At 42.1% G+C, this 137,906-nt stretch overlaps 1 protein-coding gene, 2 long non-coding RNA genes and 1 pseudogene across 3 annotated transcripts; 1 reads left to right on the top strand and 3 right to left on the bottom strand.

The window, feature by feature from the left end:
* Nucleotides 1-16,484: 16,484 nt before the first annotated feature.
* On the bottom strand, nt 16,485-18,195 carry LOC117469093. The gene is made up of 2 exons (XR_004554546.1): nt 18,106-18,195; nt 16,485-17,923 (listed from the first exon to the last, which is right to left on the bottom strand). It is a non-coding gene; the product is annotated as an uncharacterized LOC117469093 (long non-coding RNA).
* A 513-nt stretch (nt 18,196-18,708) lies between these two features.
* LOC117469096 lies at nt 18,709-25,361 on the bottom strand (annotated as a pseudogene).
* A 19,949-nt stretch (nt 25,362-45,310) lies between these two features.
* Nucleotides 45,311-82,393, bottom strand: LOC117469103 (alpha-tectorin-like). Its single transcript, XM_034113479.1, has 17 exons — nt 82,341-82,393; nt 58,669-58,697; nt 58,071-58,189; nt 55,540-55,749; nt 55,291-55,374; nt 54,234-54,330; nt 53,954-54,095; nt 51,935-52,175; nt 51,506-51,683; nt 51,357-51,453; nt 51,210-51,272; nt 50,903-51,105; nt 50,469-50,591; nt 49,921-50,108; nt 48,591-48,745; nt 45,618-45,863; nt 45,311-45,492 (listed from the first exon to the last, which is right to left on the bottom strand). The coding sequence occupies exons 2-17, from the start codon at nt 58,691-58,693 to the stop codon at nt 45,312-45,314; spliced, it is 2,352 nt and encodes a 783-aa protein (XP_033969370.1). The 5' UTR covers nt 58,694-58,697; nt 82,341-82,393; the 3' UTR covers nt 45,311.
* A 12,581-nt stretch (nt 82,394-94,974) lies between these two features.
* LOC117469097 lies at nt 94,975-96,499 on the top strand. Its single transcript, XR_004554547.1, has 3 exons — nt 94,975-95,032; nt 95,920-96,066; nt 96,156-96,499. It is a non-coding gene; the product is annotated as an uncharacterized LOC117469097 (long non-coding RNA).
* Nucleotides 96,500-137,906: the final 41,407 nt, after the last annotated feature.

Here is a 137,906-nt window from a genome sequence, read left to right as displayed (position 1 = left end):
GTGTGCTGTCATTTCAAACATGTTACCCCACTGTTTAACACAGTTTTACCTGTGTTTTGAAGACTCTTTCCTGGGTCAATGTGTCCTCTTTCTCCCCCCCTGGGTGTGTGTGAGACAAGTCAAGTGAGTCAGCCTGCCAACCAGCAGCAGTGTGCTGTCATTTCAAACATGTTACCTCCACTGTTTAACACAGTTTTACCTGTGTTTTGAAGACTCTTTCCTGGGTCAATGTGTCCTCTTTCTCCCCCCCTGGGTGTGTGTGAGACAAGTCAAGTGAGTCAGGCTGCCAACAAGCAGCAGTGTGCTGTCATTTCAAACATGTTACCCCACTGTTTAACACAGTTTTACCTGTGTTTTGAAGACTCTTTCCTGGGTCAATGTGTCCTCTTTCTCCCCCCCTGGGTGTGTGTGAGACAAGTCAAGTGAGTCAGGCTGCCAACAAGCAGCAGTGTGCTGTCATTTCAAACATGTTACCCCACTGTTTAACACAGTTTTACCTGTGTTTTGAAGACTCTTTCCTGGGTCAATGTGTCCTCTTTCTCCCCCCCTGGGTGTGTGTGAGACAAGTCAAGTGAGTCAGGCTGCCAACAAGCAGCAGTGTGCTGTCATTTCAAACATGTTACCCCACTGTTTAACACAGTTTTACCTGTGTTTTGAAGACTCTTTCCTGGGTCATTGTGTGCTCACCAGGGGCACGAGAATACCCTCCACAGAAGGGGTCGTGGTTCCGTGAAGAAGGCCGAATTTGGGTGCTCATAGGCAGCCTGCTGCAGAGTCATTTTCAGGCTCCTCTCCACAATTGTCCCCCTAAAATGATTTTAAATCATTATTTTTGCATTTAAATGCATTTATTCTATCATTTATATGGTTCCCCAACACAATGCACATAGTCTGGAGCTCACTGGGGTCCTGCATATAATTTAATCAGGCGTTTTAACACTTTTTCCCATGAAAATGATTTTTAATCACTATCATGGGGCTATGAAAATAAAATTCCGGGTAATGCAGAGCACAAGTGCACCTTTTACTATTTAAATGTATTTGTATTATATATATTTGGGCTAGAAAGGTGACCTCTCTGGGTGATTTAGTCAGTTTATGGAGCTTAGCCCACAAATCCTGGATGATCCAGGCCGAATTTGGGTGCTCATAGGCGGCCTGCCAGGCGCCCCCACCCGTGGAAAGCAAAAAAAATTGAAGAAAACGCTTAATTATAACTTAAAATAATCAAAAATGAAGTTTTGAAAAATTGTCAAAAAAATGACAGAGTGCCAACGGGAGAAGGGGCCAGACTATTGGCGCTTCAGGCCGATTTTTCCCCTTCTCCGATGGTTGGTACAACGGAGAAGGGGAAAAAGTCCCTGGGCTTCATTTCCACTTCTCTGTTAAAAAGATTCATCCATACTTTTCAAACTACCGTCTGCACGAAATCGGAAACCCAGTTTTTGGGTGCACTCAGAAAAATAACGGCTGTTGCAAATCATGGAAGAATGTATCCGCTCACCAAGCACTTTGAGTGGGCCTAATTTTGTGCCTCAAGGACCCCCCAGCCTGGTTCTCTCAATACTTAAAGTTTGACATGGAGGAATGCGAGGGCACTTTGCAGGTGACTCTACCCGATTATGAGACACTATTTTGGGGCGTATTTTTTACATTTCTCTGGTTCTCCAAATAGTTTAAGTTCGACATTTTGAGCCATGGAGGAATGCGAGGGCACTTTGCAGGTGACTCTACCCGATTTTGAGGCACTATTTTGGGGCGTATTTTTTACATTTCTCTGGTTCTCCAAATAGTTTAAGTTCGACATTTTGAGCCATGGAGGAATGCGAGGGCACTTTGCAGGTGACTCTACCCGATTTTGAGGCACTATTTTGGGGTATAATTTTTACATTTTGACCCCTTTGCCCGGTTATCACCAAAGTTGAGTTGGATGATTTCGACCATGGAGGAATGTCAGGGGAGTCCGCGGGGGACTCCTGCGGGGTCATGAGGCACTATTTTGGGGTACAATTTTTACATTTTGACCCCTTTTCCCGGTTCTCACCAAAGTTGAGTTGGATGATTTCGACCATGGAGGAATGTCAGGGGAGTCCGCGGGGGACTCCTGCGGGGTCATGAGGCACTATTTTCGGACACTTTTTTCCCATTTTCCCCCCTTTTGCCTGGTTCTTTTTATTTTTATTTTTTTTCCTGTTTTGGCCCGTTTGACCCGGTTCCTTCTGCCGGGGGCACTGCCCGGTCCCGGGTGCCCCCCCCCAGGGCTCGCGTACAGCCGTTTCACCCCCCACATTGACGGATTTTGACCCCTTTGCCCGGTTCTCACCAAAGTTGAGTGTGATGATTGCTGAGTCATGATGCACTATTTTGGGGTACATTTCCCCCATTATCAACACGGACTAGAGATGTCTCGGAGATGGCTCGGAGCCCACACCCTGGTTCTATGTAACCCTGGAGGAATGTCACATGAGTCGACAGGGGACTGCTGCTGGCTAATGAAGGACTATTTTGGGGTACATTTCCCCCATTATCAACACGGACTAGAGATGTCTCGGAGATGGCTTGGAGCCCACACCCTGGTTCTATGTAACCCTGGAGGAATGTCACATGAGTCGACAGGGGACTGCTGCTGGCTAATGAAGGACTATTTTGGGGTACATTTCCCCCATTATCAACACGGACTAGAGATGTCTCGGAGATGGCTCGGAGCCCACACCCTGGTTCTATGTAACCCTGGAGGAATGTCACATGAGTCGACAGGGGACTGCTGCTGGCTAATGAAGGACTATTTTGGGGTACTTTTTTTTCATTTTCACCCAAATTTCCCTGGATGAAATATTTTTTAGTTTTTTTAGTTTTTAGCCCAGTTTTGGCCACAGCGTTGCCTGGAGGATAGGACCGAGATATGACAGACTCTCTGGCCGCCTCACAAGTCACTATTGTCGGACACTTTCTTTGCTTTACCCCGGTTCTATCACTCTTTCCTCCTTTGACCATACAACCCGTTTCCTGCTGGGGTGGTGCCTGGTTCCGGGGTACCCCAAACCCTCTCATGGTCGGGGCACCATGTATTGATGCATCGGACCCAATGTTGCCATCACCAGCCCCGCGTTGGTGCGGAAGTGGGACCATCTGACCCGGTGGTAACCCAATACTTCCCTTCGTCCATGCACCATGAATTGATGCATCGGACCCAGTGTCGCAACCACCGCTCACGCTAACGCATATAAACGGAGAACTATAACATAATTTTGATCAAAATCATTATGTGTGTTTCAGGAAGGATGTCATCTGAATGCCCGGTGTGCAGACTCTTCTATCTGGCATTGAACAAACACCTTAAGCACAAGCATGCAGTGCGGAACTTGGAGGAGAGGGGAATCCTCCTGAAAATAGCCAGTGGAAGGATAAATGTTCGGACCAAACCCTGTCCCATCGCTGGGTGTTCGTACGCTGGGAAGAGACTGGACCGTCATGTAAAACATGACCACCCTGAGTTGTCCCGACATAAGGCACATCAGGTCATGGCAAGGCTGAAGCATAGTGTGGCACTGCAGTTGCTCCATGACCTCCGTGAGACTAACCCCATCATTGGAATGGCTACATCATTGGATATAGACAATGAGGAGGAATACCCCGGGCACCCTCCACCCTTCTCCCCACATACCGAGTGTGACAACGAGGACTGCAGGCAGGTGATGCTGGAAAATGTGGCATTGAGGGCTCAGAAGGATGCCCTCAATGATGAGGTGAAGACCCTGCGCTCCAGGCTGAAAAAGGAGCTAAAACCCAGGAAGCAGAGTGCTGCTGTTCTTGAGGAAGAGGACGAATGTATACGATTTAAGGGCCTGGCAATCCCAAATACCTCCGGCATAAACACAGTAGCCTCAGGCAGCAATACCCCTGTGAAGAGCCCGGTGAAGACTGTCATGCAGTCCCCAGTAACCTCCGGTAGCGAGACCCCTGTGAGGAGCCCGGTGAAGACTGTCATGCTTGCAGTAGCCTCCGGTGGGAAGAGACCGGTCAAGAACCCTGTGAAGAGCCCAATGAAGACTGTCATGCTTGCAGTAGCCTCCGGTGGAAAGAGACCGGTCAAGAACCCTGTGAAGAGCCCAGTGAAGACTGTCATATTACCAGTTTCCTCCGGTAGCGAGACCCCTGAGAAGAGCCCGGTGAAGACTGTCATGTTTGCAGTAGCCTCCAGTAGCGAGACCCCTGTGAAGACCCCGGTGAAGACTGTCATGTTTGCAGTAGCCTCCGGTAGCGAGACCCCTGTGAAGACCCCGGTGGAAACTGTCATGTTTGCAGTAGCCTCCGGTAGCGAGACCCCTGTGAAGACCCCGGTGGAAACTGTCATGTTTGCAGTAGCCTCCGGTAGCGAGACCCCTGTGAAGACCCCGGTGGAAACTGTCATGTTTGCAGTAGCCTCCGGTAGCGAGACCCCTGTGAAGACCCCGGTGGAAACTGTCATGTTTGCAGTAGCCTCCGGTAGCGAGACCCCTGTATGCCGGAAGACCCGTGCCTCTAAGCTGGCTAATGACTTGCCCTCTCCCTCAAATTACTGGTCCACTGGGTGTGGACGGGGGAATACCATGCGTGAAATCACGTTGCCTAGAAGCATGGAGGCGTACCTTCAGACATACTTGGATCACTGTTTGGGTGTCGCTCCGACAGTAAAACAGAAAGACAATGTTGTGTCGAAGATCAGCCGGATAAAGAACTTCATAGTATACATGGCCCATGGTGTTAACCGCCTGTCAGACTGGCTGTTCCTAAGAAACATGAAGATGATCCGTGGCTGGAGCGAGTATATTGTAAAGCCGGGCCGGGCAGTCACAACATCAGAGTTCTTCCTGAAGAATGTGCACCAGTTCATGGGGTACATGTCTGAGTCAAAGCCCCGGGGGTGCAAGCTCACCCAGTCTGATATGACCCACATAATGAGAGAGGTGAAAGCCAACATGAAACACTTGAATAAGGCAGTCACTCTACATCAGTTTAAGGTGAAGAGGAACAAACTGGATCGTCTGCCGAGCCAGGCGGAGCTTCTCGCCGCCATGGCGGCCGCTGAGAAGCGCATCCCGGAGCTCCTCGACCTGATGGCCGGCACGCCGACCTCAACCACCCAGAAGCTTCTCTATGGCTATCTCACCCTCCATTGGAGCCTCCTGTATGGCCACCGTACGGGCGTGTACGCAAACATGAAAAACAGTGAGGTCTTAGAGGCAGCCATAAGGGGAACTGCTGAGGGCTACATCATCCATGTGCAGGATCACAAGACGGCCAAGACATATGGCGAAGCACAGCTGGCGCTTACAGTAGAGGAGTTTAGCTGGGTCATGCGGTGGATGGGGATTAAAGAGGCATTGCTGGGTCCTCAGAATGAATTCTTCCTTTTCACAAGGGGGAATCGGGCCTCCAAGAACCTGAACGCTCACTTGAAGAGGGCATGGGCTGATGCTGGGCTAGAAACAGCCGTCACCTTCACAATCCTGCGCACTGCCCTGGCTGACAATATCAAGCATCACCAAGATCCAGAAAGCCGGTCGATTCTCGCCAGGTTTATGTGTCACGACGTAACCACGGCGGACCGGTTCTACGCGAATGCGCCAGGTATAAAGGAGGCATTGAGAATCCGCTCCATGTTCAGGGCGTCATCAGATGCGGCAGCAGCTGCATCATCATCAGAAGGATGTCTACCGCTGTCAGATGGGGAGACCTCCGAAGAGGGCTGCTATAACAGTACAACTCTATCATCTTCACCTGATGGGTCATTGGAGCGGCAGCAGCAGCGGAAGCGGAAGCGGGAGGGAAAGAGGCCAATGAAGTCGGGACCGGGGCTGGTTGACACTCCTGATGATGGGGCAGGGGCCGTGGACTCAACCTGTTTGCCCTGGTGCACCGTGAGAATTAGACGCCTAATTTGGTCCCCTGAATCCCGCTAAACATTGTGAATATGTATACCGTGTATATAATTATTATTATAATCCTGTGTATACATTTTGTAAATAGTACAATATCTCCAGGGCGCATAACTGCACTTTACAAGCCAGGAAAGGTGCCAGAATCCTGGGCATACATTTTGTTAATAGTGCAACACCTCCAGGGCGCATAACTGCACTTTAAAACGTAGGTTAAGAAATTTAGTAGTACTGTTATAGTAGCAGTAGTACGTGTAAATAGTTTATGTTTTAGCCTCTCTGTACTGTCAACTGTGTTTTTTGTTCAAATAAAATAAAAAAAAAAAAAAAAACAATAACCTTGATGATTACCAGGGGCAGAAAAAGTGCCACTTTCCATCAGCACCGGGGAGGCACTCTCCTTGGTGCTGAACCCTGTGATGAGCGCTCAAGTGTTGGCGGAGGAGGTGTAAGCCAGAGGAGGGTGAACAAAAGTTAAAGTGTTTGAACCTCCAGCCCAGAAGGGGGGGTGATGCCGTGAAGAAAGCCGAATATGGATGCTGATGGGCGGACACAGAAGCACCATAAAACCACCCCCTTGTAAGGTCACCAGGGGCACGAGAATACCCTCCACAGAAGGGGGGGTGATGCCGTGAAGAAGGCCCAATATGGATGCTGATGGGCGGACACAGAAGCACCATAAAACCACCCCCTTGTAAGGTCACCAGGGGCACGAGAATACCCTCCACAGAAGGGGGGGTGATGCCGTGAAGAAGGCCCAATATGGATGCTGATGGGCGGACACAGAAGCACCATAAAACCACCCCCTTGTAAGGTCACCAGGGGCACGAGGTTCTGGTGGGTGTGAATACCTGTGTTTAGTCCGTGGGGGAGTGCTTAACTGTGGGGGCCCGGGGACTCAGGGTGTGCAAGGTTATGGAGGTCCCACTGTTAGGGGCCCATGCTGGAGGTAATTAGTCCGTCCTTGGGGCTCTGTGAGCGGGCAAAAAGAGGTGATTTCCCCCTGGTCTCTGCTGGAGGTGCAGAGTCCCACTGTTAGGGGCCCATGCTGGAGGTAATTAGTCCGTCCTTCGGGGCTCTGTGAGCGGGCAATGAGAGGTGATTTTCCCGGTCTCCGCCCTGGAGGTGTGAAATAAACAGAGTCCCCCTGTTAGGGACTGGTGCTGGAGGTCTCTAGTCCGTCCTTCGGTGCTCTGTGAGCGGGCAAAAAGAGGTGATTTCCCCCTGGTCTCTGCTGGAGGTGCAGAGTCCCACTGTTAGGGGCCCATGCTGGAGGTAATTAGTCCGTCCTTGGGGCTCTGTGAGGGGGCAGAGAGAGGTGATTTTCCCCTGGTCTCTGCTGGAGCTGTGAAAGAAACAGAGTCCCACTGTTATGGGGACATGCTGGAGGTAATTAGTCCGTCCTTGGGGCTCTGTGAGGGGGCAGAGAGAGGTGATTTCCCCCTGGTCTCTGCTGGAGCTGTGAAAGAAACAGAGTCCCACTGTTATGGGGACATGCTGGAGGTAATTAGTCCGTCCTTGGGGCTCTGTGAGGGGGCAGAGAGAGGTGATTTTCCCCTGGTCTCTGCTGGAGCTGTGAAAGAAACAGAGTCCCACTGTTATGGGGACATGCTGGAGGTAATTAGTCCGTCCTTGGGGCTCTGTGAGGGGGCAGAGAGAGGTGATTTTCCCCTGGTCTCTGCTGGAGCTGTGAAAGAAACAGAGTCCCACTGTTATGGGGACATGCTGGAGGTAATTAGTCCGTCCTTGGGGCTCTGTGAGGGGGCAGAGAGAGGTGATTTCCCCCTGGTCTCTGCTGGAGGTGCAGAGTCCCACTGTTAGGGGCCCATGCTGGAGGTAATTAGTCCGTCCTTGGGGCTCTGTGAGCGGGCAGAGAGAGGTGATTTTCCCGGTCTCCGCCCTGGAGGTGTGAAATAAACAGAGTCCCCCTGTTAGGGACTGGTGCTGGAGGTCTCTAGTCCGTCCTTCGGTGCTCTGTGAGCGGGCAAAAAGAGGTGATTTCCCCCTGGTCTCTGCTGGAGGTGCAGAGTCCCACTGTTAGGGGCCCATGCTGGAGGTAATTAGTCCGTCCTTGGGGCTCTGTGAGGGGGCAGAGAGAGGTGATTTTCCCCTGGTCTCTGCTGGAGCTGTGAAAGAAACAGAGTCCCACTGTTATGGGGACATGCTGGAGGTAATTAGTCCGTCCTTGGGGCTCTGTGAGGGGGCAGAGAGAGGTGATTTCCCCCTGGTCTCTCCTGGAGGTGTGAAATAAACAGAGTGCTACATTTTGTAAATAGTGCAATATCTCCAGGGCGCATAACTGCACTTTACAAGCCAGAAATAATGTTTAAATGGTCGGGGAAAGTATTTTTAAATGTCTGGAAGAGAGTTTTAGACAGTCATTTTGCACGAAATCATTTAACATAGACGCTCTCCTGAAAATGCACAGAATATGTGCTTTTTCAGGAGACCGTCAATGTTAAATGATTTCGTGCAAAATGACTGGCTAAAACCTCGGAATAAGTGTTTGAAAAGCGGGGAAAAGTTGTTTAAAATAGTCTGATACCTCCAGGGCGCATCACCAAAAATGTACAAGCCAGGGAAGATGCCTGAATCCCGGATACTTTAGGTCTGTCACTTAGGGTGACCGCACCACTCCGACGCTCCCGAGAGTGGACGTCCATTGTTTGTAAGGCACCTAAGAGGGATAAGGGAAGGCAAATTCCTGTTCATAAAGTGGATGGACAGCCGTGAAGTGACCATGTGCTCCACAGTGCACGAGGCCTTCAGCGGTCAGACGGTCCAGCGGAAAGTGAAACAGGCTGGTGTGTGGCAGACTAAGACTGTTCCCGTTCCTGACGCTGTGTTGGACTACAACCGAAGCATGGGTGGCGTGGATGTGTCTGACGCTTTGATCGGGTACTACAGCGTTCTCCACAAAACTATGAAATGGTACAAGACTTTTTTTTACCATTTTGTGGACATTGCCGTGGTGAACAGCTTCATTCTCCACAAGGAGCTGCACAAGATGACGAGTGACCCCAGCAGGACAAAGCCACACACACAGAATACTTTCAGGGAGCAGCTTGCTTCTGAAATGTTATTATTTTTCTAAATCTCTCTAAAAAGGTCAAATCTATCTTGTTTTGCATCAATCTCGATACAGGGTACTTATTATATGTTGTACTTTGGATTCCTAAAGCTTTTAGTCTACTAACCCATCATCCAAGGGTGGTTTTCACTATAAGTAATGGGTTTTATTTAGGCGGAGATAGAATTTACATGTTTTTACTATGTTCCATATGAATTTATTTAAAAATAAAAACATCTATATTGATTTCTGACACTTCTACATCCAACTCACAGATGTAACCTTGCTTTGAGAAAAAATATTATTAATTTACCCCTTTTAGAAGTGAAGATATAGTCTTTGTTGTGTTAGTGGCATTTTCGAGCCTGAAAGCTGAAAAACAGGCTCAGGGCTTAACAGGTTAAAGAAAATCTGTTCGTCTTAGTGGGGTCCTTAGTTTTGGATGATTTGCTGAGTGGGTTGGGACTTATTGCGTTGAGTGGGGGGGAGTCATCTGTAGAAATGAGAGTTTCTTTCACCCGTATAATGTCCCTCGCTGTTTGACTCTTTTTAAAAAGTTATTTTTCATCTATCATTTTCAACCAAGCAGCAAGAGGTCAAATTTAATAATAAGTAATAGTTTGTCACGCTTTTACGGGAAAAAGTCAGAGCGCGATGTCACATCTTAAAGACAGCTTGAACTGGATAGATGGTTAGTCTTTTTCAAACATACCATACGTTCTGCATGTTAGTATATTTGGCCAATCGGGTTAGGCCCTACTGCCCTACCCCCTCAATAGGGAAGTCACGCTTTGGGAAGAGGTGTTTAATTTGACAGATCTGACTTGATTGTTGTTGTGATGGCTGAAGGAAGAGGGACGGGGAGGAACATTCAGAGGGTGAAGAAGCAGAAAAATAACTTGTTTGTAAAATGGACAGTACGTCAGTTTCAGGAAAGATGACACCGGTTTTATGCATGACATGCCAAATATCCTCAAGCCCTATATTGTATAATGTATTAGTTGCATGTTGTATTTTGATAAAAATCACTATATATCACACCTACATGTTACAACACCTCACCCCTCACATCAAAGGATATCACACCTACCCAAACCTTGAAAGAGTGGTTGCTGACCAACTTCAACAACACCTGGACAAAAACAACCTTCATGAACCCTTCCAATCGGGTTTCCGCTCAAAGCACAGCACCGAAACAGCGCTGGTAAAAATCACCAACGACCTCCTCCGCAGCTGACTCTGGACTACTCACCATCCTAATCCTCCTTGACCTTACAGCTGCCTTTGACACCATCTCGCACCCACTGCTTATCAAACGCTTGGCAGACATTGGGATCACTGGTACTGCACTCTCATGGTTTTCTTCCTACCTCACAGACAGAAAACAATATGTCCGTCTCAGCACCCACCGGTCAAGCTGCTCCACTGTCTCACATGGTGTTCCTCAGGGGTCAGTATTGGGTCCACTCCTGTTTATTATCTACCTACTCCCCCTTGGCACTATCCTCCGTCATCATAATGTCCATTTCCACTGTTACGCCGATGATACACAGGTCTACATTTCCAGCAAACCCAACACTGCCCTCCCCCCAACCTCTCTCACCAACTGCCTCCAGGACATCAGGAACTGGATGAGTAGGAACTTCCTAAAACTCAACGGCAGCAAAACCGAAGCCCTGCTGGTTGGCACCAAAAGCACCCTCTCCAAAACCTCATCCTCCCCTGCCTCCAACCTCATCATTGATGGCTACTCCATCCCCTTCTCTGGCCAAGTTAAGAGCCTTGGTGTCATCCTGGACAGCTCCCTCTCATTTTCACCTCACATAAATAACATCACCCGGACTGCCTTCTTCCACATACGCAACATCTCCAGACTCCGCCCATCCCTTTCTCAATCAAACACTGAAATCCTGGTCAATGCATTTGTCACGTCCTGCATCGACTACTGGAACGCCATCCTCTCAGGCATACCCACCAAGCTCATCAACAAACTACAAATCATACAGAACTCTGCAGCCCGGATCATCACCGGCACCAAGGCCTCAGAACACATCACCCCCATCCTCATCCAACTCCACTGGCTCCCTGTTCAATCCCGCATCAACTTCAAAAACCTACTGCTCACTTACAAAGCCCTACATAACCTGCCCCCCCCCCCCCTATCTGGCGGACCTTCTTCAGGAGTACACCCCCTCTCGCTCCCTCCGCTCCTCCTCTGCTGGTCTGCTAACCGTCCCCACCCCACGCCTTGTCACCATGGGTGCTCGGGCTTTTAGCTGCACTGCTCCCAGACTCTGGAACTCCCTCCCCCCGCACATCCGACAGTCAGACACAATCACCACATTCAAATCCCAATTAAAAACCCACCTGTTCAGATCTGCCTACTCACTGTAGTGCTCCCCATTATATGTTTCATTTGTGTCCACTTGACTGTCTCCTCCATGATTTCCTGTTTGTGTTTTTATCATGTTTTGTTGCCTATTAGCGTTTTATTTATTTTTTAACGAATTGTACGGTGTCCTTGGGTGTCATGAAAGGCGCCTAAAAATAAAATGTATTATTATTATTATTACACGCGATAACACCTCGGACAAAGGGGCTCATTAGCATATCAAAGGAGGTCATTTGCATAAGTAGTGGGGGGATGTGACCTGTCACTTTTTATGCATACTAATGTGATGGAAGGGGCATATGTATAACTACTCACATTACTTTTCAGCATAAAGCATTCCCACTAGCAATTTCTTCAGGAATTGCATTCTCTAGTTACAACTGTTACACATGCTGCTGTAACGAAAACATTTCCAACTTGGGATCAATAAAGTATACCTTATCTTAAGATGATCGATGGCTACTGCCATATTTGCAAAATTTGCCTCTGAACCTTGACAAGTGCATGTTTCAGGCTTATCAATTAACAGGAGGGGTCACAGACATAAGACCAGCTGTTAAATAAAGCTCTTCTGACCTTAGCAGTCATGTGGGTATATAGTAATGCTGCCCATTATGGACACAAGCAATTTTCACCCATTTATTAATTATATGTTTTAAATGTGAGTGTTTCCTATCCCCTAAACGTCCAGGGATGTACACAGTTTAATACCGGCAACTTCTTATTATGGGAAATACGAAAACGTCTTTTAAAACTACAATTCCCAGTAGAGACGTGCCATAGAACATGTTGCGAAACACACAATAGCCAGCATGGGTAGTTCTGGGGACGGGGTGGGGGAGGGGGGTGGTGGACCCATCCAAATCCAGTTTTGGATAGTCTGCCGTGGTTCCATCCCATTTCAAAGTGCTGTTTGACGCTCGGCGTAACCCTCGGCGCACTGCCACTCAAACATCCAATCACAGAGCTTGAGGACTAATCACGGGGTTTGAGCAAAGCGGAGAGAATACTTACTTCCGGGTATAAAATTATCTTAAAGCTCCCATGTCATGCTTTTCCGGTTATTACCCGTCCCCTTGTGTGTTATGAAGGTTTTTATGCATGTAAACGGTGTGCAGAGTCAAAACCCTCAAAGTACACCCTGTAGCGAGTAAAACTCTAACACAGAAAATACCTCCCCAAAACGCCTCGTTGGAGATACGTCACTGCCCATTTGAGTCTTCCATTTAGTTCCGGGTACCGCCTGATGTCATGCGGTACCCGGAACGAAATGGACCAATCCCGAAGAGCTATGGCCACTCCAGCAGCGGCGTGTTCCTCCTCCAGAGGTTCGAAGAACCGGCATTTCACAGACGAAAGCTTCCAAAACATTGCCCAGTTTGAGGCCGGATATGCACAGCTTGTTTGGACCGTTTGGAGCAGGGGAAGATCTGGGTATACAACCTGTAAGTTTGCATTGTTATTTGTGTATTTATCAAACAAGACTGTTTAAATGTGTAAACTGTGTTGGACTGCTAAGCCATTGACACAGTGCTAACTGTGCTAACTAAGTTGCTAGAGTTTCCATATATCAACTCTAATATCAGCAGATGGCCTTGCATACATGTATCTCATAGCAGGAGAATGTCTGCATTCACACACAAAATACCTATTGACAGTATACTGCGGGTGATTTGCCGGTCAGTCGCGAAACGTAATTACATTATAGCTGGCGTAGCGATCTAACACACGGAGCTTGAGCTAGTTTTGGTCAGAAAAACATTTTTGTGATGCTACGTTGCTAGCGTTTAAATATATCAACTACAATGTCAGCAGATGGCCTTACATGTTTGTCATGGCAGGAGAATGTCTGCAGTCACACACACGGAATACTCATACAGTATACTCCGGTTTACCGTACATTGTGACCGTACATATACTGCATGTAGCTAACGAGGCTAGCTGTATGCTAGCGCAAAACAATGTATTCATGCAAGTTACATTGTATGGTAGCAGAATACCCGTATACGATTGCAATTATAAACACGTTATTGCTAGCCTAATATGAACCACTAGCTTTTGTTCATAGTAGTTTTATTACACTGCATTATAGTTGCCTTTCCTCCAAGCTAACGTTCATATCGTGTTAGCTACCAAGGTAAACAAAGCTAGGTTAGCATATTAGCAGGCAAGCTGTTCATTACACAACTACTACTAACGAATCTAAAACAACTAAGTTTCTCTAATATTTTGTGATTTGCATTTGATTTCGTCCAGCCAGATCCTGGCGGACAATCCATGACGGGGAAGGGATTCTACTACTACTGAGGGCTCGTGCTAAAAGGCACCGCACCGCACCGGCTGTGCGCAGGCAAGAGGAGGAGGAATGGATGATATACCGTGTATATATGTATATTTATGTTCATTTTGTACATTTCTAAAAATAAAGTTTAATGGAAATACTTAGTAGGCCTATCCTTTCTTCCCTGAATTCATATATAGCAAACCATGATTTGATTTCTCATCAAACAGTAGTAGTTTATAACGGGTAAAAATAACTTACTCTTTGTTATGAGAGTAGCTCGTAGGCCACAACGGAAAGACAAGGAGACATACACGAGTTTACAAAACCACGGCACATTTATTGTGGTAAATGCAAAGATAGGTGGTTGAGAGGATCGCAGAGTTAGTCTTCCTGCAGCCGCTTTGGAGAGAGACTGGGGCCGTAGTGTCCGGAGGTGTCCGTGATCGCGCTGATTACCCTCTTCAGCTCCACCCCATCGTAAGACAAAGGCCCTGGGGCCGTCACACTCTTCTATAACAACAGTTAAAAATATATATGTATATAAAATATACCGCTGTACCGACGCCATGATAAGACTGATGTTACGCTGAGAGCAGCCGGGAAAAGCACTGACATGGGCGCAGCCTCTCTGGTGGTTGACTAATCAGAACGAGTGGCCGAGCTGACCAATCGGAGCACACTAGGCTCACAGGGAGGGGGGGGCAAGAGCTCCAACGAGTCGTTTAGTGGAGAAAGTGAATACTGCTGAATACACATGCTTGACAGAGATGCTGTATGCGAAACCAATGTGAGTTTGGAAAATTGCACAGTATAAATCTATTTTAGTATACCTCAACAATGTAATTATGATCAGTGGAAATGGCCATGACATGGGCCCTTTAAAGGGGACCTATCATGCAAAATGTACTTTTGTATGTCTTTTATACATGAATATGTGTCCCCGGTGTTCCAGGGAACTCACCAAGTGTCAGAAAACACAACCCTCTCTATTTTCCTCCATACCCAAATCTCTAAAAAAGAGGCTGCAACGGATCTGATAAAAACTGATCCAGATTTGAACACTGTCCTGACGTCAGGACAGTGGCGCTACGGCTATTGGCCCAACTCCACCAATCAGGAGGAGACAGCCACGGCCATTGCCGTTCGAAAGCGCTGGAGACGCTGTAGTACATATGCCAGGCCGGTAGATGGTGCTGTTCTCACTGAATCTGCCCTTGCAGAGCAGAGCTAAAAAAAAAAGTGCAAATTGAGCGAAATGAGGCATGGCTAAAATGCATGATCTGTTTGGTATTTTGAAAACAGAAACGTATAAATATACCTTATATAGGTATGGCCCTACAATATATCATTTAAATATACCATGATAGGTCCACTTTAAGCAACTACTATGAGCTGCTCCGACCCTCGGTCCTGACGGACTCCAAAAGTCCGACATTATAGAATCAAACAAATATACAAGAATAATTGTGTCTTATTGTTGAGTAAATAACAGTGTGTGGTTTAGAAAAGAATACAAAATTAGAAGGAAAAAACTATGAAACAATACAGATTTCAGTTTTCTGAGCCCCTACTCTCCCCCTAAATGATGGCAACAAAAGTCAGACATTATTCAATTAAAATAAAGAAGTAAACACAATAAGTGTGGCTTGATATTGAGTTAGAAAAAGGTTGATAAACGCTCTGAGAATGGAACTGCGGAGAGCATTTCGCCGCGATCCCAACTCGTCTATTACCAACGTTCAGGGAGCTCTATGCAAGTCAATGGGACTCCGTGATAGTTGAAACTCGACGCTAAAGGGCCCCCCTTTGCGTTGGAAAGTGACGACAGGGACCCTGACATAACGTCAACAGAGGCGAGTTGGGAGTGAGAATGTGTTGGTTTATAAGGTCAATATAGCTAAAACTCTTGGCAGGCTAATCTTAATGTTAGCTAATAGCAAAGGTAGCTAACGTTAACTAAAACCACCATGCCGTTCATGTTATAAGAGCTTTTCTGCTTATTAAAAACATGCTTACAATGTTACAAATTATAAATAACTGACACAAAATGTATGTGCTTCTGGTTTTGAAAGTTTCTGAACATACAGCCATCATATGGTGTCCTTTTTCTCAACCAAGGCTGAAAAAAACGTATTTTAACTGGTAAAATATGCAGTCTTGATCAAACACAAATCAATATTCTGTTACTGTACTGTGTGGTGACACGTTATGGGACATAATTCACCGTTGGGATTATTGTGTTGCAACCCGGACCCGTTAGTGAGGGTACCGGGTTTGGTGTCATTCATGCTAGCTTGAGTAGCAACAAGCAGATGTTACTTACCTTGTCTTCTGTCTAATGGATAATAAAGTGTGGAGTTCCATACTGAACACACCGCCTCTGACTCCCTTTCATCGGCTCTACAACTGTTTATTTCTGGCCTTACAACAGACGGACGCCATTTTGTGCTTAACTTCAAGCGGAATCTTCCCAAACTCGGATCAAACTAAAAAAATAGGCAGTGCTGATCAAACATTATTCAAGATTCTGTTACTGTCCTGTTTATTTCTCTACTCAAAAGTTTGCAGAAATGTATTTTAGTGCACTGTCTAGCTTTGAGATCGTTTTTACAACAGACGGATGCCATTTTGTGCTTAACTTCAAGCGGAATCTTCCCAAACTCGAATAAAAAAATAGGCAGTGCTGATCAAACATTAACACACAGACACACACACACACACACACACACACACACACACACACACACACACACACACACACACACACACACACACACACACACACACACACACTCAATGACTATACGACTGAGACTCATGTTTCTTTTTCCCACTCACTTTATTAATTGTTTTTGGTTCCATTAGTAATAAAATCACAATAAAGGTACAACAGCGTGCTCTGAGGAATTACATCTGATCTGATCCTCTTCCTGGGTAGTCATCCACATTTCAGTTCTCATTCACTTCCTGTTTCCCTTCTTTAACACTCAGGTAGCTTTCAGGCTGTGCACATTTAAAAGAAGACAGTATATTAAAGAATAAATTATATATATATACATATATATATACCAGTGAACCCCTCTAAACCCTTCATTAGACACTTCTGTTATTTCACTAAAGGTGTTACATTTCTAAATCTAATTGTTACATTTATAGATATAATTGCTCAATGACTGAATGGTATTCATACGTCACATCACTTGGTGAACTAACCCTAACCTTTCTGCGTATAGTAATAAAATCATCCTAATAAAACCCTTTTCTGATCACTTTTCTTCATCGGACACATATTAAGATGTTACATTTCTAAATATAATCCATGTATTACTAAATAAAGTAAAGTATGTTTGGCTCATAGTAATACAACCCTAGTAAAGGTACAACAGCGTGCAACAACCTCTCCATTGGGAATGACTTAAGTCTGATAATAATTCACTTCTTTAAAACTCACAACGTCTCAAGTTAAGACGTTTTGTGCTTCTTCGTGTTTTCATTTTTGATCTGCGCTTCATTTTATTCTTGGAAAAACAAATATATCAAATGAGCGTAGAGTTTTAGACCATGTTGCTGTGGATTGGGATCATTGTAAATAATACATCGATGTTTGGCTATACCGTCATTTGATCTGAGCAGTACTCGTATATGTCCTGATGTTGCCAGCAGTGACAGGTAATACGTCTCATCTAATCTGGGTCTAATGGCAGAGAGGTGATCTTTCACTGAATGACTTGTGTTGTGTAGGAGTTCCTCGTATCAGCTGATCCTGTGTGTTTCATTGGAGGGGATGTTGTTGCGTAATGCTGCTGTATGCTTCACTTCTATTATTCCCCTAAAGATGTTACATATCTCAATCTTATTATCATTGGACTAAATAAAGTAATACATGTTTTGCTCATAGTAATACAATCATAATAAAAGTACAACAGCGTGCTCTGAGGAATTACATCTGATCTGATCCTCTTCCTGGGTAGTCATCCACATTTCAGTTCTCATTCACTTCCTGTTTCCCTTCTTTAACACTCAGGTAGCTTTCAGGCTGTGCACATTTACAAACAGACAGTATATTAAAGAAGAAATTATATATATATATATATATATATATACTAGTGCACATAGTAAAAGAACCCCTTTTGATTATTTCCCCCACATCATAAAGAAGTTAAAACTCAGAATAACTGGAGTCCTCAGGAATAATCTCAGATAATGTGCCGGCTCAGTTTCACAGCAACAAGACCTTCATTTCCACCGTCAGGAATCAGCTGAGAACACAGAGACACTGCTGAGTCATGGTTTATACTTTGCTGCTTTGTGTTCATCAAGGAACTCGTTAAACATCGTGTTAATCAAGGAACTCGTTAAACATTGTGTTAATCAAGGAACTCGTTAAACATTGTGTTAATCAAGGAACTCGTTAGGAAGAACAAATGAAGGAGCTGCCTACCATGCACAGCTCTTCAGTTACTCCATCCCATAGTGATGATGGCCGCGTTCCCATCAGAGTATTTAGCAGATCTGTGCCTCCTGCGAGCTGCCCCCCTACAGCTCTGTACACAGACAGGAAGTTAGCTTCACAGACAGGAAGTTAGCTTCACAGACAGGAAGTTAGCTTTACTCTGTGTGTAAGTACTCTGTGTTTACTCTATCTTCACACAGTTGTATTAGTACTCTGTGTGTTAGTACTCTGTGTGTTAGTACTTTGTGTATTAGTACTCTGTGTGTTAGTACTCTGTGTGTTAGTACTTTGTGTATTAGTACTCTGTGTGTTAGTACTCTGTGTATTAGTAATCTGTGTGTTAGTACTCTGTGTGTTAGTACTCTGTGTGTTAGTACTCTGTGTATTAGTACTCTGTGTATTAGTACTCTGTGTATTAGTACTCTGTGTATGTGTACTCTGTGTATTAGTACTCTGTGTACTCTGTGTATTAGTACTCTGTGTATTAGTACTCTGTGTATTAGTACTCTGTGTACTCTGTGTATTAGTACTCTGTGTATTAGTACTCTGTGTACTCTGTGTATTAGTACTCTGTGTATTAGTACTCTGTGTATTAGTACTCTGTGTGTACCGGAGTGCAGGCCTGGCCCTGTGTGGGGCACAGCTCCAGTTTGCAGTGCAGGTAGATTTCACTGCTTCCTCCAGAGAACTCGAACATGTTGAAGGAGAAAACGCTGGACGTTCCCTGTCCGTTTCCCTGCATTTGCACCGTATCATCAGCAGGGTTCGGACATCTGCTCGGAGACAGGAAATACACAAGATGAAGTCTCAGAGTTTATTTTGTTCGAACAGTCAGAGTTTATTTTGTTCTAACAGTCAGAGTTTATTTTGTTCTAACAGTCAGAGTTTATTTTGTTCTAACAGTCAGAGTTTGTTTCCTCACCCGTTGATGATGAGGTCATATCGCAGATTACCGTCAGGTGATGCCTGATTGGTTGCCCAGCAGGAGTCTGTCACCATGGTGACCATGTTGGCGTCCAGCCCCACCGCCTCCAGCTGCAGCCAGACCTTCTGGTTCAGCAGGATCTCCGTGCTTGGGCCGACCGGCTGCAGGAGGCCGGCGTCACTGAAGGAGCTCATCGTCAGAGTGTAGTTCCACTCTCCAGATACGATGTGCTGCACCACAGAGCTGCACACACACACACACACACACACACACACACACACACACACACACACACACACACACACACACACACACACACACACACACACACACACACACACACACACACACACACACACAGTTTATCAGTGTGACGCTTGGATCTGTGGTACATTAACCTGTTAAGCCCTGAGCCTGTTTTTCAGGTCTCAGGCTCGAAAATGACATTCCCAGAACAAACGACCATATCTTCCCTTCTAAAAGGGTTAAATTAATAATCTTTTTTCTCAAAGTAATGATAAACCTGTGAGTTGGATGTAGAAAAGTCAGAATCAATATAGATGTTTTTTATTTCAAAGAAAATTCAGATTTTACATAGTAAAAAACTGTAAATTATAGTGTCCGTCCAAAAATTCTTTTTTACTTATAGTGAAAACTACCCTTGGATGATGGGTTAGTAGACTAAAAGCATTAGGAATCCAAAGTACAACATATAATAAGTACCCTGTATCAAGATTGATGCAAAACAAGTGACATTTGACCTTTTTAGAGAGATTTAGCAAAAATAAACCACTTCTGGGGTCATTTGGGTAGATTTTCCATATCTCTGGCCCCCCTTGCTCAATTTTGGTTGTTGACACCTCTTTCTGACCGTTAGAGCCAATAAAATCGAAGGGGGAGTCCCCCACACACACATTGTGAAGAGAAGAGGTGGGGGCTTCGCGCATGTAATTTTCCATCAGAGTGGACCTATCTCTAGCTTTGACATCTGGAAACGGAAAAGCAGTTTTAATGCTTATGGATTATCAGAAATCATTTCAAAGGGACACAGACACATTAGATTAACCTATGGATTAACTTCAGCAGCGTTTTTATCGTTTTAATGCCATTGAAGACCACTTTGGAGAGACTACAGATCCAAGGTAAAAATGTTAGCATTTTTAGCTACCTAGCGTCACCTGTTTTGATGTCCGTTTTTGCTTATAACGTCACAAATACGTATAATTAAGTGGTAATGTCGATGTCGTTAGATTCTGTGTCACCTCACGATGTGAAACGATGTGTTGGATGTGGTGAAATGATAAATAATAAGATTTTATGAGTGATTTTCGGTGCAGGAAGGTGTTAGCATTCTTCGCTCGTTGCTAATTCAGAGGCTCAGTGTTAGCATTGTGGGTTTTCTTTTGAAAAAAAAATTAAAATGATCAGTTAGATGAGTTTCTTCCCGTTACATGGATATAAAACATTCATAGTTTTATTAAATGAACATGCCCTCAGACACTGTTTCCTGCAAGATGTTGAGGCAGTGCCCCAGTTCCGGGGTCTCTCGGGCTTAACAGGTTAAGGACCAGGTGACGCTCACCTCTCTTTGATCCTGAAGTACACACTCCTGACCCCTGGCTGTGTGTACTTGCAGGAGAAGTCGATCTGGAACTGGTCTCTGCGGGTGATGACTCCGCCTGATGAGCTGTTCGAGAACATGATGGAGTTCTTGAAGACGATCTGGCTGTTGTTTCTCTGCAATGTGACAGAAAATGAGTTCATTTAACGGCCACATTATTCCAGTGCTCACTGCTGACGGTTCCATCCTGGCAGAGAACGGTCAGTGTTGGAGTTCACAGTCCAAACCATCCAGGTCATAAATCACATGGTCTATAATCAATAAAGGGAACTAGAGGAGATGCTCTCCCAGTATTTAATTAAAGTTAAACAGGGTGGCTGAAGCCTGTGCCTTCCCTTCCATCGATCATAAAGAGGCAGAACAACCTTCCAGCTCTTCTGAGTGCTGCAGGTGTCAATAACCAACTGAACAGGACTCAGTTAAAGCAGCTTTAAATGCTTCTCGTTTGCCCAAAAACGCTCTGAAGATAACCCGCCATGAGTCTAGAGGAAGTGATAACCACGCACCATGACCTCCGTCCCGCAGGGGGCGCTGTTGTTGAACCTGAAGGTCACCAGGTGGCTCTGGGGGTCCATGTGGCCCTTGCAGCTGGGGTCTTTGAGCTGTAAGGTGGAGAAGTCGATGCGTTTGTCGTCCAGCAGACATCCAGCCAGAACCACAGAGGCCGAGTTCTGCCTGCAGACCGTGGGATCGCCTGCAACACAACGACACTTCAACGACACACCGACACTTCAACGACACACCGACACTTCAACGACACACCGACACTTCAACATGGACTATAACGGGTAGTGGAGTTACTGACAGAATGTATTTGGCACTATAATGAAAGCTGTTTCTAAATTCCACACTAAACAATATGTTATTTCTGGCAGAGCTCAGCATCAAAACAGCTGTTAGCAGCAGGCTGGTGGTAAATAACCAAATCCCTAATTCAGACCAGTGCAAGCAGAGGAAACGGTGTGATATGCTCCGTACCTAAAGACTTGGTGGCTTTGTACTTGGAGGCGAACAGAGCCCGACAGAAGCAGCGGGTCGAACCGTGAACCTCTCCACAGAACTCATGATCACTGCAGGGCTGCTGACAGAGAGGTGTGGGGGCTGCAAACACACACACACACACACACACACACACACACACACACACACACACACAATGATTTACTTTTAAATTAACTTCATTCATTTATCTGCTTCTTTACTATTTTCCCATTTTATTAGGGAGCCTTGGCTTCTGGTTACTTTTAGGATACATTTGATCAAATATGTCTGCTTGACTGCACGAGTTCCAGTGCAATATCCTCGAATGGAAATAGAGAATCTTACAGCAGCCAGTAGTTGACCTCCAGTCCTCCAGGGTCACGTTGGCTTCCAGGCTGCAGGTCTTGGCGTAAGCCTCCAAAAAGTGGCAGTCGACCCCATCCACTAACGGGTATCTGCACAGAGTGTGTGTGCAGGCGCTGATGTACGGCTCTGGGTCGGTGTGCTCGTGACAGGCGGAGAAGGGAGGCTGCCTCATGAGATTACAGCTGTTCAGAGGGAAGAGTTTTCCGTGTTACATTGGTTGATCTTGCAGAAACAACGCTGCTTATATGACATGACAAGACGAGGGTGTTCATGGCTCAGCTCTTACTGGTCGGTGGAGATGTTGCAGTTGATGGCGCTGTCGACTGAGTCCTGGTATTGAATCTCACAGCTAGAGGGAGACAAAGATCACATTACATCTGAACCCTAATCCACATTATGACAAATAGGTCATATCAGTCGGACTGAGCGGTACCCAGGGAGGCTGATAGAGGACTTCTCTGCAGTCGGGGAGGTGGTCCACCTGGAGTTGGAGGGGCTACCACACAAACCCTCTACAGCTTCAGGAACTCCTGGTGGATGTGAGGGTAGAATTAAAGCTGTCATTCAGAAATAAATATGTAATATTCAGTCCAGATTGGAAGTACTGTTCTGTACCTGTCACATGTGCGCTGTTGCCATCAAAGAAGAGAGTCATGTTGGAGGACGGGAACTTAGCAGTGACTCCAGTCTGGTCCTTGGAGAGCTCCACGCCGTGCATCAGCTGAGCTGTGCTGCTGAGCACCAGGGCTTCACCACCAACCTACACACACACACACACACACACACACACACACACACACACACACACACACACACACACACACACACACACACACACACACACACACACACACACACACACACACACACACACACACACACACAGAGGGTTTGTGATACACCACCACAAAGTAACTCCTAGCAGGAAATGATCAGCATTGCTTGAGCAAACACCCCCATAACTACAACGTGCTAACGTACCCGAACTCTTCCTCTTTGCTCCAGATACATGGTCACACCTGGCAGCGACAGGATCAGGTGGTCCAGAAGAGGAACATCTGTACGCCGGCGCTCCCTGAAAGCGGCCATGAGGTTGAAGCTGGCGCTGCCTTCAGACTCCATCAGACTGTAGGCACAGCGATCCTGGACAGAGTGCACTGCTCCGTGGAAACCGATCACCGTGGAGCCCGTCACCGTGCACACCACTGGAAGAATAGCGCACCTGATGGACATTCAATTCAACATTCAATTCAAAGGTTTTATTGTCATATGCACAAAGCTACAGTGTAGAAATGGCGATGACATTCTTCTGACCTGAGCTCCTCCAACGATGCAACATATATAAGAAAAAGAAAGAAAAAAAAAGTAGTACAAAAAGTCTATATACATGTAAATAGAATATGATATGTAAAAGAACAGATGGAGAGGGACTCACAGTCTGGGTCTTTTTAAAGACAGACATACTTTACACTCATCCTAAACTCATAGGAAATGAATCCTTCTCAAAGTTCACAATATGACACAGAAAGGTCAGTAAAGTTACATTCAGCCGGTGAAACACGTACAAATATAATAATATCTCTCTCATAAATACGTGTGGAATACTAGACATCTAGAAGTATTTTATAAAACAGGGCATACAGTGATATTATGTTGCATTACGGGTAATGCTCAACTCTACTTGGGACAACCCGGATATCTGCGGTTTGGTCTGATTTATGGACGCAACACTACAATACTGATGGAGCTCGCCTCGGAGGATTTACACATGTGTAAAGCATGGAGGATAGGTCAAAGGATCACTTTATAGGAACACTGCACACACACCGAGACGCTGTGCATCCATCTGGATCTCTTTTCATAAAGTGTCCATCATGAGGCCCACCATGTCAAACAACTGCAATGGGAAATAAGTGGATTTAGGATTTATAGACTGAACCATTCTCCAGCTGATAAGAAACAATAATGGATGGACTTAAAACCCCTTTCCACTGAAATGAGAACCGTGTTAGTTCGGACGGTTGGTTCTCAATGTTGGACCAATGACCTGTTCATTTGACAGCACTGTTTACGTCCCTGCATTTTCCAGAAAAGCCAGCTTAGGCAAAAACTACAACAATGGCGGGCTGCATTGGAGCTGTGCTCTCGTTGCTCTTCTTCAGATCCAGGTTGAACTGTTCCCACTAGGATTCAGAGGCATTCACCGTTGCTTTAGTGACAGTCAGTAATTCACTGCTGACTGTCACTAAAGCAACAGATGCAGATTTCCCCAGTGATTCATATTTTGTACAATGTTTGACGTTAACTGCCAAACGTTTCCCTGTATCATATGGATGATGTTAGCATAGCCAGTCTGAAGAAGCAATAACCAGATTAAGAGCCAACAAACTAAATTAAACTTATTTAAAATATATAACACATGATATGAACATTAGATGGTTACGGCGTTTTAATTATTCACCATAAATGCTTTGTATGAGTACATGTTGCTATCATTGTGTCATTTTCCGTTTTCTACCGGCGTTCTTTCAATAGGATTTCACTTGTGATCTGATATGACAACTTGTGTAGCCTACAGTATGTAGTGATCACTTCTGAAAGCTGGTATAAAAACAACAGGAGAACGGGTCGTGCTGCTCCTCAAAACGGGCCATGAGAGTGAACGTATCTCTACGGCTCTAGTGATCTGACCCAGCCTCCACACAGATCTGGTTCTTGGTTCCAGTTCAGCAGTGCTCTGGTTCCTAACACGAACCAGTTTTGCTCATGGAAACAATGAAAGGACTGGTGAGCTATCGGGCACTAGCTCTGAACTGACCCTGGAACTGCTTTGGTGGAAAGGGGTAATAGAAATAGGAACAGATTCATCAATAACTGCAATAATCCTCAGGTGGATAATATCCTCACTCTCTCATGGAGGGTTCGATCACATGGGACACTTTATTCAAATCAGTCAGACCTTTATTCCTGATATAAAGAGCACATATTTACGTGTTGTCCGCTTGGCAAACCTCCTCGGGCCCACATGCAGTGTCATTAGAGAGGACTGCAGACAGAGAACAGAGTTCAACAGAGCAGGGCTCTGCGCTGGGCCCTAAGTTGGGCATCTCTGAACCCGCTATTATAGCGCCACCTTGGAGGAGAATGGAGGTAATGATATTACACTTCAGTAACTACAGGCAGAATTTAAGATAGGGAAACAACAGACATGTTTTAATATCACATTTAACTTAGAGGATCCCTTTCTTTGGGAACCCCCAGACCAGCTTACCTGAGCCTCTGCAGCCACTCAGGTCTCGAAGCATAGCTGGACCTGCAGGAGGCTCCCAGGTAGCCATCACTGTGCCACCGACTTTTGAAGAAATGTTCTAGTAAAGGATTAAACAGAATGTATTTGTATGTATATTATTTATTTAACAGGGACATTGCACACTAAGAACCATTTCTGTAAATGTGCCAGAGTTAGCCAAGAGGCTCTTTTACATCTGTAGTCCCTGGACAGATGTTTGAACCTTAAAAACACATTTAAAATAACAAGTAAATACAATCAGTGAAAACAAAGGTAACCTCAACACTGTACACATGAATGAAAGTGTTCTATAGATGCCACTTCTGATATATTTCCTCCGATGTTAGGACATGAAGTAACAGTGAGAGCAGTGGTGAGCTCCTTCATTATTCCAGATTGATATTTCTAATGAACTCCTTTGTCCACTTGAGGGCAGGAAGGAGCAGAACCACCAGCCCCTGGTGCTGTGAGTCCAGCCTGCCCCCGTTAGCTCTGCATGCTAGCAGCTACATGTGTCACTGCAGGGTTGCCAACTCTCACGCATCTGGCGTGTGACACACGCTTTCACTCTCAATCTCACGCTCTCACGCTGCCCAAACTATTCTCACGCCATAAACAAGAATACCGAAGACTAGAAACGGTTTTGAAAACTTTTGTCACGTAGTGATCGTCTTCTCAATAGAACATCTTTGATAATGTCTTCTGGCCAATCAGAATCACGATAACGGCGTGGTGTTTTTGCAGGAAGTCCCGACGGAGAATACTTTTACGGTAGTACATCTCTATACATCGATACAACATTACGTGTTGATAGAAATCAACACGTAATGAAATAAGACCCCACGGTTTGATGATTGATAGGTGTGTGGGCTGTCTTTCATTTTGACTCACAGAACAATGGGGGCTATCCACCCTTATCCACAATGTAAAGTAATTCACACAGCCTCTTCCCTCTTCTCTCTGTGAGGAGCAGCAGCTTCAGCTTTCAGAACAAAGTCACAAAAAACAAAAATGGCATTCATTCATGTCGTGTAGTAATAGATTTATTTATTTTTCTTCTCAAGAGAGTACCAGAATGTGTATTTTATGTTAGTATTTAAAAAAATCTCCTGGGGGACAATCCCCCAGACCCCCCTGCAGGGGTTGGGTTTTCAGCATGTCAACTCTTTCACCTGAGGGGAAATTGCAGGATTGGCTCCAGGTCGCCCTTTTTATTTACTACAAGACAAATGTGCCTTTTTATTTCATACAGTTCAATTTGGATTGAGACAGGGAAATAATCTAAACCTCACGCGTGGCGTTTCACTGTCGGGGGGAGCGTGTATGTAATTACATTACAAATACTGATTTGAGCCCCACCACTGTATGGGTTAGCCCTACCATAGATTACGCAACAAAAATACTCTGGAGCCGCAACTGCCGACCCGTATGGCGCATGCGCAGATCTAAGATCCAGTAGAAATGATCAAAAGTAAAAGTCTGCTGCTTATTGTTCTACTAGGCCAAAATAGAGTCAGAGAGTATATGAGAGTGAGAGTGTGTTAATTAATATATTTGGCAGTTTGGAGTAAGTCTGTAGATTTGTTTGTGTGTGTGTGTTTCATGTATAGGCCTCTCACGATAATTAATTTTGTTGGATACATTTTCCCGGAAATTATTGCGATAAACGATAATATTGTCGGCACCGTTGTATGACCATTTTAGACCACTGACATAATGATAATATATAATAATACCTCAAGTACATCCTTTCAAACTGCTAGTCACATCCTCATGTAAATGGCAATTTATCGAGGTCAGAAAAGTTATGGAGTTCATTATTATTTATCGTACGATAAGTCAATTAATTGTTTATCGCGACAGGCACACAATAAAACAGTGGAAACAAACATGTTTGACTTTCATTAGTGAATGAAACTGTGTGCCCTTTATAGTCTGTGTCCATTATTGTGTATTTGTATATATTGTATATATATCCTATATGCTAAGGTCCCGCTGCTGACACGATAGCAGTCATTTAGTGCGCATATGTGTAATTAAACTGAATTAAACCCATGATATCAAAATCTCACTCCAGCCAGGTACCAAAAGTTGGCAACCCTGGTCACTGATAATAACTCTCTTTGTCTTCATGCTAACACATGATGCTGAGTGACTTCTGCTTCCTGAAACTCTAAGGCTGTGTATGACATTATTTCTGACACCTATCTCTGTTTAGAAGTGAAAATAAGAAGAGAGTTTTCAAAGGAGAGGCTTAGAGGAGCAAACAGACTTCACTTGATCTTCTCCATTCAGCTATCCATGCTGAACTGATGCTGGTTCTGTATTCATATGAATGATGTCTGATAGTGATACAAAGGAATAATGGATCACACACAGCCTCAGTTCTCATTTCTCAGGGTGGTTAGGGTACAGAAGTCTTCTCAGGGATCAGTTCTCTGGGGATGGTAACTCTAAACATCGGTGAGGCTGAAGGGTTAGGGTTAGGTAACAGCCTCATGTCATACTTACTAAACCAGCAGGAAACTGAAGGGCATGAGATGTATGGAAAGCAGCTTGCAAACCATAATTGTAGAATAACCAATACATCTGAAAGCAGGAACAGAGAGAGAAATATTAGGAAATGCTTCCAACATTTTACAAATAAACTTTGATTTGAAGTTGTCTTTGCCACACAATGTCTTTGAAATGTTCATTTTGTACAAACAGCTGGACAGCCAGTCAGTGTGTAACAGGGATCGGATCAGGACTCACATTCTGTGTAGCACCAGTGAAGAACTGGATATAAATGAAACCCTGTCCCTTGGTTTTGATGTTAACAAGAGAACGAAAAGGGTTAACTGATCTCTTTGTTATACTGTAGATCAGTCTGGTTGAAGCCACCTCGTTGGTCACCACACAGTCAATGTCGTCCTCAGATGGGTCATTTTTGAAACAAACTTCATTCTTATTGCCGATCTTGACCTGCAAAAACAAAAACAAAACTGCAATATGAAGGCTTTCGCTCCAAAACAGCATCGTTTCATCTCCTCAAATGTTTGAGCTGCAAGGTGTACTTTTAGCTACGGAGAAAAAGGATAGGATCAATGATGAGATCAAAACATTTCTCTCACTTTGGAAAAATCTTTCTACAAGCCACTGTCCAACAAGTCTTTATGTCTCCTTTCATACAGAGACACATGTGGAATCAAAGAGACGCGTCCAGCTGCTCCAAACCACTTCCTGTTGGCTCTAGTAATGATCTGTCCCCACTCCATTGAACTGATCTGATCAGTGCCTGACCCCATAGACCCCATAGACCCCATAGACCCCATAGACCCCCAGACCCCATAGACCCAACCATAGACCCCATAGACCCCATAGACCCCATAGACCCCATAGACCCCATAGACCCCATAGACCCCATAGACCCCATAGACCCCATAGACCCCATAGACCCCATAGACCCAGAGGGAAATGTTACGCTCACTTTCCAGCTCAGGACCAGACTCACAGTGATGCATTCTGGGACCAAGCCTGTCTCAGTGCGTCTGATATTGAATAATATGAGGGGAAACTTTTATAATACCCAAAATAACAGCTGGCACAAAAAGCACACACTTTAAACTTTGTGTGTAATACTCAATTCATTCTCTGCCTTTAGCAACATGTCATTATTCATTTGCTCCCATATTTACAGGCTGACACGCTGAAAGGTAACAAACCGCTTACATTATATATAAATACAATCAAGACAAACACACTAGTGACTGATTCTGAGGACTGTGAGTTAGTACATATTAAACAGTGAGTTATAACATATTAAACAGTGAGTTATGTGTAATATCTATAATACCTTTATTATGTGTACTGTTGACAGTTCTCATGTTTCAGTGGCCGTGTCAGACCTGACCTTTACCTCACCGACCTCTATTAAGCTTACCATTGATAAAAAGATGCTAAATTGGCTGTGAATGGAAAGGATGTATGTTTCCATCTTGTCTGTTCAGACATGTGAAACTAGATAGAACATTCTGAACTTTTGATCAGTTAATGAATTAAAGTATAAAGTTTGCGTATTTGAAATTGAAATGTTTACTAAAACATGACATTGACAATGTGTTCTGCTTTCATGAAAAATGTTCATATTCCCTCTCTTTAAAATTACATATCATTACTATAAGTCTTTATTTGTTGTATTTTTAAACCTGAAGCTGCCTTAATTACCAAGGGGTCACCCAACAATAGTGGGATTCTCCTCCAGGGGCAGTTTAGATACTGCTCTGGGGTTCTACCAGCCCACCAACACCTACTACACTATACACTCCGTTTTGCTATCCTTGCGGTCGGACATCCGAAGCTGGAGTGCCTAAAATAGGGATACGACGGGCAGTTTTGGTGTTAGAGGCCACGCAGTCAGTGTGTGTGCTGGATGATCACAGGAAACACAGGCAGGGGTTCATTGTACTCACGTGTAACCATGTGTATGTTTTTCCATAGAAAGTGATGGGAACGTTGCTGATGCTGATGTGTCCACCAGGAGCATTCAGAGTAACCTGCTGAGAGGCAGAGAGCTCCATCTGGCTGGCAGCAACTGCAGGAGTTCCAGGAGAAACACATCCATCAGGAACAACCTGAACACTCATCGTTGACTGAAGTCTCTCCTCTGACTTGAAGTGACACTCATCAGTGCAATGAGTGAATAATGATATACTTATTTATTCTGTAAAACATGTGCTCCTTCAGGGTGAATGTATACAGGGTATCTGGGTTCTGTTTCATTCATAAATACAAGTGGTTGAAGGCTAACCCCCTCATTAACTGAAGCCATCAAAATGTTGAATAAGAGCTACCCGTTCAGATTTATATTGATTTCATGGATGAGCTCATGTTTTAAAAGTCTATCATTCAAACATTATCTTGTTTTATTTGCACAAAGAAGACAGTAGAGTAGTGCGGGGCTATTACACACTCGCAGTGACTCTATGCACAGAGGACTTGACTTTGAAATGCATTCATAATGCCTTTCAAACACATGTTGTTTGTCACAGTGAAGCCTGCGATGCTGCTTACCTGCCAGCAGGAGGAGCAGCTTCATGACTCTGCACAGAGGAAGAGGCACAAACACCGGGTTAACGCACGATAACACACATTAACAGCGTACACAATGAAGGGTCCTCGGCAGGAAGTGGTTCATACACTTCCTGAAGATTCAAAACAATGTTCTCTAAACCCGTCAAATGCTCCCTGACTGATTCCCTGATGTCACCAGTTTAGTGATGCAAAGAGGCTGTGAGCAAAACTGAGACATTGAGATAAGAAGACGTACTGGTGGTATTTAACTGAACACATATCTGGAAATCATTTCCCTCAGCTTCACTATTGTCATCCAATGAACACACTTTCACACGTTATGTAAAGAACGGGCCAACTCTGTCAGGGGCAGCACTGTGCACGAGTAACTTCAAACCTTTAATCATGTATTCACAATAATCATATGGAGGTACCTACTTAAATCATTGTCTTACTCCTGCATGACATGTTTAAAGTGCATTTTGTTCATTTATTGAAATGAACCTAGCAATAAAGCCAACTGTTTGGTATATGTTCAAGGTCTCCTGTTATACTATTTTTAGGCATATATTATAGGTTTCAGAGATATAAAAAACATGTCTCTGAAGTGCTTTGCTCCAAAGCCCAAACAGATCAATGCAGCCTCATCCCCCTCTATTTCAGGCCTGTGACTAAAGAGCTGATTCTGGGTCAGTAGTAGCTTCCAACGTACCCGAGCTGCTGCTGGCCACGCCCCTTTGTGAGTCTCCTGACACACCGGGACACATATTTATGTATGAAAGCATGATAGGTGACCTTTAACTTAATGCAATGAATGTTTTTTTTACAACTTAAAAGTGTTGTGTTTGTACTTAATAAACAAGTTGTTCCTACTCACCATACTAACTTAAAGTGGACCTATCATGCTATATTTGAATAATATAGTGTAGGACCATACCTATATAAGGCATATTTATACTTTTTCTTTTTCAAAATACCAAACAGATCATGCATTTTAGCCATGTCTCATTTCGCTCAATTTGAAAAATGTTAGCTCTGTTTTTGCAAGGGCTGATTCTGTGAGAACAGCACCACCTACAGGCCTGGCATATGTACTACAGTGTCTCCAGCGCTTTCGAACGGCAATGGCCGTGGCTGTCTCCTCCTGATTGGTGGAGTTGGCCCAATAGCCGTAGCGCCACCGTCCTGACGTCAGGACAGTGTTCAAATCTGGATCATTTTTTATCAGATCCATTGCAGCCCCTTTTTTAGAGATTTGGGTATGGAGGAAAATAGAGAGGGTTGTGTTTTCTGACACTTGGTGAGTTCCCTGGAACACCGGGGACACATATTCATGTATAAAAGACGTACAAAAGTGCATTTTGCATGATAGGTCCCCTTTAAGTTGGTTATTGTGAGGCAATGAGTTTGCATACTTTTTTTAATTTACAACAACTTATTAAGTTTTACTATGTACGTTCTTCTACAGCAAAAAAGTCTTTACCTCTATTAGTCTTCTGTACACTTTTCTGTACCTTAACCTGTTACGCACCTTCCGCCCGGTACCGGGCGGATAAACGCGTCATTTGCAGGAAACAACGTCTAAGGAATCTTAATATTGAATAAAACTATGAATGTGTTATATCCATGTAACGGGAAGAATGCCACAATGCTAGCACTCAGCCTCTGAATTAACCACGAGCGAAAAAATGTAACCTAAAACGGCACTTAAACTCACTCATAACTCCCTTATTACTTATCCTAGATGCACAACCAACCACTCGTTTTTGGTGTCCTGGAGACACTGAATCTAGTTGTGCCCTCCTCAACACTCAGTGATAAACATTCGCGACACTATAAACGAAAGCGTACATCATAACATGTGGAGCTTCCACATTTTCAACCCACAAACTCAGTTCAAACATTAAAACGTTAATCTCAGTTAGGAATGCTATGAATAATATTCACCATAATTCATCCACATTTCACTTCAGAAGTCAATGGAGAAACTGGTAAGACTTCAGCTGCTACCTGCTCCCCGTACGTTACTCAGAAAGCTCAGCATTCAGCATTCACATGCACCTCTCTTCAGGATTCTCTGTGTTTCTGAGGGGACTGGTCCCTGCACCGAGTCACAGGAGGCTTCCTGACGGAGATGCAGGACCGTGAGGAGAAACATAAGTGGAGACTCACCGTCTGGAGGTCCTGGAGGTCTGGGGCAGCTTATGCTTCTGTTTAGGTCCTGGTCCTGGTCCTGGAAGTCCTGGTCCTGCAGGTGCAGCTCTGATGTGGCGCTGTGTGTTTGGCGTCTGCTTTTATGCTGTTTCTTCTCTTCCAGCCCCTAAAGACTGATGCAAACATTCCTGAAAACATCTCAGTCTTGTACATTGCAGAACACTTTCCAGCCTCCGACAAGCCCAGGGCAAATACTTTGCTTTGAGGCTAAAGGTTTCAATCTCAATGACCTCTTAATATCAGTTTGTAGCAGCGGCACTCTGAGTGTGTGTGTGCGTGTGTGCGTGGGGGGGGGGGGGGGGGGGGTGGTCAGTGACACCAAACAGGGAGCTTAATCCACGAGATGAGTAACACAAGTTCAGTAATGAAAAGGCAGCCCCTCCCTCACAGAAGGACCCGCTCTGTGTCAGTCGGTGTCGGCTCATTCAGAGACACACATCCATTTAGAAAAAACTTGCATTACCGATATTTCATGTTTTTGGTGGATTTAAAAAATATATTCTGGATCCACATGCAGCACTTTAGCCTGGGGGGGTCACATGTGCAAAGGTCCTTCTCTATGTGCAAATATCCAACCCAGTCTCACAAGAACACGTGTAATAGCGACGTTGTTCCACAGGGCAAGACGTACTATGTTCACTAATATTGTCTGTTAGTGTGTGAGTGTGTGTGTGTGTGTTTGTGTGAGTGTGTGAGAGTGTGTGTGTGTGTGAGTGAGTGTGTGTGTGTGTGTGTGTGTGTGTGTGTGTGTGTGTGTGTGTGTCAATCGATCAATCAATCAATGTTTATTTATATAGCCCAATATCACAAATGTTACATTTGTCTCAGTGGACTTCACAGTTTGTACAGAATATCAGTATGACAATACGACACCCTCTGTCCTTAGACCCTCACATCGTACAAGGAAAAACTTCCGTAGAAAACCCACAGTTTAAAGGGAAAAATGGGAGAAACCTCAGGGAGAGCAACAGAGGAGGGATCCCTCTCCCAGGACGGACAGACGTGCAATAGATGCCGTGTGTAAATTTAAAAAACAATACATTTACAACATAGGTAGTCCAAATGTTTGGAAATGCATGTGTCTATAATAAGAAGATGAATCCACAAGGATATCCATCCAGGACTTATGATCCAGGACGACAGCAGCAGGCACAGCCATGACTCGCGATCCAGGGCTCATGATCCAGGACTCAGGACCACAGCAACAGGATCAGCCACGACTCAGGATCCCAGCGTAGATATACACCAAAAAGAAATTTGAGGAAGCTGGGTTATTCGGAACATGAGAGTACAGGTACAGACAGAGAGAAGGAAGAAGTAAGGTGTCCCCCGACAAACTAAGCCTATAGCAGCTAAACTAGGGGCTGAGTCTAATCAGCCCTAACTATAAGCTTTATCAAAAAGGAAGGTCTTAAGCGCACTCTTAAAAGCGGATAGGGGGTGTTTCTCAATCGCGAGTACGCTTGCTTGGTAGCACATGTCTGCCGAGCATCTTGCTTCAGAAGCGAGGCAAGAATACTTCCTGGCATTCGGAAAACGAAGTGTGGAACACGCTAGCAAGTGTGCAGGTGTGCGTCATATGAGAGGCCCCGCTTACATCTTCCGCCACAGATTTGGGGAAATTGGTCCGTGCGCAAAGCATTGTGGGGTTGCATCGTTATCAAACCTGTGACGTTTTGGGCCGTTTGGAGCATGTTAACTGGAGTTATGAGAAAACCGTGTTTCACGGCGACCATGTTGTTACCATAGCAACGACATTTGACGAAATCTCAAAACTTACACATATATGTGTGTCGAGGGCTTGACGGTTAGCACACATGGGAAATTTGAACACTTTTTACCATTTACACAGGAGTTATAGCAATATTGTGCTTAACGGCGAGGGATGCGTTGCCATGTCAACAGCTTTTGAGGAAAACTCACTATTGTCATATTGATGTGTTGAGGGCCGGACCATTCACTGTCATCTGAAGTCTGGTGCAGTTTGGACCATTTTCCATCGAGTTATGACAACACTGTGTTTCATGGCGAGGAATCTGTCACCATGGCAACGGCATATGATGACATCCCATAATTGGCGTAGAGCTGTTCAGGGCTAGGGTTAAGGACAAAGGAGCCTCATTCACTTTACATTGGGGTTGTTTGCGTGGTGCAGACACGTAAATGTAGCAAAGTTCGTGACTCCACCACGCACTGCGGTGTTAAGGAGTCGTGGTGGAGTCACGCATTCTGGTGAGACCAGGTTGGTCTTGCCACATGGCCTTCCCTTGCATAATCTCAATATTTTGTATTTGTATTTAAGCTACCAACGTGTAACAGAACCATGTCATGTTTGTTGTTCTCTGACACAAAACATCATGTTGAATCAGTCAAAAACAAGATCATTGCCATTGGCATGATGACTTCTGGTTTGGCACACAAAGTTCTGTAAGTAAGTTTCACTTCTTTCGGCTGCTAAACCTTAACTTGTTTTTCACTTATCATCTTGTGTAATCTTTATCTTGTGTTATTTCAAGCTTTTAATTCAGATTGACATGTATGGTATGGGTGTTAGTGTCCCAACAATTCTGTATCTTGTGTAAGTGTATCTGATTATTGCAACACAGCAGCTGCAAGAGAACTATCGATTTTTAGCCGTGTGATTCCATGGATTGTTTATTTTGTTATAACAAAGGTCAAATGTTTCTCAGCAGAAAGTTAACCATCCAGTTCAGCAGTTGATATGGGAGCACCAAAAACTGAAGTTCAGGAAAGAGCCAACGCAAAATACTTCTCTGCTCATGTCTTCTGCTTTAATTCCCCACAGCTTCCAATAAATAGTTTAAAAAGTTGTTTAGAATGAGTATGATGCTTTAAACCAAAGTGTTAATGACTGAAAACCCTGGTTAACATTCAGTCATGTGATTTTTTTTTAAAAACAAACAGTTATCAGAATCAGAATCAGAATATAATTATCATACCAGTATATGCACTTGGCTACCAAAACATGAATAGAGTGTGGTTAAAGTATGTGTGTGATGTCATGTCAATAACAACAGAGTGAAAAGGGTCAGGGTTGGGACAAATGTAATTTCCCCTTGTGGATTTATAAAGTATTTCTTAAATCTTTAGTCTTAATCCTAAACAATTGAAAACTGTTTGCTAAGGAAAGGTAGGGAAAGCTTGTGTTCAAATATTCAAAAAGGTCAAGGAGAAAAATGAGCCATCACAATACTGCAGATAGCTGCATGTCCAAAGAAAGTTGCCATTGAACAAAAAGTAAATAAATAATTAAATTACGATGGTTTGTGTAGTTATAGTACTCAGATCCTTGACTTACTGTGATTAAAAGTATCAAACATCAATGCAAAGATACTTTTTTTAATGAGTAATATGAGCAATTATTGCCTGTGTTCAAAATCCTACTTAAGTAAAAGTACAGGAGTCTTCATAAAGTATCATATGCTGTCTTGTACCTTGGTGGTACTACAGAATATGTGTTGTGTTTCTACTTGAATCTCTTTTTATATCCAAATCTTCTATGCACATAAATGTTTTTTTCTGTCTTTGTGAAGAAGTTTGGTCCAAAACCTGTTTGTTTTTGTGTGCTGTATGCAAACATAAAAAGGGGAAACTAACATCACCCTTTTCAAAGTTAGATCTAAACATCAGAGCTAGAGATGCTATGAGATACAAGACCACAGAGATGTGATTAGCTATGATATTGTGATACAATCATGGCGTATCTGCCCCTGAGGTGTGAAAGCATTTAAAGACAATGGTGACCTGATACAGTATCTACTACAGCTGTCGAATGTGTTTGAATGGACTTCTAAGAACTCAGTTTGATTATTTTTCATTATTAACTTCTAGATGATGACCACAGTGTTATCCAATCTTGTTTATAGTGCTTTATTGAACAGCGAATGGGGGCCAAGATTGTATCAAGAGACTTTAAGCCCCCTCACTGTCCCTGTTGATCCAAAGTGGCGGGACTGCAGGGCCCATTATCTAACAAACATGATAAGCTCCACTGTGCAAGTCACCACAGTAGCTGATAGGTTGGGATATTTCATTTCATTTTTATTTGTCCCGCTCATGGTACGCATAGCCAAATGTACAATAATTGCCAACAAAACATGTCTCTACACACCATTGAGCGAAAAGGAGCAGGGAGAAGAATAAAATCTTATATAACCTGCCCCTTTCTAAAAAAAACAAAAAACAAAATACAAATAGATGGTCTGCCCTTCATAATAAAAAAAATTGTTCACAGCCACACATAAGAGTACACCCTCATCTGAGTCCTACTGGAGAAGAAGGTGGAAAGCGGCACCTAATAATAATAATAATAATAATAATAATAATAATAACAATTAAAGCTGCAAGCAGCGTTGAGCGGGTCTTCGACGCTCCGCAGGCTGTTGTCCGCACGTCGAGGTGTGTGTCTAGGTGTCTCGAGGACTCGAACGTTGGCAAACGTGGAAAGTTTCAGGCCGATCGGACAACGTACATGGGATTTACAACAGTATCATAAACATTGTGTTTGATGGCGAGTGATCTGTCGCCATGGCAACGGCATTTGATGACACCCCATAATATGCCTAGATGTGTTGAGGGCTGCATCGTTATCAAACCTGTGAAGTTCTGGGCCGTTTGGACCATGTTAACTGGAGTTATGAGAAAACCGTGTTTCACGGCGACCATTTTGTTACCATGGCAACGGCATTTGACGAAATCTCAAAACTGACACATATATGTCTTTAGGGCTGTACCGTTAGCACACATGTAAAGTTTGAACACTTTTTTACCATTTACACAGGAGTTATAGCAATATCATGCTTAACGGCGAGGGATGCGTTGCCATGGCCGTGTTGAGGGCCGGACTAGTAGCCATCATCTGAAGTCTGGTGCAGTTTGGATCATTTTCCATTAACTTAAGACCAGTGGCGTCGCCTGGCCTGGGCATCCGGGGCTTTAGCCCCGAATGTTTTTTCTCTAGCCCCGAACAATTCTCCCTCAATAATATAATACATTAACCGTGCTTTACGTGAACCTCATCATGACACAAAAGAGGACGGCAGCACTGTAATTTCCCGTGTTCAGTGAATGCAACAGAGGCATGACACCAGACCAATCAGAGAGTTGCATGGAAATAAACGTGTGCTTGTGTCATTCAAGCTCGGCTCTGTGTGTGTGCGGCAATAGCGCATTTAGTGTGAGAGAGAGAGAGAGGGAGAGAGGGGGATGGAGGGACCGGTGCCAGCATGGACCGTGTTGTTAGCATCTGGTTTGCTAGCTGCACTAATGGACATAAGGAGCTGTTTCCACAAGAAGCTGGAGGAGAGTCCTCTCCTCTCAGACTGAGAGACTCAGGTGAGCTAAAGGACTCTCTGAGTGTTTAGATACATAACTTTAGTCTAAGTTATCTCAGTGGGTCTCAAACGGTTTGGTCACAAATTATTCAAAAGATTATTTCCGCGGCACACCTTCATATGATCATTATAGTTATAAAAAAAATAAGAGAATAAAGGAAAAACAGTTATGAAATACTATATGGCAGTAAAACAAGAATAGAGTTTAAAAGGGGAGTGATTAGTAAAATATCCATAAAGAAAAAGTAAATCTGTTTACAGTTCTGCTTCATATGGGTGTTGAGAGAGGTATCCATAGATCTCTTCATTTTGCTCTCAAAGTGCACCAGATTGATGCATTTAACTTCAATATTAAAAAAAAAATCTTCCTTGGGGAGCATCCCCCCGGACCCCCTAGAGGAGGTGAGCCCCCCACTCATAAAAAATACCACTTTACCCCTGCCTATATGCCATGAGCTGATTATCGAGCCTTCATTGTAACAGTCGCGGGTGTACTGTGTGTGTGTGCGTGTGGGGAGAGTTGCAGTAGAATATTCCACTGTAGTGCCGCCGCCACTGTGGGCTAAGCCCCGAATGTTTTCAGGTCCAGGCGACGCCCCTGCTTAAGACAACATTGTGTTTTTTGGCGAGGGATGCGTTGCCATGGAAACGGCATATGATGACATCCCATAATTGGCGTAGAGCTGTTGAGGGCCGGACCATTAGCCATCATATGAAGTCTGGTACAGTTTGGATCATTTTCCATTGACTTAAGATAACACTGTGTTTCATGGCGAGGGATGCGTTGCCATGGAAACGGCATACGGTGAGATCTCAGATTTCTCGTAGAGCTGTTGAGGGCCAGACCATTAGCCATCATCTGAAGTCTGGTGCAGTTTGGAACCTTTTCAATTGAGTTAAGACAACATTGTGTTTTTTGGCGAGGGATGTGTTGCCATGGAAACGGCATATGATGACATCCCATAATTGGCGTAGAGCTGTTGAGGGCTGGACCATTAACTGTCATCTGAAGTCTGGTGCCGTTTGGAACCTTTTCCATTGAGTTAAGACAATATTGTGTTTTTTGGCGAGGGATGCGTTGCCATGGAAACGGCATATGATGACATCCCAGAATTTTGATGGGCCTAGCATCGAGCGAACGCGAACTTTGGCGCCAAATCACGGCTGCGGCGTGCGAAAGAAAAAAACTTTCGTGATAACTTTGAATTGCCCATGTCTGGAGATGCTACCCGACGAATTTCGAGTGGTACGGATAAAGTCCCTGGGAGAAGATAGATTTTGCGCGGAGTACGAGAAATGCGTTAAATCGCATTTTTTCGACGCCAAATTCAAAATGGCCGACTTCCTGTACGTTATTTTTTACCCCTCCAAGAGGCTTTTTTGTTCGTCTCCGCACCCTAGATATGCGTAGCGAGTTTCGTTCGTTTACGTGAAAGTTAAAGTGGGGGGAGTTTACGTTAAAAACGGAAGTGGGCGTGGCCTACGCAATTTTTTACGCAAAGTTCCGGAACCAATTACATATCGCAAGTTGCACCACTTCTTCACATTTGGTGAGTTTTCACATGTGTTGCGGGGGTCAAAGGTTTATCGGTCGCTGCACAACCGATTTCAATAGGGTCTTCGCCGACCTAGGTCTCAGACCCTAATAATAACAAATTAGAAGCAAAAAGACATTAACCTCTTAAGCCCTGAGCCTGTTTTTCAGGTCTCAGGCTCGAAAATGACATTCCCAGAACAAATGACCATATCTTCCCTTCTAAAAGGGTTAAATTAATAATCTTTTTTCTCCCCGTTAGTATATGTTGGTAGTGCGTGAGGCCATATGTACAGATATGTACATGGGACATGAAAACAGTGCATCTCATATTGACAAAAATAAACCTCGCTAACCGAGTTTTCCAAATCACTCTAAAAATAAGCCGTTGTGATACACGTGTAGACAACATCTGCAGAATCATAAATGATCATTACATTGGGGTCATTAAACCATTATTTCGCTAAGATAAAAAACATTAAAGTTTTGGATTCTAGTGTAATTCACAAATGTTCCACCAGATGGTGCCACACACACCCAGGGGGAAAAGATGAGATATTAACCCAGTATTAAGTGGGCAAAATATGGGTACATTAGTGTTTAAAGTCGGGGGACCTGTTTTAATTCAGGACCAGGGTGAAAAGATAACACATTTACCCAGGAATAATTGTCTGAATCATGGGTATATTAGTGTTTAAAGCCGTGGGAAATGTTTTAATTCAACAGGAGAGGGTAATTCAATTGTTACCCAGGGAACAGGGCTGCAAACATGGCTACATGAGTGTTAAAATGCTGTCAAACTGTTTTAATTCAGTCACAATTGTCGTTTTTAGACGTTGTACATTGGACTCAATAAACATACAGAGTTATGGACATAAATGTGTCAGTATAGACGGGATAATGTACATATTCATAATATTTAATTAGTTAAATGTACAATGAGCTAAAAACATCAGAATCACTGCTGTTAGCAGGGTCTCAGAGACCCATAGACCCAGAGACCCAGGGTACAGCACCTCACTGTCTTACCCAGAAAACAGGGCTCTGATCAGGGCTAAAGTAATGTTATAAACTGGTGAATCTGTTTAAATGCAGGCAGCAGAGTCACTGCTTTTAGCAGGGTCTCAGAGACCCATTGACCCAGAGACCCAGGGTACAGCACATCGCTGTCTTACCCAGAAAACAGGGCTCTGATCAGGGCTAAAGTAATGTTATAAACTGGTGAATCTGTTTAAATGCAGGCAGCAGAGTCACTGCTTTTAGCAGGGTCTCAGAGACCCATATACCCAGAGACCCAGGGTACAGCACCTCGCTGTCTTGCCCAGAAAACAGGGCTCTGATCAGGGCTAAAGTAATGTTATAAACTGGTGAATCTGTTTAAATGCAGGCAGCAGAGTCACTACTTTTAGCAGGGTCTCAGAGACCCATAGACCCAGAGACCCAGGGTACAGCACCTCGCTGTCTTACCCAGAAAACAGGGCTCTGATCAGGGCTAAAGTAATGTTATAAACTGGTGAATCTGTTTAAAAGCAGGCAGCAGAGTCACTGCTTTTAGCAGGGTTTCAGAGACCCATAGACCCAGAGACCCAGGGTACAGCACCTCGCTGTCTTACCCAGAAAACAGGGTTCTGATCAGGGCTAAAGGAATGTTATAAACTGGTGAATCTGTTTAAATGCAGGCAGCAGAGTCACTGCTTTTAGCAGGGTCTCAGAGACCCATAGACCCAGAGACCCAGGGTACAGCACCTCGCTGTCTTACCCAGAAAACAGGGCTCTGATCAGGGCTAAAGTAATGTTATAAACTGGTGAATCTGTTTAAATGCAGGCAGCAGAATCACTGCTGTTAGTAGGGTCTCAGAGACCCATAGACCCAGAGACCCAGGGTACAGCACCTCACTGTCTTACCCAGAAAACAGGGCTCTGATCAGGGCTAAAGTAATGTTATAAACTGGTGAATCTGTTTAAACGCAGGCAGCAGACTCACTGCTTTTAGCAGGGTCTCAGAGACCCATTGACCCAGAGACCCAGGGTACAGCACCTCACTGTCTTACCCAGAAAACAGGGCTCTGATCAGGGCTAAAGTAATGTTATAAACTGGTGAATCTGTTTAAATGCAGGCAGCAGACTCACTGCTTTTAGCAGGGTCTCAGAGACCCATTGACCCAGAGACCCAGGGTACAGCACCTTGCTGTCTTACCCAGAAAACAGGGCTCTGATCAGGGCTAAAGTAATGTTATAAACTGGTGAATCTGTTTAAATGCAGGCAGTAGAGTCACTGCTTTTAGCAGGGTCTCAGAGACCCATAGACCCAGAGACAAAGGGTACAGCACCTCACTGTCTTACCCAGAAAACAGGGCTCTGATCAGGGCTAAAGTAATGTTATAAACTGGTGAATCTGTTTAAACGCAGGCAGCAGACTCACTGCTGTTAGCAGGGTCTCAGAGACCCAGGACACATCATGAGGACAGCCTAGAGACCTCCAAGAGGTGTCCCTAACAGTGGGACTCTGTTTATTTCACACCTCCAGGAGAGACAAGGGGGAAATCCACCTCTCTCTGCCCGCTCACAGAGCCCCGAAGGACGGACATAATTCACCGTTGGGATTATTGTGTTGCAACCCGGACCCGTTAGTGAGGGTACCGGGTTTGGTGTCATTCATGCTAGCTTGAGTAGCAACAAGCAGATGTTACTTACCTTGTCTTCTGTCTAATGGATAATAAAGTGTGGAGTTCCATACTGAACACACCGCCTCTGACTCCCTTTCATCGGCTCTACAACTGTTTATTTCTGGCCTTACAACAGACGGACGCCATTTTGTGCTTAACTTCAAGCGGAATCTTCCCAAACTCGGATCAAACTAAAAAAATAGGCAGTGCTGATCAAACATTATTCAAGATTCTGTTACTGTCCTGTTTATTTCTCTACTCAAAAGTTTGCAGAAATGTATTTTAGTGCACTGTCTAGCTTTGAGATCGTTTTTACAACAGACGGACGCCATTTTGTGCTTAACTTCAAGCGGAATCTTCCCAAACTCGAATAAAAAAATAGGCAGTGCTGATCAAACATTAACACACAGACACACACACACACACACACACACACACACACACACACACACACACACACACACACACACACACACACACGCGCACACTCATTGACTAAACGACTGAGACTCATGTTTCTTTTTCCCACTCACTTTATTAATTGTTTTTGGTTCCATTAGTAATAAAATCACAATAAAGGTACAACAGCGTGCTCTGAGGAATTACATCTGATCTGATCCTCTTCCTGGGTAGTCATCCACATTTCAGTTCTCATTCACTTCCTGTTTCCCTTCTTTAACACTCAGGTAGCTTTCAGGCTGTGCACATTTAAAAGCAGACAGTATATTAAAGAATAAATTATATATATATACATATATATATACCAGTGAACCCCTCTAAACCCTTCATTAGACACTTCTGTTATTTCACTAAGGTGTTACATTTCTAAATCTAATTGTTACATTTATAGATATAATTGCTCAATGACTGAATGGTATTCATACGTCACATCACTTGGTGGACTAACCCTAACCTTTCTGCGTATAGTAATAAAATCATCCTAATAAAACCCTTTTCTGATCACTTTTCTTCATCGGACACATATTAAGATGTTACATTTCTAAATATAATCCATGTATTACTAAATAAAGTAAAGTATGTTTGGCTCATAGTAATACAACCCTAGTAAAGGTACAACAGCGTGCAACAACCTCTCCATTGGGAATGACTTAAGTCTGATAATAATTCACTTCTTTAAAACTCACAACGTCTCAAGTTAAGACGCTTTGTGCTTCTTCGTGTTTTCATTTTTGATCTGCGCTTCATTTTATTCTTGGAAAAACAAATATATCAAATGAGCGTAGAGTTTTAGACCATGTTGCTGTGGATTGGGATCATTGTAAATAATACATCGATGTTTGGCTATACCGTCATTTGATCTGAGCAGTACTCGTATATGTCCTGATGTTGCCAGCAGTGACAGGCAATACGTCTCATCTAATCTGGGTCTAATGGCAGAGAGGTGATCTTTCACTGAATGACTTGTGTTGTGTAGGAGTTCCTCGTATCAGCTGATCCTGTGTGTTTCATTGGAGGGGATGTTGTTGCGTAATGCTGCTGTATGCTTCACTTCTATTATTCCCCTAAAGATGTTACATATCTCAATCTTATTATCATTGGACTAAATAAAGTAATACATGTTTTGCTCATAGTAATACAATCATAATAAAAGTACAACAGCGTGCTCTGAGGAATTACATCTGATCTGATCCTCTTCCTGGGTAGTCATCCACATTTCAGTTCTCATTCACTTCCTGTTTCCCTTCTTTAACACTCAGGTAGCTTTCAGGCTGTGCACATTTACAAACAGACAGTATATTAAAGAAGAAATTATATATATATATATATATATATATATATATATATATATATATATATATATATATATATATATATACTAGTGCACATAGTAAAAGAACCCCTTTTGATTATTTCCCCCACATCATAAAGAAGTTAAAACTCAGAATAACTGGAGTCCTCAGGAATAATCTCAGATAATGTGCCGGCTCAGTTTCACAGCAACAAGACCTTCATTTCCACCGTCAGGAATCAGCTGAGAACACAGAGACACTGCTGAGTCATGGTTTATACTTTGCTGCTTTGTGTTCATCAAGGAACTCGTTAAACATCGTGTTCATCAAGGAACTCATTAAACATCGTGTTAATCAAGGAACTCGTTAAACATTGTGTTAATCAAGGAACTCGTTAAACATCGTGTTAATCAAGGAACTCGTTAAACATCGTGTTCATCAAGGAACTCGTTAAACATCGTGTTCATCAAGGAACTCGTTAAACATTGTGTTAATCAAGGAACTCGTTAGGAAGAACAAATGAAGGAGCTGCCTACCATGCAAAGCTCTTCAGTTACTCCATCCCATAGTGATGATGGCCGCGTTCCCATCAGAGTGTTTAGCAGATCTGTGCCTCCTGCGAGCTGCCCCCCTACAGCTCTGTACACAGACAGGAAGTTAGCTTCACAGACAGGAAGTTAGCTTCACAGACAGGAAGTTAGCTTTACTCTGTGTGTAAGTATTCTGGGTGTTTCTCAATCGCGAGTAAAGCTGCTCCAGAACCACTATTTCAAGCATACTACGTCATCGAGTGCCGCCGAAGTACTGTTCCAATCTCCAGCATACTTGGAAATCTACCGAGCCCGGCGTACCCCGTTTGGAGAAATATCGAGTGTGCACATGAGTAGACTTCGCGGTCTTAAAATCCCCACAATGCTTTGCGCACGGACCAATTTCCCCAAATCTGTGGCGGAAGATGTAAGGCGAGGCCTCTCATATGACGCACACCTGCACACTTGCTAGCGTGTTCCTCTCTTTGTTTTCCGAATGTCAGGAAGTATTCTTGACTCGCTTCTGAAGCAAGATGCTCGGCAGACATGTGCTACCAAGCAAGCGTACTCGCGATTGAGAAACACCCACAGTATTTACTATAACTTCTCACAGGTGTATTAGTACTCTGTTTATTAGTACTCTGTGTGTTAGTACTTTGTGTATTAGTACTCTGTTTATTAGTACTCTGTGTGTTAGTACTCTGTGTGTTAGTACTCTGTGTTTTAGTACTCTGTGTGTTAGTACTCTGTGTATTAGTACTCTGTGTATTAGTACTCTGTGTGTTAGTACTCTGTGTATTAGTATCAGTGTATTAGTACTCTGTGTACTCTGTGTATTAGTACTCTGTGTATTAGTACTCTGTGTATGTGTACTCTGTGTATTAGTACTCTGTGTATTAGTACTCTGTGTATTAGTACTCTGTGTGTACCGGAGTGCAGGCCTGGCCCTGTGTGGGGCACAGCTCCAGTTTGCAGTGCAGGTAGATTTCACTGCTTCCTCCAGAGAACTCGAACATGTTGAAGGAGAAAACGCTGGACGTTCCCTGTCCGTTTCCCTGCATTTGCACCGTATCATCAGCAGGGTTCGGACATCTGCCCGGAGACAGGAAATACACAAGATGAAGTCTCAGAGTTTATTTTGTTCGAACAGTCAGAGTTTATTTTGTTCTAACAGTCAGAGTTTATTTTGTTCTAACAGTCAGAGTTTGTTTCCTCACCCGTTGATGATGAGGTAATATCGCAGATTACCGTCAGGTGATGCCTGATTGGTTGCCCAGCAGGAGTCTGTCACCATGGTGACCATGTTGGCGTCCAGCCCCAACGCCTCCAGCTGCAGCCAGACCTTCTGGTTCAGCAGGATCTCCGTGCTTGGGCCGACCGGCTGCAGGAGGCCGGCGTCACTGAAGGAGCTCATCGTCAGAGTGTAGCTCCACTCTTCAGATACGATGTGCTGCACTACAGAGCTGCACACACACACACACACAAACACACACACACACACACACACACACACACACATACACACACACACACACACACACACACACACACACACACACACACATACACACACACACACACACACACACACACACACACACACACACACACACACACACACACACACAGTTTATCAGTGTGACGCTTGGATCTGTGGTACATTAACCTGTTAAGCCCTGAGCCTGTTTTTCAGGTCTCAGGCTCGAAAATGACATTCCCAGAACAAACGACCATATCTTCCCTTCTAAAAGGATTAAATTAATAATCTTTTTTCTCAAAGTAATGATAAACCTGTGAGTTGGATGTAGAAAAGTCAGAATCAATATAGATGTTTTTTATTTTAAAGAAAATTCAGATTTTACATAGTAAAAAACTGTAAATTATTTTTTACTTATAGTGAAAACTACCCTTGGATGATGGGTTAGTAGACTAAAAGCATTAGGAATCCAAAGTACAACATATAATAAGTACCATGTATCAAGATTGATGCAAAACAAGTGACATTTGACCTTTTTAGAGAGATTTAGCAAAAAGAAACCACTTCTGGGGTCATTTGGGTAGATTTTCCATATCTCTGGCCCCCCTTGCTCAATTTTGGTGGTTGACACCTCTTTCTGACCGTTAGAGCCAATAGAATCGAAGGGGGAGTCCCCCACACACACATTGTGAAGAGAAGAGGTGGGGGCTTCGCGCATGTAATTTTCCATCAGAGTGGACCTATCTCTAGCTTTGACATCTGGAAACGGAAAAGCAGTTTTAATGCTTATGGATTATCAGAAATCATTTCAAAGGGACACAGACACATTGGATTAACCTATGGATTAACTTCAGCAGCGTTTTTATCGTTTTAATGCCATTGAAGACCACTTTGGAGAGATTACAGAGCCAAGGTAAAAATGTTAGCATTTTTAGCTACCTAGCGTCACCTGTTTTGATATCCGTTTTTGCTTATAACATCACAAATACGTATAATTCAGTGGTAATGTCGGTGTCGTTAGATTCTGTGTCACCTCACGATGTGAAACGATGTGTTGGATGTGGTGAAATGATAAATAATAAGATTTTGTGAGTGATTTTCCGTGCAGTAAGGTGTTAGCATTTTTCGCTCGTTGCTAATTCAGAGGCTCAGTGTTAGCATTGTGGGTTTTCTTTTGAAAAAAAAATTAAAATGATCAGTTAGATGAGTTTCTTCCCGTTACATGGATATAAAACATTCATAGTTTTATTAAATGAACATGCCCTCAGACACTGTTTCCTGCAAGATGTTGAGGCAGTGCCCCGGTACCGGGGTCTCTCGGGCTTAACAGGTTAAGGACCAGGTGACGCTCACCTCTCTTTGATCCTGAAGGACACACTCCTGACCACACACACACACACACACACACACACACACACACACACACACACACACACACACACACACACACACACACACACACACACACACACACACACACACACACACACAGTTTATCAGTGTGACGCTTGGATCTGTGGTACATTAACCTGTTAAGCCCTGAGCCTGTTTTTCAGGTCTCAGGCTCGAAAATGACATTCCCAGAACAAATGACCATATCTTCCCTTCTAAAAGGGTTAAATTAATAATCTTTTTTCTCAAAGTAATGATAAACCTGTGAGTTGGATGTAGAAAAGTCAGAATCAATATAGATGTTTTTTATTTTAAAGAAAATTCAGATTTTACATAGTAAAAAACTGTAAATTATAGTGTCCGTCCAAAAATTCTTTTTTACTTATAGTGAAAACTACCCTTGGATGATGGGTTAGTAGACTAAAAGCATTAGGAATCCAAAGTACAACATATAATAAGTACCCTGTATCAAGATTGATGCAAAACAAGTGACATTTGACCTTTTTAGAGAGATTTAGCAAAAAGAAACCACTTCTGGGGTCATTTGGGTAGATTTTCCATATCTCTGGCCCCCCTTGCTCAATTTTGGTGGTTGACACCTCTTTCTGACCGTTAGAGCCAATATAATCGAAGGGGGAGTCCCCCACACACACATTGTGAAGAGAAGAGGTGGGGGCTTCGCGCATGTAATTTTCCATCAGAGTGGACCTATCTCTAGCTTTGACATCTGGAAACGGAAAAGCAGTTTTAATGCTTATGGATTATCAGAAATCATTTCAAAGGGACACAGACACATTAGATTAACCTATGGATTAACTTCAGCAGCGTTTTTATCATTTTAATGCCATTGAAGACCACTTTGGAGAGACTACAGAGCCAAGGTAAAAATGTTAGCATTTTTAGCTACCTAGCGTCACCTGTTTTGATGTCCATTTTTGCTTATAACGTCACAAATACGTATAATTCAGTGGTAATGTCGGTGTCGTTAGATTCTGTGTCACCTCACGATGTGAAACGATGTGTTGGATGTGGTGAAATGATAAATAATAAGATTTTGTGAGTGATTTTCCGTGCAGTAAGGTGTTAGCATTCTTCGCTCGTTGCTAATTCAGAGGCTCAGTGTTAGCATTGTGGGTTTTCTTTTGAAAAAAAAATTAAAATGATCAGTTAGATGAGTTTCTTCCCGTTACATGGATATAAAACATTCATAGTTTTATTAAATGAACATGCCCTCAGACACTGTTTCCTGCAAGATGTTGAGGCAGTGCCCCGGTACCGGGGTCTCTCGGGCTTAACAGGTTAAGGACCAGGTGACGCTCACCTCTCTTTGATCCTGAAGTACACACTCCTGACCCCTGGCTGTGTGTACTTGCAGGAGAAGTCGATCTGGAACTGGTCTCTGCGGGTGATGACTCCGCCTGATGAGCTGTTCGAGAACATGATGGAGTTCTTGAAGACGATCTGGCTGTTGTTTCTCTGCAATGTGACAGAAAATGAGTTCATTTAACGGCCACATTATTCCAGTGCTCACTGCTGACGGTTCCATCCTGGCAGAGAACGGTCAGTGTTGGAGTTCACAGTCCAAACCATCCAGGTCATAAATCACATGGTCTATAATCAATAAAGGGAACTAGAGGAGATGCTCTCCCAGTATTTAATTAAAGTTAAACAGGGTGACTGAAGCCTGTGCCTTCCCTTCCATCGATCATAAAGAGGCAGAACAACCTTCCAGCTCTTCTGAGTTAGTGATGGGAATTATGGCTCTTTGAAGGGAGCCGGATCTTATGGCTCCGTTCCTTTCAAAGAGCCGTTCAAAAGAGCCGTTCAAAAGAGCCGTTTTTTAAAAGGGGGCGGGGTTACTAGGTTTATCTGCGAAATAATCACCAGAATAATGATTGACTGTATTGCCAGACCTAATGTCAATAATCGGCATTGTAAACATGACACAAGGTGGCGCCATATCCATGTCATTCATGTCAGTGAATGTACTTTGAATTTACCCTCTGTATGTGTTAAGTAAATAAAGTTGCCTTGCCTTGAATGAAATTCACGCAACTCTTAATATTAGATAGTGTGTTTTTAAGTGGCGATGGAGATTATTTGTTGACCCTGCTTTAAAGGATATTTTGCCTTTACAAATGGTGCGCTTTATCACTGCCTGGGTTTTGGTTGAAGTGAATCCAAATGCTGCTGCGTTTTCGCGTTTGGCTCATTTTCCATCCGAAAAACACGTCGTCTACCTGTCCTGTACCACTTGTTATGACTTCTCTCTCCGTTAAGACCAACCCCATCTCACTCCTCGTGCTGAAACCTACCAATCAGAGTAGGGGCGGGTCTTCACAGAATACGTTTGGGGAACAAAATCAAGCTTTTTAAAAGGTGAGTGGATTTTGGCAGGCAGTGAGTGCGGACCAACGATTGAACGATAACAAGAACGGCTCTCACCAAGTACGACTCGGTTCCCCTCGTTCGTACCAAAGAGCCGTTCAAAAGAATCGGCTCGTTCGCGACCGACACATCACTATTCTGAGTGCTGTGTCAATAACCAACTGAACAGGACTCAGTTAAAGCAGCTTTAAATGCTTCTCGTTTGCCCAAAAACGCTCTGAAGATAACCCGCCATGAGTCTAGAGGAAGTGTTAACCACGCACCATGACCTCCGTCCCGCAGGGGGCGCTGTTGTTGAACCTGAAGGTCACCAGGTGGCTCTGGGGGTCCATGTGGCCCTTGCAGCTGGGGTCTTTGAGCTGTAAGGTGGAGAAGTCGATGCCTTTGTCGTCCAGCAGACATCCAGCCAGAACCACAGAGGCCGAGTTCTGCCTGCAGACCGTGGGATCGCCTGCAACACAACGACACTTCAACGACACACCGACAATTCAACGACACACCGACACTTCAACGACACACCGGCACTTTAACGACACACCGACACTTCAACGACACACCGACATTTCAACGACACACCGACACTTCAACGACACACCGACACTTCAACATGGACTATAACGGGTAGTGGAGTTACTGACAGAATGTATTTGGCACTATAATGAAAGCTGTTTCTAAATTCCACACTAAACAATATGTTATTTCTGGCAGAGCTCAGCATCAAAACAGCTGTTAGCAGCAGGCTGGTGGTAAATAACCAAATCCCTAATTCAGACCAGTGCAAGCAGAGGAAACGGTGTGATATGCTCCGTACCTAAAGACTTGGTGGCTTTGTACTTGGAGGCGAACAGAGCCCGACAGAAGCAGCGGGTCGAACCGTGAACCTCTCCACAGAACTCATGATCACTGCAGGGCTGCTGACAGAGAGGTGGGGGGGCTGCACACACACACACACACACACACACACACACACACACACACACACACACACACACACACACACACACACACACACACACACACACACACACACACACACACACACACACACACACACACACACACACACACACACACAATGATTTACTTTTAAATTAACTTCATTCATTTCTCTGCTTCTTTACTATTTTCCCATTTTATTAGGGAGCCTTGGCTTCTGGTTACTTTTAGGATACATTTGATCAAATATGTCTGCTTGACTGCACGAGTTCCAGTGCAATATCCTCGAATGGAAATAGAGAATCTTACAGCAGCCAGTAGTTGACCTCCAGTCCTCCAGGGTCACGTTGGCTTCCAGGCTGCAGGTCTTGGCGTAAGCCTCCAAAAAGTGGCAGTCGACCCCATCCACTAACGGGTATCTGCACAGAGTGTGTGTGCAGGCGCTGATGTACGGCTCTGGGTCTGTGTGCTCGTGACAGGCGGAGAAGGGAGGCTGCCTCATGAGATTACAGCTGTTCAGAGGGAAGAGTTTTCCGTGTTACATTGGTTGATCTTGCAGAAACAACGCTGCTTATATGACATGACAAGACGAGGGTGTTCATGGCTCAGCTCTTACTGGTCGGTGGAGATGTTGCAGTTGATGGCGCTGTCGACTGAGTCCTGGTATTGAATCTCACAGCTAGAGGGAGACAAAGATCACATTACATCTGAACCCTAATCCACATTATGACAAATAGGTCATATCAGTCGGACTGAGCGGTACCCAGGGAGGCTGATAGAGGACTTCTCTGCAGTCGGGGTGGTGGTCCACCTGGAGTTGGAGGGGCTGCCACACAAACCCTCTACAGCTGCAGGAGGTCCTGGTGGATGTGAGGGTAGAATTAAAGCTGTCATTCAGAAATAAATATGTAATATTCAGTCCAGATTGGAAGTACTGTTCTGTACCTGTCACATGTGCGCTGTTGCCATCAAAGAAGAGAGTCATGTTGGAGGACGGGAACTTAGCAGTGACTCCAGTCTGGTCCTTGGAGAGCTCCACGCCGTGCATCAGCTGAGCTGTGCTGCTGAGCACCAGGGCTTCACCACCAACCTACACACACACACACACACACACACACACACACACACACACACACACACACACACACACACACACACACACACACACACACACACACACACACACACACACACACACACACACACACACACACACACACACACACACACACACACACACACACAGAGGGTTTGTGATACACCACCACAAAGTAACTCCTAGCAGGAATTGATCAGCATTGCTTGAGCAAACACCCCCATAACTACAACGTGCTAACGTACCCGAACTCTTCCTCTTTGCTCCAGATACATGGTCACACCTGGCAGCGACAGGATCAGGTGGTCCAGAAGAGGAACATCTGTACGCCGGCGCTCCCTGAAAGCGGCCATGAGGTTGAAGCTGGCGCTGCCTTCAGACTCCATCAGACTGTAGGCACAGCGATCCTGGACAGAGTGCACTGCTCCGTGGAAACCGATCACCGTGGAGCCCGTCACCGTGCACACCACTGGAGGAATAGCGCACCTGATGGACATTCAATTCAAAGGTTTTATTGTCATATGCACAAAGCTACAGTGTAGAAATGGCGATGACATTCTTCTGACCTGAGCTCCTCCAACGATGCAACATATATAATAAAAAGAAAGAAAAAAAAAGTAGTGCAAAAAGTCTATATACATGTAAATAGAATATGATATGTAAAAGAACAGATGGAGAGGGACTCACAGTCTGGGTCTTTCTAAAGACAGACATACTTTACACTCATCCTAAACTCAAAGGAAATGAATCCTTCTCAAAGTTCACAATATGACACAGAAAGGTCAGTAAAGTTACATTCAGCCGGTGAAACACGTACAAATATAATAATATCTCTCTCATAAATACGTGTGGAATACTAAACATCTTGAAGTATTTTATAAAACAGGGCATACAGTGATATTATGTTGCATTATGGGTAATGCTCAACTCTACTTGGGACAACCCGGATATCTGCGGTTTGGTCTGATTTATGGACGCAACACTACAATACTGATGGAGCTCGCCTCGGAGGATTTACACATGTGTAAAGTATGGAGGATAGGTCAAAGGATCACTTTATAGGAACACTGCACACACACCGAGACGCTGTGCATCCATCTGGATCTCTTTTCATAAAGTGTCCATCATGAGGCCCACCATGTCAAACAAGTGCAATGGGAAATAAGTGGAGAACGTTCTTTAGGATTTATAGACTGCACCATTCTCCAGCTGATAAGAAACAATAATGGATGGACTTAAAACCCCTTTCCACTGAAATGAGAACCGGGTTAGTTCGGACGGTTGGTTCTCAATGTTGGACCAATGACCTGTTCATTTGACAGCACTGTTTACGTCCCTGCATTTTCCAGACAAGCCAGCTTAGGCAAAAACTACAACAATGGCGGGCTGCATTGGAGCTGTGCTCTCGTTGCTCTTCTTCAGATCCAGGTTGAACTGTTCCCACTAGGATTCAGAGGCATTCACCGTTGCTTTAGTGACAGTCAGTAATTCACTGCTGACTGTCACTAAAGCAACAGATGTAGATTTCCCCAGTGATTCATATTTTGTTCAGTTTTAATGTACAATGTTTGACGTTAACTGCCAAACGTTTCCCTGTATCATATGGATGATGTTAGCATAGCCAGTCTGAAGAAGCAATAACCAGATTAAGAGCCAACAAACTAAATTAATCTTATTTAAAATATATAACACATGATATGAACATTAGATGGTTACGGCGTTTTAATTATTCACCATAAATGCTTTGTATGAGTACATGTTGCTATCATTGTGTCATTTTCCGTTTTATACCGGCGTTCTTTCAATAGGATTTCACTTGTGATCTGATATGAAAACTTGTGTAGCCTACAGTATGTAGTGATCACACCTGAAAGCTGGTATGAAAACAACAGGAGAACGGGTCGTGCTGCTCCTCAAAATGGGCCGTGAGAGCGAACGTATCTCTACGGCTCTAGTGATCTGACCCAGCCTCCACACAGATCTGGTTCTTGGTTCCAGTTCAGCAGTGCTCTGGTTCCTAACACGAACCAGTTTTGCTCATGGAAACAATGAAAGGACTGGTGAGCTATCGGGCACTAGCTCTGAACTGACCCTGGAACTGCTTTGGTGGAAAGGGGTAATAGAAATAGGAACAGATTCATCAATAACTGCAATAATCCTCAGGTGGATAATATCCTCACTCTCTCATGGAGGGTTCGATCACATGGGACACTTTATTCAAATCAGTCAGACCTTTATTCCTGATATAAAGAGCACATATTTACGTGTTGTCCGCTTGGCAAACCTCCTCGGGCCCACATGCAGTGACAGTAGAGAGGACTGCAGACAGAGAACAGAGTTCAACAGAGCAGGGCTCTGCGCTGGGCCCTAAGTTGGGCATCTCTGAACCCGGCATTATAGCGCCACCTTGGAGGAGAATGGAGGTAATGATATTACACTTCAGTAACTACAGGCAGAATTTAAGATAGGGAAACAACAGACATGTTTTAATATCACATTTAACTTAGAGGATCCCTTTCTTTGGGAACCCCCAGACCAGCTTACCTGAGCCTCTGCATCCACTCAGGTCTCGAAGCATAGCTGGACCTGCAGGAGGCTCCCAGGTATCCATCACTGTGCCACCGACTTTTGTAGAAATTTCCTAGTAAAGGATTAAACAGAATGTATTTGTATGCATATTATTTATTTAACAGGGACATTGCACACTAAGAACCATTTCTGTAAATGTGCCAGAGTTAGCCAAGAGGCTCTTTTACATCTGTAGTCCCTGGACAGATGTTTGAACCTTAAAAACACATTTAAAATAACAAGTAAATACAATGAGTGAAAACAAAGGTAACCTCAACACTGTACACATGAATGAAAGTGTTCTATAGATGCCACTTCTGATATATTTCCTCCGATGTTAGGACATGAAGTAACAGTGAGAGCAGTGGTGAGCTCCTTCATTATTCCAGATTGATATTTCTAGTGAACTCCTTTGTCCACTTGAGGGCAGGAAGGAGCAGAACCACCAGCCCCTGGTGCTGTGAGTCCAGCCTGCCCCCGTTAGCTCTGCATGCTAGCAGCTACATGTGTCACTGATAAGAACTCTCTTTGTCTTCAGACACATGATGCTGAGTGACTTCTGCTTCCTGAAACTCTAAGGCTGTGTATGACATTATTTCTGACACCTATCTCTGTTTAGAAGTGAAAATAAGAAGAGAGTTTTCAAAGGAGAGGCTTAGAGGAGCAAACAGACTGCACTTGATCTTCTCCATTCACCTATCCATGCTGAACTGAAAGCTGGTTCTGTATTCATATGAATGATGTCTGATAGTGATACAAAGGAATAATGGATCACACACAGCCTCAGTTCTCATTTCTCAGGGTGGTTAGGGTACAGAAGTCTTCTCAGGGATCAGTTCTCATTCAGAGTGAGTGTGAGGAAGGCTGGAAGACAGCAGCTTTCTAACAGAAAGCATTTAGGATATGAGTTTCCCTGGCACACAGAAACAAACAGGAAAACATTGCATTGGTATCGGGACCTGACAAATGGTAACTCTAAACATCGGTGAGGCTGAAGGGTTAGGGTTAGGTAACAGCCTCATGTCATACTTACTAAACTAGCAGGAAACGGACGGCCAGCATAATGATTTGTATGGCAAGCAGCTTGCAAACCATAATTGTAGAATGACCACTTCATCTGAAAGCAGGAACAGAGAGAGAAATATTAGGAACTGCTTCCAACATCTTACAAATAAACTTTGATTTGAAGTTGTCTTTGCCACACAATGTCTTTGAAATGTTCATTTTGTACAAACAGCTGGACAGCCAGTCAGTGTGTAACAGGGATCGGATCAGGACTCACATTCAATGTAGAACCAGTGAAGAACTTGAGAGCAACGACACCCAGTCCCTGGGTTTTGATGTTAGAAAGATAATAGTTAGGGCGAAATGTCGAATCACTCGTAATGTACGTCAGTTTGGTTGAAGCCACCTCGTTGGTCACCAGACAGTCAATGTCGTCCTCAGATGGGTCATTTTTTAAACAAACTTCATTCTTATTGCCGATCTTCACCTGCAAAAACAAAAAAAGGAACTACAATATGAAGGCTTTCGCTCCAGAACAGCATCGTTTCATCTCCTCAAATGTCTGAGCTGCAAGGTGTGCTTTTAGCTAGGGAGAAAAAGGATAGGATCAATTATGAGATCAAAACATTTCTCTCACTTTGGAAAAAACCTTTCTACAAGCCACTGTCCAACAAGTCTTTATGTCTCCTTTCATACAGAGACACATGTGGAATCAAAGAGACGCGTCCAGCTGCTCCAAACCACTTCCTGTTGGCTCTAGTAATGATCTGTCCCCACTCCATTGAACTGATCTGATCAGTGCCTGACCCCATAGACCCCATAGATCCCATAGACCCCATAGACCCCATAGACCCCATAGACCCCAGAAACCCCATAGACCCCATAGACCCCAGAGGGAAATGTTATGCTCACTTTCCAGCTCAGGACCAGACTCACAGTGATGCATTCTGGGACCAAGCCTGTCTCAGTGCGTCTGATATTGAATAATATGAGGGGAAACTTTTATAATACCCAAAATAACAGCTGGCACAAAAAGCACACACTTTAAACTTTGTGTCTAATACTCAATTCATTCTCTGCCTTTAGCAGCATGTCATTATTCATTTGCTCCCATATTTACAGGCTGACACGCTGAAAGGTAACAAACCGCTTACATCTATATATAAATACAATCAAGACAAACACACTAGTGACTGATTCTGAGGACTGTGAGTTAGTACATATTAAACAGTGAGTTATAACATATTAAACAGTGAGTTAGTACATATTAAACAGTGAGTTAGTACATATTAAACAGTGAGTTAGTACATATTAAACAGTGAGTTATAACATATTAAACAGTGAGTTAGTACATATTAAACAGTGAGTTAGTACATATTAAACAGTGAGTTAGTACATATTAAACAGTGAGTTATAACATATTAAACAGTGAGTTAGTACATATTAAACAGTGAGTTAGTACAGTGAGTTAGTACATATTAAACAGTGAGTTAGTACATATTAAACAGTGAGTTATAACATATTAAACAGTGAGTTATAACATATTAAACAGTGAGTTATGTGTAATATCTATAATACCTTTATTATGTGTATTGTTGACAGTTCTGATGTTTCAGTGGCCGTGTCAGACCTGACCTTTACCTCACCGACCTCTATTAAGCTTACCATTGATAAAAAGATGCTAAATTGTCTGTGAATGGAAAGGATGTATGTTTCCATCTTGTCTGTTCAGACATGTGAAACTAGATAGAACATTCTGAACTTTTGATCAGTTAATGAATTAAAGTATAAAGTTTGCATATTTGAAATTGAAATGTTTACTAAAACATGACATTGACAATGTGTTCTGCTTTCATGAAAAATGTTCATATTCCCTCTCTTTAAAATTACATATCATTACTATAAGTCTTTATTTGTTGTATTTTTAAACGTTACATTTTTTAATGTTCAATAATTAAAAGTTGAACAGTTGTGACCTCCTTCTGACTCAAAGAGAGAAAGGGGGAGACCACCTGATGCAAAGAGGGAGGAGGAAGAAGACTATAAAGAAAAATGGAGAAGAAGAAACGAGACAGCTTTAGGACATTTGACTTGTGAACCTGTTGCTTTTGTATTTTGACTTGGTGTCTTTGTTATTTTTTAGGATTCTTGTAATCCTCTATTTTTGTTAAAACCTTAATAAAACCGGTTTGTACTTTTTACATTTCGACCCAACTCCTGGTCTCTCTGGTGGTCTCTGAAGGTATCTGCTTGGTCTTAGAGTGAGGTAAGAACACCCTTCCCTAGAAAAGGCTGACATTAGTTGATCATTTGTATTTGAAATAGAATAGAAACCCTGTTTAAGTTAAACTTATATTATAGTTTCACATTGGTTACTGTGGTTGAGGCGGTTTTGATTGATGTTGAAATATGATATAAGCTCTGTTGATGTCGTAATGTCACTGCTGTGATATTAATGTTTGACTCTGGCTGTGTTTGATATTACATTTGCATTGTTTTAATTGGTATAAGGGGATCACAATTGGGGGTTAGGGACTGTGGGTCCTGAAGCTGCCTTAATTACCAAGGGGTCTCCCAACAACAGAGGGATTCTCCTCCAGGGGCAGTTTAGATACTGCTCTGGGGTTCTACCAGCCCACCAACACCTACTACACTATACACTCCGTTTTGCTATCCTTGCGGTCGGACATCCGAAGCTGGAGTGCCTAAAATAGGGATACGACGGGCAGTTTTGGTGTTAGAGGCCACGCAGTCAGTGTGTGTGCTGGATGATCACAGGAAACACAGGCAGGGGTTCATTGTACTCACGTGTAACCATGTGTATGTTTTTCCATAGAAAGTGATGGGAACGTCGCTGATGTTGATGTTTCCACCAGGAGCTTGCAGAGTGACAATGGCAGAGGCAGAGAGCATCTGGCTGGCAGCAACTGCAGGAGTTCCAGGAGAAACACATCCATCAGGAACAACCTGAACACTCATCGTTCCCTGAAGTCTCTCCTCTGACTTGAAGTGACACTCATCAGTGCAATGAGTGAATAATGATATACTTATTTATTCTGTAAAACATGTGCTCCTTCAGGGTGAATGTATACAGGGTATCTGGGTTCTGTTTCATTCATAAATACAAGTGGTTGAAGGCTAACCCCCTCATTAACTGAAGCCATCAAAATGTTGAATAAGAGCTACCCGTTCAGATTTATATTGATTTCATGGATGAGCTCATGTTTTAAAAGTCTATCATTCAAACATTATCTTTTTGTATTTGCACAAAGAAGACAGTAGAGTAGTGCGGGGCTATTACACACTCGCAGTGACTCTATGCACAGAGGACTTGACTTTGAAATGCATTCATAATGCCTTTCAAACACATGTTGTTTGTCACAGTGAAGCCTGCGATGCTGCTTACCTGCCAGCAGGAGGAGCAGCTTCATGACTCTGCACAGAGGAAGAGGCACAAACACCGGGTTAACGCACGATAACACACATTAACAGCGTACACAATGAAGGGTCCTCGGCAGGAAGTGGTTCATACACTTCCTGAAGATTCAAAACAATGTTCTCTAAACCCGTCAAATGCTCCCTGACTGATTCCCTGATTTCACCAGTTTAGTGATGCAAAGAGGCTGTGAGCAAAACTGAGACATTGAGATAAGAAGACGTACTGGTGGTATTTAACTGAACACATATCTGGAAATCATTTCCCTCAGCTTCACTATTGTCATCCAATGAACACACTTTCACACGTTATGTAAAGAACGGGCCAACTCTGTCAGGGGCAGCACTGTGCACGAGTAACTTCAGGAGTAATGCCAATTCCACCGTGATGTGTAGATGTAACTTTCTTTCTGTGTCGTTAGTGTTAATAGTTATACAATCAGTGTGTTTCTGTTTCAATGCTTTACAAATGCACACACTTGTTACAAGAGCACACCATATTTATATCCTATTGATAATGCTCTCAAAGTGCTTCAGATGAATGAACACTTTTAGATTTATAAAATATAACAATACACAAGTGATGTGTGACATCATGTTTTAGACAGTTAGGCTAAAACCTTTAATCATGTATTCACAATTATCATATGGAGGTACCTACTTAAATCATTGTCTTACTCCTGCATGACCTAGCCTGTTTTTCATGTTTCAGGCTCGAAAATGACATGCCCAAAACAAATGACTACAACTTAACTTCTAAAAGGGTTATATGAATAATTTCTTTTATCAAAGCAAGGTTACATCTGTGAGTTGGATGTAGAAGTGTCAGAATCAATATAAATGTTTTATATTTTAAAGAAAATTCAGATTTTACATAGTAAAAAACTGTAAATTATAGTGTCCGTCCAAAAATTATTTTTTACAGATAGTGAAAACTACCCTTGGATGATGGGTTAGTAGAACATATAATAAGTACCCTGTATCAAGATTGATGCAAAACAAGTGACATTTGACCTTTTTAGAGAGGTTTAGCCAAAACCACCCCACCTCTGAGGTGATTTGGGTGAAAATGGTTTTTTTTCTATATCTCTGGCTTCCCTTGCTCGATTTGGATGGTTGACACACCCTTCTGACCGTTAGACCCAATAGAATCGAAGGGGGAGGCCCACATACACACTCATTGTAAAGAGAAAAGGTGGGGGCTGCGCGACTCGAAAATCTAGGTTAGTGTGGAGCGAACTTTTCTTCTGGAATTTGGAAACTAAAAAGCAGTTTTATTGCTTATGGATTATCAGAAATAATTTCAAAGAAGGCACAGATACATAGGATGAACCTATGGATTAACTGCAGGATCGTTTTTTTTATCGTTTTAATGCCATTGAAGACCAGTTTTGACCAAGGTAAGCCATGTTAGCGTTTCTAGCTACTTAGCTCCACATGTTATGATGTACGCTTTCGTTTATAGCGTCGCAAATGTTTATCACTGAGTGTTGAGGAGGGCACCATTAGATTCAGTGTCTCCAGGACACCAAAAACGAGTGGTTGGCTGTGCATCTAGGATAAGTAATAAGGGAGTTATGAGTGAGTTTAAGTGCCGTTTTAGGTTAAATTTCTTTGCTCGTGGGTAATTCAGAGGCTGAGTGCTAGCATTGTGGGTTTTTTTTGGAAAAAAAAATTAAAAAGATCAGTTAGCTGAGTTTCTTCCCGTTACATGGATATAAAACATTCATAGTTTATTAAATATTAACATTCCTTAGACGTTGTTTCCTGCAAATAACGTGTTTTTCCGCCCGGTACCGGGCGGGCCGTGCGTAACAGGTTAAAGTGCATTTTGTTCATTTGTTGAAATGAACCTAGCAATAAAGCCAACTGTTTGGTATATGTTCAAGGTCTCCTGTTATACTATTTTTAGGCATATATTATAGGTTTCAGAGATACAAAAAACATGTCTCTGAAGTGCTTTGCTCCAAAGCCCAAACAGATCATTGCAGCCTCATCCCCCTCTATTTCAGGCCTGTGACTAAAGAGCTGATTCTGGGTCAGTAGCTTCCAACGTACCCGAGCTGCTGCTGGCCACGCCCCTTTGTGAGTGTCCTGACACACCGGGACACATATTTATGTATGAAAGCATGATAGGTGACCTTTAAGTTAATGCAATGAATGTTTTTTTTACAACTTAAAAGTGTTGTGTTTGTACTTAATAAACAAGTTGTTCCTACTCACCATACTAACTTAAAGTGGACCTATCATGCTATATTTGAATAATATAGTGTAGGACCATACCTATATAAGGCATATTTATACTTTTTCTTTTTCAAAATACCAAACAGATCATGCATTTTAGCCATGCCTCATTTCGCTCAATTTGAAAAATGTTAGCTCTGTTTTTGCAAGGGCTGATTCTGTGAGAACAGCACCACCTACAGGCCTGGCATATGTACTACAGCGTCTCCAGCGCTTTCGAACGGCAATGGCCGCGGCTGTCTCCTCCTGATTGGTGGAGTTGGCCCAATAGCCGTAGCGCCACCAGTCCTGACGTCAGGACAGTGTTCAAATCTGGATCAGTTTTTATCAGATCCATTGCAGCCCCTTTTTTAGAGATTTGGGTATGGAGGAAAATAGAGAGGGTTGTGTTTTCTGACACTTGGTGAGTTCTCTGGAACACCGGGGACACATATTCATGTATAAAAGACGTGTAAAAGTGCATTTTGCATGATAGGTCCCCTTTAACTTAGTTATTGTGAGGCAATGAGTTTGCATACTTGCAACTTATTAAGTTTTACTATGTACGTTCTTCTACAGCAAAAAAGTCTTTACCTCTATTAGTCTTCTGTACACTTTTCTGTACCTTAACTACTTCCACATTTTCAACCCACAAACTCGGTTCAAACATCAAAACGTTAATCTCAGTTAGGAATGCTATGAATAATATTCACCATAATTCATCCACATTTCACTAGAAACTGGTAAGACTTCAGCTGCTACCTGCTCCCCGTACGTTACTCAGAAAGCTCAGCATTCAGCATTCACACGCACCTCTCTTCAGGATTCTCTGTGTTTCTGAGGGGACTGGTCCCTGCACCGAGTCACAGGAGGCTTCCTGACGGAGATGCAGGACCGTGAGGAGAAACATAAGTGGAGACTCACCGTCTGGAGGTCCTGGAGGTCTGGGGCAGCTTATGCTTCTGTTTAGGTCCTGGTCCTGGTCCTGGAAGTCCTGGTCCTGCAGGTGCAGCTCTGATGTGGCGCTGTGTATTTGGCGTCTGCTTTTATGCTGTTTCTTCTCTTCCAGCCCCTAAAGACTGATGCAAACATTCCTGAAAACATCTCAGTCTGGTAAATTTCAGAACACTTTCCAGCCTCCGAGAAGCCCAGGGCAAATACTTTGCTTTGAGGCTAAAGGTTTCAAACTCAATGACCTCTTAATATCAGTCATTTGTAGCAGCGGCACTCTGAGTGTGTGTGTGTGCGTGGGGGGGGGGTGGTCAGTGACACCAAACAGGGAGCTTAATCCACGAGATGAGTAACACAAGTTCAGTAATGAAAAGGCAGCCCCTCCCTCACAGAAGGACCCGCTCTGTGTCAGTCGGTGTCGGCTCATTCAGAGACACATCCATTTAGAAAAAACTTGCATTACGGATATTTCATGTTTTTGGTGGATTTAAAAAATATATTCTGGATCCAGATGCAACACTTTAGCCTGGGGGGGTCACATGTGCAAAGGTCCTTCTCTATGTGCAAATATCCAACCCAGTCTCACAAGAACACGTGTAATAGCGACGTTGTTCCACAGGGCAAGACGTACTATGTTCACTAATATTGTCTGTTAGTGTGTGAGTGTGTGAGTGTGTGTGTGTGTGTGTCTGTGTGAGTGTGTGAGTGTGTGAGAGTGTGTGTGTGTGTGTGTGTGTGTGTGTCAATCGATCAATCAATCAATGTTTATTTATATAGCCCAATATCACAAATGTTACATTTGTCTCAGTGGACTTCACAGTTTGTACAGAATATCAGTATGACAATACGACACCCTCTGTCCTTAGACCCTCACATCGTACAAGGAAGAACTTCCGGAGAAAACCCGCAGTTTAAAGGGAAAAATGGGAGAAACCTCAGGGAGAGTGTTACGGCTGCTGTTCTGTTCTGGGGTTATAAGTGGGTTTAAGTGGTAACATTTAGGTAACACTTTGAGTGCAGTTCACCTGAGTATGGCATCTTTTAATTTGGAGTCAGATCTAAAGGCTGTCATTGTGGATGAGTTGATGGAAAGGGGTAATCTTGTGCTGCCTGCACCGTCTGATGCTTTAACTAAAACTGGGAAGACACAGAAGTTTGAGGCGGAGCCTTCAGCTGCTCAGGCAGAGGGTGGTGACAGTGAGGACGACGGGCGGTTTACACCACCGCTCACGTTGCCTCGCCATGAACCTCTATTCCCTGGTAGCTCCGTAGACTCCCGAGAGGGGGCTAAACTAAAGGTCCGTTTCGCACGTCTCCAGTTAGAGGCAACAGACCGAGAGCAGAGCAGGCAGACACAGTTCCGGCTGGAAGTCAGGAAGCAGTAGCTGCTCTTTCGTTGGAGGAAAGTCTTGACTATGACTCCGTTAAAACTGCCATCCTCAGAGTGTACGAACTCGTTCCCGAAGCTTACCGACAGGAAAATTAGTTTGTGTGTTTTTAGTATGGCCACCCTTGTGTGGAGTGAGTCTGTTAGAGTCCTTAGAGTCCTTCAGAGTCCTTAGAGTCCTTAGAGTCCTTAGAGTCCTTCAGAGTCCTTAGAGTCCTTAGAGTCCTTAGAGTCCTTAGAGTCCTTCAGAGTCCTTCGAGTCCTTCGAGTCCTTCGAGTCCTTCAGAGTCCTTAGAGTCCTTAGAGTCCTTAAGAGTGTTTGCAGCTGTGTGTAATATGTGAATGAGCTGTGTGGTTGCCCCAATGTCATTGGCTGTCATCTCCTGGTCCTCCTCCGAAGACACTGATTGGAGCACGCCGGGCCCGACGCTCTCCATCCCCCGTGCAATCCCAGAGCACACCTTCCGGAGATTACTACAAAGCCTGGGGACAATTATCACTCGGGAGGCTCTGCTGCGATCAGACGCCTCATACCTTTTGCTCTTGTGTCGTGGACACTACAGACTGTGTTTGGTGTGATATATGTGCTTAGTGTCGTGTGTTGAGTGTTGATATATGTGCTTAGTGTCGAGAGTTGATATATGTGTTTAAAGTGGTGTGTTTAGTTATTTTGTTAGCTGTGTTTTCCTGCAGCTCCTTCCATTAGTGTTGATTGGAAGTGATCTCAGGTGTGATAACTAGGCTCATGTTTTAGAGTCCTTTTTCTGTTATTAGCAGTAGACTTGCGCCCTTTTGGCTTCTTTGTTTAGCTTAGGTTACCTTTGCTCCCTTTTTGTTGTACACCTTTGTGTTATTTCATTAAAACCCCATTTATGTTACGAACCCACTAGGGATGAGTAAGATAGCATACACCAGATGGATTTGGTAAGTAATTATAACCTCATTTTGTTGTGCACCTTTGTTGTTGCTCATTAAATCCTATTATAATTACTTACCAAATCCATCTGGTGTATGTTATCTTACTCATCCCTAGTGGGTTCGTAACAGAGAGCAACAGAGGAGGGATCCCTCTCCCAGGACGGACAGACGTGCAATAGATGCCGTGTGTAAATTTAAAAGACAATACATTTACAACATAGGTAGTCCAAATGTTTGGAAATGCATGTGTCTATAATAAGAAGATGAATCCACAAGGATATCCATCCAGGACTTATGATCCAGGACCACAGCAGCAGGCACAGCCACGACTCAAGATCCAGGGCTCGCGATCCAGGACTCAGGACCACAGCAACAGGATCAGCCACGACTCAGGATCCCAGCATAGATAGACACCAAAAAGAAATTTGGGGAAGCTGGGTTATTCGGAACATGAGAGTACAGGTACAGACAGAGAGAAGGAAGAAGTAAGGTGTCCCCCGACAAACTAAGCCTATAGCAGCAAAACTAGGGGCTGAGTCTAATCAGCCCTAACTATAAGCTTTATCAAAAAGGAAGGTCTTAAGCGCACTCTTAAAAGCTGATAGGGGGTGTTTCTCAATCGCGAGTACGCTTGCTTGGTAGCACATGTCTGCCGAGCATCTTGCTTCAGAAGCGAGGCAAGAATACTTCCTGGCATTCGGAAAATGAAGTGTGGAACACGCTAGCAAGTGTGCAGGTGTGCGTCATATGAGAGGCCCCGCCTTACATCTTCCGCCACAGATTTGGGGAAATTGGTCCATGCGCAAAGCATTGTGGGGATTTTAAGACCGCGGAGTCTACTCATGTGCAGCCTCGATATTTCTCCAAACGGAGTACGCCGGGCTCGGTAGATTTCCAAGTATGCTGGAGATTGGAACAGTACTTCGGCGGCACTCTATGACGTAGTATGCTTGAAATAGTGGCTCTGAAGCAGCTTTACTCGCGATTGAGAAACACCCAGGGTGTCTGCCGCCCGAACACAAACTGGAAGCTGATTCCACAAATGTGGAGCTTGATAAGAAAAGGCTCTGGCTCCCATTGTACTTTTAGAGACTCTAGGAACAACCAACAACCCTGCATTCTTGGAACGCAATGCCCTAGTTGGACAGTAGGGTATAATGAGTTCTTTAAGGTGTGTGTTTGTCAGTGTGCATCTGTGTGTGTGTGTGTTTGTGTGTTTGTCAGTGTGTGTTTGTGAGTGTGCATTTGTGAGTGTGTGTGAGAGAGAGTGGTTGTGTGTGTGTGTGTGTGTGTGAGAGAGCAACACAGTCTCACGGCATATCGTGTTATAGTCACGAAATTAATCTATTGATTCGTGTTCACCAACACGATTTCGACATTTTTTTCGTGTCACACAGAACGATTTTAAAAGCAATGTAAATTAAAGCTGCAAGCAGCGTTGAGCGGGTCTTCGACGCTCCGCAGGCTGTTGTCCGTACGTCGACATCAGGCAGATGTCTCGAGGACTCGGCCGTTGGCAAACGTGGGAAGTTTCAGGCCGATCGGACAATGTATTTAGGAGTTACAGCAGTATCATAAACATTGTGTTTGATGGCGAGTGATCAGTCGCCATGGCAACGGAATTTGATGACACCCCATAATACGCCTAGATGTGTTGAGGGCTGCATCGTTATCAAACCTGTGACGTTTTGGGCCGTTTGGAGCATGTTAACTGGAGTTATGAGACATTTGACAAAATCTCAAAACTGACACATATATGTGTGTCGAGGGCTTGACGGTTAGCACACATGGGACATTTGAACACTTTTTACCATTTACACAGGAGTTATAGCAATATCGTTCTTAACGGCGAGGGATGCGTTGCCATGGCAACAGCTTTTGAGGAAAACTCACTATTGTCATATTGATGTGTTGAGGGCCGGACCATTAACTGTCATCTGAAGTCTGGTGCAGTTTGGACCATTTTCCATCGAGTTATGACAACACTGTGTTTCATGGCGAGGGATATGCAACGGCATATGATGACATCCCATAATTGGCGTAGAGCTGTTCAGGGCTAGGGTTAAGGACAAAGGAGCCTCATTCACTTTACATTGGGGTTGTTTGCGTGGTGCAGACACGTAAATGTAGCAAAGTTTGTGACTCCACCACGCACTGCGGTGTTAAGGAGTCGTGGTGGAGTCACGCATTCTGGTGAGACCAGGTTGGTCTTGCCACATGGCCTTCCCTTGCATAATCTCAAATATTTTGTATTTGTATTTAAGCTACCAACGTGTAACAGAACCATGTCATGTTTGTTGTTCTCTGACACAAAACATCATGTTGAATCAGTCAAAAACAAGATCATTGCCATTGGCATGATGACTTCTGGTTTGGAACACAAAGTTCTGTAAGTAAGTTTCACTTCTTTCGACTGCTAAACCTTAACTTGTTTTTCACTTATCATCTTGTGTAATCTTTATCTTGTGTTATTTCAAGCTTTTAATTCAGATTGACATGTATGGTATGGGTGTTAGTGTCCCAACAATTCTGTATCTTGTGTAAGTGTATCTGATTATTGCAACACAGCAGCTGCAAGAGAACTATCGATTTTTAGCCGTGTGATTCCATGGATTGTTTATTTTGTTATAACAAAGGTCAAATGTTTCTCAGCAGAAAATTAACCATCCAGTTCAGCAGTTGATATGGGAGCACCAAAAACTGAAGTTCAGGAAAGAGCCAACGCAAAATACTTCTCCGCTCATGTCTTCTGCTTTAATTCCCCACAGCTTCCAATAAATAGTTTAAAAAGTTGTTTAGAATGAGTATGATGCTTTAAACCAAAGTGTTAATGACTGAAAACCCTGGTTAACATTCAGTCATGTGATTTTTTTTTAAAAACAAACAGTTATCAGAATCAGAATCAGAATATAATTATCATACCAGTATATGCACTTGGCTACCAAAACATGAATAGAGTGTGGTTAAAGTATGTGTGTGATGTCATGTCAATAACAACAGAGTGAAAAGGGTCAGGGTTGGGACAAATGTAATTTCCCCTTGTGGATTTATAAAGTATTTCATAAATCTTTAGTCTTAATCCTAAACAATTGAAAAGTCTTTGCTAAGGAAAGGTAGGGAAAGCATGTGTTCAAATATTCAAAAAGGTCAAGGAGAAAAATGAGCCATCACAATACTGCAGATAGCTGCATGTCCAAAGAAAGTTGCCATTGAACAAAAAGTAAATAAATAATTAAATTACGATGGTTTGTGTAGTTATAGTACTCAGATCCTTGACTTACTGTGATTAAAAGTATCAAACATCAATGCAAAGATACTTTTTTTAATGAGTAATATGAGCAATTATTTCCTGTGTTCAAAATCCTACTTAAGTAAAAGTACAGGAGTCTTCATAAAGTATCATATGCTGTCTTGTACCTTGGTGGTACTACAGAATATGTGTTGTGTTTCTACTTGAATCTCTTTTTATATCCAAATCTTCTATGTACATAAATGTTTTTTTCTGTCTTTGTGAAGAAGTTTGGTCCAAAACCTGTTTGTTTTTGTGTGCTGTATGCAAACATAAAAAGGGGAAACTAACATCACCCTTTTCAAAGTTAGATCTAAACATCAGAGCTAGAGATGCTATGAGATACAAGACCACAGAGATGTGATTAGCTATGATATTGTGATACAATCATGGCGTATCTGCCCCTGAGGTGTGAAAGCATTTAAAGACAATGGTGACCTGATACAGTATCTACTACAGCTGTCGAATGTGTTTGAATGGACTTCTAAGAACTCAGTTTGATTATTTTTCATTATTAACTTCTAGATGATGACCACAGTGTTATCCAATCTTGTTTATAGTGCTTTACTGAACAGGGAATGGGGGCCAAGATTGTATCAAGAGACTTTAAGCCCCCTCACTGTCCCTGTTGATCCAAAGTGGCGGGACTGCAGGGCCCATTATCTAACAAACATGATAAGCTCCACTGTGCAAGTCACCACAGTAGCTGATTGGTTGGGATATTTCATTTCATTTTTATTTGTCCCGCTCATGGTACGCATAGCCAAATGTACAATAATTGCCAACAAAACATGTCTCTACACACCATTGAGCGAAAAGGAGCAGGGAGAAGAATAAAATCTTGTATGACCTGCCCCTTTCTAAAAAAAAAAAAAAGAAAAATACAAATAGATGGTCTGCCCTTCATAATAAAAAGAAATGTTCACAGCCATAAGAGTACACCCTCATCTGAGTCCTACTGGAGAAGAAGGTGGAAAGCGGCGCCTAATAATAATAATAATTAAAGCTGCAAGCAGCGTTGAGCGGGTCTTCGACGCTCCGCAGGCTGTTGTCCGCACGTCGACGTATCACGCAGGAGTTTTCCGGACTCGGCCGTTGGCAAACGTGGGAAGTTTCAGGCCGATCAGACAATGTATTTAGGAGTTGCAGCAGTATCATAAACATTGTGTTTATGGCGAGTGATCTGTCGCCATGGCAACAGAATTTGATGACACCCCATACGCTTAGATGTGTTGAGAGCTGCATCGTTATCAAACCTGTAAAGTTGTGTGCCGTTTGGAGCATGTTGACTGGAGTTATGAGAAAACCGTGTTTCACGGCGACCATTTTGTTACCATAGCAACGACATTTGACGAAATCTCAAAACTGACACATATATGTGTCGAGGGCTTGACGGTTAGCACACATGTGAAATTTGAACCATTTTTTACCATTTACACAGGAGTTAAAGCAATATGGTGGTTAACGGCGAGGGATGCGTTGCCATGGCAACAGCTTTTGAGGAAAACTCACTATTGTCATAATGAGGTGTTGAGGGCCGGACCATTAACTGTCATCTGAAGTCTGGTGCCGTTTGGACCATTTTCCATTGAGTTAAGACAACATTGTGTTTTTTGGCGAGGGATCTGTCGCTATGGCAACGGCATAGGATGACACCCCATAATGGACTTAGAGCTATTCAGGGCCGGACCATTAGCCATCATATGAAGTATGGTGCCGTTTGGAATATTTTCCATCGAGTTATGACAACACTGTGTTTCATGGCGACCATTTTGTTACCATAGCAACGACATTTGAGGAAATCTCAAAACTGACACAAATATGTCTTTAGGGCTGTACACATGTGAAGTTTGGGGCCGTTTGGAGCATGTTAAATGGAGTTATGTGGAGTTAAATTAATACACTGTTCAAATTGAAAGCTGCTTTATTCTGAAAACTGGATGTTCACACACTCGACTTCCGGTTTTCGCGGTCAACTTCAGGTTAGCATTAGCATGTAGCCTTTTATTTATATTAGGTCTTAAAGTTTTTGCATAAATTAGGGCGTGGTCACATTGAGTGACAGCTCTGTCAAGTCACTGCTGCTGTTAGCTTCTTGTCTCTCTGCTAGCTGCCTGCTCCGTGAAGCTACAGGGACTCTGCCTGCTCAGTTCATCCAGGGAACACAACTTGACCCCGGCCGTGTTTGTTTGTTCTTCATGCTTATATATCGGACTATTGTGACTCGCTCTGCGGTTAAAACAGACGGTGCATGAATGCGGTTTTGCGGTAAGTGAAATTCGAGTACTTTATTTATGTGTTTATGATTTTAATCAGCTACGTAATGAATGTTAAGGCTTGGGTTAGCGTGTAAGCGAGTGGTAGCTACATCGGTGCGAACGATGCTAATCGTAGCCTCCAAGTTAACTCAAAACCATAGACTGTATATATAAAGGTTAAAACGAAATAGACAAGTGTTAAGCGTTAAGTGGGATAATACTGGAGAACAAAAGGCTTCTATTTGAGGTTGATAAAATAAGGTCATCCTTGTAACTTAGAGAGATATTTTATTATGTAGGTAGGAACTGTATGCATCGCTAAGGTTAATTTAAATTGGCTATGCTCGAGTATGTAGACAAGCTAACGTCGAAGTAGTGTATGTGAAATCAACCTCACAATAAGATGTGTGTATATTACAATTATTAATGTCATATTTCAAGATGATTACTTAGATATTACAATATGGTTGGTTGAGCTGGAGTTCATTATTGAGCTTACACGTTAACATCACAGTCATCTGAAGAACGAACCCAAACCTTGTTGTTTTTATTAATTGCATTACCAAATTGGTATCAAATAAACAGTAAGCATTGGTAACACAACTTCCAAAGTTACAGTAAAATAAAAAGGACCCTGACTCGGACAATACACAATCCAACATGTTCAACAGAAGAGAATAAGTTATATTTTTTGTACACATGGTACTTTACATATATATCTGTTTGTTTAAAGTGTGCAGGTGATGCAGACAGGCTGGACCAGAGAGTGAGAGACAGAATTGGACTCCTCACAGCAGTGAACTTCAGCACAGGTACAAATACTCTTTTTTCATACTGTACAAAGAATCAAGAAAGATATTGGTTTAAATAAATGAAGTATTGACTTTAATACACTGATATATATTCCATTAAACAATACTAAATACTAGATCACCTACACATCAGTGAAGTTGAGGGTTTTTTCCATGCAAAGGGTTACATTTAGATGTTAACAAGCAATATGACTGTCAGCTTTCTAATTTAAGGTATTGAAGGCAAAGATATTTAACGCATAGTGACAACTGCTATTTATCTCTCAATATTGTCTGTAAAAACGTGGTAAAAGTTATTCTTTCAGTGAGACAACAGAGCAAGCTTCTACAGTTGCACTATGTTTTGATAACAGTTAAATATTATTTTGATAATAAAATACATTTCAATGTTGATGAATTTCATACTGTTCATTCATAATCTGATTGTCTTTGTAGCTCACTGTTGAAATAAAAAAAAACATTACAATTACAAAATAATTATATCTACAGCCCCTAAACACACAAACACACCTCTTTCATAAATAACACACTTGTTCTGCAATAATATGTTTTATGTTTCCTGTAATTTTTGTTAGGAAAGGACATGCCTGAAAGACACGACTCAGCATCTCCTCTTTCTCCGAGGGTCAAGAAAAACATCCAATAGGAAAATTAAAAGCTGATGTTATGAGATGTTAAGACCAGTACAGGACATTCACTAAGAAACTACTTTTATTGTGAAAACACAGTCAGCTGATCGAATGCACCTATTTCCACATCTACACTCCATCAGCTGATTATTTCTATTTGCCTCACTTTATGAGCTTCACAACATGTACCTTGTACCGCAGAGTTTGCAACGCAAATAAATGGGGCCAATCTTCAGTCAGATGTGAATGTGTAATCTAACATTTTCAGTAAGAATAATGGACAAAAGGAGTGCAAATACAAATTCAATTTATTGAAATGTGAACCAAAAGTTAATCAAACATGTTTTAAATAAAAAGCACATATGGACAGAAGGTGTAAACCTATTAAATGTATAAGTAAACACATTTAGTCAAATAAAGTGACAGACAAGGCTGGTATCAGCTATGCATGGGGTCCTCCATCAGGTCTGATCCTCCTCACAGAGGAAAGACCCTCAGTCCTCTCCAAACCAACAGACTGGACGTCCATCACACGGAGGTTTCTCCCTGAAGTCTCTGCAGCTCTCTGGACACCACGCTGTCTCAATCCATCCACACTGAATATGAGAGGGGAAAAATGAAAATAATAAATGCTTTAGACAATAAGAAATATAAAAGTGAACCGTTGAGTTGCTCAGTTTTTTTAGATTGTCAATACTATTACTGTATAACTAATATCTCAGGTTAAGAGGCACCTTCAAATAAAGATTGGTCTTTAAATACATTTTGTCGTTTGAATTGTTTGTCTAAAGTCAAGGATCTAGAACTGGTACTTATAGTTTTAATGATACAGTCTGGTTATAATGCTGTTTGGAGGAGGCCTCACAGGTAAGAGCACTAACTAGCTAACATCACATGCACCTTAGCTTAACTTAAATGTATTAAACGTATAATTAAGTGATGGCAAAATATAAATAACTAATGTCATGCAAACATATTAATATTTGCTTGATTCCAGTGTTGCATTTAGCACATTGCATACAAACGTTAAGGGATTTTAAGATTCTGAAGTATTATGCTAAAAACTCAACTTAGATTATTATTTATAGTTTTGCTGAATAGTCTCATGTCCGCTTACCTTAGAAACGTACAATGCGACGGCAGTGTGCAGATGGGGAGCATGTTAGCTTAGCTTGGTAGCTTGAGCTAGCTCTGTTACTTCCAGCTCGGAGGCAGCAGGTCCCGCCTCGGCTCCGCCTCTTTGCCCTTATTTGGAGCAGGCTGGAGCAGGCGGGAGTGGAACTCTGACGCCACTGTCGAGCCGTTAGTGGCCGACTCCGCCTACTAAGGGCTTCTCGGCAACTCTGCAGAATCCTATGGGTGACTTCACGGACCCTACGTCCATTTATATATACAGTCTATGATCCACACTCACAAGAACATGATACAGACACAGATACAACAGCGACTGTATTCGCCATGACACAGACAGTCTGTGTTTTGTTCATGTTTAACTTTTGTCCAGTTTCTGAACAGATATGAGGAGCTGTAAGCTCTGTGTGCTAACAGCTAATGGCTGATGGTTTTCTGATTCAACATTAGTGACGGCAGGCTGAGATCCTCATCGCTGATTGGCTACCGCGAGAACGCGTCTCACACACACACACACACAAACAAACACACACACACACACCCACACACACACACCCACACACACAACATTAGCATAGCAACCACATCGTTTTTTTACTGTAAATATTAACTATTTCTATTGGAAGGCAAACAAAAAATGTAACAGAAGGAGAGCTCTGATTGGTTGCTCATTTTTTAAATTTGATATTCATAAATGCATAACATTGCTAACCCAGCAAGCAGTTGACATTCAAATATATTTCAAGGTATACTATATATTTATTCATATAGTTAGTATTTTCTATCATTGTTTAGATGATGACAACATGGATGACAGTTAAGACACACACAGACACACTATAGCTCAGTTATATTTTTAATCAAAAAACTATTGAACACTGAAGTAACTATGATTGAATTGACTACACATATGGCAATGGTGGTAAAGACTACAACAGCCATAATCCATTGTTTGTTTCAGGGACCTCTGCACCTGACCCTTTGATGTGTGACATTTTCATAACATGTCTGCATAGCAAGCAGTTGACATTCAAATGTTAATATTATATATTTCGATTGGAGGGACATTACAAAAATATTTTAAAGAAGGAGAGCTGTAGTTGGTCGCTCATTTTTTAAAATTCGATATATAGTTTGGTTAAACCAGAGACTGTCCTCTCTTTCATCTTATCTTGTCTGGGGTGAGTGATCATTCCTCTTGTGAATTCATTGTGAAGCTGGTTAAAGCCGAATGTCTAAAATAAGGAGCTTATTTTTGTCATTTATGAACAAAGGAAAGCTGGTTAAATGATTCCATAGCTTAAATAAAGTAATTTTTTAAGTCATTCAACTATGAACAATTAAATATATTTCAAGGTATACTATATTCAATGTTGGAAGAAGTAATCAGATCCTCTACTTTAGTACAAGTACTCATTAGCACAATTGTTAGCTAAATGTACTCCAAATATCAAAAGTAAAAGTACTCTTTATGCAGAATTCATATTTTCACAGAATGATATTATGGTAATTGTATTATCCTGTTTTTATAAATGCAAGAGCATTTAAGCATTTACAACGTGGACCAAATGTTTAATCACCATGTGTGCAAGCATTGTGTTTGCAAGGTTTAATTTTAATTTTAATTTCACAGAGTGACGACTATTGAGCAGTTCATTACTGGTGAGTGTTGGTCAAAGACAGTGTTTGTAGTAACATATACCATGACAATATGTGGAACTTTCCAGTCTTTTCTTTGCAGGGTTTAATGCTGTGTTTTCCCCACAGATTGACAGCTTTGAGCAGTTCTCTACCGGTGAGTTGTGGTCCAAGACACTGTCAGTAGCATAAAGTATAATGAAAACAGATAGGCCCTTTATTAGTGTAAATCTAAGTGATTAGCAGCTTCTAATACAATTGATAATTTTTTTGTTTATAACTGTATTGTATGCTAAGCTATGCGATTGTATTGTACATTGTGTTAAGTAATTATATTTCCATGTCTGTGATGCTGATTAGTTTCTTCTCTGTTCTAGTTAAACAACCTACCGTCTTGACCAGCTACCCATCTACCTTCACCACCTACTCATCTACCTTCTTCACCAGCTACCCATCTACCTTCACAACCTTCTCATCTACCTTCTTCACCACCTACCCATTTAACTTCACCGGCTACTCATCTACCTTCAACACCCAGCTTTATCTCGTGAGCAGTTACAGTAAGTACATTTTTGTTGAACAGGATGCATCAAGTATTAATGGACTTGTACGCTTTTGTTGCAGTTGAAATAAGTAATTGTGTAATTATTTGTACTATTTAAGGGGTCTGCTAATGTCTTTATTAATTATAACAATGCCTACATACTTTCAGATGCCACGTGGTAAATCGTCCCGCCGTTCCCAGGCTGCAAAGCTACGTGTGGCTGGGACACGTGTGGGACATCAGCAGCCTGGCAATGCCAGTTTCGCACGTAAGTAGTCGAGGATTTTGTCATTCAATTTTGTATATGTTTAGGGTGTCCATTTTGGTTGTATCATTGTAAAATGTGTTTGCATGTGCATTTTTTACAGGCAGGCTCGTGCACAGATACACCCCTCTGTGGGCAAGCGAGCTAGTTATGAGGAGAATTTACTGAAATACACTTCATTTCTTTGCATTCATTTTTAGATAACTATCATGAAGCAGTGTTTGAAACATGGATTTGTTTTAAATATATACATTTTAAAATTCAATCACCGGTAGGACCCTTTATGCATTTGAGCCCTTTCCCTTCTAAAATCCTCTGCATGTGCCCGTTTACAGGTGTTATTGTAGGAAGGTGTGTTATTATTGCTTACATAATTTAAGAATTGTAAAGGTTCATTAAGTTTAATGTCGGTGTCATTTTCTCTGTTTTTAAATAGCCGCTGGCGGTACGGGTAACCGCCATAGAGTGCAGAAATTGCCAATTTACATCCCTGACCGGACGACAACACAAATTGGTCATACCAGCCGAGGAAGACAAGGAAGTATGAATTGTTTTCAGATTTTGTTAACAAAGTCTGGGTAATCATTAGTGATTTTCATTTGAAATAATGTCTTCTGTTGTTACAGTTTGTCCTCCTTGTTGGAGCTTCACATCTCCGTTCCATCGTCGATGGAATTGTGAAGATGCCAGAGGGAAGGTTTTCCTTTGGTGCCATGTCCACACCGGGGGCATGCGCAACCCAGCTGCGAACCGAGGCAGCCAATGCTGTGCTGCCTAGGACACCAGATGCAGTCTGTGTGATGGCTCCGAGCAACAACCTGACATCCAGTAGGACCATCACTGAAGCAGGAGAGGACTTTGCAAAGCTCCTCGCGACTGCCTGCAGTCGCTGGCCTAACGTAAGCTTATTTTTTATTGTATTTATTATAGTTCTTATAATATTACATTTTGTATTCTTATTGATGTGGTTGTATGTTTATGAATTTCTGAAAAATTGACATTTTTATCAACAAATTGTGAAAAATAGCGTACCTTTGTAACTTTGATTAGGTTTTTGCCATGGACTTCCCCCCGCGCCTTACCGTTGACCCTGACTACCAAGACATGATGCGTCAGGAATTTTGTCGTGTTGCGGCACGTATGGGTATGTTTAACAAATATTTAGGTTCAAGTACCGTAAATCATTTTTATCATTTTCCTATTTTTCATTATTCTTTGTTTTAAAAGAGCAAAATATAATATCTGTGTGGATATGTTAGTAATTGATCTTGTTGGTTTTTTTAGGCGTGAAGTACACACCGATTGTAGAGTACTTCCCTTTGAAAGAACTTGACCTGTGGAGCAGAGATGGCGTGAGTGACATGGCAAATGGAAACGTTTTCTCTGTATACTTCTTTGTAGCTGAAATTCCAAGTTCCGTTCTTGAAAAAACATATTGAATGTTATGTGCTATTTGTAAATGTATTTGTATTTGCTGGTTTTTGCAGGTGCACTTGAGTGACAGTGCGGGAATGCCAATCCTGGTCGGTTCTATCTGGAACGCAACATATATGCAACTTGTTCCAGCCGAGCCGAAGCCATCTCCTGTTGTCCACAGAAGATCACCGCCTGCGAGGAGAGTCACTCCAAGGGTGATTGTCAAAGGAGAGGTTGCCAAATCACCGCAACTGGATCCTTCCAAGTGGACCGTTTTCGGTCAGGGCAGGAAGGTAATTGTGTGGTAGACATCTTTCAATAAGAGTGATATTCCCTGAGCAGTTTGCCTTGATAATGGTGGAAGAGTAGCCATTTGATTAACACAAGCTATGCTATTTATCTTTACAGAGGAGCCAACACGATGAACCTGAGCAGTCCATTGATGCACTTAAACAAGCAGGGACTGTTCAGCAGGAGGTAGGTCAACTTTGTAGTATGCTTTGAAATCATTGGGGTATGTTTATTGCAGTTTATATGTGCATTTCTTTTCCTTTTTCTAAAACAGTGTTTCTTCATTTTTATTTCACAGGAATTGGAGAAGAGTTATCTTCCACTGACACCTTTGTGGTTCAGCAGTGCAATGTTGGTTGAGATGGACAAGATTAGTCCATCCCATCTTCCTGGCCCTGATGAGTGCACACCACCGATTCCAAAACTACAAAAGGTAATTTGTTTGTATGTTGGTTGATGCCCTATTATAAAATGTATCCTTCCTGACAAACTTTAAATGTATTACAGTGAGGACAACTTATACTGCCCATAAGGAGTTATTAGTGGAGGATTAATCATTTTGTTTTCCTTACGTTAGAAAGCAAAGTTGGAGCTGAAGCAGAGGGCTCCTGCCTCCAAGAGGACCCTGGCAAAGCGACAGGTTGTTCTTGTTTTCTTCTTTTTTAAAGGCAATATAGGACTTGTTTAAAACTAAGAAGTTACACGAATATTGGTGGTGTTATTTATTCTCAAGTTTACTAAATTGTTTTGTTTTTTTAGGGGGAGGCAGCTCCCATGGTTGTGAAGGTGATTTTACGGCCACCTACCAGTAGAGGGACAGTTGCTGTGGAGCAGCAGGTCTGTGCTCTTTGTGTGAAGGATGTGCTTTCAGAGTGACATTTTAATGAATCATGCTAATTTATTGACATAGTTACTTTTGCTCATTGTTCAAATAAAATAGTTTCAGTTGTTAGCCTGCATGCAGTCAACGTTGTTTCAAGTGTACACAATCAATGACAAGAAACCTCTCTTTTGAGTTCCATTCAATATGTGTGTGGGTAAGTAGAAAAACAAAAGTTAATATATAACAATAATCATTTTGTATTAGTAATTGTATATCTTTCTATTATTTAGTTAAACGTTTGTGAAACACTTTAAGACACATAGTGTTTTTAGCAGTTTTTTTATATATTAATTTTCTTCTAGGAGGAGCCATTGCCAGGGGTGGAGCCATTGCCAGGGGTGGAGCCATTGCCAGGAGTGGAGCCATTGCCAGGAGTTAGTACATATTAAACAGTGAGTTATAACATATTAAACAGTGAGTTATTACATATTAAACAGTGAGTTAGTACATATTAAACAATGAGTTATAACATATTAAACAATGAGTTATAACATATTAAACAGTGTAGTGCCGAGAGAAGGGAGTCGGAGGCGGTGCATCGAAGGTGCAAATCTGTACTTTAACAGCAGCAGGAATGCACATGCTGTCGGGTCGCAGCCCGAGAAGAGAAGAGAAAGCGAAAGGGACACACACACAGTAGGTACCCCGGAGGTACCGTCAACATATATGTCCGTGCGGAAACAATACCCCCAACCTGTCGTTCCTGGATTGAATTATGTAACCCCGTTAATTAGTGATCACTACACAAGCCCCCCCAGAATTCAACCATGGACACAATCCTTGCGTCCGGGAGGAAACACCACAGGGGCCGAGGAGGGCGGGGCCGCCGGCGAGGGCCGGGCCATGGAACGGGCCATCGGAAGGGGGCCGCAGGAGAGGGTAGGGGCCCCAACGAGGGCGAGGGCATCCCCACCGGAGGGTGGGGGGCGGGCCGGAACGGGCCGTCGTCAGGGGGCCGCAGAAAGCAGGGTCGCCGTGTTGCGACCTGGGGACAGGCGTGAACATCCCGGTGGTCCCCAGCAGGGAGGAGCGCTGCCCGGCCGCAGGCGAAGGCACAGCGGCGGCGGGCACGAAGTCCTCGGGAGTAAGGAGCCGCGTCCCCGGGAGGAGGGAGCCGTGGACAGGGGAGAGGCCAGACGGGGCGCCGGCCGAAGCCGCCGTCGAGGCGAACCGTGAGCCGCGGTTAGAGGAAAGGCCAGGCAGGGTCCGGGAGCGCGCCACCCACGGGCCGAAGAAGGCGGGGGCGACGCCCGAAGCTGCTGCCGAGGCGAAGGAAGAGGCCAGACAGGGTCCCGAAGCGCGCCACCCACGGGCCGATGAAGGCATGGGCGACGTCCGAAACCGTAGAGTCGAGGCGAGACGGGGTCCATAAGCGCGCCACCCACGGGCCGAAGAAGGCGTGTGTGACGTCCGAAGCCGCCGTCGAGGTGGTGAAAAAGCGAGAGGGTCCACATGAGGCCGACCAGACATGGTCGAACCTCCTCTCAGGAACCAGAAAAAAACTCAAAGGGTCGTCCTGTCCACGAACAAAAACAGGTGGGCGAAATTGCGAGAGGATCCACATGAGGCCGACCAGACATGATCGAACCTCCTCTCCGGCACCACAAAAAAAACAGTCGGATGGCGATAGCTGCTAGCTGTCGTGGCTAGCTGTCGGTAGCCGTTGGTAGCTGCTAGCCGTTAGCAGTCATGGCTAGCCGTTAGCGAGCGCAGCCGGACATGCAGCCGCATGTCCCGAATACACCAGGCATGGTCGTGTATCGGCTCCATGGAAGGCTTGCTGTCCCCCAGTGCCGAAAAGCCGTGGAAATGGCGAGCGTCGTCCGCGGCCATTCCGGAGGGCGCACCGAGCCACAGTCTGTGCGCACGTGGCAGCCACGGACGTCTCGAAAAATCTCCGGCATTCCGAGAAAAACAGTGTTTTTTGCCGTGTTCGGTTCAGTCTCGGAACCTTCGCGAGACTTATGTCGGGGTCACCAATGTAGTGCCGAGAGAAGGGAGTCGGAGGCGGTGCATCGAAGGTGCAAATCTGTACTTTAATGAGCAGCAGGAATGCACATGCTGTCGGGTCGCAGCCCGAGAAGAGAAGAGAAAGCGAAAGGGACACACACACAGTAGGTACCCCGGAGGTACCGTCAACATATATGTCCGTGCGGAAACAATACCCCCAACCTGTAGTTCCTGGATTGAATTATGTAACCCCGTTAATTAGTGATCACTACAACAGTGAGTTATGTGCAGAGGTGGGAGTAAGTCCTACATGTGCAAGTCATGAGCAAGTCTCAAGTCTTGACCTACAAGTATCAAGCAAGTCCCAAGTCACTGTGGTGAGAGTCAAGCAAGTCAAGTCAAGTCATACAAAATTCTGATGAATAAGCCCAGTTTCCGCATTTAAATCAGTTAAAAGACAGTGGCTATGAAAATGGATTTAACCCACACTATGATCTTCATTACATACACAGTTAATCATTTGAAATCTAATTTAGACCGATGACAATCATATTAGATTCATATTAACCCTAGAACTGCAGACAATATAGCTAGGACTCAATATAGCTAGGACTCAATCAGTCTGTTCAAAAAGGCAGAATTCCAGGTAAGAAAATTATATATGGCATTTGCCATTACACGTATTTAATTTAAATGTCTGTTAACACTAGAACCGCCAACAGCGTCAGCACCTACAGAGATATCATTTTCAAATCATTGAATTTGTTCCTCTTCATAATTTCCTTATAAACTAAGTAGGACGATTTAAAACTCAGTTAATTGGGTTAATTTAGAAATTGCTTCAGTTTTTCATCATAACAGATCAAAAAGTTCAGATTCATTTTACAATAAATCAAGGAATGATGCACTTCTACAAACAAAAACAACATAATTAAAACATTTAAACAAACTACTAAAAGTAGATGAACTACATTATTCAACAGTTTACAGTAACTTCTGATAACACAGGGGAAATAAACGAGGCATCTCTTTTCCTCTCTCTCTTCTCTCTCCTCCTCTCCTCCCTCTCTCTCTCCTCTCCCTCTCTCTCTCTCTCTCTCTCTCTATCTCTCTCTCTCCTGACAGCCCGTCAGTATCGGGGTTAGTACAAATGAATCCGTTGGCGGTTCTTGTGTTCATTTACCATTTTCTCTTCTCTTTGCAATGCTTAATCGATTTGAAACCAAGTCTAACGTAGCTTAAACTTAACGTTAGCTTTCTAGCTAACACAACACATTCACGCACCTTTCTCTGTGGGTTTTTGTGTAGTGACGAATGAAGTTGGATGTTGTGGTGGTCGTGCCACTGATCTTTATGCTGCAGACCCTGCATACCGCTGTTCTCTTCTTATTAGCGTCATCAACAACATAATCCTTGAATCCAAACTTCACTATTTTTGGAGTAACGCTAGCCGCTGCCATGTTAACTGACATCCTCTCCTGCCGTCTAGTGGGTTGCCAGGTTTGCGCGCACGGCGCTTTAATCACCCAATCACGTTTTTTGAAAAATCTAAACGTAATATCTCACGACAAAAACAAACGCAAATATTTAATTTTAAACAGTCAAGTCCTTTCAAGTCATCTGTCTCAAGCTTAAGTCAAGTCTCAAGTCATGAATACCAAGTCAAAGTCAAGTCAAGTCTTTTATCAATGTTAGTCAAGCAAGTCTCAAGTCCAAAAATATGGGACTCGAGTCTGACTCGAGTCAAGTCATGTGACTCGAGTCCCCACCTCTGGTTATGTGTAATATCTGTAATATCTATAATACCTTTATTATGAGTAATGCCAATTCCACCGTGATGTGTAGATGTAACTTTCTTTCCGTGTCGTTAGCGTTAATAGTTATACAATCAGTGTGTTTCTGTTTCAATGCTTTACAAATGCACACACTTGTTACAAGAGCACACCATATTTATATCCTATTGATAATGCTCTCAAAGTGCTTCAGACACTTTTAGATTTATAAAATATAACAATCCACACGTGATGTGTGACATCATGTTTCAGACAGTTAGGCTGAAACCTTTAATCATGTATTCACAATAATCATATGGAGCAGGGACGTGCACAGACATTTTGGGGGGCAGGTGCTCAAGTGAGAAAAAGGGCACTTCCCATAATCATTTATAAACAAATGTTTTAAAACAAAAAGTTAAATATAGTTGCACATCTCTGACTTACTGACCAATTTATTTTAATACCCTGTCACTCACGCAATTGTTTAATACTCAACAGATTTCTACAAAATAATCAGCTAACACAGAGACAATGGTCTTCTTTAGTATTCACAATGCACAAGAGCAGACAACAAACTAGTAAATTAATAGTTATTAAATGAGCAGCAAACAATCAAAATTATGGAGTTACTGTTTAAGGACATTTCAGGCAAAAAGATAGTTTTTGTACTTTTTTGTTGTTGTTGTAACTTACTAACTTAAAGTGGACCTATCATGCTATATTTGAATAATATATTGTAGGACCATACCTATATAAGGCATATTTATACTTTTTTTTTTCAAAATACCAAACAGATCATGCATTTTAGCCATGGCTCATTTTGCTCAATTTGACATTTTTTAGCTTAGTTATTGAGAGGCAATGAGTTTGCATACTTTTTTAAAGTTACCACAACTTATTAAGTTTTACTATGTACGTTCTTCTACAGCAAAAAGTCTTTACCTCTATTAGTCTTCTGTACACTTTTCTGTACCTTAACTACTTCCACATCTTCAACCCACAAACTCGGTTCAATCAAAACGTTAATCTGAGTTAGGAATGCTATAAATAATATTCACCATAATTCATCCACATTTCACTTCAGAAGTCAATGGAGAAACTGTTAAGACTTCAGCTGCTACCTGCTCCCCGTACGTTACTCAGAAAGCTCAGGATTCAGCATTCACACGGACCTCTCTTCAGGATTATCTGTGTTTCTGAGGGGACTGGTCCCTGCACCGAGTCACAGGAGGCTTCCTGATGGAGATGCAGGACCGTGAGGAGAAACATAAGTGGAGACTCACCGTCTGGAGGTCCTGGAGGTCCGGGGCAGCTGATGCTTCTGTTTAGGTCCTGGTCCTGGTCCTGATCCTGCAGGTGCAGCTCTGATGTGGCGCTGTGTCTTGCTCTGTCTGTTTTTATGCTGTTTCTCCTACTCCAGCCCCTAAAGACTGACGCAAACATTCCTGAAAACTTCTCAGTCTGGTTATTCGTGTATTTAACATTTCAACAAATTGTTTCCTGTGTTTTCTCTAAATGCAAATATCAGGCGTGTGTGTGTGTGTGTGTGTGTGTGTGTGTGTGTGTGTGTGAGAGTGTGACCGTGTGTGTGTGTCTGTGAGGTGTGTGTGTGTGTGTGTGTGTGTGTGTGTGTGTGTGTGTGAGAGTGTGTATGTGTATGTGAGCATGTGTGTGTGTTTGAGAGTGTGTGAGAGTGTGTGTGTGTGTCTGTGAGCGTGTGTGTGTGTGTGTGTGAGAGAGTTTGTGTGTGTGTGTGTGTGTGTGTGTGTGAGAGAGAGAGAGAGTGTGTGAGAGTGTGTGTGTGTCTGTGAGTGTGTGTGTGTGTGTGAGAGAGTTTGTGTGAGTGAGTGTGTGTGTGTGTGTGTGTGTGTGTGTGTGTGTGTGTGTGTGCGAATGTGTGTGTGTCTGTGAGCGTGTGTGTGTCTGTGTGTGTGTTTGTGTGTGTGTGTGTGTGTGTGTGTGTGTGTGAGAGAGAGAGTGTGTGACCGTGTGTGTGTGTCTGTGAGTGTGTGTGTGTGTTTGAGAGTGTGTGAGCGTGTGTGTGTGTGTGAGAGAGTTTGTGTGAGTGAGTGTGTGTGTGTGTGTGTGTGTGTGTGTGTGTGTGTGTGTGTGTGTGTGAGAATGTGTGTGTGTCTGTGAGCGTGTGTGTGAGAGTATGTGTGTGTGTGTCTGTGTGTGTGTTTGTGTGTGTGTCTGTGTGTGTGTGTGTTTGTGTGTGTGTGTTTGTGTGTGTTTGTGTGTCTGTATGTCTTTTAAACTAATATCCAGCAGTTTGCAGAGCTGTGATTGGCTGAGATAAGTCCGGCCGTGCGTCACGACTCTTTTAAACATCACTGTTGCCGGAAATACATCCGCGGAGGATCCATCAGTGTACCCTCGGTTATAGCTCCTCCAGAGAGCCTCCTCTCTCCTCTCCTCTCCTCTCTCTCCTCTCTCCCCTCTCCTCTCTCCTCTCTCCTCTCTCCTTGGTTATAGCTCCTCCAGAGAGCATCCTCTCTCTCCTCTCTCCTCTCCCTCTCTCCTCTCTCCTCTCTCCTCTCTCCTCTCTCCTCTCTCCTCTCTCCTCGGTTATAGCTCCTCCAGAGAGCCTCCTCTTTCTCCTCTCTCCTCTCCCCTCTTTCCTCTCTCCTCTCTCCTCTCTCCTCTCTCCTCTCTCCTCTCTCCTGTCTCCTCTCTCCTCTCTCCTCTCTCCTCGATTATAGATCCTCCAGAGAGCCTCCTCTTTCTCCTCTCTCCTCTCCCCTCTCTCCTGTCTCCTCTCTCCTCTCTCCTCTCTCCTCGATTATAGCTCCTCCAGAGAGCCTCCTCGATGCTCGATCCTCGGTCCTCGATGTGCATTTAGAGAAATGAGATGTCCTTCAACATGGCGCACTGTTATGACCGTCTTTTCTATGTTGCTGTGGGGTTTTTGCATTGGTTTTGGGTTTAAAATATAAAAACAGTAATAAGTGATATTCCTTATCAGCCATAACTATCAACAGAATTAAACAACGACATATAATACATCATATAACATTTCATAGAGTCCTGGCCTCCCCAAATCATATAACCATTGTTAACAGCATTCCTTGTTATATACATGGGGACAGGGAGGCGTGTGGCGCAGTGGATAGAGCCTTGGTGTTGGGATCAGGGGGTCACAGGTTCAAACCCCACTGCAGTCAGCATGTCGTTGTGTCCCTGAGACACTACACCCCAAATTGCTCCTGTGGGGACTGCCCACATTATTGAGTATGTAAGTCGCTTTGGATAAAAGTGTCTAACAAGTGACATGTGATGTAATACATAATAACTTGTTATTATATACATAATAACAAGGACTGCTGTTCATCTTCACAACAGTGGAACATATTGATTGTGGGCAGGCCAGGACTGTATGATATGTTATATTTATTTGTAGTGCTTTTATCTGCTGATTAAGAACACAACTTGTTCACCACTGGTCCCATTCATCTGTCAATAGAGCCATTTGAAACTTGGATGGCTCTGGCAGAATGTTGTCCAACAGGAACTGAAGACGATCTGTGTTTTTGATTGACCTGGCATCACATGAATGTTTTGGTGCCAGAAGTCAATCAGTGCAATCTTAAAACACACTTGTTAGCTTGTTTGACTGAATGCATTCTTGCAACAAAGAATTTAAAAAGAAAAGGTGGAGTCCTTTCTGGTCATGCCAACAAACATAATTCCTGTAAGGGACATCTGATCTGGAGTAACCTCTTAGAAATACTCACAGGCATTGGGATTTTGGACCGCTCTTTGCCAATATAATCTTATTTTCTTCTTACATCTACGGCACACACCCTGAACAGTGTGCTCCTTGTTTACATTTTCCTCTGCACCCTCAGATGCAGGACATAAAACACTCTTTTGCTATTTATTTCATTTTGCAGCACATCTATACTACCAGAATTTTGCTTTACATCTTTATATTATTTATTAGTCTAAAGTCATTTACTTTTGGTGAGTTAACTAAAGCTTAGTTTATTTTACCCTGGCTATGGACTGATTCATTATTAGTTGTTAAAAAACATACACAAGACGGCGGTTAGACAAACCAATATAGACCCCCGATACAAACAATCAGACAAACAAACATGAACTCGTAATAAACACCAGTGCGTCAGCAAAGTTCATCCAGCTCAATTTAGTCCGAATGAAGAGGTTTCAGAGGGGGTAAGGAATTATCTCTTAGTGGGGCGCCTTGACTCGCGCTTCCACCCTTGTATACAAGTCCTAGATCGGTGCCTGAAGACCGTCCAAGAGCGATAACTAGCTTATCCTCTTGCGACACCACTACTCTATTCTAGTGGCGCTATGCCCCCCCGATCAGGAGCGCATAGACTTTTTTCCGCTACCCTTTCTCTCCAACAACAGCACAGTTAACTGTAGTCCTACTCGACCAGCCTATACACACGCTATCGAGTTCATTACAACGATGAAACACAGTCTTGTTCTACACTCGCATGCCACTGCCCACCCGTGATCAATTAGCCTATCATTTTATGTATGCACCCGGGACCGGCACCAGTTCCTCCAGCAATGTAGAGAACTGTGGCGCGTCAGGTAATGCACGCACCTCGCGCTGCCCCGTTTTACCAGCACGTAGAAGACGGTCACAAACAACGAGAGTGCTTTTAGACCATCTCGTTTTTAATAGAGACGGCGGTGGTGTGAGTTAAAGCTATAGACAAAGGCTGTGATATTCTCCCTCTCAGTGCACTTCACCAGCCACACAGATACGGGAGGTATTTACACACACACCCCGATCTGCAGCTGGAGCCGTGTTTAAAGAGGCGATAGTGGTAATATCTCTGGCTGCTTCTTCCTAACTGCTAGTGTTGGCCGCTGAAACCCCCAAAATTCGGCGATTTGTTCACTACAAATCTTTACATTGCTTTCATACAGAAGTTCCACTTTACTGATGTCTTTCTTTAAATCTCCCATGTCATGCTTTTCCGGTTATTACCCGTCCCCTTGTGTGTTATGAAGGTTTTTATGCATGTAAACGGTGTGCAGAGTCAAAACCCTCAAAGTACACCCTGTAGCGAGTAAAACTCTAACACAGAAAATACCTCCCCAAAATGCCTCGTTGGAGATACGTCACTGCCCATTTTAGTCTTCCATTTAGTTCCAGGTACCGCATGATGGTAGATCATTCGGGTACACAACCTGTAAGTTTGCATTGTTATTTGTGTATTTATCAAACAAGACTGTTTAAATGTGTAAACTGTGTCGGACTGCTAAGCCATTGACACAGTGCTAACTGTGCTAACTAAGTTGCTAGCGTTTCCATATATCAACTCTAATATCAGCAGATGGCCTTGCATACATGTATCTCATAGCAGGAGAATGTCTGCATTCACACACAAAATACTCATAGACAGTATACTCCGGGTGATTTGCCATACGGTCAGTCGCGAAACGTAATTACATTATAGCTGGCGTAGCGTGTATGCTACCGAGCTAACCAACGGAGCTAGACATGGGTTTGCTCGGGAAAACATTTGTGTTATGCCAGCTGCAATGAATGTAGCAGACTACCCGTATAAGATTGCAATTGTAAACACGTTCTTGCTAGCCTAATATGAATCACTTTAATTTAAATATATCAACTACAATGTCAGCAGATGGCCTTACATGTTTGTCATGGCAGGAGAATGTCTGCAGTCACACACGGAATACTCATACAGTATACTCCGGGTGATTTACCGTACATTGTGACAGTACATGTACATACTGCATGTATAGCTAACGAGGCTAGCTATACATGCTAGCGCAAAACAATGTATTCATGCCAGTTACAATGAATGACCGAACGTAGCAGACTACCCGTATAAGATTGCAATTATAAACACGTTATTGCTAGCCTAATATGAACCACTAGCTTTTGTTCATAGTAATTTTATTACACTACATTATAGTTGCCGTTCCTCCGAGCTAGCGTTCATATCGTGTTAGCTACCAAAGTAAACAAGAAAGCTAGGTTAGCATATTAGCTGGCAAGCTTACTGTGTTCATTAGATAGATGGATTAGATAGATCCACACTCCTACCACAACGACTACTAACGAATCTAAAACAACTAAGTTTCTCTAATATTTTGTGATTTGCATTTGATTTCCTCCAGCCAGATCCTGCCGGACAATACATGACGGAACTACCACACTGATGCATCGTCCTAAAAAGCCCCGGCTGCGATGGAGGGGAGGAATTGATGATATACCGTGTATATATGTATATTTATGTTCATTTTGTACATTTCTAAAAATAAAGTTTGATGGAAATACTTAGTAGGCCTATCCTTTCTTCCCTGAATTATTTGCTCCTATAACATATCATTCATATATAGCAAACCATGATTTGATTTCTCATCAAACAGTATAAATCTATTTTAGTATACCTCAACAATGTAATTATGATCAGTGGAAATGGCCATGACATGGGCCCTTTAAGGTTTTCCGAACATGAGCTGTGCATGCTTGTATGGCACATACGTCCCGAGCAGTACACACAGAGAAAATCAGCCAGGACAAAAGTCCCCAGACACTGATTCCCTGGGTTTACTATCCCCAAATGTTCATCTAATCAAAAACGAAAACACAGCCGCTCAGTTTCACAGGTAATTTTAGGATACCGTCAATCACAGATTCTGGTAAGGCAATGTCCAAATGTGTATTTGAAATTACACTTACCAGTTCTGAAGATTTGTTGGTATCCTGCCGACAACGCCAATTTGTGGGGGAAACTTCTGTAGCAATGGAGAGTCAGGACTCAGAGAGACACAAGGAGAGCTGGAGCTTTGATGGCAAACACTGGTGGTTTATTTGGAGTTACGGCTGGAGAATTGACAAAACAGGTGGTGTGTCACGAGTTGACACAGCGGTTGCCAAACCAATTCTCAAGAACCGTTTCTGTAGCTCAAGGTTTTATAGTTCGGAGTGTATTAATCAACATTCTTCATCAGTGAGACTAAACAATTATGGACCCTGAATCTAACTAGAGCTCTCGTCCATAGAAAAGAATGTGCTGCCCCTCCTTAAGAGAGATAGCAGCAATACCCAAGGCCGTAGACCTATGTCATGGGAAAGGAGACAGTGAGAGGAGAAAATGATGATCTGTGTCGAAGGTTGAATACCTAAGCAAATTATTCCCTAACAATCACCACCAATCTGAACACCCGAATCCTGCAGTACTACTGCTGCTGATGTTACTCCTTGGTGGGATTTGTATCAACCTCCATCTACTCCACCAGAATCACTATGGAATTCAACAGCATCTTCAGAACCCTCGGTAGCAGGAGCTTCACCGCCATGCTCTCCTTACGCTCCAGAGGTTGATGTTACAGATGGTGCAAGGACAGCCTCATTTCTGAATACGGTAAAAGTCGTAGTGGTTCATCTGTTGAATAAGGTTCTGCATCGGTATAGAGAAGAAATATGTTATGGATGTCAAGTCCAGCATCCCAGTCAGATGCAGCACGAGTGTTTGTTTGAGATGCCTGAATATTTTCTAGATCGAAACTATGATGAAGTGGTAAAGAGACTGTGGAACGACCGTTTTATTCCAGCCATTTGGAATTCTCTATACTCATGCAACCTTCATGCGTCTGAGAGGAGGACCTTGCTTCCGAGGCGATTCTTCACAATGTTGAGAGAAGCCCTGGTTTATGGATTATCAGAAATCATTTCAAAGGGACACAGACACATTGGATTAACCTATGGATTAACTTCAGCAGCGTTTTTATCGTTTTAATGCCATTGAAGACCACTTTGGAGAGACTACAGAGCCAAGGTAAAAATGTTAGCATTTTTAGCTACCTAGCGCCACCTGTTTTGATGTCTGTTTTTGCTTATAACGTCGCCATTTCGTATAATTCAGTGATAATGAGGGTACCAGTCGATTCTGTGTCACCTCACGATGTGAAACGATGTCATGGATGTGGAGAAAAGATAAATAATAAGGTTTTGTGAGTAATTTTCGGTGCAGTAATCTGTTAGCATTTTTAGCTCGTTGCTAATTCAGAGGCTCAGTGTTAGCATTGTGGGTTTTCTTTTGAAAAAATAAATAAAAATGATCAGTTTGATGAGTTTCTTCCCGTTACATGGATATAAAACATTCATAGTTTATTAAATGAACATGCCCTCAGACACTGTTTCCTGCAAGATGTTGCGGCAGTGCCCTGGTACCGGGGTCTCTCGGGCTTAACAGGTTAACCAATACAAAAACACTCGCGGACCACCTAACTCCACAAATATCCAAAGACAAACTAGCTCCACAAATATCCAAAAACTTAATTGCGGAGATATTCCCGCGTGAGTGCGGAAAACTTAAATGTATTTATTTCAAATGTGAAATTTTACCAATATACTCACGGACCACTAGGGGGCGCTCACGGACCACCAGTGGTCCGCAGATCACACTTTGAGAAGCACTGATCTGTCTGATCTGATTTATTATGACTGTAGCACAATCAAAGCTTTAATATTTGGAAATGTACCACCCCTAGTTCACTATGTTTTACCTTATAAATAAACACCGAACCATTCTTTTTTTTTAACACTTTATTTTTGAAAGTTTTCATTACAAAGAAAAATCCTACAGAATGTCATTGAGCAGTCAAATACATACTGTAGATGCAACAGTGCACATTTAAAACAGACTGCCAAAAAGCAGATCAAATATACCCCAATATGAAAGAAAAATATATAAATAAAAAAAAACAGAGTAAATGAGATAAGTGTACACGTTCTCACGATTGACACAACAGTTAAATAAATAAAAACATACAAAGCAAACGACAAACAAAAAGACAAAAATATATACAACATTTACAATATGCTTTAGAAATGGTAGCAGCCCAGATTCAGCAACACTCAAACCTATACACACTCTTCTTTAAAGAGTTAAGTCCAGCTTGCACTTCTCTACGTGTTTGATCAATGGCTGCCAGGCCTTATAACATCTATCAGTAGATCCCTTCAGAGTGGACCGGGTTTTCTCCAGACGCAAAAACTGCAACAGGTCTCTAATCCAGTGAGTATGGGTGGGTGGGGATTCATCCTTCCATTTAAGAAGAATTAGTCGTCGAGCTATCAACGATGCAAAAGCAATGGCATTTCATTTATCTTTTGGAGCTTCTCTAGCAACAACTCCAAACACTGCTGTCAGCGGAGACTGATTGAGAGGAATCTCAAACACTTCTGAGAGAGTTTTCAAAGCAAAGCCGGGGACAAGTCCAAAAAGTGTGAATAAGATTCCCTACTTGATTCTTGCACCTAGCTCACATGGGGCTCACATTAGAATGAAACTTAGCTCATTTCGCTTTAGTATAGTGTCGACGATGAAGAATTTTAAACCGTAGGAGTCCATGCCGTGTGCAGATAGAGGAGGAGTGCACTTTGTTTAGAATTGAATCCCATGCGTCCTCATCCAATTGTAATTGTAAGTCCTCTTCCCATAGGCCTTTAATTATAAGGAGGGGCAGTCAAGTTGAGAAATGTTCTTATATATTTGAGCAACCACAAGACACACACACACACACGCACACACACACACACACACACACACACACACACACACACACACACACACACACACACACACACACACACACACACACACACACACACACACACACACCCCTCCCGAGTGGGTTAACATCCAAAATATGGTCTAATATTGTTTTATCTGGCGGATAAGGGAAATTAACTAGATTAGTTCGAGCAAAGTTTCTAACCTGCAAATATCTAACAAATGGGTTGTTAGTAAGGTTATATTTCTGTTTCAGCTTTCAGCTTCAGTGAATGAGGCAAAAGTGCCATCAATATATACATCTCCAAAAGATTTAATACCTTTTGTCTTCCACATTTTAAAAGCAAGGTCCTGCAGTGATGGGGGAAAAGAATGATTTTGATCAATAGGTGCTGAAAGGGGCATTAATACAAGTCCACATTTGTTCCTAAACTGTACCCAGATCCTAAGGGAATGTCTAAATGTGACTGCAGACCCAATGCACATTTTGTTAACTGCACAGGTCGTGCTGAAGAGCGGTCTAACTTTGGGTTTAGAACACAATTCATGTCTCCCCCCACTATCAATTGGTGACCCTCAGCAACAGGCATATTTAAGAATAGCTCATTAAAAAACATATAATCATCACAGTTCGGTGCGTAAACATAAAAGCGCTTATTTCCACACACTTTTACGCTTGTTATTGACCTATTTTCTGCATTTTAGCTCAACGAGGAGCCTCTAACGATGAACCAGGAATCCCCCTCTGAGGAGTTGGTGCCGCTGAAGAAGCTGCGGACACGCATTTCAGACAAACCCAACTATTCTCTCAATCTGTGGAGTATCATGAAGAACTGTATCGGCAAAGAGCTGTCCAAAATGTAAGAGGTTACTCCAGATCAGATGTCACTTACAGGAATTATGTTTGTTGGCATGAACAGAAAGGACTCCACCTTTTCTTTTTCAATTCTTTGTTGCAAGAATGCATTCAGGCAAACAAGCTAACAGGTGTGTTTTAAGATCGCACTGATTGACTTCTGGCACCAAAACATTAATGTGATGCTAGGTCAATCAAAAACACCGATCGTCTTCAGTTCCTGTTGGACAACATTCTGCCAGAGCCATCCAAGTTTCAAATGGCTCTATTGACAGATTAATGGGACCAGTGGTGAACAACTTGTGAAAAAAAGCCTATGAAAAATGTCAACATGCAAACCTTTTAAATAAAACATTTATCTTCAAAAATAAATCAAACCAAACAGCCAGGATTGACCTGCAGGAGGTCAAAGCCTTTTTGAAAGTCCTCCGAACACACAGCTCTTCTGAGTCTGTCCCTGAAGTCCTTCAGCCTTTGTTGTGCTTCCTCACTCATGTTGTTGCTGAGGTCATGGGAACAAAGCTGCTTCTCACTGATAAGACAAGATGGTATAAAGAAGTGATATATGTAATATTACAAATGTGAATCCATCAGGGGTTTTACACTTGAATGGAAATTGTATTAGCATTCTCCTCATGTTTCCAGCTTACCTCCAGCCTTACTCGGGGCCACATTTATATTTTTCATTGGCTCTTTCAAGGGAAACCGAGAGTACGGCTGCGAGGGCGTGGACGGTCGCCTGTGTCATGAAGGGATTAAAGCCCCACGTTTAACAGTTAGAGTAACATTTAGACATCCAATAAAGGTTGTGCCATTCTGCAGGTGACAACTATGCCAGACCAATTGGCATCAACATTCTACTGGATATTGACCATCAGTGCAACATATGTCATTTGATATAATGTGTAGTCGACAAATAACAAATAAAGAAATAACACATGTATCCATAAAGTGTGAGGCATTAGACCTTAAGGAAACTTGGAGACCATTCAACATTCAAATGATGAAGTATAAAATGATCATATAGAGTTATAGATGGACTTACCTCCATGTGTTACAAGCGCCCTCTGGTGGCTCTGAGCCATCAGGCCAGGGTACGACTGGAAAGGGTCCAAGTCCAGTTTGTTGAGCTCTGGGCATGCTCCATCTGGGAATGTTGTGTTGTTTGGCTATAGGTGAACACAATATAATACAATTGAAGTGAGTTTATTATTATATTGGAAATAGTTAACTCCTTAAACAAGCGGCAATGGACTGGCCTGTATAATCCTATGGGATGAAGCTGGTCATACTTCCTCACTTTCAGAAGGTTTAAATGATTAACAGTTCATTACAATATTAAGTTTAGATTGTGTGAACCCAGTGGGAGAGATGACAGAGTTGTTCTGGAAATACTTTCCAATATCTACAAGTCAGATGTGGCTCTTTACCACCATCTAGCGGCAGCAGTCAAAAACTACAACTACGTCATTCCCTCCATGTTTTTCAGATCTAAATAGGAATTTCAGTTTTGAATAATAACCTTCTGTAAGCTTAATGCATACTCTATAGACATATCTAAAGTGTAAGGTCCTAGCAATCACTAAAAGGCTATATTTACTCTAACCAAACAATACATTTTACACACATTATGTTTGGATCCTGAGTAACTCAACAACTAGCTTACAAGACACTATTGTGAAATCACCATACAAAACACGAAAGGCATTATAAGTATCCTCCTGGGACCCAGCCCATTGAAAATGTCCACTGTAGTGTTTGTTAACATGCATCTCCTTTTACTATTTTGAGCTACTCTATCAATCCCTGATGTACTGTACAGAGGACATCCTGGTCTTTCCAGTGATATGTCATTGGGTAAAATTGCATGCTGGGAAGTTCCTCTTAAGTTTTGAAATAACAGCTCTTTTATGAATGTCCATCCTAGTGGACGTCAGGACCGTCTTCATGGACTTTATGACTCAATATTGTTGCAGGAGACGGAACTGAAGCAGACATTTTCTGTACCAGATAGTTCAGGGAGATTCAGATGTTGAGCTCTCAGATGATGAGAGAGATGAGGATTTCACACCTGGGATAGAAGAGGGTCAAGAAGAAGGGGGGGAAGATGCAGGAGGCTCCATGAGCGCACAGATACAGACAGAGAGACAGATAGGGACGAGCTGGAAAGACATGGCCCTCTGTGGGCCAAGAGTAGCACGTATGTCTTATTGTTGTTTTTATTTTAAGTGGAGCCATGGAAAATGAGAATTGCTTCAGGAATGCAAGCTATGTTTCTATGAGCATGGTCAAATGGAGACCACATCCATAAAACTAGTCAAGATGACCCTACAGCCCGTGCAGACTGGAGTCAATGAGGTACTTTTCCCAGTACATTAGGTGCGTTCACACCGGAGTACTTTGGTGTACTTTTCCCACAATAGTTCATCAGAACTACGATATATTTGCGTTCACACCAAAAAGCCCCAGGAACTAAAGTAGCTCAACTTAGTTCGCGAGACTCGCTTTTCAGTCCCTGCTACAGAGCAGGGTCTGTCGTGGGAGAAAGTAGTTCCTACGTCTGATTGGCTGTGCGGAATGCAAACCACACCCGTTTGACTCCGAATTTTTTGTTGTAAGCGGCCATTGTATTTCCTTGCTTCGCAGCACACACACGAAGAGATTCCTTTTGTGAAAGCAGTTATTATAGCAACACTAAATAAATCAATTGGAGCGGTGGAGTGATGAGGATGAGGATGTGTCTGCGCTTCTGGCGATTGACTCGGAGGACGCGAAGCGCCACATTCAGAAGCTTCGACTGAATGCAGTTTATGTGGCTCTGCAAAGTTAGCAGACCTGGCAAAGTCATGTCGGGACGACTACCAAGGTAAAATATAATACATGCACTGCACTGTTTTAATCTGCACAATACTGGTCTTAGATGTACTTTTATTTGCTCAGTAGATCGAGCTAGCCATGGTAGAACTTGCTAACGTTAGGTCCAAGCTGGATAATAACATCTAGCTAGCTAGCTATTCTCAGCCGTGCCCGCTATGAACACGTTTTGACTTGTGAATAAGTGTGCAATGTTCTGTAATTTGCTTCACTAACTCATGGCACTAATCGTGTGTTTCAGGCGAGGTGTTTCTCTCAGGATTAGAAACTAGTTTTCCCCTCCGGGATAAAACGATAATATAACGTTAGCAATTAGCATGCTAGCTGGACCTCTGTGGCTACACTGAGGTAAACAATAGATTGTAGTTGCTCTAATTTCAAGTAATTTGCAACATTCATTCTACATGTTAATGGTAAAAGCTTAAACAGTTGATTACCTGCATGCCACAAAGACTGATGTTCTAATATTTTTGCACATTTAAGTAGAAATGTAATTGAAATTCTATTTACTGCCTAAACATTGTTCCTTGTATTATCCTAAATAGTTTGACCTTGTTTCCTCAGAAGGCTTCTCAGACTACATGGAGGATCCCTCAGAGAAACACAGTTTCCACGTTCAGTTCCCCCCCGCTGAGAGTAGGCAGCTCCACACCCTGTGCCCGGTCCATCCTGACCGCTGCTGCCATACTGCAGCAAACAGGAGGGAACGGAGGTGAAAACACACTTTATACATTTAGATATGTGGAGCACAAAGAAAAGCATTGCTAAAAAACATTTAGCAGCTAAACTGTGGATAACAAGTAAACCACATTGGTTTGTTATTCAATATTCAAAAGCTTTTTGAATCATTACATGTCACTTGTTAGACGCTTTTATCCAAAGCTTACATACTCAATACTGTGGGCAATCCCCACAGGAGCACTTTGGGGTGAAGTGTCTCAGGGACACAACGACATGCTGACTGCAGTGGGGTTTGAACCTGCGCTCCCCTGATCCGAACACCAATGCACTTATCCACTGCGCCACACACCTCCATCCTTTACTCAAGTAGAAGTACAGATACTCGTGTTTGAAATACTCTGGTAAAACTTCTTAAGTAAAAGTAAAGAGGGCTTTGAAATGTAGTTAAGTAAAAAGTACCCATAACTAGCAGCTGTTTTAAAGAGTACCTGAGCTCCCTTTATATTAATAGAACAATAATGTCATTGTTAGCTAATGAATGTTTCCATGCTGAACAACGGCAACATGACAACGTTTTCATTGGTCCCTCTTCTTTAGAGAAGACCAGGAAATGATGGATACACGGATCGTGTTCAAATCAATAGGCACGCAATGACTCTAGTTTGAATGTGTGTTTGGTGGCGTGATCATTATTATTTAAAGTAACCAGCCTGTTTGGAAAATGTAAGAAGTAGAAAGTACAGGTATTTGTGTTCAAAATGTAAGAAGTAGAAAGTACAGGTATTTGTGTTCAAAATGTAAGAAGTAGAAGTAAAAAGTGATCAGAAAAATAAGTAGTGGAATGTACTTAAGTACAGTAACGAGGTATTTGTACTCCGCTACTTCCTACCTCTGACCAACGAGTATCTCTATATTCAGAGCACCCAGTATAAGACGGTGGAGCGGGTGGTGCAGACTCTGAAGAACCTGTGCTGTGCTCTGGACGAGACGGAGACCCAGGCCATCACTGAGGCCGTCAAAAGGCTGAAACACTCCGTCAACTTACCCCAGACACGCTCCCCCAAGGTGGGCTAACACTCTGCTTCACACGTTCATACAGAGCGTTGTTTACATGTTAGGAAGTGTTTGTAAGATCAACTTGTTTTGCTTTGCAGATGGGGTCCACATCGTCTGGTCAATCGTCAAATGGTACGTACACACAGTCACACTCCACCTCCACTTATTTAATTTAAATGTGATTGTTGCAGCTTATCATGTCAATGTGGTGCAAAGATGCATTACAGACAGAAATAACTTTTAAATAAAGTCACTGTCAAGTGTCTAAGGCTATTTAAAGACTATGTGGCTTATTCTATTACGGTATGAATCATTCAAAGCTTCATAGCATCATTAATGCTTGCATTAAAATTGTAAAACGTTTAATTTGTATCTATTTGTCCCTATCATGTCCTGAGAGCCCTCCATCCCCCAATTGCTAGTGCCTTCACCATTTAAAATGTTAATAGTCAAATCAAAGGTGTTCCCTGTGTTCCTCCTGTTGTGTGCCTGCAGAGACAGATTTGGACAATGTTGTGTCGTTGTTGCGATTAAACTGATCTTGTATCTTGCATATTTCACCTTAGGAAGGTGGGCACGCGATGACAGCTTCCTTGACACCATCATGGCGATGGCCCGCCGTGCCATGGTCAGCAAGGAGAATGAGGACCTGCGTGCCAAGGAGATGCACGACGAACGGCTGCTGCATTCACACAAGGCCCAGGAATCGAGGTGGAGCAACAAAATACCTTTCTGGCTGGGCTTCTGGCAGTGCTAAGCGAGCTGATTAAATCCAACAGGCCTTCAATACAAAAATTAAGAAAAACTTGTCGTTGATAAACTGTACAATGACTTGTTGGGAGGCGTGTGATGCAGTGGTCTGGTGCGTTGGTGTTCGGATCAGGGGAGCACAGGTTCAAACCCCACTGCAGTCAGGATGTCGTTGTGTCCCTGGGCAAGACACTTCACCCCAAATTGCCTACACCTGGGACAGTTAATTTTGTATTATTGTGATTATATATATATTGCCACTGTTATTATATTGTTTTGATACTACTGACACTTATTGATCTGCTTCTGATAAATAAAAGAGAACCTACATGCACGGCACTAGCATCATGACTGTCTTTGTTTAAACCAGCAGCAGTGCAGCGGTACACAGACTAACCTGTGTGTGTGTGTGTGTGTAACATAGTTCTTCAGATGTGTATGCTTAACATGTATGTATTTATCACAGTAAAGATGGTATACAAAAGCTTTTTAAAGAGCTTTCAACCTCATCCCATTGTCTTTAACACACATTTAACATAATAATATACTCATATTAATATACAAATATACAGAATGAGTACTGTTTTGATACTGACATTTAATCTTTGCACAAAGGTGTGTCTGCATTATTGTAATTGTGTCTGTTGACTGTGGTAAATAAAAGAGAGAACCAAATGCACAGTACAAAAGATCAGCTTTATTGTCAATTTACAATTTCCATGCTGTTCAGATGCCTCAAGGGCTGTGCGCGTGTCTTGCCCTGTGGCGATTTGTTTAGGTTGCGTCTCCCCAATGGTTGCTTCCAGGCGAATACAGAGGAGTTGAAAAGATCCACTTTGATCCACTGCACATTGGTGTGCACCAGGCCGAGGTTCTATTGTTCACCCAGAGAGAGCGCGGGACACGACGCGTTCCGTAGTATTCGCATATCTGGAATACATACAAAGACACAAATTAGCCCTACATAACTCCATAAATCCTACATTAGATAGTATTAATGTGATTTAATGAACGTACCATTGCTGTTCTTTGGGCGTGATAACGGTCATCATCCTCAGCTATCGAAACATGTCCATAGCGTGTGCTTTTCGTGGTCCAATCCTTTTGTTAAGGCTTCTTAACCGCCTTCGCCTCCGACTCAGCATTTCTATTGCATTTGAATGGTCGATCTGTATTTTTATTTGTGGCTGAGTTATTGGCTTAAATAACTCAGTTACGAAGCTGTATAACACGAGCACCAAAACGTCAACTCCATACCGTGTCTGAGGTCGGAAGGTAAACAGAAGCATACAGCGGAAGCGGAAGCTTTTCTTCTTCTTCTCTCGGTTTTTTGGCGGATTGCAACTTTAAGGTGCATACCGCCACCTACTGTACTCGCCGTGAAGTTGTTTGCAGCCTGCCAGGAAAATCTAAGCAGAAGAAGAAGAAGTGACGTCAGCGGCTCATTTGCCTAATCCACCCCCAGGAACTCATTTTGGTGTGAACGCGATCTGCTTTAGTTCGTCAGAACTAAAAGAACTCTCATGAACTAAAGTTCTCAGGAACTACTGTGGGAAAAGTACTTGGTGTGAACGCGGCTATTGACTACAAAGTCTTTGAAGATCTGGAAAGATTCACCAAAAACCAAACTAGTTTTTTAGTGACCAAATAAACAGCAATGTTCAGATCAATGACTTATTCATGTTTTAAATAAAGGTGAATGTATTATTGTATTAATATCACTCTATAACCATAATACATTACATAGTCTATCTGTTAATTTTGGCTGTCTTTTCAAAATAATATGGTCCCGATGTCCTCTACAGTGGACATACTGTAACATTTAAAAATAAAATAAAAAAAGTCTAAATTGCAAGATGTTTCTTTAACCCTAAATAGGTAGGAAATCACAAAAAAAAAGGAAATTGGAAGACACTTTTTTTCCTCGGGTCCCAGGACGATAAATAATAGCATACTTACCCTTCCAGCAGAAATAAGGCAACACTGGATTTCTGTGCTGCAACCTTTATCAGGATCTGGGCATGCGGATCAGGGGCCTCATTTATAACGCCTTGCGTAGGATTGACTTGGGAAGGTTGCTTACGTAGTACAAAGCAAAAAAATAGGCACTTCCTACGCCTGTTTCCCTTTCTAAATCACAATCGACTCGTAACACCCATATTTGCCTATAAATAGTCAAAGAAACGCCCATTCATTCATTCTGACTGACTGCATGAAGAAGATCGCAGGAAATGAGGACAGAACAGCTAAAAAAGACATCTCACACCGTGTCAGATTTTGGTTATTTTGGGGAGGTCGAGATAAATCATATTGTTTGGTGGATGCAGTTTGAACCAGAGTAGCAGCATGGAGGTCAGATCGTCACCAAAATAAATAAATAAGTGGTCCGAAAAAAGTTAATGACAAAAAAAATACACATAACCTTCCTCAGGCAGTGTGTTTGTCCCGGGGACAGGAGACACCCCCTTGATGAGAAACTGTAAGAAATGATCGGGGAATCCCTCCGGAGTGGAGTCATGACGACTGGATCTGAATTATTTTGTTGTATTTGGTGGTTTGTGTTCCAGCTGTCGATCAGCAACTATATCTCCATAATCCACCAGTTAAAGGAAAAACAACTAATGTGTTGTGTTATATTAGCTGTACAATTTACCACGGTGTTCTTAGTTTCCATACCTCCTGTGTTTTACGAGCCACTAATCAAGTCTTGGCAAACGGCATAAAACACGATTAAACGTGATAGTATATAAAACCATGCTCGTATCTACAACCTATAGAAATGCAAAACGGCGTCAGTTTAGACGTAATTCTGTCCTCCTGCTTACCGCATCATTTATGAGAATACATGTCATAACATTAACACAACATATTCGAGGTGGTTTTAAATAACATCCGTATTTATTTATTTCTCCAAGTTATGTTTTTGTGTGCACTGAGGAGTCTCAAACAGGCGTTTGTTTAATCATTTTAAGATTGGCTTTAATCAATGTTTGAAAATGAATTCTTCATATTTGATAAATGAGAGGTAACATTTTATTGATTATTTCCACATATTTCTCTCCATTCTTCCTTCTGCCAACGGTGTCGCAGTTTCTCGTCTCTCCCGTTTGTGTGCTTAGTGCGTACGCATGGGTTAGAGTTTGCGTGGAGGACCGCACATTTTCCCGTCAAGTTAGAATTGTATAAATCGCAAACATTGCGTAGAAACTGGCGTACGCCATTTTTTGAGCGTATATCCCTTTATAAATGAGGCCCCAGAACATCCTGGTGCTCTTCAATACTTTTCAAAGCATTACAATCTTCCAAAACGGGAGGTTTTTGTTGTGCGGAATATATATCTGTGTCAACATTCCACATAGCGTTTTTTGAAAACAGTGAAAAGGAAGGTACCTACTTGATGTCTTACTCTGTTTGATGCCTTTGAAATGTTATCATTTTTCAACTTAAAGTGGACCTATCATGCTATATTTAAATGATATATTGTAGGGCCATACCTATATAAGGTATATTTATACGTTTCTGTTTTCAAAATACCAAACAGATCATGCATTTTAGCCATGCCTCATTTAGCTCTATGTGCTGTTCTCCAGCACTGTTTTTGCAGGGGGCTGATTCTGTGAGCTGCAGCTGACCACGCCCCCTTGCAGGAGAGGGGAGCGCGCTCTGAACAGCTGCTGGGCTGTCAGAAGAGGGGGAGAAAAATAGATCTCCGTCTTCCGTGTTTTATTATATAGAGTCGTTATTCATTTGTTTTAAAGCTCAATAAATAACAAAGAAGACCTTTGACCGGCACTTTTCTAATTTTGTCCGGAAGATTTAAACTTTAACGGACATCTTGACCGGCGAAAGAAACTGAAACTCTGCCGCACGGTCCCCTCGTTCCTTGGAAGAGGCGGAGAGGCGGGTGTTTGTCATCTGCTGGTGGACTAACCGGAGAGAATTACAGTGCTTGCCTCGACGGGGAGGGATTGCATTGAAATTTGGATCAGTTTTTATCAGATCCGTTGCAGCCCCTTTTTTAGAGATTTGGGTATGGAGGAAAATAGAGAGGGTTGTGTTTTCTGACACTTGGTGAGTTCCCTGGAACACCGGGGACACATATTCATGTATACAAGACGTACAAAAGTGCATTTTGCATGATAGGTCCCCTTTAAAGTACAACATTATTTGCATTAACATTTAGTTAAAGTACCAAAAGTAGAAGAAGTCTTTATGCAAATTGGCACATTACAGAACAATATATATTATATATTTTCATTATAGTTATTGATGCATTTAAGTGTTGTAGGAGCCATTTTATGGGTGTTGTTGGCATGTCAGTTTTTTTAATTTATATTTATAGTGCAATATTATTTTTGAACACTTGGTGGCGGGGGTTAGCTACACAAAAACAAAGTTGCCATTACAAGTGTTCAAAAAGCTTGTAAAAGGTGCAGCTAGTTTGAATTACTTAGTATGATTGTGGAAGTTACTCCAAGTGTAAATAAAGTATTATTTAAGTGATGTTTATCCCTTAAATCCGTCATACAAATCTGCAAAGTATCTTGCTATTAAATAAATGTGATAAAAGTACAATATTTACCTCTGAATTGTAGTGGGGTTGAAGTACAAAGTAGCACAAAAGGATATACTCAAGTAAAGTACAAGCCCCTCAAAATTGTACTTAAGTACTGTACAGTACTTGCAAATGTACTAAGTTACTTACCATGGCAGTAGGTAAGATATTCATGAGCATAATTTATACAACTTTGAATAGAGTAAAATAAACCGCCTACTGAGAAATATAACACACATTTATGAATGTATTTGTATTTTATTAACTTTTTTTTGCACAGTGGAATGCTGATATAGTATTACAGTAAGTGACCGGAAGAGTTTACCCAAATTAAAAATACCTGCAGTGGAGGTGGTAATATCACACACACACACACACACACACACACACACACACACACACACACACACACACACACACACACACACACACACACACACACACACACACACACACACACACACACACACACACACACACACACACACACACACACACACACACACTCTCAATGAATAAACGACTGAGACTCATGTTTCTTTTTCCCACTCACTTTATTAATTGTTTTTGGTTCCATTAGTAATACAATCATAATAAAAGTACAACAGCGTGCTCTGAGGAGTTACATCTGATCTGATCCTCTTCCTGGGTAGTTATCCACATTTCAGTTCTCATTCACTTCCTGTTTCCCTTCTTTAACACTCAGGTAGCTTTCAGGCTGTGCACATTTACAAACAGACAGTATATTAAAGAAGAAATTATATATGTATATATATATATATATATATATATATATATACATATATATATATATATATATATATAATATATACATCCATCTGGATCTCTTTTCATAAAGTGTCCATCATGAGGCCCACCATGTCAAACAAGTGCAATGGGAAATAAGTGGAGAACGTTCTTTAGGATATATAGACTGAACCATTCTCCAGCTGATCAGAAACAATAATGGATGGACTTAAAACCCCTTTCCACTGAAATGAGAACCGTGTTAGTTCGGACGGTTGGTTCTCAATGTTGGACCAATGACCTGTTCATTTGACAGCACTGTTTACGTCCCTGCATTTTCCAGAAAAGCCAGCTTAGGCAAAAACTATAACAATGGCGGGCTGCATTGGAGCTGTGCTCTCGGTGCTCTTCTTCAGATCCAGGTTGAACTGTTCCCACTAGGATTCAGAGGCATTCACCGTTGCTTTAGTGACAGTCAGTAATTCACTGCTGACTGTCACTAAAGCAACAGATGCAGATTTCCCCAGTGATTCATATTTTGTTCAGTTTTAATGTACAATGTTTGACGTTAACTGCCAAACGTTTCCCTGTATCATATGGATGATGTTAGCATAGCCAGTCTGAAGAAGCAATAACCAGATTAAGAGCCAACAAACTAAATTAAACTTATTTAAAATATATAACACATGATATGAACATTAGATGGTCACAGCGTTTTAATTATTCACCATAATTGCTTTGTATGAGTACATGTTGCTATCATTGTGTCATTTTCCGTTTTCTACCGGCGCTCTTTCAATAGGATTTCACTTGTGATCTGATATGAAAACTTGTGTAGCCTACAGTATGAAGTGATCACACCTGAAAGCTGGTATAAAAACAACAGGAGAACGGGACGTGCTGCTCCTCAAAACGGGCCGTGAGAGCGAACGTATCTCTACGGCTCTAGTGATCTGACCCAGCCTCCACACAGATCTGGTTCTTGGTTCTGATATAAAGAGCACGTACTTACGTGTTGTCCGCTTGGCAAACCTCCTCGGGCCCACATGCAGTGACATTAGCGAGGACTGCAGACAGAGAACAGAGTTCAACAGAGCAGGGCTCTGCGCTGGGCCCTAAGTTGGGCATCTCTGAACCCGGCATTATAGCGCCACCTTGGAGGAGAATGGAGGTAATGATATTACACTTCAGTAACTACAGGCAGAATTTAAGATAGGGAAACAACAGACATGTTTTAATATCACATTTAACTTAGAGGATCCCTTTCTTTGGGAACCCCCGGACCAGCTTACCTGAGACTCTGCATCCACTCAGGTCTCGAAACAAAGCTGTACCTGCAGGAGGCTCCCAGGTATCCATCACTGTGCCACCGACTTTTGAAGAAATGTTCTAGTAAAGGATTAAACAGAATGTATTTGTATGCATATTATTTATTTAACAGGGACATTGCACACTAAGAACCATTTCTGTAAATGTGCCAGAGTTAGCCAAGACGCTCTTTTACATCTGTAGTCCCTGGACAGATGTTTGAACCTTAAAAACACATTTAAAATAACAAATAAATACAATCAGTGAAAACAAAGGTAACCTCAACACTGTACACATGAATGAAAGTGTTCTATAGATGCCACTTCTGATATATTTCCTCCGATGTTAGGACATGAAGTAACAGTGAGAGCAGTGGTGAGCTCCTTCATTATTCCAGATTGATATTTCTAATGAACTCCTTTGTCCACTTGAGGGCAGGAAGGAGCAGAACCACCAGCCCCTGGTGCTGTGAGTCCAGCCTGCCCCCGTTAGCTCTGCATGCTAGCAGCTACATGTGTCACTGATAAGAACTCTCTTTGTCTTCAGACACATGATGCTGAGTGCTGAATGTTCATTTTGTACAAACAGCTGGACAGCCAGTCAGTGTGTAACAGGGATCGGATCAGGACTCACATTCCGTGTAGAACCACTGAAGAACCCGGAAGTTATTGAACTGGAGATAAATGTAACCCTGTGACTGGGTTTTGATGTTAACAAGATAAGAGGGAGGGGCAAATGGTCCCTTTACTATAGTGTAGATCACTTTGCCTGAAGCCACCTCGCTGGTCACCACACAGTCAATGTCGTCCTCAGATGGGTCATTTTTTAAACAAACTTCATCCTTATTGCCCATCTTGACCTGCAAAAACAAAAAAAAGGAACTACAATATGAAGGCTTTCGCTCCAAAACAGCATCGTTTCATCTCCTCAAATGTCTGAGCTGCAAGGTGTGCTTTTAGCTACGGAGAAAAAGGATAGGATCAATTATGAGATCAAAATATTTCTCTCACTTTGGAAAAAACCTTTCTACAAGCCACTGTCCAACAAGTCTTTATGTCTCCTTTCATACAGAGACACATGTGGAATCAAAGAGACGCGTCCAGCTGCTCCAAACCACTTCCTGTTGGCTCTAGTAATGATCTGTCCCCACTCCATTGAACTGATCTGATCAGTGCATGACCCCATAGACCTCCATAGACCCCATAGATCCCATAGACCCCATAGACCCCATAGACCCCATAGACCCCATAGACCCCATAGACCCCATAGACCCCAGAGGGAAATGTTACGCTCACTTTCCAGCTCCGGACCAGACTCACAGTGATGCATTCTGGGACCAAGCCTGTCTCAGTGCGTCTGATATTGAATAATATGAGGGGAAACTTTTATAATACCCAAAATAACAGCTGGCACAAAAAGCACACACTTTAAACTTTGTGTGTAATACTCAATTCATTCTCTGCCTTTAGCAACATGTCATTATTCATTTGCTCCCATATTTACAGGCTGACACGCTGAAAGGTAACAAACCGCTTACATCTATATATAAATAAGATCAAGACAAACACACTAGTGACTGATTCTGAGGACTGTGAGTTAGTACATATTAAACAGTGAGTTATAACATATTAAACAGTGAGTTAGTACATATTAAACAGTGAGTTAGTACATATTAAACAGTGAGTTAGTACATATTAAACAGTGAGTTATAACATATTAAACAGTGAGTTATAACATATTAAACAGTGAGTTATAACATATTAAACAGTGAGTTATAACATATTAAACAGTGAGTTAGTACATATTAAACAGTGAGTTATAACATATTAAACAGTGAGTTATAACATATTAAACAGTGAGTTATAACATATTAAACAGTGAGTTAGTACATATTAAACAGTGAGTTATAACATATTAAACAGTGAGTTAGTACATATTAAACAGTGAGTTATAACATATTAAACAGTGAGTTATAACATATTAAACAGTGAGTTAGTACATATTAAACAGTGAGTTATGTGTAACATCTGTAATATCTATAATACCTTTATTATGTGTAGTATTTGTAGTATGTGTAGTATGAGTAGTATTTGTAGTATGTGTAGTACGTGTAGTATGTGGAGTACGTGTAGTATGTGTAACATGTGTAATAATACCAGTCATCAGCAGTCAGTGTGTGCTGGATGATCACAGGAAACACAGGCAGGGGTTCATTGTACTCACGTGTAACCATGTGTATGTTTTTCCATAGAAAGTGATGGGCATGGTGCTGATGTTGAGGTTTCCACCAGGAGCATTCAGAGTAACCTGCTGAGAGGCAGAGAGCTCCATCTGGCTGGCAGCAACTGCAGGAGTTCCAGGAGAAACACATCCATCAAGAACAACCTGAACACTCATCGTTCCCTGAAGTCTCTCCTCTGACTTGAAGTGACACTCATCAGTGCAATGAGTGAATAATGATATACTTATTTATTCTGTAAAACATGTGCTCCTTCAGGGTGAATGTATACAGGGTATCTGGGTTCTGTTTCATTCATAAATACAAGTGGTTGAAGGCTAACCCCCTCATTAACTGAAGCCATCAAAATGTTGAATAAGAGCTACCCGTTCAGATTTATATTGATTTCATGGATGAGCTCATGTTTTAAAAGTCTATCATTCAAACATTATCTTTTTGTATTTGCACAAAGAAGACAGTAGAGTAGTGCGGGGCTATTACACACTCGCAGTGACTCTATGCACAGAGGACTTGACTTTGAAATGCATTCATAATGCCTTTCAAACACATGTTGTTTGTCACAGTGAAGCCTGCGATGCTGCTTACCTGCCAACAGGAGGAGCAGCTTCATGACTCTGCACAGAGGAAGAGGCACAAACACCGGGTTAACGCACGATAACACACATTAACAGCATACACAATGAAGGTTCCTCGGCAGGAAGTGGTTCATACACTTCCTAAAGATTCAAAACAATGTTCTCTAAACCCGTCAAATGCTCCCTGACTGATTCCCTGATGTCACCAGTTTAGTGATGCAAAGAGGCTGTGAGCAAAACTGAGACATTGAGACAAGAAGACGTACTGGTGGTATTTAACTGAACACATATCTGGAAATCATTTCCCTCAGCTTCACTATTGTCATCCAATGAACACACTTTCACACGTTATGTAAAGAACGGGCCAACTCTGTCAGGGGCAGCACTGTGCACGAGTAACTTCAGGAGTAATGCCAATTCCACCGTGATGTGTAGATGTAACTTTCTTTCCGTGTCGTTAGCGTTAATAGTTATACAATCAGTGTGTTTCTGTTTCAATGATTTACAAATGCACACACTTGTTACAAGAGCACACCATATTTATATCCTATTGATAATGCTCTCAAAGTGCTTCAGATGAATGAACACTTTTAGATTTATAAAATATAACAATCCACAAGTGATGTGTGACATCATGTTTTAGACAGTTTGGCGAAAACCTTTAATCATGTATTCACAATAATCATATGGAGGTGCCTACTTAAATCATTGTCTTACTCCTGCATGACATGTTTAAAGTGCATTTTGTTCACTTATTGAAATGAACCTAGCAATAAAGCCAACTGTTTGGTATATGTTCAAGGTCTCCTGTTATACTATTTTTAGGCATATATTATAGGTTTCAGAGATATAAAAAACATGTCTCTGAAGTGCTTTGCTCCAAAGCCCAAACAGATCATTGCAGCCTCATCCCCCTCTATTTCAAGCCTGTGACTAAAGAGCTGATTCTCGGTCAGTAGCTTCCAACGTACCCGACCTGCTGCTGGCCACGCCCCTTTGTGAGTCTCCTGACACACGGGGACACATATTTATGTATGAAAGCATGATAGGTGACCTTTAAGTTAATGCAATGAATGTTTTTTTTACAACTTAAAAGTGTTGTGTTAGTACTCAATAAACAAGTTGTTCCTACTCACCATACTAACTTAACTTAGTTATTGTGAGGAAATGAGTTTGCGTACTTTTTAAAGTTACCACAACTTATTAAGTTTTACTATGTACGTTCTTCTACAGCAAAAAGTCTTTACCTCTATTAGTCTTCTGTACACTTTTCTGTACCTTAACTACTTCCACATCTTCAACCCACAAACTCGGTTCAAACATCAAAACATTAATCTCAGTTAGGAATGCTATGAATAATATTCACCATAATTCATCCACATTTCACTACAGAAGTCAATGGAGAAACTGTTAAGACTTCAGCTGCTACCTGCTCCCCGTACATTACTCAGAAAGCTCAGCATTCAGCATTCACACGGACCTCTCTTCAGGATTCTCTGTGTTTCTGAGGGGACTGGTCCCTGCACCGAGTCACAGGAGGCTTCCTGACGGAGATGCAGGACCGTGAGGAGAAACATAAGCGGAGACTCACCGTCTGGAGGTCCTGGAGGTCTGGGGCAGCTGATACTTCTGTTTAGGTGCTGGTCCTGGAGGTGCAGCTCTGATGTGGCGCTGTGTCTCGCTCCGTCTGTTGTTATGCAGGTCTGCTCATCCAGCCCCTAAAGACTGATGCAAACATTCCTGAAAACTTCTCAGTCCGGTTATACGTGTCTTTGACATTGTTTCCTGTGTTTTCCCTATATGCAAATATACACTATGTCTGTGTGTGTGTGTGTGTGTGTGTGTGTGTGTGTGTGTGTGTGTGTGTGTTAACATGAACTCAGGTTTATTTCATCCTCTCACGCATGTTCTGCACTCCAACATGTGACTAGGCCGAATTCCACCTGCAGCACTTTAGCCTGGGGGGGGTCACATGTTTCCTTCTCTCTGTGCAAATATCCAACCCAGTCTCACAAGAACACGTGTAATAGCGACGTTGGTCCACAGGGCAAGAAGTACTATGTTCACTAATATTTAGGGGGTGGGGGGGGGGGACACACATGTTTCCTGTGTTTTCTCTATATAATAATAATAATAGATTTATTTTGTTAGCGCTTTTACAGGTGCTCAAAGACGCTTTACAGATATAGTGAAGAAAATAAACAAATAGTCAATAAAGACAAACACATTTCTTTGAACAACATTCATGTATTTTTCTCAAAAAATAAAACAATATTAACCACCGACAGATCCAGATGAGCTTTTGGTTTTTCCATCATGCAGCCCCAGGAGAATTAACAAATACATTGAAAATAAAGAAATAGAATAAATAGAAAATGTTTGTGATGCATGTATATATACATTATTGTGTTCGAACACAGCAAGGACGCTTAAAGGAAACTATTCTCCCGACCAAAAGAAAGGCTTATTTGGCCAAATGGCAAAGAAAGGCTTATTAGGCCAAATGGCAAAGAAAGGCTTATTGGGCCAAATGGCAAAGAAAGGCTTATTGGGCCAAATGGCAAAGAAAGGCTTATTGGGCCAAATGGCAAAGAAAGGCTTATTGGGCCAAATGGCAAAGAAAGGCTTATTCTTGTAACTCATTCATAGTAAACAATTAACAGAAAATGTCAACGCCGAAAAAAGGAAATGTTCTTGCAAATCCATGATTGAAATAGTAACCTGCTAATATGAAAGGGCACTTTCAATGGCATTGCTTTGGAAAAATACATGAAAGTATAATAATGGCCTGGTTTCTCACCACATATGCAGTAAAGAAAGTATTACAAATAAAAACAAGAACTGACATTTTGAAGTAGCGCAATTAGATAAAGACAATTCTGCAAATCTGACACTTTGATGCAAGTGGTACATCCACTGGCAAGTCTAGCTCCATTAACGATTTCTGGAGCACTTCGAACGTGCACTTCAGTTTAGGGGGTAGTTCAGGTTCATTGCATACATTAGTCCAAATAACATGGTAGCAGCTAATGCAATGTTGTCCACATCAGTTAGTACCTGTTGGCCTTCCAGGACAATCTGTCCTCTGGTCTCATCTGTCCTCTGGTCTCATCTGTCCTCTAGTCTCATCTGTCCTCTGGTCTCATCTGTCCTCTGGTCTCATCAGTCCTCTGGTCTCATCTGTCCTCTGGTCTCATCTGTCCTCTGGTCTCATCTGTCCTCTGGTCTCATCTGTCCTCTGGTCTCATCAGTCCTCTGGTCTCATCTGTCCTCTGGTCTCATCTGTCCTCTGGTCTCATCTGTCCTCTGGTCTCATCTGTCCTCTGGTCTCATCTGTCCTCTGGTCTCATCTGTCCTCTGGTCTCATGGTGGAATTGTGTTTGACAACATGAAGTCCCACTGTAATCCCCTGAATGGACCGCAGAATGACGTCTTCATCTTCTGCCTGCAGAGTGCACAGTCTGCCTGCCGAGTGCACAGTCTGCCTGCCGAGTGCACAGTCTGCCTGCCGAGTGCACAGTCTGCCTGCAGAGTGCACAGTCTGCCTGCAGAGTGCACAGTCACAAAGGGAACAGAGTGAGATCTAACACATCAATACATATATATACCCATTGTGTTTAACAAGTACATTTGGTCAGATTTCAGTACTTTGAAGCCTCCTTGTTATCTGATATACTCCTGTCTGACCTGATAACAAATGTTTCACTTCCTGTATCCGTTTTAAATGAAAAGCCCTCTAGCTTTTCAGTGTAGTCTGGCTATTAAACAAAAAACAGGGATGTTCACACACTTTTGGCTTTATACTTTTTACAATGTGGTGTTTCAATAAATACATATTTTAAAGCCCAACAAAAAAAATCAAAAGGTCAAATATGACTTCTACTGACCACAAGCTCTCTCAGCAGATCTTCTGGGTCCTCATTGAGGTACACAGAGGTACACACACAGAGGTACACACACAGAGGTACACACACAGAGGTACACACACAGAGGTGTACACACAGAGGTACACGCACAGAGGTACACACACAGAGGTACACACACAGAGGTACACACACAGAGGTACACACAGAGGTACACACACAGAGGTACACACACAGAGGTACACACAGAGGTACACACACAGCCCCTTGAGACATTCCCGCCCTAAATCGACATCATCAACCTAAGTGAAGGGGAATAAGAAAATAAAGAATCTGTTTTGCTCAATGAAATGTGTACACTATTGACTCGATCTATAATTTCCTTAACATGAATTCTTTCTTGAGTCATGTTTGACATAATAGAGTTCAGACGCTGACCTATCTGTCCTCCTCTCTTCTCAAAGATCTTCAGAAGGTTGTCAGATAGCACATCCAGCTGAGAGAGACATCTGATTGGAGGGGCAGGGTTGTTATGCGCTTAAACTCCGCATTTAAGAAAACAAAATATCACAGTCATAAAAATCATGAAATCATTTCATTGTCTAATGATGTTATGATTGTAGTTGTGTGCTAAATGTATTTACAAAATCACATACCAGGCATATCTTGCCTCAAAACGCTGCAGAGAAACTAGTCCATGCATTTGTTACTTCAAGGCTTATTGTAACTCTCTATTATCAGGGTGTACCAAGAAGTCAGTTGCTTCAGCTGATTCAAAATGTATTGACCAGAGCACGGAAAAGGGACCACATTACTCCTGTTCTGGCTCCCTGTAGAACACAGGATAGAATTTTAAATTCTTCTTCTCGCCTACAAAGCCCTTAATGGGCAGCGCCATCTTTATCTTAAAGAGCTCATTATACCCTACTGTCCCACTAGGGCATTGCGTTCCAAGAATGCAGGGTTTTTGGTTGTCCCTAACCAAATCAAATGCAGTCAAATACACAAGTCCTGCAATAAATCCTTCCTTCATGGAGGTGATCATACTTTTTGTTAAAACTCTGTGAGAGGTCTTTTTGCAAAAGCTCTTTTTGGAGGATGGAATCTGTGGTGCTGTTGAATGGTGTTGTGATATAGTGAGAATAACTTTTTATATCAAGTACGAACAACCAGGTTAGACTACATTACATTTCATTTAGTTTACGTTTTTTTCCAAAGCGACTTCAAATAAGTATTACTGTAATGTAAGACTACATATAAGAAGCACCCTTATAGCCATTTCATCAAACAAAACATGATCCTTTTTGTGAAGGAGGCTTTATCGCAGAATGTTTGGCTTCTGCCTCTCACTTTCTGAATCACTTTTGCCTAATAAATCAGAAAATATGTATATCCCTGCAATGTTTGCAGTATGTAAATGTTATGAATACATATTCAGAAATTGTCAGACTAATACCAGTTTTCAATTTGTTAAAGATCAAGTTTAAATTAGTCAAGTAAATCACACAAAACATTTGAATACTCACCATTTACTACAGAGCCTTGGAACAATGTTCAAAGCAAGGCTGAGGTCAATCTTCTCCACACCAATTACCTATCACAGAAAAACATATTTGAAATTATTTCATTATTCACACACAAATAAAACAAAAATATTCTGCTCCTTAAAGGCGACATTTACCATTTGATGATGTACCTTTAGGTTAATATGAACCGACTTGGGCCGAGATGGGCGTCTCCAGTGTAAAAAGCTACAGTATACTAATGCAATGAGTACAACTTTGTACGGAGCCATACACATCAGCGTTGCGAGCTCATTTCCATTGGTTTCAATGGAGACGTGCACTGGCTGCCAAGGTCATTTTTTTCTGGCCGCGGCCTTCAACTTTGGGACCGCAGCAGCGCGCACCGCTCGTCATGTGACGAGGAACAACCAATCACAACCAAGAAACATCTCAACTTCCGTAAACACAAGTGTACGGCAAATATGGAAGATAAGTTCATTTCACAGCGGGTGGATCGTAACCCTGACTTTAAGATCTGTCCGGCATGTCCCCCGTATTCATGGTATGTGCACCGCTGCTAAAATGTAACACAATCCTTAATATCCTCCACTTTCCAGTATCAAGTGTCGCTTTCCGGGACACACCCCCACACACAATAGGCTTGTTTGAGACAAGCGAGACCTGCGCAGACCTGCGCAATTGCGATCAACGTCTTGCTAGTGCGTTGCATGATGGTTAGTCATTTTGTCCGACTTCCTCTGGAGGCTCGTCTACATGAGACGTTGAAATCTCGCGGGACAAAGACGCCCGCAGACTTGAGAGCGAGGCGAGGCGAGGCGAGGCGCGGCGAGGCGGGGCGCGGCACGGCGAGGCGCGGCGAGGCGGGGCGGGGCGAGGCGCGGCGAGGCGGCGCAGTTTCTCTCCACGGGCTGTGGATGGGAAACGACTCGCTGGTATCTCGAGCTGAGCGCTCATTGGTGGTTTTTACCCCGTGCTGCTGATGAAACTCTCCATTGGCTCGGCAAAAGTGTGTTGTTATTTTCTGTCAGTTTCATGTCGCCACTTCCATTCACATTTTTCCTCATTGTTCCACAATGTTTATCATCATGAAATTAATATCTATATATTTTATACTATACTTGCACTGCTTACCGTTGTCATACTTTATATATCTTAGCATATTCATACACACTGTTCATACTAGGCTAGGCTATTGTGTATCTAGTGTATTCATACCCCTCACTGTTTTTTCATCATTCAAATCATTCTATATTTAATTCTGTAGATTGTGTACATTACTTTTCACTTTACTGCTTGTTGCACTCCTGGTTAGAAGCTAAACTGCATTTCGTTGTCTCAGTACCTGTAATCTGTGCAATAACAATAAAGTTGAATCTAATCTTGAGCAGGAACACATTTATTTACTTAGTACATATCTGACATTAACGATTAAACACATTTGTGCATTCTTTAAATGCAAACCGAGTCCAGCCAACTCCGGAGGTGGCGGTATGCACCTTAAAGTTGTTTGCAATCCGCCAAAAAACCGAGAGAAAAAGAAGAAGAAGAAGCCGACTCCGAGCTGTCCGACTTCAGGCAAGCTTTTTGAGACCTCCCCCGGCTGCGATCGGCTATTCTCGTCTACTTTCAAGGCGAGCCGCAGCTCGTCTCAAACAAGCCTAATATTGTGTCTGTTTTGATCCACTCTGTGTGTATTTACATGAACACAGAGTGGATCTAAGCAGATACATATACATGAACACAGAGTAGATCAAAGCAGAGACACATACATGAACACAGAGTGGATCAAAGCAGATACACATACATGAACACAGAGTGGATCAAAGCAGAGACACATACATGAACACAGAGTGGATCAAAGCAGATACACATACATGAACACAGAGTGGATCAAAGCAGATACATATACACCGTTTTTTAGGGAAAACACTGCGGTCCCACAGACAATATTGTAATATATCTTTAACAATCAACACCTGAAATGGGTAAAGATGGTCGCTTAACGTACTACCGTACAACCTGCCTCAGCGCCGCTAACAGTCGGCACAAGAGTAGACATGCTGAGCCGGACCCACGCAGTAAAGTTCTACACCGCCTGACAGCAGACATGAAACAATAATTTAAAACAAGACGTACCTCAAACATGCCGCAAGCTCATCTATCGGCTATGACTCCCCCTCCCCACTGAGCTCGATTCAATGTGCATAACTTTGGGCAAGGTTCATAGTTTTATATATTGTAAAGTGTAGAGCCGATGAATGGGAGTCGGAGGCGGTGTGTTGAGTATGGAACTCCACACTTTATTTTCCATTAGTTTACAGAAAGGTAGGAACAGCTTCATGCTACTCAAGCTAGAGTGGCCCTTTCTCATTTCATCAAATCCCCCTCCTCGACTCCTCGACTCCTCGACTCCTCGGTCCTCCAGTAGCAACCCGGAAATGAATTTTAGCGCGCCATGTTGAAGGACATCTCATTTCTCTAAATGCACTTCGAGGACCGAGGACCGAGGATCGAGCGTCGAGGAGGCTCTCTGGAGGAGCTATAACCGAGGATATACTGATGGGTCCTCCACGGCTCCTTCGTGGATGCATTTCCGACAACAGAGATGTTTCAAAGAGTCGTGACGCACGGCCGGACTTATCTCAGCCAATGACAGCTCTGCATGCATCCCCTGGATACTAGGCTTGTTTGAGACAAGCGAGACCTGCGCAGACCTGCGCAATTGCGATCAACGTCTTGCTAGTGCGTTGCATGATGGTTAGTCATTTTGTCCGACTTGCTCTGGAGGCTCGCCTACATGAGACGTTGAAATCTCGCGGGACAAAGACGCCCGCAGACTTGAGAGCGAGGCGGCGCAGTTTCTCTCCACGGGCTGCGGAAGCGAAATGCTTGATGGGAAACGACTCGCTGGTATCTCGAGCTGAGCGCTCATTGGTGGTTTTTACCTCGTGCTGGTGATGAAACTCTCCAATTGGCTCGGCAAAAGTTTGTTGTTGTTTTGTGTCAGTTTTGTAGTATCAGGCATAATAGGGTAGGAACCTTTATGATGTAACGTGTTGTGCATCGGTGATTAATAAACGAGAGCAAGTCAACCTACACGTTGGTCCAATCCTTTCCTATAGAGTGGCGAAGTCCCTCCCCTTCCGGTGGGACTCATGGGACCTTATTTCGGAAAAATTATGTATTGAAGTCAATGGAGAGAGAAAGATTACCTTTCGATCCCGTTTGAATTGTGCCACGAATTACACATATGATGTTTGTCAATTTAAAAGATAATTTTGCAAGTCAAAAAAAATAAAATGTGTCGTAAAACTGTGAAGTAACACATTTGTTTGTGTGAAACGCTCAATGAACTACATCTCTGGTCAACAACACACGTCACCAAGATGGCCGTCACTACTGTCTTGTCAACAAAACGACTACCCTCACTATCACCACAATGAAACACGTCCTGAAGAATGTCATGCAAAGCTGCCTGCCTGCCTTCCTTTGATTCTCTCTGAACTGCCTGGTCTTTTTCATTTCAACCATTTGTGCAGATAGCATGAAGTAGAGAAGATTGCCGATCGCCGATGCTAGCGTTAGCGTTAGCATTTCTCCCCCGGGCTTAAATTGTGTATTATAGAATGATCACACCGGTGTGACAGTACTCTTCAAAGGGTTCACGAAATATGACTACTACTCTTACTGTTTAACATTTTGGGTTACTTAATGTTACTTCATGTTAAGGCTAATAAAAATGACAAGCCTGTAATGCTAACTAACGTGCTAGCTACTAGCTAGCTTGACCCAGACACTCCTGGTCCTTTCATCAGACGGGAAGCGAAAGAACGAGCAAGACCCATTGCTGGTATAATAACAACCTGGTACTAAGCACACAGGCATCTTCAGTGGCGTTTTTATATGTACAAAAGTGGTGGGGCACAAAAAACGTAGATGTCTATATATAAGCTTCTGCAGTGATGTGCAGTGAGGTTCATGGCTGGTGAGGCACTGGCACTGACTCTTCAGGTTTACAAATATTATATTTTGACCTAAACCAAAATATAATATTATTTTCAAAAGCTTTTTTTGTCTGATGCTTCGATTAATTTTAAACAGACAGTTCAACAAAAGGATACCCAAAAAATGTAATTTTATCATTTAAATATTGAATTGTTCTCTCTTAGTAAGATCCCATTTTCAATAAAATTGCGGTTTTACCTTGACTTGAAGATGAAGTCCATTTGCCTATGCTTCTGGACAAACATTTCTATAACTTTTTTGTAAAAGTCCTCCTTATCTTCTTGTAGTTTCAAAAGTCTATCATAAATCTAATCGATAGATTTATGATAAAAAAATTATAAAAGTAGGGTAGACATGTGGATGTTATCCGGCTGAACAAAACGTGCATTTATCTAATAGGTACGTTTCCCACAGATCTTATTTCGAGCTATTTTCTAAAATCCTATGGAGAAACCTTATTGCTTTTTTGTGCTTACTTCCTGGTTTTAGGACGCGCCACTGCAGCTCTCTCGTCTCCTCTTCAAGCACCACACTTTTCGCGGCACACGTACTTACAGCCAATCAGCTCTGAATGATTTAAGATGACGTATGGTGGGGATGGTAGCTCCGTGCCCCTCTGGTCATTATTTTTTTGCCACACACATTAAATAGGAAAATACTCTGAGCATGCGCAGTGTAGTTTTTACAGTCACCGTTCACTTCACAGCGAGAGGAAGGGGCATGATCAGGTTTTGTCCCACATGGCTCTAAACAGCTCAATAGGCACACACTGTGACTGTAGACACACTAATTAGAAGAACACAGACTAAAACAGCAATGTACAGACGAATCAGATGATTAAACATGATCTTAAAATATATTTTATATTTTTTTTTTGCATTTTTTGTAATCATTATTTGTAATACTTTCTGCTGACACTAGGTGGGGCTGTGCCCCACCTGCCCCTAATGACCAGTCGCCACTGGGCATCTTGTCCAGTTATCTTATCTTAGCCAGCGCCATATAGATAGATTCTATCTATATGGCGCTGATCTTAGCTATCTCTTAGTGGAGGAAAACAATTGTGACATCACTTACGGACCGTCCACACAGCAGCGTTAAAAAAATCTTGGAGGTGGGCGTATCTGAAGCTTGGGGATTTTTTGCGAGCAAGGCACCAACAACCAATCACATGAATCTCCCGCCCCCGACATACGAAGCAAAAAAGTTTGAAGTAAACTGGATATAAACTCCCCAAACAGGCGAAAACCTACCACTGTCTCTGCCACCTCCCTCCATGCCTGGCTCCTCCGGTTTATATCCCGGTAGGTAAATAGAGACTGGTCATAAAGCACCGGGTGATTCCCTACCGCTAATTTCTCCTCCATTTTTTGGAATATGAGGAAATGACCCGCGGTATGTCTCTCCCAGCATACACGCCGTTTGATTGGCTAGAGCTTGAACGGTCAGATTTGCGTACACAGGATTTGATTGGCTGACGCTTCCACCTCAGCCTCAAAAGTTGAACATTGTTCAACTTTGAATCCTGAAAATCCTGAAAATCTCCGCTCGCCTGCCCACAATGCAGTTCGGCGAAAAGTGAGGGAAAGTGACGTCACCCCATTCAAAGTGAATGGGCAGAAGCGTTTCAAGATTTTTTAACGCTGCTGTGTGGACGGTCCGTTACGCGACTCTGGGATTTGTAGTCTTTCTAGTTGCGTATTTTTCATAGTCTTATATTTCAACAGTTTTACAACAAACTGTGACTTTTTTTACATGGAAATGATTTTTTAAGATTGACAAACATCATATGTGTAATTCATGGCACAATTCAAACGGGATCGAAAGATACGTTTTCTCTCTCCATTGACTTCAATACATTATTTTCCGAAATAAGGTCCCATGGACCGGAAGTAGATGGGCGTGACTTCGCCACTCTATACAAGAGCCTCTATATAAGTTATAGTGAGCACTTATAACAATAGAACAAGTTTTACGTCGCCACTTCCATTCACATTTTTCATCATTGTTCCACAATGTTTATCATCATGAAATTAATATCTATATATTTTATACTATACTTGCACTGCTTACCGTTTTCATACTTTATATATCTTAGCATATTCATACACACTGTTCATACTGCTCACAGGCTGCTGTGTATATCTAGTGTATTCATACCCCTCACTGTTTATTCATCATTCAATTCATTCTATATTTCATTCTGTAGATTGTGTACATTACTTTTCACTTTACTGCTTGTTGCACTCCTGGTTAGAAGCTAAACTGCATTTCGTAGTAATCTGTGCAATAACAATAAAGTTGAATCTAATCTTGAGCAGGAACAAAAGTATTTACTGAGTACATATCTGACATTAAAGGTAGGGTAGGTAAGTTTGAGAAACCGGCTCGAGATATACTTTTTGTTATATTCCATGGAACGCTCTTAACATCCCGATAGCAATGAATATCTGAAGTGCTTTGACAAAACATCCATAAAAAAATATCATCTGTGGAAGCCGTAGTACTGTAAAAAGCACGACCAATCATTTTAGCCGGCCCGGCCCGGCCTACCTGCCTGTCAGCCTTCCATCTGTGCACAAACTTATCTCGTGCCCTCATTGGTCATGTGCACGCTCGTGTGTGTTGGAGGAGGGGCTCTATAAGGAAGTGGCAGATTTTCTCCGGTTGTGTATTTTTAAATTCTAGTGATCTCGAGCCGGTTTCTCAAACTTACCTACCCTACCTTTAACGATTAAACACATTTGTGCATTCTTTATAAATGCAAACCGAGTCAAGCCGACTCCGGAGGTGGCAGTATGCACCTTAAAGTTGTTTGCAATCCGCCAAAAAACCGAGAGAAGAAGAAGAAGAAGAAGCCGACTCCGAGCTGTCCGACTTCAGGCGAGCTTTTTGAGACCTCCCCCGGCTGCGATCGGCTATTCTCGTCTACTTTCGAGGCGAGCCGCAGCTCGTCTCAAACAAGCCTATTATTTTATTAACTGCTTTCATCGCGACACAATGTTTACAGAGAGAACAGCTGTGAGGTCCGTGCAGAAAGCAGAGCAGTGTGTATAATATATATCACTCAGTATAACAGGCCTACTCTCTATATTTGCTTTAGTTTAGTAGATATCTACAAACAAAGAGTCCATATTTTTCTAAAACCATTTAGTGCTTCACAAAATAAAATACACAACGGCTGTAGCCTCATGATATGCTTTAGGAGCTGTAGGTGTGTGTGGTGAAGGTGTGTGTGGTACAGTGTGTGCGTAGATGCAGCGGACAGACAGGTCTCAGTTGGTTTGGTGTCCTCTGCTTACTTTTAATACTTGTAAATAAAACTTTTGACGCGTAATTTATTTTCCTCATTGTAGCGACCAGAGGGGGGAGAGGGGGGGGGGATATATCTAGTCTCTGATAGTGTTACGTTATTATGAGAGTGCTCTCATACTTGTTTGATTCTGAAATTGTATAGCCTATATTTATATAAATATATATAAATGTGTGTGTATATGTCCGCATCTGTAGCCTGTTATTGTGTCATTATACCGCACTGTGAATGAATCAAAGTAAATATATAAGTGGTCATGAACACATCTGTCCATCAGACAGAGGGCTGCTGTGCCTCCTGTCATCATTAATGGACGTCTCTTTAAAATGACCGCTCAGAGGAGAGGAGTTCTCATTTCTCTAACCGCCTGCTGCTTCCCCTCCTCTCTCCTCGGCTCCTCCGCTCGCATCTCCTGTGGGCGGGACTAAGTCTCGAGGATAGGAGTCGAGGAGGGGAATTAGTGAAATGAGAAAGGGCCTGTGGGTGTTTCTCAATCGCGAGTAAAGCTGCTGCAGAGCCACTATTTCAAGCATACTACGTCATCGAGTGCCGCCGAAGAACTGTTCCAATCTCCAGCATACTTGGAAATCTACCGAGCCCGGCGTACTCCGTTTGGAGAAATATCGAGGCTGCACATGAGTAGACTCCGCGGTCTTAAAATCCCCACAATGCTTTGCGCACGGACCAATTTCCCCAAATCTGTGACGGAAAATGTAAGGCGGGGCCTCTCATATGACGCACACCTGCACACTTGCTAGCCTGTTCCACTCTTCGTTTTCCAAATGCCAGGAAGTATTCTTGACTCGCTTCTGAAGCAAGATGCTCGGCAGACATGTGCTACCAAGCAAGCATACTCGACATTGAGAAACACCCAGAGATAACAAACCACAGGTGCGCTACCTAACAGGTCCGTGGCGCAACACACTCTCTATAACACAGTGAATTATGTCCCGTAATGTCATAATGATATCAGGTAACACAGTCATAATGATATCAGGTAACACAGGTGATACAGTCATAATGATATCAGGTAACACAGGTGATACAGTCATAATTATATCAGGTAACACAGGTGATACAGTCATAATTATATCAGGTAACACAGGTGATACAGTCATAATGATATCAGGTAACACAGGTGATACAGTCATAATGTGTGTGAATGCTGTAAACTGTGAGCATTTGTGGCTGAATTTAGCTGAAAATGCAGAAAAAGCTGAATATTGTATTCATTGAATGGTCTCTGTATCTGCTTTAAGCTCCAGAGACCAAGTCAGTGTGTTGCTGAACTTAGCGGAGAAATGCAGAAAAGTGAAATGATTTGAATCAAATTGTTACAGCTCACATGCATTGCAATGACTTTGTTGAAAACATGAAAGTGAAATGTTAAACTGGAAGAGTAGGAAAAATAGTTAATAGTTGAATAGTTTCTGCAGCTGAAAGTAGGCTGAAGGAGTTACATATCAGATGTATGTAGTAGTATGAGTTCAAGTAGCATTACATCTATAGGGCTTTTATTTTTGAAGGGGTGTGTGGTCTTGGGGAGTGCGAGGTGTAGAAAAACAAAATGAGATGTCTGACGTCAATAAATGGGAGGTTCACCCATAAAAACAATGGTTAGGTGGGCAAGATAAAACCCAGTGAATGTGTAACAGACACGCATCGAGAGTGAAGCTTTAACGTCACATCTGTCCCTGCAGTGATGAGTAAAGAGTTCAATATATAAAGACAACCAACTATAATATGAATTAAGTGCATATCATAATTAGAAGAGAGCCAAAACTTATTGGAAAATGGAAACCATATGCCGTTTCCATGGAAACAGCATATGGTGAGATGTCAGATTTGGCGTAGAGCTGTTGAGGAATGGACCGGTGATATACAAGTGAAGATTGGGGGACGATCGGACCGTGTCCATTGGAGTTACAGCGGCATCGTGTTTTATGGCGAGGGATGCGTTGCCATGGTAACACCACATGATGTAACATCAGATTTGACGTAGAGCTGTTCAGGGCCACAGTGTTAACCATCATGTGATGTTTGGTGGCGTTCTGAGCATGTCAGTTGGAGTTATGACATCATCACACAGGTGTTTGTGTTTGAGCTAACGACGTTATGAAACACCTGTGCTTGAGCCCAGAGATCAAAGGTTTCCATGGTGATGTGCAGTAATCAGTGAGAGGAGAGCCTTTCCATTGATCTGAATGAGAGATAAACCTCTTACATGTGAACGTTTTGTTGAAGAACCGTAGCAGATATTGGTGAAATGTCAACGTGTGCATTATCTCAAGGACCCTGAGAATCTGAAGTATGCTTTTTGTGTACTTTCGGGTTAATAATGTGGCCTTTTTGGCAGATTAACTAAAGGTGTGCTGCTGCTGCTGCTGTGAGGAAATATCAGCCTGAATTTACAATAATAATAAGCGGAGGTTGAAGAATAAAGAAACAACATAAGAACTATAGTGTAAACAGCATTCACACTAATTATATCAGGTGATACAGTCATAATTATATTCCTCACTGTTTTCTCTCCTTCAGGTCCTGAGTGACAGCTCACACTCTCTTCCTCTGCACACTGTGTATCTGTGTGGCCTGGAGTTGAGAGGTGCATCATGGGATATGCAGTCCGCGGCTCTTCAGGTCTCTCTGCAGCCGCGCTCTCTGCCTCTCAGCTTCCTGTCTACCTGTGTCCACTCGTCCTCCATGATGAGGGCTCAGAAGATGCTAATATCATAGCTAAGATTCCCCTTTATGCTAAGCTAAGTCCTGTGTTGTGTAGCTTGAGGAGGGTGAGGCTGGTGAGTCTGCTCTGATGCAGAAACACAACTGATGGACCACTCTAGATTTATTAAGTCATTCTACAGGAAAACCTTTGTAAATGTTCATCATTTCTGTGCAAGCCTCTTCATGCATTACGTTTCGTAAGGATTCTGTAATGTTCTTCATTCAAATGTTTTACACATTGTCATAATGTCGCTTTAAATCATTGTGTTTGATCTCCCATTACTGCGACAGAGGCAGAGGACACATTTACTGATTCAAGATTCAACTTGACAAACTCAAAAAAGCCTTGAATCATCACTTGGACTTTAACAACAATGACTTTAACAACAATGACTCGTTACTTTTCATGCACTGAAAACACTGAAGCATTGACTTTGATTTAATGTTTTATGTCAACAGATTTCACATCCCTGTATTAGGTTAGTTTGAAGCAATGATATTAAGTTGAACCTATTTACACTTAAGATTATTGCTTTCAACTAAACTAAAACATTGATGTGAAATCTGTTGAGAAAATACATTTAATTAAAGTCAATGCTTCAGTGTTTTCAGTGAGGACTTTAACCTTCTGACGTGAACATTCTTTCTCCCAAGCCTTAAGATTAAAGAGTAAGTTATTTAAAGCGTTTACAACAAAATAACTCACTTCCTGATTCAACTAACGCTAAATATCTATTTCTTAGTTGACACAATTCCCTAGATCCACTTCATTCAGCTTCCAGGTGAGTTCCAGAAGAGATCCATGAAGAGCTCTCGTTACTGATCACCACTGGAGAAATAATGTACACAATTATAATTGTGTACATTATTTTTCAGAAAACTAAAAGCATAATGTAAAACGTACAGTTCAAAAGTGTTCGATGGCACATTATGACTTGTTTCGGAATCAAAATGTGGTTTAAAGTTGAGTAAAAAAAGTGCTTTAAAAACTTGGTAAGACTTGGTAAAACCACATCCAATATCATACTGTCTATAATCAGCTGGATTTATTCCGGTGTGTGTGTGTGTGTGTGTGTGTGTGTGTGTGTGTGTGTGTGTTAATGTACTTACTAACTGATTCTGGGTCTTGTTACAGATTCGGCCGTCACTCCAAAGATGAACCGTCTATCCTCGTTCCTCTCGAACAGTGCTGCAGGTACAGGAGCATGATGCATTATTTTAAAGAGTCCTCTCCTGCTTATGTTCAGGTGTATATCAGTATGTAGTGTCTCTACTTTAAAGAGTCCTCTCCTGCTGATGTTCAGGTGTATATCAGTATGTAGTGTCTCTACTTTAAAGAGTCCTCTCCTGCTGATGTTCAGGTGTATATCAGTATGTAGTGTCTCTACTTTAAAGAGTCCTCTCCTGCTGATGTTCAGGTGCATATCAGTATGTAGTGTCTCTACTTTAAAGAGTCCTCTCCTGCTGATGTTCAGGTATATATCAGTATATAGTGTCTCTACTTTAAAGAGTCCTCTCCTGCTGATGTTCAGGTGTATATCAGTATGTAGTGTCTCTACTTTAAAGAGTCCTCTCCTGCTGATGTTCAGGTGCATATCAGTATGTAGTGTCTCTACTTTAAAGAGTCCTCTCCTGCTGATGTTCAGGTATATATCAGTATATAGTGTCTCTACTTTAAAGAGTCCTCTCCTGCTGATGTTCAGGTGTATATCAGTATGTAGTGTCTCTACTTTAAAGAGTCCTCTCCTGCTGATGTTCAGGTGTATATCAGTATGTAGTGTCTCTACTTTAAAGAGTCCTCTCCTGCTGATGTTCAGGTGTATATCAGTATGTAGTGTCTCTACTTTAAAGAGTCCTCTCCTGCTGATGTTCAGGTGTATATCAGTATGTAGTCTCTCTACTTTAAAGAGTCCTCCCTCCCCCAGGATCCGGCGCTCCACTTGGCTCCGGCTCCATCTCCTCTCTCTTCCTGGTTATCGTCTGAGTGATGTGATGAGGGCGTCTCTCTCCCATGATGCATTGCAGCGTGTGGCGCCCCTCCTCTCTCAGCCTCACCTTTCTGCTCTGGACCGCAGGCTGCAAACAGTTCTTCAGACTGTGAGTCTCTGCGAGGAGAGGAAGAGGAGGGAGGAGGGTGATGAAGATCAGGTCATTTATGACGACATCACTCACCTGAAGGGGGAGGAGCCTCCTGCAGGTTAGGAATCTACTTCCTGTTTCTGAGGACACCTGGGATGCAAAATCCAGATTAATGAAACGTCAAAAGGACTCAATGTTTATTTACATTTAAATAACTGTGTCAAAGAAAAAGGAAAATACAATTTTAAGACACTTTCACCATTTCCCAGGAAGCAAATATATATAAATAAAGAATATTGAAATACATACATTTTGCCATTGTTTTGTAATCTACTTTAAACTTTTTGGAAATATCCACCTCCTGCTTGTTTTTAATGAAAAGGCGTTTAAATTATTCTGTGAATTCAGGTTCAGATTTCGGCTGAGAAAGGAGGAGAAATTAATCTGAGGTTAAGAAATGTGAGTCACATTTTAGGGAGAAAAAGTCGTAACATTTCGTAATATTTAGACCAGTGGTTCTCAATTGGTCAGGCCTCGGGACCCACTTTTTTCCTTCGTCAATAAATCGCGACCCACAATTTTGAACTGCTCAAATCTATTCAACAAAAAATCAGCATACAATATTAATTAAAGTGAAGTACAGTGCATATATCCTTATATCCCTTCACAGAACTAAATTATGCTTTTAAAGTAAGTTTAATCTGATGATGGTCATTAAGTTTCTAGAATCAAAGCTGAACTGTATAACAAAAAAAGGCACACTTGACTTGTATTCAATAAAAAGGCAGACTTGACTTGTATTCAATAACAAGGCAGACTTGGAGCCAATCCTGCAAATCCACCACACGTTAAAAACGTGACATGCTGAAAACCCAACCCCAGCAGAAATACTAACATATCAACTACGCATTCTGGTACACTCTGAGAAGAAAATAAATAAATCTATTACTACCCGACATATTAATAATATTTTATGCCATTTTTTTTTTTTTTACTTTACTTTGTACTGACAGCTGAACTTGCTGCTCCTCACAGAGAGAAGAGTAAAGAGGAGAGAGTCTGTGTGAATGACTTTAAATTGTGGGTAAGGGTAGATAGCCCCCATTGTTCTGTGACCTGTCAATCATCAAACCGGGGTCGTATTTCATCAGGTGTTCATTTTTATCTGAAGTTGTACCCATGGATGTATAAAGAATAGTGCTACCGCAAAGTTATTCTGCCGTTATCTTGATTCTGATTGGCCAGCCCAGAAGACTCGAAAAAACATCAGCAAAGATGTTTTATTGAGAAGATGATCACTACGTTTTCAAAACCATTTTTGTTCTCCGGCATTTCCAGTCCAACGCCTACTGCATGCGCAGCGTTAGAAAATCGGGCTTTTAGAAAAATCTGCGACCCACTCGAAATTGGTCCGCGACCCACTTTTGGGTCGCGACCCACCAGTTGAGAACCACTGATTTAGACAAAAGGTTCAAATAATAAAAAAAATAAATTCGATTACATTTGAACTTTTATAGAGAAAACTTGTAATATTTAGAGGAAAAACGTCATAATTCAGTGGAAAGAAAACAAAGTCCAATATTTCAGCAGATCATCTGGAGAAAGAATATTGTAATGTTTAAAAAACAAAGTCTTAATAATGTCACAAAGCTGTTTGTAATCCAATTAAAAAAAGTTAAGTAAATATTTGATATAAATAATTGTGAGTCGCTGCATGGAGAGGAAGAGGAGGGAGGAGGGTGATGAAGATCAGGTACTTTATGATGACATCAGTCACCTGAAGGGGGAGGAGCCTCCTGCAGGTTAGGAATCTACTTCCTGTTTCTGAGGATACCTGGGAGATTTGATACTTATTATGATAGTCTGCAAACTTAAGCAGTATCAAATTGATAAACACAATATTATTGACTTACAAATTATACATAAACAAATGCAACAGATGCAAATTCCAGATGAATGAAACGTCAAAAGGACTTGAAATGTTTCTTTATATTTAAACCAGTGTCAAAGCAAAAGGAAACAATGTTTTTTAAAGTAATACATTCATGTTTTAAACCTTATAAAGAGTTGTGTTTTCAAGTGATATAGGAAGCAACAATAGTAACATAGGAGGTCTGATTAATATCCAGAATAATGAATACAGGCCTGCCGACTCCAACAAGGCGTCCCTGGCTGGGCTCTCATAAAGGTCAGACTTTTACAGAGTTAAACTACAAGAACCAAAACGGCTTAGTGGAAACGCTTGATGAGCGTTGATCAGTGAAATATAGGCTGAAAGTCTTTATTCAAATACAAATGTATATGTACTGGGGATGTAACGATACCAAAAACTCACGGTACGATAATATCACGATAACAAGTCCACGGTCCGATATTTATCACGATATTGAAAAATAAAGAAAATAATTACTTGAAAAAATGATCTTTATTAAAGTGGACCTATCATGCTATATTTGAACAATATATTGTAGGGCCATACCTATATAAAGTATATAAATTTAGTTTTAAAAAAAAAATACCAAACAGATCCTGCATTTTAGCCATGCCTCATTTCGCTCTATTTGCTCTATTCCAGCCCTGTTTTTGCAGGGGGCTGATTCTGTGAGCTGCAGCTGACCACGCCCCCCCGCAGGAGAGGGGAGCGTGCTTTGAGATCAGCTGCTGGGCTGTCAGAAGAGGGGGGGGATCTCCGTCCTCCGTGTTGTATTATATTATTATATAGAGTCGTGATTCATTTGTTTTAACGCTCAATAAATAACAAAGAAGACCTTTAACCGGCACTTTTCAAATTTTGTCCGGAAGATTTAAACTTTAACCTGTTAAGCCCTGAGCCTGTTTTTCAGGTCTCATGCTCGAAAATGCCATTCCCAGAACAAATGACCATATCTTCCCTCCTAAAAGGGTTAAATTAATAATCTTTTTACTCAAAGTAATGATAAACCTGTGAGTTGGATGTAGAACAGTCAGAATCAATATAGATGTTTTTTATTTTAAAGAAAATTCAGATTTTACATAGTAAAAAACTGTAAATTATAGTGTCCGTCCAAATATTATTTTTTACTTATAGTGAAAACTACCCTTGGATGATGGGTTAGTAGACTAAAAGCTTTAGGAATCCAAAGTACAACATATAATAAGTACCCTGTATCAAGATTGATGCAAAACAAGTGACATTTGACCTTTTTAGAGAGATTTAGCAAAAACCACTCCACCTCTGAGGTGATTTGGGTGAAAATGTTTTTTTTCTCCATATCTCTGGCCCCCCTTGCTCGATTTGGTTGGTTGACATACCCTTGTGACCGTTAGAGCCAATATAATCGAAGGGGGAGGCTCCCACCCAGACACGTTGTAAAGAAAAAATGTGGTTGCTTCGCGTGTGGAAAACGAAACCAAACTGGAGGAATGTCTCCTTCTGGAGTTTGGAAACTAAAACGCAGTTGTATTGCTTATGGATTATCAGAAATAATTTCAAAGAAGGCACAGACACATAGGATGAACCTATGGATTAACTGCAGCATCGCTTTTTTATCGTTTTAATGCCATTGAAGACCACTTTTGACCAAGGTAAGCCATATTTACGTGTTTAGCTTCTTAGCTCCACATGTGATGATGTACGCTTTCGTTTAGAGCGTCGCGAATGTTTATCACTGAGTGTTGAGGAGGGCACCGGTAGATTCAGTGTCTCCAGGACACCAAGAAAGAGTGGTTGGTTGTGCATCTAGGATAAGTAATAAGGGAGTTAGAGTGAGTTTAGTTGCCTTAGTATGTTACGTTTTTTTCGCTTGAGGCTAATTCAGAGGCTGAGTGCTAGCAATGTGGGTTTTTTTTGAAAAAAAAAATTAAAAAGATCAGTTAGCTGAGTTTCTTCCCGTTACATGGATATAACACATTCATAGTTTTATTCAATATTAAGATTCCTTAGACGTTGTTTCCTGCAAATGACGCGTTTATCCGCCCGGTACCGGGGGGAAGGTGTGAAAGAGGTTAACAGGTTAATGGACATCTTGACCGGCGGAAAAAAATCTAACTGAAACTCTGCCGCACTGTCCCCTCGTTCCTTGGAAGAGGCGGAGAGGTGGGTGTTTGTCATCTGCTGGTGGACTAACCCGAGAGAATTACAGTGCTTGCCTCGACGGGGAGGGATTGCATTGAATTACAGCAGCGGGAGCAAACGCTTGCCTCGGGGGGGGAGAAAAAAAGCCACAGCGGAGCATAAACAGAAGGGCCATGTGCGGGAAGTCTTCTTCGCTGCTTTTGTGGCAGACTACAGCGCCACTTACGGGCCTGGCATATGTACTACAGCGTCTCCAGCGCTTTCGAGCGGCAATTGCCGGCCGTGGCCCAACCCCACATTCCCCTGATAGGTGGAGAGTTGCCCATATAGGCAGAGCTCCTCGTTCCTGACGTCAGAGAATGTTCCGTTGCAGCCCCGTTTTTAGAGATTTGGGTATGGAGGAAAAGAGAGAGGGTTGTGTTTTCTGACATTTGGTGAGTTCCCTGACACACCGGGGACACATATTCATGTATAAAAGACGTACAAAAGTGCATTTTGCATGATAGGTCCCCTTTAAATAATACATTACATTACATTACATGTTACTTGTTAGACGCTTTTATCCAAAGCAAATACTGTGGGCAATCCCCACAGGAGCAGTTTGGGGTGAAGTGTTTCAGGGACACAACGACATGCTGACTGCAGTGGGGTTTGAACCTGTGCTCCCCTGATCCCAACACCAACGCACTAACTCACTGTGCCACATGCCTTATAAATCTGATTTGTAAAGCATTTTAGTAGGATAGTATTTTAAAGTGTCAAAAACAAAGTGACAGTAACAGACTGGAACAAGAACAACCAGTGTTTTTTACCTACTAGTACTACCAAACAAAGTAGGCATTTTCTTTCATAGTGTGGGTTAAATCCATTTTCATAATCACTGTCTTTTAACCTCTTAAGCATGGCGGTCCCCCCATTGGACCCCTCCCACCGTTTTTTTTTCGAGATAATGTCTCAGGGCTTCTTAACATTTATGAAACTATTAATGTGTAGCACCAGATTAACGGGAAGAATCTCAGCTAACTGAAGATATGAACCATTTTTACCAAAACAAAACACAAGTCTCATAAGAAGCGTCTAAATGACCCCTGAGCGAAAAAAATTCTAACGCACTGCGGCACACAATTCAAGATGAAAATACCCTTATTACTTATCGTAGCTGCACATACAATATAGCAGATTAAAGCTGAGACTCCACTGATTATTTAGGTTTAGTATCATCACTGAGCGATCCGAACTTGCGACAGGGGAAGCAAACACAGACATCACAACACGTACCTTTACGGAGCATTTACGGCAGATCGTCTCACCGCAGCTGTCAATTAGGTCAAAAGACGTGTTCAATGGCATTAAAACGAAAAAGAAAAATACTACAACTGTTGATCCATAGGTTGATAATGCACCTGTGCCTTTGAAGAAATTATTTATAATCCATAATTCCATTTTTTATGTAAAAATCGGAGCGGAAAAGTTAGCTGCTAATGGTAGCCACCAGAGTGTATGCAGCTTCCGGTTTTGGTAACGCGTCACTCTCACTCCTTATTTGTTAACGTGTTGGTGTGTATATAACTTTCCCTCGATTCCATTGGCTCTAGCGGTTATAAAGAGATTTCATTCATCAAAATCGAGCAAGGGGGGCCAGAGATAGGTCAAATGACCCCAGAAGTGGAGGTTTTTGGCTAAATCTCTCTAAAAAGGTCAAATTTAACTTGTTTTGCATCAATCTTGATACAGGGTACTTATTATATGTTGTACTTTGGATTCCTAAAGCTTTTAGTCTACTAACCCATCATCCAAGGGTAGTTTGCACTATAAGTAAAAAAGAATTTTTGGACGGACACTATAATTTACAGTTTTTTACTATGTAAAATCTGAATTTTCTTTAAAATAAAAAACATCTATATTGATTCTGACTTTTCTACATCCAACTCACAGGTTTATCATTACTTTGAGAAAAAAGATTATTCATTTAACCCTTTTAGAAGGGAAGATATGGTCATTTGTTCTGGGAATGTCATTTTCGAGCCTGAGACCTGAAAAACAGGCTCAGGGCTTAAGAGGTTAACTGATTTAAATGCGGGAACTGGGCTTATTCATCAGAATTTGTTATGACTTGACTTGACTTGTTTGACCTGAGCAATGACTTGACTTGACTTGCTTGACTCTCACCACAGTGACTTGGGACTTGCTTGATACTTGTAGGTCAAGACTTGAGACTTGCTCATGACTTGCACATTAGGACTTACTCCCACATCTGCCAATTGGTAGATAGGCTGTATTTACACCATAACGGTGCACAGCTGATAGAAAGGGACACCTAGTGGTTAAAGCACGTTATTGAATTGTATTATTTTTATTATTAGATATTAATAGGAGACACAGACAGACAAACTAATAAGGCTTTATTTAACCTGTTACGCACGGCCCCCCCGGTACCGGGCGGATAAACGCGTCATTTGCAGGAAACAACGTCTAAGGAATCTTAATATTTAATAAAACTATGAATGTTTTATATCCATGTAACGGGAAGAAACTCAGCTAACTGATATTTTTAATTGTTTTTTCCAAAAAAAAAAACACAATGCTAGCACTCAGCCTCTGAATTAGCCACGAGCGTTACCTAAAATTGCACTTAAACTCACTCTAACTCCCTTATTACTTATCCTAGATGCACAGCCAACCACTCGTTTTTGGTGTCCTGGAGACACTGAATCTAGTGGTGCCCTCCTCAACACTCAGTGATAAACATTTGCGACGCTATAAACGAAAGCGTACATCATAACATGTAGAGCTAAGTAGCTAGAAACGCTAACATGGCTTACCTTGGTCAAAACTGGTCTTCAATGGCATTAAAAAAACGATGCTGCAGTTAATCCATAGGTTCATCCAATGTATCTGTGCCCTCTTTGAAATTATTTCTGATAATCCATAAGCAATAAAACTGCTTTTCCGTTTCCAGATGTCAGAGCTAGAGTACAGGCTCGCTCTGATGCAAAACTGCATGTGCGAAGCCCTCACCTTTTTTTTTACCATGTGTGTGAGAGGGAGCCTCCCCCTTCGATTCTATTGGCTGTAAAGGTCAGAAAGGTGTGTCAACCATTAAAATCGAGCAAGGGGGGCCAGAGATATAGAAAAAAAAAAACATTTTCACCCAAATCACCTCAGAGGTGGGGTGGTTTTGGCTAAACCTCTCTAAAAAGGTCAAATGTCACTTGTTTTGCATCAATCTTGATACAGGGTACTTATTATATGTTGTACTTTGGATTCCTAAAGCTTTTAGTCTACTAACCCATCATCCAAGGGTAGTTTTCACTATCTGTAAAAAATAATTTTTGGACGGACACGATAATTTACAGTTTTTTACTATGTAAAATCTGAATTTTCTTTAAAATAAAAAACATTTATATTGATTGTGACACTTCTACATCCAACTCACAGATGTAACCTTGCTTTGATAAAAGAAATTATTCATATAACCATTTTAGAAGTTAAGTTGTAGTCATTTGTTTTGGGCATGTCATTTTCGAGCCTGAAACATGAAAAACAGGCTAGGTGCTTAACAGGTTAAACATTAAAATACTTTAGGTTAACGTCTTCTTTTGAATAAGAAAAAAGCTTTTGGGGTATCTAAATATTAAGCCTGACAAAGTACTAATATATTGCTTTCCTGCAATGTTAACTACTGTATGTTTAAGCACTTATTTTAACTGATATTATACATATGTATTATACTCTTATAAGATGTATGTAGATAGTATAAGAAATGTGCAGAATACGACAGTTTAATGGTGGAGGTATACACACATATTGATAGATGTCTTGTAATGCACTGTTGAGGAACCTGCGACCCAAGTTTTTCATCTCCGACCTTGTCAGGTATTGAACATTCAATAATAATTATACTAAATGATTTACAAATAAACACCACTGCATATTTGAGTGGGAATGCTGATACAGCATTCCAACTATATGTTATGCTGCGGACAAAAAGTTTATTATTCCATCCAATTATTTTGTCCGTCTTCTCCTCCCACATTCAACATCGCAGAAACTCCGTTCAAACATCAAAACGTTCAGCTCGGTCGGGAATCGGGCGCTATTACTTTTATCATTCATAACTTTCATAATTCCAGAGATACATCCCATAATACATCACATTTTTAACATTTGAATTTTAACATTTGAATTTTAACATTGCGCAGCTCGTTAAGTTAGAGTGCGTGATGTCACAGCTAGAGGGTAGGAAATCTTGAAATTTCCCTTCATATTTTTTTAAAAAACTGCCATAATTCCCAAACCCTACATTCCTGAGACATAATTTTTCATGACAAACGTAGGAAAACATCTCGTAGCTTGAAACATGACAAATAATTAAACAAAATGCCTCTTGAGGGCATGAAGTGACAAAAACGTTCAACATGTCTCCATTAAAGCCCATTGTAATTTCAGGCAGATATTTCCTCACAGCAGCAGCCGCACACCTTTCTTAAACTGCCAAAAAGGCCCCATTATTAACCCGAAAGTACACAAAAATTACACTTCAGATAGTCAACTTCCTTGACATGCTTCACGTTTTGAAATTTCACAGATATCTGTTATCGTTCTTCCACAAAACGCTCACATGTAAGAGGTTCATCTCTCATTCAGAACAATGAAGCCTTTGATCTCTTCATAGCTCGTTAGCTCAACTATAAACACCTGTGTAATGGAACACGATGATGTCATCACTCAAACTGACAGCAGTCAGTTCTAACTGTTCATTTCATACTCACACACACACACACACACACACTCTCTCTCTCTCTCTCTCTCTCTCTCTCTCTCTCTCTCTCTCTCTCTCTCTCTCTCTCTCTCTCTGCCACACCGGTCCATGCCTCAACAGCTCTACGCTAAATCTGAGATCTCACCATATGCCGTTTCCATGGAAACGCATCCCTCGCCATAAAAGACGATGTCGCTATAACTCCTATGAAAATGTTCAAAAAGTGATCAAACTTCACATGTGTGCTAACAGTCCAGCCGTGAAGACATCTACGGGACAGTTTTGAGATTTCTTCAAATGCCGTTGCCATGGCGACAGACCACTCCCCATGAAACACGATGTCGCTGTAAGTCCAATCGACACGGTCCAATCGTCCCCCAATCTTCACTTGTATATCACCGGTCCATGCCTCAACAGCTCTACGCCAAATCTGAGATCTCACCATATGCCGTTTCCATGGAAACGCATCCCTCTCCATAAAAGATGATGTCGCTATAACTCCTATGAAAATGTTCAAAAAGTGCTAAAACTTCAAATGTGTGCTAACAGTCCAGCCGTGAAGACATCTACGGGACAGTTTTGAGATTTCTTCAAATGCCGTTGGCATGGCGACAGATCATTCACCATTAAGTTAGTTCAAAGGTTTGCAGTTCAAATATTCTGCTGCTTTTCCAAGCCTTTTTACTTTCTTTTATTCTCTCATCACACATTCAAGCCCCCAGTGTTCATGTATCATTTCAATCTAAATTCTTCACTTTCTTCTTACACATTAGTAGTTATACATATGCCCCTTCCATCACATTAGTATGCATAAAAAGTGACAGGTCACATCCCCCCACTACTTATGCAAATGACCTCCTTTGATATGCTAATGAGCCCCTTTGTCCGAGGTGTTATCGCGTGTAGGTGGGATATCACAGATAGGTGTGATATCCTTTGATGTGAGGGGTGAGGTGTTGTAACTTGTAGGTGTGATATTCCCCATTGTAGTAGATCCTTTGTTGTCTAATCTAATTAGCCTTTGATGTCTGCCCTTTGTTGTCTAATCTAATTAGCCCTTTGATGTCTATCCTTTGATGTGAGGGGTGAGGTGTTGTAACATGTAGGTGTGATATTCCCCATTGTAGTAGATCCTTTGTTGTCTAATCTAATTAGCCTTTGATGTCTGCCCTTTGTTGTCTAATCTAATTAGCCCTTTGATGTCTATCCTTTGATGTGAGGGGTGAGGTGTTGTAACTTGTAGGTGTGATATTCCCCCTTGTAGTAGATCCTTTGTTGTCTAATCTAATTAGCCTTTGATGTCTGCCCTTTGTTGTCTAATCTAATTACCCTTTGATGTCTGTGCTTTGATGTAAGGGGGTGAGGTGTTGTAACATGTAGGTGTGATATCACACCGACGTGTTATAAGCCTTTGATGTCAATCTAATTAGCCCTTTGATGTCAGTCCTTTGATGTAAGGGGGTGAGGTGTTGTAACATGTCGGTGTGATATCACACCGGCGTGTTATAAGCCTTTGATGTCAATCAAATTAGCCCTATGATGTATGTCCTTTGATCAGTGTTTGTAACTAGTGTTAAGGTAGTCTCTTTGAAGTTGTGTGAGAAGATAGTGAGGGGTGGAGTTAGGTAAAAAAAAGAAATCCGTGCAAACTAGATAAAAAGCCAGTCATTTCCACTCACCAAGTCACCTAAACTTTCAAAAACGAAAATGGCAAAGAGACGCATCGATATGGGTTTAATCAGCGAGACGCCTGTGACAACTTACCGCCATCCGTCGGGAGCGCCAGTCAAGAAAACGGATGCAGTATCTGTGCCGGGTTCAGACCCTCCGTCTGAGGCTCTTCATGAAAAATGGAGTCTGGATGTGTGAGACTGTCTCCCCTCACACGTTCTACCACCCCTCCCCTCCCCCTGCCTGTCACCTCCTGATTTTGCTATCAGCCATTATTTCTCATTTACTAAGTCACCTAAAAAATTAGATTAGTTTTTAATATGATTTGTGTTAACTATGGATGTTCTCTTAAGTTGTATGGCTTGTGAACTAATGTTTAATTACTTTACTAACTACAAGGGACTCTCTTTTTGAAAAGAGGGTAATAATAATTAAAGAAGATGTTAATGATCCCCTGATATTGTATTTGTAATGTTTAATTACTTCACACAACTTTAAAAGCCCCTATGAAGTTGTTGTTAACTAAGGATGTTCTTTTGAAAATGTATGGCTTGTGAACTGGATGTTCTCTTTAGTTGTAGGGCTTGCGAACTAATGTTTAATTACTTTATTAACTACAACGAAGTCTCTTTGAGAGGAAAATAATAATTTAAAGATCTTAATGACCCCATGGTATTGTCTTTTTATTGTTTAATTACTTTATTAACTATAAGGAAGATTTACTGGTGTGCTTCCCTAGATCATGTAAATAGTCTAAGTGTCATGTTAGGGGGACATTACGGAACTCAGGAGTCCGCCCTAGGAGGCTTGGAGAGCGGATAAAGAGAGGTGTATTTACCGGTGTTGAGCCCTGGATGATGTAAATAGTCCAAGTATCATGGTAGGGGGGCATTACGGAACTCAGGAGTCCGCCCTTTGAGGCGTTGTTAACATTAATGCTTTTTGCTTTTGTTTTTGTTACTAAGATACTTTTTAGATACACTTTTGAAGTGAGCAACACTTTACAACTGGTAGAAAGCTAAGTACTTTGTATGGAATTGGGTTTTCTTTAGAGCTGTTTTCAGTGAGACAATGCAGTTTTTTGATAATTTTAAGTTTCAAGGCTTTATGGCATATGCCCATTAGCTACAGTGTAGATATGTCAATGAAAAACATAGGTGACAGGCTCCTCCAACAGTGCAACAAATATATATATATATATATATATATATATATATATATATATATATATATATATATATATATATATATATATATATATATAGCACATAAAACAGATAAAATACTGCATTAGAATGTTTTGATATGACAGATTTAGGCTTTTTTCTCTTGCCAAGATACTTTTAGATACACTTTGAGGTATGCAAAAAGTCAAAACTAGAAAAATCAAATACTTTGTCTAAATAGATGTTATTTAAGAATGTGACTCTTAATGGCAGCTTTTTTATTTAAGTAAGACAATCCAGCTAAACAATGTCGTTTTTGATGACTTTACTGATTTTTGCTTTTTTCTGCTACCAAGATACTTTTAGATACAGTTTGTTGTCTGAAAACTTTACAACTGGTAGAATGTCAATCACTTTGTAACACATGTATTTTCTTAAAGACTGTGACTCTAAAAGGCAAGTTTGTGATTTTAACACTTATTTACTGACACTAGGCAGATTTTGGCTTTTTTCTCTTGCCAAGATACTTTTAGACACACTTTGAGGTATGCAAAACCTTAAAACTAGAAAATGAAGTACATTGTCTGATTAGATTTTTTCTTAAAGACTGTTTCTCTAAAAGGCAAGTTTGTGATTTTTAACACTTATTTACTGACACAAGGCAGATTTTTGACTTTTTTCTCTTTTCTTGTGTTACCAAGATACTTTTAGGTACACTTTGATGTATGCAACACTTAACAAAAGGGTATAATATGAAGTACTTTGTAAGGAATGGGGGTTTCTTTAACCTGTTCCACTCTGAGCCTGTTTTTCAGGTCTCAGGCTCGAAAATGACATTCCCAGAACAAATGACCATATCTTCCTTTCTAAAAGGGTTAAATTAATAATCTTTGTTCTCAAAGTAATGATAAACCTGTGACTTGGATGTAGAAGTGTCAGAATCAATATAAATGTTTTTTATTTTAAAGAAAATTCAGATTTTACATAGTAAAAAACTGTAAATTATAGTGTCCGTCCAAAAATTATTTTTTACAGATAGTGAAAACTACCCTTGGATGATGGGTTAGTAGACTAAAAGCTTTAGGAATCCAAAGTACAACATATAATAAGTACCCTGTATCAAGATTGATGCAAAACAAGTGAAATTTGACCTTTTTAGAGAGATTTACCCAAAAACCCCCACTTCTGGGGTCATTTGGGTGGATTTGACCTATCTCTGGCCCCCCTTGGTCGATTTGGTTGGTTGACACACCCTTGTGACCGTTAGAGCCAATAGAATCGAAGGGGGAGGCCCACTCACACACTCGTTGTAAATAAAAAAGGTGGGGGCTACGCGTCTAGAACTGAAACTGGATTTGCAGATTTTCTCCTTCTGGAGTTTGGAAACTAAAAATCCGTTTTATTGCTTATGGATTATCAGAAATAATTTCAAAGAAGGCACAGATACATAGGATGAACCTATGGATTAACTGCAGTATCATTTTTGTATCGTTTGAATGCCATTGAAGACCAGTTTTGACCAAGGTAAGCCATATTGGCGTTTTTAGCTACTTAGCTCCACATGTTGTGATGTACGCTTTAGTTTATAGCGTCGCGAATGTTTATCACTGAGTGTTGAGGTGGGCACCGGTAGATTCAGTGTCTCCAGGACACCAAAAACGAGTGGTTGGTTTTGCATCTAGGATAAGTAATAAGGGAGTTGTGAGTGAGTTTAAGTGCCTTTGTAGGTTACGTTTTTTCGTCGAGGCTAATTCAGAGGCTGAGTGCTAGCATTGTGGGTTTTTTTTTGAAAAAAAAAATTAAAAAGATCAGTTAGCTGAGTTTCTTCCCGTTACATGGATATAACACATTCATAGTTTTATTCAATATTAAGATTCCTTAAACGTTGTTTCCTGCAAATGATGCGTTTATCCGCCCGGTATCGGGCGGAAGGTGCGTAACAGGTTAATACCCCGTTTTAAAAAAACAAAACACTTGTTCAGTTAAATAATGTAGGTTTTCTCTGATATTTTAGTTATTTTCAGCTACCAAGATACTTTTTTGATACACTTTTATGTACAGATGGAGCCTCTTATTTTGGACCCCAGCATACAGCTTCCTGCCGACTGCCAGCCAGTTGCCAGCCAGTTGCCTGCCAAAGACCAGTATTCAGGAATGTTAGGCCCTCCCACTATTCTCCAATTTCAGGGTTTAACCAGGAGATGGCGCTATATATTAAATAACTAAGACTTCGTTTTTCACAATAGAAAATGCAGATATTATATAAAAAACTAAAGTTAAAATCTTGTTTTTAATGCCCCAAGAGCAATAACATCTTGTCACAAGCTTTTTGGAAGAAAAAGACTGACTCAAGAGACCTGTAGTTGACTAATTACAGGCCTCAATAATGTTCTGCCATTGGTTGTGAAAAACAACGGTGGACATAGTGGAAAGTGAAATTGACATTGTCGAATTTAATAAAAATACAAAATAATGTATCTGTGTACGTGTTTTACTATGTGATCTGCACTTA

Source organism: Trematomus bernacchii, unplaced genomic scaffold (assembly GCF_902827165.1).
Source record: "Trematomus bernacchii unplaced genomic scaffold, fTreBer1.1, whole genome shotgun sequence".
Taxonomy (NCBI): domain Eukaryota; kingdom Metazoa; phylum Chordata; class Actinopteri; order Perciformes; family Nototheniidae; genus Trematomus; species Trematomus bernacchii.
The sequence above is the reverse complement of the archived record's forward strand: the minus strand, read 5'-3'. Positions and strand labels throughout refer to the sequence as shown.

What these genes read in the sequence shown, in the direction of transcription:
- LOC117469103 (XM_034113479.1), bottom strand. Translation starts at nt 58,693, where the DNA reads ATGAAGCTGCTCCTCCTGCTGGCAG. An exon ending in AAACATACACATGGTTACAC is followed by an intron (nt 55,750 to 58,070) that starts GTGAGTACAATG and finishes TTGTTTTTGCAG; the next exon opens with GTGAAGATCGGCAATAAGAA. An exon ending in GTCCGTTTCCTGCTAGTTTA is followed by an intron (nt 54,331 to 55,290) that starts GTAAGTATGACA and finishes ATCCTTTACTAG; the next exon opens with GAAATTTCTACAAAAGTCGG.